The sequence below is a fragment of the Odocoileus virginianus genome, chromosome 18 (genome assembly GCF_023699985.2).
Source record: "Odocoileus virginianus isolate 20LAN1187 ecotype Illinois chromosome 18, Ovbor_1.2, whole genome shotgun sequence".
Lineage (NCBI taxonomy): Eukaryota > Metazoa > Chordata > Mammalia > Artiodactyla > Cervidae > Odocoileus > Odocoileus virginianus.
The window spans coordinates 54,109,847-54,234,719 of record NC_069691.1 but is presented as its reverse complement, the minus strand read 5'-3'; the positions used below and the strand labels follow the sequence as shown (position 1 = coordinate 54,234,719).

The window sequence follows — 124,873 nt, the reverse complement described above, 5'->3', positions numbered from 1 at the left end:
TTTAAGCTATAAAAAAGTATTATACAAGTACAAAATGAGCCACAGAAGATAATACTTTTGGAGACATTACAAAAATAAAATAAGTGTTAGAATGATGGTTATCAATGGTGGGGATTTCTGAAACACCGTACTCATATCCCCAGCATACAACAGTCCTGTTCCAGGTTGAGTATAGGATTTAGGGTCAACCAGCATCAAGATCATTCAGGCAACTGTATTCCACAGCACCCATCTTCTCTCCCTGAACTCTGATATTGGAGCACCCAGGATGTCATGGGAGGCGTCTGTATTAGTCATCCATTCAGAACACACACATACACACACAACACACTCAGGAATGTATGCTGAAATACACATACACATGCTGCATGCATAGTCACTTCAGTCGTGTCTGACTGTGTGGTCCTGTGGGCTGTAGTCCACCAGGCTCCTCTGTCCATGGGATTTTCCAGGCAAGAATACTGGAGTGGGTAACTATTTCTTCCTCCAGGGGATCTTCCCACCCAGGGATCGAACCTGCATCTCTTATGTCTCCTGCATTAGCAGGCAAGTTCTTTACCATTAGCACCACTTGGCAAGTCTATATACATACAGAAAAATGCATATTTAAAATAGACGAGTCTATTATAGTGGGAAGATTCCCTGGAGAAGGGAATGGCAACCTACTCCAGTATTCTTGCCTGGAGAACTCCATGGACAGAGGGGCCTGGCAGCAATAGTTCATGGGGTAGCAACGAGTCGGACACAACAGAGCAACTAATACAAATTATAGAGGTACATTTCATTAGTGTTTGTATTATGTTTAAATGATACATAAATAATATTTTAGTCATATAAGGCCACTAACAAGGCAGATATGTTTTAGCCAATCAGCTTCTCCCCCCAAAATAAATCTATTTGGTATAAAATTAATAAGATTTCTTTAAAGATTTGCACAAGTTCTTATTTATGACTACAGAACTCAAATATCTTACTCCAGAGAAAAGTGAAAAAGTAAACAGTCATCTGTGATATTAGCCACTGTGTGCACTGACATTTATCATTATATTAACTGTCTTTGGAATAAACTCTTCCCTGGTGTTATGGTGTCATCCCAAGAAGTGGAAAGCCCCTTAAACAGGTCTCTCCTAGTCTTGCTTTTATTATTACTTTTTCTAATTTATTTTTTGACCATGCCGCATAGCATGCGGGATCTTAGTTCCCTGACCAGGGATTGAACCTGTGCCCCATGCAGTGGAAGCATGGAGTCCTAACCACTGGTCAACCATGGAATTCGTCTCCCAGTCTTCCTTTTAACTGGCAGAGTCCTACCTAGATTGTATCTTTTACTCTAAGGCATTTGTAACTCTATTTTATTATGTTAAGAATTTACATAATGTATTTCATTCAGTTCAGTTCAGTTCAGTTAAGTCGCTCAGTCATGTCTGACTCTTTGCGACCCCATGAATCACAGCACGCCAGGCCTCCCTGTCCATCACCAACTCCCAGAGTTTACTCAAACTCATGTCCATCGAGTCAGTGATGCCATCCAGCCATCTCACCCTCTGTCGTCCCCTTCTCCTCCTGCCCCCAATCCCTCCCAGCATCAGGGTCTTTTTCAATGAGTCAACTCTTGGCATCAGGTGGCCAAAATATTGGAGTTTCAGCTTCAGCATCAGTCCTTCCAATGAACACCCAGGACTGATCTCCTTTAGGGTGGACTGGTCGGATCTCCTTGCAGTCCAAGGGGCTCTCAAGAGTCTTCAACACCACAGTTCAAAAGCATCAATTTTTTAGTGCTCAGCTTTCTTCACAGTCCAACTCTCACATCCATACACGACCACTGGAAAAACCATAGCCTTGACTAGATGGACCTTTGTTGGCAAAGTAATGTCTCTGCTTTTTAATATGCTATCTAGGTTGGTCACAACTTTCCTTCCAAGGAGTAAGCATCTTTTAATTTCATGGCTGCAGTCACCATCCACAGTGATTTTGGAGCCCAAAAAGATAAAGTCTGACACTGTTTCTACTGTCTCCCCATCTATTTCCCATGAGGTGATGGGACCAGATGCCATGATCTTAGTTTTCTGAATGTTAAGCTTTAAGCCAACTTTTTCACTTTCCTCTTTCACTTTCATCAAGAGGCTTTTCAGTTCCTCTTCACTCTCTGCTATATGGGTGGTGTCATCTGCATATCTGAGGTTATTGATATTTCTCCCAGCAATCTTGATTCCAGCTTGTGCTTCTTCCAACCCAGCGTTTCTCATGATGTACTCTGCATATAAGTTAAATAAACAGGGTGACAATATACAGTCTTGACATACTCCTTTCCTGATTTGGAACCAGCCTCTTGTTCCATGTCCAGTTCTAACTGTTGTTTCCTGACCTGCATACAGGTTTCTCAAGAGGCAGGTCAGGTGGCCTCATAGTTCCATCTCTTTCAGAATTTTCCAGTTTATTGTGATCCACACAGTCAAAGGCTTTGGCATAGTCAATAAAGCAGAAATAGATGTTTTTTTGGAACTCTCTTGCTTTTTTGATGATCCAGCAGATGTTGGCAATCTGATCTCTGGTTCCTCTGCCTTTTCTAAAACCAGCTTGAACATCTGGAAGTTCTCGGTTCACGTATTGATGAAACCTGGCTTGGAGAATTTTGAGCATTACTTTGCTAGCGTGTGAGATGAGTGCAATTGTGTGGTAGTTTGAGCATTCTTTGACATTGCCTTTCTTAGGGATTGGAATGAAAACTGACCTTTTCCAGTCCTATGGCCACTGCTAAGTTTTCCAAATTTGCTGACATATTGAGTGCAGCACTTTCACAGCATCATCTTTCAGGATTCGAAATAGCTCAACTGGAATTCCATCACATCCACTCGCTTGGTAAGGAGGAGTGGCTGCACTTTGCTGGAGCAGCTGGGAAGAGATACCCCACGTCTGAGGTAAGAGAAACCCAAGTAAGACGGTAGGTGTTGTGAGAGGGCATCAGAGGGCAGACACACTAAAACCATAATCACAGAAAACTAGCCAATCTGATCACGGGACCACAGTCGTGTCTAACTCAATGAAACTAAGCCATGTATTTCATTAGTGATACACTATTTAAAATATCATTTTGAACTTTTTTCCCAAAAAATAGATAACTCCAAAAGCAACAGTTTCATCAGTCATAATTTTCATATAATAATTATGTTTCAAATATTTGATTGCATTACAATGAAAAAATGAAAGTTTGAAAAATGTCAAAAATAATAATTTGGAAGTTTTAAAGATAAATTTATTTTGCTACAAATTTCCAAATCCACCTAGACAATTTAAATTAATGAGTTAGAGTAAAAACTACAAAGAAAGAAGAATATAGAGAAAGATATAATAGGATATTAGGGCCAAAAATAAGAGAAGCAAATATTTAGACCCTGTATCTACCACTAGCTCTGATATTTCAACTCTGACCTTAACATTTACTTTGGTTGTAGTACTGGGTTGGCCAAAATGTTCTTTTGAATTTTTCCATAAGCTCTTACAGAAAAACCAACCCAAATTTGTGGCCAACACAGCAATGCTAAGGAAAAAGAGCTCAGTGACACGCGGCCTGTGATTCCAGGGAGCTTAGAGCCGGCATGAAGGACACAGCCCACATAGAACTGGAGATTCAAAGGAAGCCAGCAGGTAACCTGAGGTGTGGGTGAGCCGTCTCCCACACCCATGTCCAACAGAGGCCTGAGGGGCTGCCTCGGGCTCTGACAGCCGGCCCTGCCCCCTGGCTCAGGGGAGAAGGCGAGGGACGGAGCCCGTCGGAGGCTTTCTTTCCCCTCATGTGTCCATCCATCTTGCTGATCCTACAAGGCATGCAGTGCTTCCCCCACCCCTGAGCCCAGCTGGCCCCCATGACATGCTGGCCAACAGAACGTGGCGGGCAGTTCTCAGGGACACCAAAGGCTGGTCCATAGGAAGCTGACCTCAGCCACTGGAGGGAACGGGAGCTGTGCAAGCGGGGAGAAGCCACTGCCCCACCCTGTCCTGAGTCCCCCAACAGCATCTGAAATCAGCGGCCATCACTTTTTAGAGACTCATGGGTCCATGAGAGGGAATAAAAATCTGTGGTTTTAAGCCACTAAGTCTGGGGGCTGTGTGTCTGTGCATGCTAAGTCACTCTATTTGTGTACGACTCTTTTGCGACCTTGTAGACTGTAGCCCGCCAGGCTCCTCTGTCCATGGGATTCTCCAGGCCAGAATACTGGAGTGGGTTGCCATGTCCTCCTCCAGGGAATTTTCCTGGCCCAGGAATTGAACCCACATCTCTTCTGTCTCCTGCATATGCAGGGGGGTTCTTTACCAGTAGCACTACCTGGGAAACCCTAAGTCTGGGGCTGGCCTGTTAGAAATAACGAAGAGCTGGAGAGCCAGAGAATGAAGAGGCACACACCAGCTCCCCACCCCTGGGCACACCTCCCCACACAGTCCACGACTCCAAAGAGCCCCTACTGGCAGGACCCAAGCAGCGATCCCTCAGGGAAACCCTTCCCGGGTGAGTGCCCCTGGGATTCTGATGCAGGATGATGGCTTTGGCCTTGAATTGGGCTCCTGGACCCATGGGGGACTCTGGGCCTGTCCTGGTTGCCCTCAGCACGCTGACCTTGTGTGTGGACACCTGTCGTCCTCCATGCATTGTTCTCCAGCTCTCCCGCTCACCCTCTGACGTCCTTTGCGTTCCTGGGCCATCCCTGCATCCCCAGATCCCCATCAGTCACTCAGTGTCCACACACAAGCCCCGACTGCACGGCCTAGACCCTCTGGCCTCCATCCCATTAAGTCCTAATTCCAGGCAACCATACCTTTTCCACAAGCGGTAAGAGACAAGTGATTTCCTGCTCGCCCTAATAGACATGTTCACAGACGCAGTCAAAATTAAAGAGAGTAATTTGGGTCCCTGCCGTCTTCCAGGGAAGAGGAAAGCTCTGTTGTTCCCCAGAAGCACATGACTCAGCAAAGCATCTACATCTGGTGAAAACATAAGAGACAGAAAGACCCAATTCTGAACCATTCTACAATCATAATTTTTTTTATTTAAACCTCCAGAATGAGAGCAAAGATAAGCTAGTGCTCCACTTATTAAAAAAAAGAAAACTTAATCTTCATTGTTTTTGTTGTCTAGTCACCCAGCCACGTCCAACTCTTTGTGACCCCATGGACTGCAGCACACCAGGCCTCCCTGTCCTTCACCATTTCCCGGAGTTTGTTCAAATTCATGTCCATTGAGTTGGTGGTGCCATCCAACCATCTCAGCCTCTGAAGACCTCTGCCTTCAATCTTTCCGTGCATCAGGGTCAATTCCAATGAGTCAGCTCTTCACATCAGGTGACAAAAGTACTGTTGCTTCAGCATCAGTTCTTCCACTGAATATTCATGGTTGATTTCTTTTAGGATTGACTGGTTTGGTCTCCTTGCTGCCCAAGGGATTTCAGGAGTCTTCTCCAGCACCCCAGTTTGAAAGCATCAATTCTTTGTTATTCTACCTTCTTTACAGCCCAGCTCTCACAACCATACGTAACCACCGTGAAGACCATAGCCGTGACTATACGAACCATGCAGACTAACGTCTCTGCTTTTCAACACACTGCTTAGGTCTGTCATAGTTTTCCTGAAGAGAAGCAACTGTCTTCTGATTTCACAGCTGCAGTCACCATCCGTAGTGATTTTAGAGCCCAAGAAGACGAAATCTATCACCACTTCCACCTTTTCCCCTTCTATTTGCCATGAAGTAATGGGGTCAGATGCCATGATCTTAGTTTTTTTTAATATTTAGTTTTAAGCCAGCTCTATCACTCTCCTCCTTCACCCTCATCAAGAGGTTCTTTAGTTCCTCTTAGCTTTCTGCCTTCAGAGTGGCGTCATTTGCAAATCTGAGGTTGTTGATGTTTCTCCCATCTATCTTGATTCCAGCTTGTAACTCATCCAGCTGGGCGTTTCACATGATGTGCTCAGTGCATAGATTAAAGAAACAGGGTGACAGCAGACAGCCGTGTCATACTCCTTTCTTAATTCTGAACCAATTAGTTTTCCATACAGTGTTCTAATTCTAACTGTTGCTTCTTGAATCGCATACAGGTTTTTCAGGAGACACATAAAATGGTCTGGTATTCCCATCTCTCTACAGTTTCTCTAGAGCTTTCCACAGTTTGTCATGATCTACACAGTCAAAGGCTTTAGCAAAGTTGATGAAACAGAGGTAGATGTTTTCCAGGAATTCCCTTGCTTTCTCTATGATCCCGTGAATACTGGCAATTCTCAGCCTTTTCTAAACTCTGCTTGGACATCAGGAAGTTCTTGGTTCACATAAAGATGAAGTCTAGCATGCAAGATTCTAAGCATGACCTTAACGAGGCTAGGAAATGAGTGTGACTGATAGCACATTCTTTAGTACTACCCTTCTTGGGAACTGGGATGAAGATTGACCTTTCCCAGTTTGTGGCCACTGCTGGGTCTTCCAGATTTGCTGACATATTGAGTGTCATAATCTTCGTGACTGTCCACAAAAGTCAGTGTGATGACACCTGTGTGGGTCTATGCTGAGGGCCTGGGGTGCAGGGCAGGAGTTTCCTAGAATTTTTGTGATTTGTGATTGCATCCTCTAAACCCGCCCAAGCTAAACTTCAGGCTTTTCCTACTAAAATGACCTCTTATTTTTGCTGTATTTCAACTGCTCGGTGAACTCACAAGGCATTGCTAGTTCTGAGCTGAAGATCCGCAAGGAAAGTCTGTTTGCTTCGTGGAACGTGTTCTCAGTCATGACAGCCTCATGGACACACTTCACCTATCGTGGGAGGAACAGTAAACCTAAGAGTGAAGCCAAACATTACGAGAAAGAGGAGATCCCCCTGAACTCGAGACCCAATCCTGAGATACAGGAAGGAAGCTCTGTCTGGGAGCAGCGGAATTATACACGAGACAACCAGCAATTCCACATGTCTGACCGAAGCCCCACTCAGCCCTCCAGCGGATATACTAGGACCTGAGAGAATTCACTCATACTACTTCTGTGAGCCCTTTATTTTTCAGAGAGCATTTTAGGCTCCCTGACTCACCACAGATTAAATCCAGAAATAAAATAAATTGTATCAAAAGGAATGTGCACTGGGGGTGGTTCCTCAACTGTCTGAAAATCCCTGCACATTGAGCTAAAGTTCTCCTGACTATGTAGGCAGGCTGTTTACTTTAACACATACACAAAACATACAATTCACTGATCTCTAGGAAAGACACACAGAGCGGCTTGCCTTAGTACATAAGAAAAGGACTTTGAAATAGGGGCGCATTGGCTGTACGCACTCTTAAGGACGCTGACACAGACTGATCCTGCAGTGCCACACCGGCCCTGGGACAGGTTCTCAGCTCCCTGCTCTCAGCACCTGGCACCCTGCTTCACAGGTGGGGCCGGGGAGCAGAGGAAGGCAGCCACCTGCTGACGTGTGCTCAGCCCGCTGACACAGAGCCAGTGAAGCTGGCTCCACACGCTTAAACCCTCCAGATCAGAAAAGGTGAGGCAGTGTGCAGAGGGGACAAGCCACTGCCTATTTGTTTTGCTGTTGCTCTTGTTGTTGATATGTATTTATTCTATTCTAAAAAAGGAAAAGTCTATTCCTTTTTATTCTTAAACGGGAGGATGACTGCTTTACAGTATTGTGTTGGTTTCTGCCTTACATCAATATGAATCTGCCATAGGTGTACACACGTCCCCCCCTTCTGGAACCTGCTTTTATAGACAACATTTTATTGAGATGAGCCCACTCCAACACCTCCCACAGCCCAGGGGAATCGTTCTCACTGAGCCCTTAAGGCCTGCAAAGCAGGTCTTAAGCTAGAAGAAAACCCAGATCCTCCTAATCTGGTCTATGTTGTTGTTTGTTAGTCATTTCAGTCATGTCCAACTCTCTGCAGTCCCATGGACTATAGCCCACCAGGCCCCACTGTCCATGGGACTCTCCAGGAAAGAATACTGGAGTGGCTTGCCATTCCTGCTCCAGGGGATCTTCTGACCCAGGGATCAAACCCGTGTCTCCTGAATTGACAGATGGTTTCTTTACCACTGAGTTACCTGGGAAGACCTATCTTGGTTTATGAAAGTGAAAGCAGCTCAGTCATGTCTGACTCTGCAACCCAGGCCAGAATACTGGAGTGGGTAGCCTTTTCCTTCTCCAGGGGATCTTCCCAACTCAGGGATCGAACCCAGGTCACCCACATTGCAGGCAGATTCTTTACCAGCTGAGCCACAAGGGAAGCCCAAGAATAATGGAGTGGGTAGCCTATCTCTTCTCCCATGGATCTTCCCGACCCAGGGATCAAACCCGGGTTTCCTGCATTGCAGCCAGATTCTTTACCAACTGAGCTATCAGGGAAGCCCTGGTCTATTTCACCCCATAAAAGAACACATGTGAAAATACAAAGGCAAGATTTAACAGAATGCCTCTCTATTTCCATTAATATAGGATAACAAGTATTTTGGGTGAAGGAAAAAGAGTGTTTAATGTACTTAATGTTCTGAATCTGTGATTCAATTTCCAAATGTTAAGACCCATGACTTTCCATGTATTTCATTCCCACTTTCTGAACATAATTATATTACATAGCCCTGGATGTAAACCACAGATGTGTTTACCATATTTCAGCACAAGAAATCAAGATGTCCAATCCAGAACCATGGAAGAGTGTGATTCTAAAAGTCTTTACTATATTTTGCACAAAGGAAGCGTTTCAGTCTCACATGGCAAATGTGTCACAACTGGACACCTCAGAATTCCCTATGACATTATGAATCTCCATTTAAAATGAAAACCATGAGCAAACTGGTGGGACAAATACATGAAACTAAATATTCATCATACATCATAATTCAAATATACTAATGTTTCATCATACTAAATACAAATAAGTTTACACCATATAAAGGGCTTCCCTGGTAGCTTAGCTAGTCAAGAATCACCCTACAATGTAGAAGACCCTGGTTTGATTCCTGGGTCAGGAAGTTCGCCTAGAGAAGGGATAGGCTACCCACTCCAGTATTCTTGGGCTTCCCTGGTAGCTCAGACAGTCAAAAATCCACATGCAATGCGGGAGACCTGGGTTCAATCCCTGGGTTGGGAAGATTCTCTGGGACAGGGCATGGAAACCCACTGCAGTATTCTTGCCTGGAGAATCCCCATGAACAGAGGAGCCTGGTGGGCTACAGTTCATGGGGTCAAAAAAGGCAGACATGACTGAGCAATTAAGCACACACTTACCATATACAAATATTACTGTAAGTCTGATACTAATTATTAGCATAAAGTCAATGAAAATACAGAAATATTCAAAACATAAAATAAATTATGAACATAATTTTATGTACAAAACATAAAATAAATTAAGCTACATAAAATTGGAGCTTCCCGGGTGGCACTTGTGGTAAAGAACACACCTGCCAATTCAGGAGACAAAAGGGACTCAGGTTCCATCCCTGGGTCAGGAAGATCTCCCGGAGGATAGCAGGGCAACCCACTCCAGTATTCTTGCCTGGAGAATCCCGTGAACAGAGGAGCCTGATGGGTTACAATCCATGGGGTTCACACAGTGTTGGACACGACTGAAGCAATTTAGCACACACACAAAATGGAAGTTACTCAGTATAAATGAAAGCAACATAGTATTTCTCCATTTTAGAATGTGCTATGCTAAGAAACAAAGGGTACTGTATTTTTACATCCTTTTTAAAAATCTCCAACAGCTAAAATATTAGATGCTACACCGATGGGGAGGCAGGATATATTTATACACAAACCCCAGTTACACACAATCGGATCCTTATTCATGCTGAAATCTTTCTGAACATATCTACATTTAGACACAAATTGAAGCTCTTGTGCTCACTCTGAGATGTCACTTTTATGTTTAAAACAATTTCTGATGTGTCCTCATGATTTACTGTAACTTTATTTTCTCATGTATAAACTGGGATTCTGATGCACATCTGCTACTGTCTATATAGTAAGTGTGAAGCTCACAGTTCACTGGTTTTTAAAATCTTTGAACCAAAGTGTGCTGTATCCTCACCCTAGAAGCTTTGCTTTGTGACTGTAATCTTCCTCTCTGGTGTCGCCGAGAGAAGACTTTATGAAAGAACAACCCTTTGCTCAATTTAAAAAATCAGTAATATACACTCCTTAGGCTTTGTTTCAATACTCAAGGTTTACGTATCAGACTTCTTAAAACATGGAAACAATACCGCTGACACCATCCACAGAGTAGTTTTTAAAAACAGCCCTGTGATCAGAAAGCTGAAAACAATAGCTGCAATCTATAAAGAAAGGATTACACGGAGGAGAGTGACTGAAACACAGTCCCCATGAGCCATCGGCTTCTCTGCACATGGGGAGAAGATAATGCAGCTTCACCTGCCTTTCAGGGAAAATCTAGAGGTTTGGAATAGTAACTGTCCATCTTAGGAGTTCTGAAAAGTCAAGGAGAATGTGTGGCCCAAAGTCTCTGCCAGGTGCAGGCAAGGGGCCAAAGGTTACACTCTGTCCCAGAGGCCCCGCCAAGAGCTGCCCACATTCAGGCATCTTTGGTGATGTAGCATACTCGCTCTCTTCTGAATGGGGTACCACTTCTCACTGGCTCAGTCCCTTGCCTGCCACAAGGGAGGGGTCCCCTCAGGATGGCTCAGGGGGCCGTCATCCACGTGAGGACTCTCCCGGGAGCCTGGCACACAGAAGGGTTTCCCTACACTGAGCCCAGGATTGCAGCTCCTCTGAACTGTTCACAGCTAATGGCTGGATCCACCCCATCCAAGCCCGGAAGGAGGACCACTAGGATGGGGGTGCGGGGCTGGTGGGCAGGATCCAGGTGCTAGAGACCCTCCCCTGCTTTGGACACAGGACACTTCATTTATCTACCCTCAGGGTTCTCTAGAAAAGGAATCTGAAGGCTGCCTCATCTCTTTAACTTCAGGATTCAGTCACTTCACCAGCAGCCTGTGTGAAGCAGCAGGGCCTTAGAAGGGGCGGGCTGTGGGGAGGATGTTTGTTTTTCCCAAATTGTTTCAGAACAAGCTTTTCACAAAATACAACAAAAGGAACTGTTTCAAGAAAGAAACCAAACCAGACAGATGAGCTACAAACCCAAACTCATCAATATAGGAGTTAAGCCACAGAAACGGATATTAGCACAAACATTTGAGCCAAACTGCTAGGAAGGCTGCACAACACTGGGTCCCACCTCTGCCCCCACCCAGAACAGGCTGCAAACAGCAGCGACCTCACCCCCGCGTGAAGCAGCTTTAAAGGGTGTGATACAGATGAAAGCTGCACAGGTGTGTCCCCAAATGTCACACATCTATGTTGACTGTGCTTTCTGATGAATGCAATGACTCCAATGAACAATAAAAAACTGCATCTCCAAAAGGCAGAGAACATTTCAGCTAATTTGACAGCTAGAGGAAAACTACGCTACAATTTCGCCTTATGATATAAAGGTGAGAGAAAATCAGGAATGATGTTTTGCCTCTGATGTGCATACAATTTAGGACAAGTATCAGTTCATCCCTCCGCCCACAGTCTGCAATCAGCAAAAAGCAGCACCTATCAACAAACAAATAGGTCTGCCAATTCAGGAGACACAGGCTCAATCCCTGGGTCAGAAAGATCCCCTGGAGGATAAAATGGCAACCCACTCCAGTCTTCTTGTCTGGAGAATCCCATGGACAGAGGAGGTTGGCGACAGTCCATGGGGTCGCAAAGAATTGGACATGACTGAAGCAACTAAGGAAGCAAGATCAACAAATGCAAGAACAGGAAATAAATGTCTGAACACTGAAATTTACATGAAAATGAAGTAGCGGGACTTCACTGGTGGTCCAGTGGTTAAAAACTCTGCGCTCTCAATGCAGGGAGCCCAGCTTTGATTCCTGAAAGAAAAGCTATGACAGAACAGAGTATTAAAAAGCAGAGACATCACTCTGCCAACAAAGGTCCACATAGTCAAAGCTATGGTTTTTCCAGTAGTAATTACAGATGTGAGAATTAGACCATAACAAAAGCTGAGCACTGAAGAATTGATGCTTTTGAAGTGTGCTGCTGGAGAAGATGCTTGAGAGTCCCCTGGACTGCAAAGAGATCCAGCCAGTCAATCCTAAGGGAAATCAGTCCTGAATATTCATTGCAAGGACTGATGCTGAAGCCGAAGTTCCAATACGTTGGCCACCTGATGTGAAGAGCTGACTTATTGGAAATGACCCTGATGCTGGGAAAGATTGAAGGCAGGAAGGAAAGGGGACAACAGAGGATGAGATGGTTGGATGGCATCACCGACTCAATGCACTTGAGTTTGAGTAAACTCATGGAGATTGTGAAGAGCAAGGAAGCCTGGCTTGCTGAAGTCCATGGGGTTGCAAAGAGTTGGACACAACTTTGCAACTGAACAATCAAAGCTGCCTCACACATCAGCACAGTTCTTTATGGGTCTGCTGACATCATATCTAACATGCACTAATATGATATTTAAAATAAATGCTAATGTGGTATTAAATTAGAGCAGAGCCAAGTATACCAGTCTCAGGGTGGAAAGCCATATATGTAATAAAGATAAAAGAATGTAGACAGTTGAAAAACCACCAAGTAGAGTTAAAAATCCCTGTAAAGAATAACTCAAGAGACTGCTGTCTGGAGAGGCAGGTGAATTGTTGTAAACACATCCATGGAGGGTTTTCCTTTTACCAGTTATCTCTGCTCCTGTCATTTTCCAGGCCTGGCTATTATTTGGCTCAGATAGTAAAGAATCAGCCTACAATGCAGGAGATCCAGGTTCGATCTCTGGGTTGGGAAGATCCCCTGGAGAGGAGTCAGGTGGGCTGCAGTCCATGGCATCGCAAAGAGTCAGACATGACTAGGAGACTAACACTTTCACCCAAAGATATGGCTGTATTTGTCCCTCAAGTCAGCGTCTTATTCCTGAGGGTTTTCACATCCACAAACAGGTCTGCATGGCAGAGTGCCCATCCGTGGTCTGCTGCACCAGTGCTCAGGGAGGGACTGACACGTGGCCTGTCGCAGGGCTCCACTGCACCCAGCCAACTGTGACTTAGATTGATCAGCTCTCCATCCGTGTGGCCAGGGTTCCTTGAGAGCAAGCAGTCATCACCCCTGAGGACATTTACAGGAAGCTCAAGTAACGGGGGTTCTCAGCCACGGGGTGAGCCTCCCCCAGAGGGAAGTAGAAAGGACAAGTGCTCTTTAGTCATGTCAAGAATGCAGGGCCCTGAGGAGAAGAGCAAGGGCTGGGGAGCCCATGGGGCAGGTGGAGGGGACTGGGGTGAGACCAGACCCAAGAGAGTAAGCGCGGGGACGAAACCCACTGCGACCCACGCAGTCCTCAGGACTGGGGACTGAAGTCCCGAATCTCCGTCTACCTGCTAGATGCTGAGGGCGGGCTGGGAAGACCTCCCACCAGCAGGGAGGGGTCCCGGCTTTGCTGTGTGATGGTCCTGCTCCGTGATTACGTCATGCACCCAGGGCCACACTTCTCTGAAGCACATCCACAAATCCCCGTTACCACCACTATGCTGGCTTCTGAGGCAACATGCAGGAGTAACCAGTAACCACCATGCAGGCTTCCCTGGTGGCTCAGAGGCTCAAGAATCTGCCGGCATTGTAGGAGACCCCAGTTAGATCCCTGGGTTGGGAAGATCCCCTGCAGAAGGGCATGGCAACCCACTCCAGTACTCTTGCCTGGACAACCCTATGGACAGAGGAGCCTGGTAGGTTACAGTCCGTGGGGTCACAGGGAGCTGGCCAGCACTGTGAATAGGAGCCCTGCAGAGAACTGAGCTTTGGGAGCAGGAGCAGCCAAGATGCTGTCTGGGCAGAGACGGTGACAAGGCTGGGGTTTGGGGGCTGGCATTAGGGGGACACGGAGATGAGCAAGGCTGGGGCTGAAACCAGGTATGAAGGGGATAGGAGGCTCATGGACGACAGGGCAGGGGGCCAAGAGCAGAACGGGGGGGGCAGACGCTGGCCAGTGCCTGTTCCAACTCCCCAGAGGCAGCCTGCAGTGGCGCCTCCTCCTCCCAGTGAGAAGCCTGCTCACCCTAACGAGAGAGTAGCCCCTGCTCGCCAAACTAGAAAAAGCTGCACAGCCACGAAGACACAGCGCAGCCAGAAAAGCCAAAGCTCCTGAGAGACAAGCAAAGAACCACCCCACTTTCTGACCACTCGTGACCAAAGTCTCAGAGTCCCCTAAGTCACCTCACCAAAGCCAGCCCCCAAGGACCTGTAACAGTTGTTCCTGAGACCCTCATGATCCCCCGTGTGCAACCCCCTCTCTCCTGTGATGGTGTGGAGACCCCTGGGGGCCCCACGTGAGGACCCCATCCAGTGATGTTGTAGAGACCCTCACAGGCCCCCACGTGAAGTCCTCTCCCTCCTGTGATGTTATGGAGATGCCCAGGGGGCCCCACATGAGGGCCCCGGTCCAGCGATGCTGTAGAGACCCTCACAGGCCCCCGACGTGAAGTCCTCTCCCTCCTGTGACACTGTGGAGACCCCATGGTACCCCTGTTTGAGGCCACCCTCCCTCTACCGTGACGTTGTGGAGACACCCATGACCCTGTGTGCGGCCCCTACCTCCCACGATGGCTGGGGAGCCACTGCCCCATCCTGAGGTGTTGTTGGTGGGTCTCTGTGTGCAGGGGCCATGGACTGGGGACAGGATGTCACATCTGCTCAGAGAGCATCACTGCCTCCAGCAGGGCCAACTCACTGAGGGCATCTGCGGGGTGACTAGCAGGAAACATCCAGGTGCAAAACTCAGGTCTAACGGGACACCTAATTCCGCAGAGTGTTGCCACACCTGCTGAATGGCCTGAGCAGCCATGAATAAGATGGACATAATACTAACTTAGAAGGACAGTGAGAAGAAAAGGACGTAGTAGCAATTTCTATAAATTCATGGTTTTCTTTGTTCTTGTTTCCTGAACATCGTTAGATCACTGGGATCCCAGAACTTCATTTCTTTCATGGCAGGGCATTTAAATGGAAATAGCCATATTATATTTTTTCAGGGAAAATCACTAAACATTGAATAATGGCACACTGGCTGGGTTAGGTAACTGACCATTTCCTACTTACAGAACATGCCTATAACTTAAGGGGTGATTTAATGTTTCTCAAGGTGACTGGAGACCAGAAGACAAATCTCTTGCCTGTGATGTCTGGAATTTAGGAGGATTATCGTGGAATGCTCACTTGCTCCAGGCTTCATGATGTATGAGATTATACATGCTGTGAATACACTTGGATGAGGACTCACAGTGCTAGGTTTCCCAGTTTTTAGTTAAAGCTGCTAAAAGATACAGGTAGGAACTTTCTGAATATGGAGACTACAATCTCAATCACTGACTGTCCCATCAGAAATGATTGGGATTGACACATATACAGTATTGACACTAAATAGGTGACTAATGAGAACCTACTGCCTAGCTCATGGAACTCTACCCTGTCGTGACCTGAGTGGGAAGGAACTCCAGAGAAGAGGAGATGTCCGTGCACACACCACTGGCTCGTTCTGCTGCACACCTAAACTAACGCACCACTGTAAATCAGCTGGTGGTGCGGTGCTGGCTTAGCACCAAGTTGTGTCCAACTATTTAGTGACCCTGTGGACTGCAGTCCACCAGGCTCCTCTGTCCATGGGATTCCCCAGGAAAGAATACTGGGGGGGTTGCCATTTCCTATTCCAGGAGATCTTTCCAACCCTGGAATCAAACCCATGTCTCCTGCATTGCCAGTAGATTCTCTACCACTGAGCCACCAGAGAAGCCTCGAAACCAACCATACACCAATAAAAATTAATTTTAAAAAATAAAATTAAATTAATAGTAAAAAGGAAACAACTGCATGTTAGTTTTCCTCCCTGGTAATTCCAGGCTTCTGTGTATTAGGGTCCCCTTTTATACCTTTCTCTCTTTTGCATGTTTCACTCACTGGGAAGGGAGGGACTCCGTGTCACCTCCCAGCCCCAAGGCTCGGGCTCTGGTGTCGAATGGAGCCTGGAGAGGACCTGCTCAAACAGAAATACTGTCCTGACCTCTGCTTTCATGAGCAGCCTCACCTCTGGGGACCTGCTGCCAAAACGTGACAATGCTTATGGACTCGGCTTCTGCTCATGAGACTGTCCTCGCTCCCTGGGAGGAAGCAGCGGTCTCAGGCAAGCAGAGGGAGGGAGAGGAGTCGCTCCTTTGACGTGCCCACCCTCCTAGAACTTCCCTCTGTGTCTCTGCTGAAAGCTGGAACAGAAGTAAATACGACCGACACATGTATTCGTAATGAACAAGAAATCAGTAATATAACTTTCTAAGATTCTACATAGCAGAAAAGCCAGAAGTCAAGTAGCCAACATCTGCTGGATCATAGAAAAAGCAAGAAAATTTCAGAAAAACATCTACTTCTGCTTCATTGACTGTGTTAAAGCCTTTGACTGTGTGGATCACAACTGTGGAAAAACTTTTAAAGAGATGGGAATACCAGGCCACCTTACCTGTTTCCTGAGAAATCTGTATGCAGGTCAAGAAGCAACAATTAGAACTGGACGTGGAACAACAGACTGGTTCCAATTAGGAAAAGGAGTATGTCAAGGCTGTATATTGTTACCCTGCTTATTTAACTTATATGCAGAGTACATCATGTGAAACACTAGGGTGGATAAATCCCAAGCTGGAATCAAGATTGCTGGGAGAAATATCAATAACCTCAGAGATGCAGATGACACCACCCTAATGGCATAAAGCAAAGAGGAACTAAAGTGCCTCTTGATGAAGGCAAAAGAGGAGAGTGAAAAAGTTGGCTTAAAACTCAACATTCAAAAATTGAAGATCATGGCACCTGGTCCCATCACTTCATGGCAAACAGAAGGGGAAAAATGTGACAGATTTAATTTTCTTGGTTTCCAAAATCATTGTGGACAGTGACTGCAGCCATGAAATTAAAAAACGCTTACTCCTTGGAAGGAAAGTTATGACCAACCTAGACAGCATATTAAAAAGCAGAGTCATTACTTTGCCAACAAAGGTCTGTATAGTCAAGGCTATGGTTTTTCCAGTAATCATATATGGATGTGAGAGCTGGACTATAAAGAAAGCTGAGCACCGAAGAATTGATGCTTATGAACTGTGGTGTTGGAGAAGACTCTTGAGAATCCCTTGGAATGCAAGATCAATCCAATCAATCCCAAGGGAAATCAACCCTGAATATTCATTGGAAGGACTGATGCTAAAGTTGAAGCTCTCATACTTGGGCCACCTGATAGGAACAGCTAACTCATTGGAAAAGACCCTGCTGCTGGGAAAGATTGAGGGCAGGAGATGAAGGGACGACAGAGGATGAGAAGTTTGGATGTCATCACTGACTCAATGGACATGAGTTTGGGTAAACTCCAGGAGTTGGTGATGGACAGGGAGGCCTGGCGTGCTGCAGTTCATGGGGTCACAAAGAATCAGACACGACTGAGCAACTGAGCTAAACTGAACACTCATTTTAGGAGCTTCCCTGAGGGCTTAGCAGGTAAAGAATCCATCTGCACTGCAGGAGACACAAGAGACCCAGGTTTGATCCCTGGGTTGGGAAGATCCCCTGGAGATGGGAATGGCAACTCACTCAGTATTCTTGCCTGGAGAATTCCATGGACAGAAGAGTCTGAGGGGCAACAGTCCACAGGGTTGCAAAGAGCCGGACATGACTGAGCAACTAACATAGCATGCACTGATTTTAACACTGCATCTTCAAAGTCGGTTTTGTGTTTTCCATTCAAGCATCACCTCGTTAGTGACCACACCTCAGGTTCTCAGCTGCATGGTGTCGGACAGTGTAGAGGTATGGTCTCTGAGATCAGAGGGCAGTTAAGGTAACTGTCCCCAACCTACTTACAACTCAGTGGGTAAACTCAGACAAAGCTAGTAACTCACTCCTCCCGAATCATCCTCCACTGGTACTGTGATAACTCAGGGAAACTCGTAGGTCCAGGTCCGATGTGTGCCGCTTTGGCGGGAACAGACTCTTGGGCGGAGCTGCGAGGTGCGGGGGCATCACCTGCTCGTGAGGTTCGGGCAGCAGAGGGGACGAGCAGGAGCGACTCAGCAGAGGAAAACGAGGAGACACGCCTTATATCTTCTAGTTTGGCTTAAAAGTTGCCGAAATTCTCATAGATCCAAGGTTGCTAATGCTGAATAACTGGAAAAAAAACAAATTGATACTATGTGATAAATTAAGATGTTTAAATACAGAGAAGTGCATGTTCTTACTGTCATGATATATAACAAAACACACCATTTTGTCCATTTTTAAGTGTAAAATTCAGTAGCACTAAATACGTGCATACTGTCGTGCAACCATAAAAGCACGCTTTGTATCCAATTGCAAGATGTGATGGCAAATTTTTGTGTGTTCATGAAGAATGTTTATAATATGGTCAGTGTATTCCGAGGGAGAAATATCTGGAAGGACAAGGTCAATAATGTAAGCAGTAGCCTTGTGTAATTTTTATATACTTTTCTTTTTTATTATCTGATTGGAACTGTCCAGTAATAATAAAGCATTTATATATTATAATGAAGAATGTCATTCCTGTTATAAAGAATGATAATCTTAAAAAAAAAGTTGCCTTTTAATTATAAAGACCACAAAGTAAAAAATTTAGTTGAAAGTAAAAACATAATAAAGGCAAAGAACCTGGAAAACAAAACACTGTGACTCACAAGTGTCTGCATAACTTCCCTATTCCATTTAAAGGAACTTCTTAGAAACATGACCTGAAACACAACCCACTAAGCTGATAGGATGTCAAGCATTTACTGCACTCAAATCTCGAAACAAAGCAGCTACAGAGTTTACAAATTGAGGCTTGGATTTAAATGATTCCCAACTGTTAAGGCTCTTGCGCAATTGAAGAATGAAAATCACAGGCTAAGATTTGGGGGAAAGGATTTAATTACTTGAACTGGAATTTGGCCTAACCCCGTTTTCTCTCAAACTGCTCAATGAAATGTTCTATTTAACTGAATTACATTAAAGAATATCTTCTTTGGGATGGTTTTGTCCCAAAGAAAATAAAAGCAAGAAGACAAAGTGATTGTCTGAGGAGGCTTTACAAATAGTGGAAGAACGAATAAATTCAAAAAGGAAGGCAGAGAGGAAAAGGTGCATCCAATTAAATGCAGATTTTCAAAAAATAGCTAGAAGAGACAAAAAGCCTTCTTCAACGAACAATGCTTAATGATAGAAGAAAACAACAAAAATAGAAAGACTAGAGATCTCTTCAGGAAAATTGGAAATATCAAAGGAGTATTCTGCCCAAAGATGGGCACAATAAAGGATAAACATGGTAGAGACCTAGTAGACACTGAAGAGATCAAGAAGAGACGGAAAGACTGCATGGCAGAACTGCATAAAAAATATATTAATGAACTGGGTTACCATGATGGTGTGGTTAGTCACCCAGAGTCAGACATTCTGAAGTGTGAAGTCAAATGGGCCTTAAGAGGCATTGCTGTTAATAAAGCTAGTGGATGTGATAAAATTCCAGAACTATTCAAATCCCTAAAGGATAATGGCATCAAGGCTTTGCATTCAGCAAATCCAGAAGACTTAGCAGTGGCTACAGGACTGAAAAAGGTCAATCCTCATCCCAGTTCCCAAGAAGGGTAGTACCAAAGAATGTGCTAACCATGAGACTATTGCACTCATCTTTCATGCTGGTAAGACCATGCTTACAATCTTGCATGCCAGGCTTCAGCATAATATAAACTAAGAAGTCCAAGCAGGGTTTAGGAGAGAAAGAGGAACTAAAGATCAAATTGCCAACATTCGCTGGCTTATACAGAAAGTCATGGAATTTCAGAAAAACTTCTCTCTCCGTTTTGTTGACTATACTAAAGCCTTTGACTGTGTAGATCATGACAAACTGTGGAAAGCTCTTAGAGAGATGGGTATATCAGGCCATCTTACCTGTCTCCTCAGAAACCTGGATGCAGGTCAAGGAGCAACAGTTAGAACCGTGTATGGAACGATTGATTGGTTCAAGATTGAGAAAGGAGTACACCAGGGCTGTCAGCTGCCACCCTGTTCGTTTAACCTATACGCTGAGCACATTATGAGAGATGCGCGGCTGGATGAGTTACAAACTGGAATCAAGTCAGGCAGGAGAAACATCAACAACCTCAAATATGCAGATGATACCACTCTAACAGCAGAGAAAGCGAAGAGGAACTAAAGAGCCTCTGGATGAGGGTGAAGGAGGAGAGTGAAAGAGCCGACTTAAAACTAAATATTAGAAACACTAAGATCATGGTATCTGGCCCCATTACTGCATGGCAAGTAGAAGGGGAAAAGGCGGAAGTAGTGACAGATTTCCTCTTCTTGGGCTCTAAAATCACTGTGGATGGTGACTGCAGCCGTGAAATCAGAAGACAACTGCATCTTGGCAGGAAAGCAATGATAAACCTAGACAGTGTGTTGAAAAGTGGAGACATTACTCTGCCGACAAAGGTCCATATAGTCAAGGCTGTGGTCTTTCTAGTGCTCAAGTAAGGTTGTGAGAGCTGGATCATAAAGAAGGCAGAACGCCAAAGAATATATGCCTTAGAACTGTGGTGTTGGAGAAGACTCCTGAAAGTACTTTTGACAGCAAGGAGATCAAACCAGTCTATCGTAAGGGAAATCAACCCTGAATATTCACTAGAAAGACTGATGCTGAAATTGAAGCTCCAGTATTTTAGTCATCTGATGCAAACAAATGACTCATTGGAAAAGTCCCTGATCCTGGGAAAGATTTAGGGCATAAAGAGAAGAGGGTGTCAGAGGATGAGATGGCTGAACGGCATCACTGCTATAATGAACATGAACTTGGCCAAACTCTAGGAGAAGGTGAGGGACAGGGAGGCCTGGCATGCTGCAGTCCATGGGGTCACAAAGAGTTGGACACGACTGGGCAACTGAACAACAACAACAGCAATATTTTCTTAGATTTTTAAATTCTATCTTTCATTTAAATATAATTTCTTTTACTAGTTGAACTGAATCCTGCAATGAAAAAGTAGAATTTTCCTTTTGATGTGGACCATTTTTTAAGTTTTTATTCAATTTGTTACTTTGTAGCTTCCGTTTCATGTTTTGGTGTTTTGGCTGTGGGGCATGGGGAATCTTAGCTCCCCAACCAGGACCAAACTGCATCCCCTGAGTTGGAAGGTGAAGTCTTAGCCACTGGACCCACCAGGAAAGTTCCTAGAATTGTTGTTGACAAAGCTAAATTTTGGGTAATCCTTACTACGATAAAAATGTGAAAATTTCTTTACTCGAGCAATTAACTTCACCAGCAAATCAGAGGATGGTCACTTAACTGGAAAATATATGAGCTTGAAGTCAATATAACCTAGAAAAAACACAAACCTTAAATCTAAAGATAAACTAGGTCTTTGGACAAGAATTAATGACGTTTCTATAGAATGTATCTGATTTTCTATCTTATCTATTACAGTCTACAAGAAAAGAAGTCTTCACTTATTCTATGAAAAACTAGACATGTGAAGAAATTGGAAAAGTTTTATTTGAGGTCTTAGAATAAAAGACAAGATCACAGAGTTTGAGGTTATTTCTAGACCTCGTTTTCTTCAGAATATCAGTTCCAGAAGTAACAGAACTATTCCGTCCTGGTCAGACAAGACTGGCTTCAAGCTCTGTAGGGGAGAGAAATAGTAACAATAGTAATGGACTGTATCAGAGCCATGAACACATTCCATCCTCAAACAACAATTCATTTTTGCACCGCAGAGAACAATTCTAACCAACAGACTATTTCAGTATATGCACATATATACAAAACTCAAGTGGGTTTTATAAGTAATACAATTACATTACTCTAAAACTTGGCAATATTTATTTATCCTAAGTCTGTATACATGGATTTGGAAAAAAATACATAAAACAACATGAATTCAAGAAACTAATGAGAAACCAATTATACTTCAATAAAAAATAAAATAAAAAGAGAAATTAACAAGGTCAAACAGACTTACCAGGAACACTAACATCAAACAAGGTAGGGGCTAAAATCTTTCCTTTGTTTAATTAAATTCCTGGAAATGAGATACATAAATTGAAAGTATAAAGTGAATAAGCAACATAATATTTAAGACTACATGTAAATACCGATCACTCTAATGGAGTGTGTGGTGTAGGGGAGGTGTACTGAGCATAGCAAACCCTCCAGCAAATGCACTGCAGAAAAGGAAACCATAAACAAGGTGAAAAGAGAATGCTCAGAATGGGAGACAGTAATTGTAGATGAAATTGGGGGTGTTCGGCATGGTATGGCCATGGAAGGGAAAGTAACCAAATGTAGCAACTGACAAAGGATCAGTCTCCAAAATATACAAGCAGCTCACACAGCTCAATATCAGAGAAACAAACAACCCAATCAAAAAATGGGCAGAAAACCTAGACAGACGATTCTCCAAAGACATGGATAGCCAAAAAACACATGAAAAGATACACAGCATCGCTCATTACTAGAGAAAAGGAAATCAAAACTACAATGAGGTATCACCTCACACCAGTCAGAATGGCCATCGTCAAAAAAAAAAAAAAATATATATATATATATATATATATATATATATATATATACACAAACAATGAATGCTGGAGAGGGCGTGGAGAGAAGGGAACCCTACTTCACTGTTGGTGGGACTCTAAGTTGATACAACCATTATGGAGGACAGTGTGGAGGTTTCTTAAAAAACTAGGAGTAAAACTATCATGGGACCCAGCAATCCCAACACTGGACATATACTGTAAGAAAACCATAAGTGAAAAAGACACACGGACTCCAGTGTTCACTGCAGAACTGTGTACAAAAGCCAAGACATGGAAGCAACCTAGATGTCCATCAACAGACAAATGGATCAAGAAGCTGCAGTCCATATATACAATGGAATATTATTCAGCCATAAAAAATAATGATTTTGATTCAGTTCTAGGGAGGTAGATGAACCTAGAGCCTGTTATACAGAGTGAACTAAATAAGAAAGAGAAAAACAAATACTGTATACCAACACATAGGAAATCAGGGTTCAATCCTTTGATTGGAAAGATCCCCTGGAGAAAGGAATGGCTACCCACTCCAGTACTCTTGCCTGGAGAATCCCATAAACAGAGGAGCCTGGCGGGCTACAGTCCACAGGGCTACAAACAGTTGAACACGACTGAGTGTCTAACACTTTCTTATGGAATCTAGAAAAATGGCACAGATGAACCTATTTGCAGGGCAGGATAGAGATGCAGACATAGAGAACAGACTTGGGAACACGGTAGAGGGAGGAGAAGGTGGGATGAACTGAGAGAGTAGCTCTGACGTACACCCACCACCGCGTGTGAAACAGCCAGCCCGTGGGAAGCTGCTGCATAGCGCAGGGAGCTCAGCCTGTGATGACCTGGAGGGTGGGCGGGGGTGAGCAGTGGAAGGAGGCCCAGGAGGGACGGACACATGCACACACGTAGCTGACTCGCTTCATGGCACCGGAGAAAGTAACACGATGTTGAAGGCCACTATATTAAATCAAAAAATGAATAAACCCCATCAGTGTACTCGTGATAATTCAAGTCATATAAAGCAACTCCATAACACCCTTAGAGAACTCATTATAATAACTCCCTTAGAGAACTCCAATGCAGCGGTCTAGAGGACAGACTGAAATAAATATCGTCCTTAATAAACCTGGTCACCATGATCTAGTTCTTGGTGCCTTGGTTTCCTAGCCTGTGAATGTAAGGCATGGCCATTCCCATCTCACTGGATTGCATGAAGATTAGTAGGATATTTAAACCTCTACCTCTCCATCCTGTGTAGAAGTGAAAACACACACGCGGTCACAATGCTCACATATGGACACTGCTCAGCTGAACACACCACATTCTCCATGACCCCCGAGGTAGGGGCCAGGAGCAGGTTTTGTGTGATGATGGACTCGTCCCCTGCCTTCCACTCCCCGCTCCGCAGCTTGCTCTTGAAAACTGGTCCTCAACCACCTCCAGGCAGCAGCATCACAGTTTAATCATGGTTTAATACACCTTCTCACCATCTCAAATCCACATGTAGATCAACATAAATCTGCCCCACCAAGATTCTGCATTTATTGTCATAAATGGAAAAGAGATGCTTTCTAAAAGGGTTACATGTAGTGATCACAAATATTCTAAACAGGGCTCTCTCATGCCCACAATCCCATACCCACCTCAGAAGAATGGAAGGACGAGAAAGACCTTAGCCGCAAGCAGGACGGCCTAACGGCAAAAGTGAGTATCTTGTTCACCTGCAACTGTCTTACAACAGACTATTGGGGCAGTGGCATAAATTACATTATGGTGTACGTTAAAAAAAAATCTCTTCAGATCTACAAGAAATATAGTAAGAAAAATGGGCTAAGCATATGAACTAATCTTACAAGCACATGTGCGTACTCAGTAGCTCAGTCATGTCTGACTCTTCATAACCCCATGGACTGTAGCCTGCCAGGATCCTCTGTCCAAGGAGTTACACTGGCAAGAAGACAGGAGTGGATTGCCATTTCTTCCTCCAATTCATACAAGAGTAAAAATCAATTAATGTGAAAGTGGAAAATTGATATGCACAATATAATTTCAAAATGCAAATAAAAAGTGTAATGAAATACAGTTTGACTCAAATTTAATTAGAAGGAAAACATCCATACTAGCAAGAGTATCTTGAAGGAGGATAGATTCAGTTCATTAACTGAAAAACGGCAAAAATTTCAAAAATAATATAAAAATGGTTTCTCTTATACAAACAAATAAAATAATGTACTCTCTGACTTAGCATCATACTTGTAAGGACTTAGTCTAAGAAAATAATATAAAAAGAAAGTTTAGTAAAACAATATTTATAATAGAAAATGTATTGGGAAAAAATAATCTAAATATTATAAATTATATGATAGTATATTACTCAACTATTAAAATAATAAACATAACACTCATTTTGGAGCATGAAAAGTATGTGTGTCATATGTTAAGCAAAAAAATAAACTTTGCACTAATTACCACATATCCAAGAACAAAGCAGGGAACAAAATATATTAAGATGTGATTAGAAAAAAGGATAAACATTACGTTGTTACTTCAAAATCCACAAGAAAAATAAACATAGTATCTGTTCATAACGACTTTCCGCAACAATTTAACATCTTGGGGGTGTGGGGCGCCTCTCACAGCACCAACATATCTGAACTAACAGCGCGGAGTTAGGAGAGAGTGCAGGTCTGTTATGACTACTCAGTCACACGTCTTCTGCGCACTTCGGTGGCCTCAGAAGTGCTGCACTGACTATCTGAAGGTGGGTGGGGACGATCTCCTTTCCCATAGCAGAGATTCGTACTGGGGTTTGCCCTCTGCATCAGGGCAGAAGCTGAAGGAAGTGGGGGTCGTGAGTACAGATGGACAGGCCTGTCCTCGGACAGTGTCCATGCACAGCACGTGATCTCCAGGGTGGCTCAGAAGTGAGTGTGTGACCGTCTCCGAAGCACTGTGGCTGTGCGGCTGGGTGTCCCTGGGTTTCCGTAATTACCCTTCCCCCAGGTGAACAGAGAGTGACTTCTGCTAGTGAGGTATTTTGACAAAACAAGTATCTCCCCAGCCCCCTCTGGCATCATAAGCTGAGCTGCGTGTCAGAGTCTGCGGCCTCGAAAGCAACCAGCTGCTTCTCTTCAGTGTTGTTTTCTCCCCAAGAGACAAAGCAGCCAAGGCGGGGACTCAGATCCATCTGGCTGTTCGCCGGGGCTGGGATCTGACCCCAGGTACCTGACAGGCATCCTCCCCACAGTGGGTGCCACGTTGGTGCCAGGCCCTGCCAGGGATGCGGGGAGAGGGCCCCGGGTTCCTGCCCCTCTCTTCTTCACGGCTTATTTTCCCCAAAACAGACGTCTCTGTCAATCAAATTCTAGGGTGAAGTTTGCCAGCTGCACACATTTCAACTAGTCACATAATTGAAAGGACTCAAGAGTCCACAGAATACACACCCCCAAAGGTTTCATTTTTTATTTTGTTTTTAAAGTTTTTAATTTCAAATATAGTTGATTTGCAATGCTGTGTTAGTTTTTGCTTGTAGAGCAAAGTGATTCAATTATACATACATATATATATATATATATATATATATATATATATATATATTTTCTTTTCATATTCTTTTCCATTATGGTTTATCCCAGGATATTGAGTATAGTTCCCTGTGCTGTACAGTAGGACCTTATTGTTTATCCATCTTGCATGTAAGAGTGTGCATCTATTAATCCCAAACCCTCACTCCATCCCTCCTCACCCCACACCTCTTGGCAGCCACCAGTCAGTTTTCTGTCTGTGAGTCAGTTCCTGTTTGTGAACCATCCATGAAACAGAAACAGGTGTTAATAAAGGTGGGTTGTTGTTTAGTCACTCAGTCATGTCCAACTCTTTGTGACCCCGTGGACTGCAGCACGCAGGGTTCCCTGTCTTTTACCATCTCCCACAGCTTGGTGAAACTCATCACCATTGAGTTAGTGATGCCATCCAACCATCTTGTTCTCTGTCGTCCCCTTCTCCTCCTGCCTTTAACCTTTTCCAGCTTCAGGGTCTTTTCCAACAAGTCGGTTCCTTGCATTAGGTGGTCAAAGTATTGGAGCTTCAGCTTTAGCATTAGTCCTCTCAATGAATATGACTGGTTTGAGCTCCTTGCAGTCCAAGGGACTCTCAAGAGTCTTCTACAAAACCACAGTTCAAAAGCACCAATTCTTTGGTGCTCAGCCTTCTTTGTGGTCCAACTCTCACATCCATATATGACTACTGGAAAAACCATAGCTTTGACTAGACTGACCTTTGTCAAAAAGTAATATCTGGTTTTTAATACACTGTCTAGGTTTGTCATAGCTTTTCTTCCAAGGAGCAAGTGTCTTTTAATTTCATGGCTGCAGTCACCATCTGCAGTAATTCTGGAGCCCAAGATAATAGTCTGTCACTGTCTCCACTTTTTTCCCCATCTATTTGCCATGAAGTGATGGGACTGGATGCCATGATCTTACTTTTTTGAATGCTGAATTTTCAGCCAGCTTTTTCACTTTCCTCCACCCTTATTAATAGGCTCTTTAGTTCCTCTTCACTGTCTGCCATAAGGGTGGTGTCCTCTGCATATCTGAGGTTATTGATATTTCTCCTGGCAATCTTGATTTCAGCTTATGCTTCATTCAGCCCTGCATTTCGCATGATGTAATCTACATAGACGTTAAATAAGCAGGGTGACAATATACAGCCTTGATGTGCCATTTTCCCAATTTGGAACTAATCTGCTGCTCCATGTTGCATTCTAACTGTTGCCTCTTGATCTGCACACAGATTTCTCAGGAGGCAGGTAAGGTGGTCTCGTATTCCCAGCTTTTTAAGAATTTTCCAAAAAAAAAAAAAAAAGAAGAATTTTCCAGTTTGTTGTGCTGTGGTCCAGACAGTCAAAGCCATTATTGTAGTCAATGAAGCAGAAGGAGGTATTTTACTGGGTTCTCTTGCTTTTTCTATGATCCAATGAATGTTGGCAATTTGATCTCTGGTTCCTTTGCCTTTTCTAAATCCAGCTTGAAAATCTGGAAGTTCTCAGTTCACATACTGTTTGTTGAAGCCTAACTTGGAGAATTTTGAGCATCACTTTGCTAGCATGTGAAATGAATGCAATTGTGTGGTAGTTTGTACATTCTTTGGCATTGCCCTTATTTGAGATTGGAATGATAAGTGACTCTTTCCAGTCCTGTGGCCACTGCTGAGTTTGCTGGCATATTGACTGCAGCACTTTAACAATGGATTGAGTCTGAGCAAACTCCAGGAGATAGTGAAGGACAGGAAGCTTGGCGTGCTGCAGTCCATGGGATCGCAGAGAGTCAGACACGACTGAGCGACTGAACAGCAGCAGCAGGCCAAGGGGGCACAGTGAGCCCCTGCCATGAGAAACTGTCTCCACCCGGGAGGGTCTGCCGAGCAGTTTAATAGTGACACTTCAAGGTGGGCAGTGCTGACAAGAGTCAGAGTGTGCACAGTCCTCTGATCTGGCCTCAAGCGGCCTCCTCAAGAGCTTCTCAAGCTTATCAGTCTCTGACGTTCTCCGGAATGAAGAATGCTGACATATTCCGTCTGTTGGGGGTGCTGGGAAAGATTGAGCAGGAGGAGAAGGGGACAACAGAGGACGAGATGGTTGGATGGCATCACCGACTCAATGGACAAGAGTTTGAGCAAGCTCTGGGAGATGGTGAAAGATAGGAAAGCCTGGCGTGCTGCAGTCCATGAAGTCAGAAAGAGTCAGACACTGCAGTCCATGAAGTCAGAAAGAGTCAGACACAACTGAGCGACTGAACAAAAAAGTTGTGCAGAAGAGCTCGGAGATACCGTTATCTGTATCACTTGAGGGGAAACCAGGGCCTGTGCCAAGCCTGCTCCTCCTTTCTCTGTACCCACCCCCTTCCCTGACCAGCATCTGCTTGCATCTTCCCTGTGGGACTCAGGGAAGGTCATGGAGGCTGGAGTCTGTTCCCTACAAACAAGAAACAGGGGACCCAGAAAGGCTTCTGTGCTCAGGAGCTCCCAGGGTCTTGCTCATTTCCTGTTACAGATAAAGAGTGTGGCTTAAACGCAGGGATTTATGAATCAAAGGGGTGTGTGTCTGTGTGACTGTGTGTGTATGTCTCCCTCTTCCTCATGGCCGAATGATAACATTCCATTTCACATCTTCTTTATCCGCTCATCCACTGACAGACACTCAGGCAATTTTTATGTTTTGATTACTCTGAATAAAGCTGCAGTGACCACAGGGGCAGATATCGCCTCGATATCCTGTTTTCATCTCCTTTATCTGTACATCCAGGGGTGGATTGCTGGGTCATACGGTAGCTCTGTTTTTAGTTTTTTGAGGAGTTTCCACGCTGTTCTCCATGGTGGCTGCACCAGTTTCCTTCCCCACCAGCAGTGCAGGAGGGCTCCCTTTCTCCACACCCTTGTCAGTATCTGTTATCTCTAGTGTTCTGAGGATGGCCATTCTGACAGGTGTGAGGTGATAGCTCCTTGTGATTTGGGTTTGTATTCCCCTGATGATTGGACACTTTTTCATGCCCCTCTTGGCCATTTGTATAATTAACTATTTGGGGAAAATGTCTATTCAGTTCCTCTTTCCATTTTTTAATCAGATTGTTTGCTTTTTTCCTGCTGAGGTATATGAATTCTTTACATATTTTTGCCATTAAAGATAAACTTGATTCAACCAAAAGTACAATTATTACATTATCGCTGTGTGTATTTCTCAATGTGATCAGATCTCCCGATCCCTACACTAAAACTAAATTAGAAGTACTGTTAGCCATGCAATACCAGAAGAGGCTGGGTAAACCAGCTAAAGAACAGGGCTCAGCAAAACCTATGAAATGCTCAAACATCTCTAAGACAGGGGTGACTAGAGCATGCCTCAGACAACCAGAAATAAGTTATTGGTCCTGCCAACTGCAAAATCAAAATGAGAGGCACGAAAATTGACTGTATTGTTTCTAGAAAAACCACATATAACATCTGAGAGATTTATCAGCCCCTATTCATAACACTGGGGCTTCCCTAGGAGTTCTGCTGGTAAAGAAACTGGCTGCAGTGCCGGAGACCAGGGTTCAATTCCTGGGTGAGGAAAGTCCCCTGCAGGAGGGCCTGGCAACCCACTGCAGTGTTTTCACCTGGAGAATCCAATGATCAGGGGAGCCTGGCAGGCTACAGCCCATGGGGTCGCAGAGTCAGACCCAACTGAGCGACTAAGCACAGCACAGCATTCACAACATCGGGGACATAACATCCCTAGTGGCTCAGTGGTAAAGAACCCACTGCCAAGCAGGAGACCCAGGAGACATGAGTTCGATCCCTGGGCCGGGAAGGTCCCCTGGGGAAGGGAATGGCAACCCACTCCAGTATTCTTGCCTGGAGAATTCCATGGACAGAGGAGCCTGGTGGGCTACAGTCCACGGGGTCACAAAGAGTCAGACACGGCTTAATGACTGAGTACGCATGCATGTGTTCATAAAATTAGGAAGGGAAAAAATTAGATTTGAGTGAGGCTTTCAGAAACTAGAGGTTTTCTCTTCTTCTTAGGCCCCCAGAGAAACACAGCACAATCAAGCCCTCTGTAACGCTACCCTCGCACTGTCCCTTGAAAGCTGGCTGAACAGAGATGATGCAGAAAAGTGTAAACTCTTACGTTCTTGGTGGAAATACCTCATGACACCACTTGGGATGACAGTCTGCCGGACTCCTATAAGTAAAACTCTTAGGTTTTACTCCAAGGTTTTACTCAGAAGAAATGAAAACGTATGTTTTCACAAAATCCCATATATCAGCGCTTCTGTTTGGCCGTGCCACGCAGCACGCAGGACCTTGGATTGCCAACCAGGGACTGACCCCAGGCCCCCTGCACTGGGATCAGAGTCTCCACTGCTGAACTGCTTCGGAGTCCCACTGATGTTTCAGCACCATCATACTAGCCAAAGCTGTAAAGAAGACATATAGCCCTCACTAGGTGAATGGGCCAGCAAAGCCTGGCACATCTATGAGAGAACACTCTCAGCCACAGAAAGGAGTGAACTACTGATACATGCAACAGCGTGGCTGAATCCCAGAAGGCCACACACTGCATTCATTATCCCACTCACACAGCATTCTGGGAAAGGCAGCACTCCAGTGATGGGAAACAGATCAGTGACCGTCAGAGGATGCTGGTGAGGGAGCGCATGACACGAGGGGGCTGCAGAAGGAAATTTAGAGGTGACAGACTATGTCTCATTGTGGCTGTGGCTACCTGACACTGCACCTGTCAAGTGTAGTTCAATATTCACTGACCTATATGCCAAAAGGAACAAGTGTCACTGTACATAAATTTTAAAATAAATTTAAGCAAATCTCAGTGTTATGTGCTAAGTTGCTTCAGTCGTGCCCAACTCTTTTCGACCCCATGGACCATAACATGCCAGGCTCCTCTGTCCATAGGATTCTCCAGGGCAAGAATACTGCAGTGGGTTGCCATTTCCCTCTTCAGGGGATCTTCCTGACCCAGGGATTGAACCTGTGTCTCCTGCTTGGCAGACGGATTCTTCACCACTGAGCCACTGGGGAATTAATGTTATGAATGTTGAGCTGTGCGTAGTCGCTCAGTCGTATCCAACTCTTCGTGACCGCATGGGCTGTAACCTGCCAGGTTCCTCTGTCAATGGGATTCTCCAGACAAGAATAGTGGAGTGGGTTGCCATGCCCTCCTCAAGGGAATCTTCGTGACCCAGAGGTCAAACCCACATCTCTTCAGTCTCCAGCAATGGCAGGCTGATTCTTTACCATTAGCACCACCTGGGAAGCCCAAACAAATCTGGTAGCATGCATATTACCTAAAAATCAAAGCTGACTCAAGCACTTGGCAAAAGCTTGACACTGCCACCAAGTGGTGGCCACTGGTACTTGCACTAGACATAACCTGATGCAATTCCCCAGAAACAGAGCAACAACCCCTGGACTTGCTTCTGTTACTGGGGCCCATTACAAAGGACATACATGCATTATGAGACTTGAGATGCCCATCACTGTAGGTTATGTCACATCATCATCCTACACGGAGGGAAAGGGACAGAAGAATTTAATGGAATTCATTGTCTAAAGAAAAGGTACATTCAAGAATATACAACGGGGGTTCAGTTCAGTTGCTCAATCATGTCTGACTCTTTGCCACCCCATGAACCTCAGCACGTCAGGCCTCCCTGTCCATCACCAATTCCCAGAGTCCACCCAAAGCCATGTCCATTGAGTCGGTGATGCCATCCAGCCATCTCATCCTCTGTCGTCCCCTTCTTCTGCCCTCAATCTTTCCTAGCATCAGGGTCTTTTTCAATGAGTCAGCTCTTCGCATCACGTGGCCAAAGTATTGGAGTTTCAGATTCAGCATCAGTCCTTCCAATGAACACTCAGGACTGATTTCCTTTAGGATGGACTGGTTGCATCTGCTTGCATTCCAAGGGACTCTCAAGAGTCTTCTCCAACACCACAGTTCAAAAGCATCAATTCTTCTGTGTTCAGCTTTCTTTATAGTCCAACTGTCACACCCATACATGACCACTGGAAAAACCATAGCTTTGACTAGATGGACCTTTGTTGACAAAGTAATGTCTCTGCTTTTTAATATGCTGTCTAGGTTGGTCACAACTTTCCTTCCAAGGAGTAAGCGTCTTAATTTCATGGCTGCAATCAACATCTACAGTGATTTTGGAGCCTAGAAAAATAAAGTCAGCCACTGTTTCCCCATCTATTTGCCATGAAGTGATGAGACCGGATGCCATGATCTTAGTTTTCTGAATGTTGAGCTTTAAGCCAACTTTTTCACTCTCCTCTTTCACTTTCATCAAGAGGCTTTTTAGTTCCTCTTCACTTTCTACCATAAGGGTGGTGTCATCTGCATATTTGAGGTTATTGATATTTCTCCCAGCAATCTTGATTCCAGCTTGTGCTTCCTCCAGCCCAGAGTTTCTCATGATATAATCTGCATATAAGTTAAATAAGCAGGGTGACAATATACAGCCTTGACATACTTCTTTTCCTATTTGGAACCAGTCTGTTGTTCCATGTCTAGTTCTAATTGTTGCTTCCTGACCTGCATACAGGTTTCTCAAGAGGCAGATCAGGTGGTCTGGTATTCCCATCTCTTTTATAATTTTCCACAGTTTATTGTGATCCACACAGTCAAAGGCTTTGGCATAGTCAATAAAGCAGAAATAGATGTTTTTCTGAAACTCTCTTGCTTTTTCGATGATCCAGCAGATGTTGGCAATTTGATCTCTGGTTCCTCTGCATTTTCTAAAACCAGCTTGAACATCTGGAAGTTCATGGTTCACGAGTTGCTAAAGCCTGGCTTAGAGAATTTTGAGCATTACTTTACTAGCATGTGAGATGAGTACAATTGTGTGGTAGTTTGAGCATTCTTTGGGATTGCCTTTCTTTGGGATTGGAATGAAAACTGACCTTTTCCAGTCCTGTGACGACTGCTGAGTTTCCCAAATTTGCTGACATATTGAGTGCAGCACTTTCACAGCATCACGGGGGTTGGGGGGTGTATTAGGGGACTTCACCACGTGGATGTGCAGGAGGCTAGTGATCCTCCAGGTCCTCCATTTCCCTGTGGACTCTTGAAAGGATGTCACCGGGTGGTCCCCTCCCTGTGACACTATCAGCGGTGCCACCCGGCATGGATGGCAGATGGTCATTGACCATCTAGAGGATGGATCCCCATCTCCAGGCTGTGGTTTGGTACCTCCGGTCATCATCAGTAGTGGGGTTAGATTAAAAATAAAGTGCACAGTAAATGTAAAGCTTGAATCATCCTGAAAACACCTCTCATCCCCGGCTGGTGGAGGAATTGTCTTCCACAAAATTGGTCTCTGGTGCCAGAAAGGTTGGAAACCACTGATGAAGATGACCAACCTGTGTTCCATCTATAAAACAGTGCTCTGTTGACGTGCTGATGGCATTACACTAACTGAAGAGGTAAAAGGAAACCCTCTGTGGGGCAAACTTAGACAGTGACCCTTGCACGGTCAGAGGAAGTCGCCAACAGCAAAAGTGGCTTTTGCCAGTTGTTGCGAGGAGTCAGTGGGGTTGTGATGCAGCCTGAAAATGAGCGTGAGACACCTGAAGAGAAAAGAAACCCAAAGCGGGGGCTGCATCACGAGACTCCCTGCATTGCAGGCGGGTGTCACACTGCAGCACTTCCAAACTAACCCCAGACAACTCCCGCAGCAACCAGGGACTGCTGCTGCAGGTGAGTCAGCCTGGCTTGTCTGCATAACCAGGGACAGAAAGATCTCACCGGAAACTTCCAGCAAAGTCTCCCAAAGCAACACACATCCACAGGTGATGATCCCATCTGTGGGTGTCGCATCCTCCCGTGCGTGGGCCTCGATGGAAGCCCATGGTTTGCCTGGACTCTCCTGCCAGCCGCTCCACATCCTTATCTTCAGTAAAACCTCACACAAGGATGCGCCACAGAGCATCAACCATCTGAATCTCATTTTCCATCTATTCAACCCCAACTATATTAAAGAGAAATAATAAAGCCTGCTTCATAGGGTTGTTTATAGGAACAAATTAAACTAAAGTCTTTAGAACAAAGTTGGCATATTTGGTGCTGAAAAATATTCACTTTTATCACTGAAACAAGGGCATCACTGCCATCATTACTAATCTCCCAAGGCAAACAAGAATACATGCCTGGATATGTAAATTCCAGCTTGTCTATTTCTTAAATACTTCACAGTCACACATCAAAATGAAATACTATTTTGCAAAAGATATATTTGCTATTTTGATGGATAAGACTAGTGTGTGTGCTCAGTTTCTCAGTCATGCCTGACTCTTTGCAACCCCATGGACGGTACCCACCAGACTCCTTTGTCCACAGGATTTCCCAGGTAAGATTGCTGGAGTGAGTTGCCATTTCCTACTCCAGGGGATCTTCCTGACCCAGGAATAGAACCAATGTCTCCTGCACTGCAGGTGGATTCTTTACTGCTTGAGCCACCAGGGAAAGATTTTTATATGATGACATGAACTTTATTTACTGATTTCAAGAAAAGTTAAGTCATGGTTGTGGCTCTGCTTTGTCCACATCTGCTCCGTGAGAACTGATGCTCCCCCCTAGGACCAGCTCCAGCATTCACATGGGAGTCAGATGCATCTTGTGTTTCCATTTCAAAACAAACAAAAAAAGGTACTGGGGCATCCCTGGTGGCTCACTGGAAAAGAATCCACCTGCCAGTCAGAAGACTGCCAGTGTGGTTCAGTCCCTGGTCTGGGAAGACCCCACATGCCACACAACAACTAAGCCATGCGCCACAACTAGTGAGCCTGTGCTCCGGGGGTGCGACAAGAGACGCCCCTGGAAAGCGAAGCCTGCGCTCTCAACAGAGAGCGGCCCCCGCTCCTCGCAGCTCAAGAAGAGCCTGTGCAGCAGCGAGATCCGGCACAGTCAAATAAATAACAGACAATTTTCTTAAAAGGTATTGATAATCCAAAAGGAAAAATTCTCCAGAAACACCTGATACCGCTTTTCAACACGCATTGCTTTTAATATTAGTTTCACATGAGACCCATTTGCCATCATAATTATTTCTCCTTCTTTAATGAAAATGATTCTCTGACTTCTAACCTCTGTGAAATATATGAAAATTATTATCCCAGAAATTTGAATTTTGTTTCAAATTAATATATATAACTAATGTGCTAGAATCTAATTTTCAAAGTGGTGAAAATAATTTTGTATTATGTTACTTTTTTTTGAGTTTTAACTAAATTTCTTATAAGGCTTTGAGTTTCTGATTTGAAAAATAATTTAAATTATTTTTTAATTTAAAAATTTAAAAAATAAAATATTTTTATTCATGAATTCTATTGCTACAAAATGGAAATGGTGAATGCAAATTTCCAATTAGAGGCAGCCTTAAATGGACTTTTGAATATCAGTCTATGTCCAAAGTGCAGAGATAAAGATAATTTTTAGAATAATATTTTTTCATTTATGCATGACATAGATATCTATTGTATATTCTATGTGAATTCACTTGAAAAATTGCTTTAGATTGAAGAGCAATACTCTGTCGATATATGAAATTGACAGTGACATTTAGAGTTGGACAAATGTGGTTTATACAACGAAAATCTATTGTTATAATTGATAAGCAACACAATTCAGGAAAGCTAACATTTCCTATTTTGCTTTGGAGAGAGTCTTGAGGTTTACAAAGATGGAAGTTTCAGGGATTGCTAGCTAGGATAACCAATGATAACATTTTTAAAGTCCTGGAAAAGAAAATTCCTGAAAAGCAGATGAATTTGGATGACCTGTAACTTTGGTCTTTACACTAACAGGCGACCCGAATGCACCGTATGTGGAGAGACCACGGCCACACGGGGACGTCCAGCGGCCGCCAGCACGACCGGCTGCCTTGCCCTTGGTTCCCAGCCCTTAGAAAAGCAAATTCATGCCTTCAAAAGTATTTTGGGTGCTTTATATATATCATATATAAGTATGTACGAGCTTGCCTTGTGGCTCAGATGGTGAAGAGTCTGCTTGCAATGCAGGAGACCCGGGTTTGATCCCTGAGTTGGGAAGATTCCCTGGAGGAGGGCATGGCGACCTACTCCAGCATTCTCACCTGGAGAGTCCCCATGGACAGAGAAGCCTGGAGGGCTACAGTTCGCGTGGTCACAAAGAGTGAGGCACGTCGCAGCGACTAAGCCGAGCACAGCGCAAGCTTTACATAGAGGATGGATAGACAACAAAGTCCTACTGCACAGCAAGGGATTGCATTTCATATCCTGTGATAAGCCATAATGGAAAGGAATATAAATAAAAGGTATATATGTGTGTGTATATATGTACATAGAACAATCACTTTTCTGTACAGAAGTAATTAACACAACACTATAAACCAACTCTGAAAAGTGAAAGTGTTAGTCGTTCAGTCATGGCCGACTCTTTGGGATCCCATGGACTATAGCCTGCCAGACTCCACTGTTTCATGGGATTTTTCAGACTAGAATACTGGAGTGGGCTGCCATTTCTTTCTCCAGGGGATCTTCCCAACCCAGGGATTGAACCTGGGTCTCCTGCATTGCAGGCAGAGTCTTTACTGTCTGAATTGTACTCATTATTATACTACTTCAGTTTTAAAAAATCAAATTAAAAAAAAAAAAAGGACAGGTTGGCCAGGTTGAGATATTATAAGGAAGCAATGTTCAAGCAGAGGTCTCAGTAAGAAGAAAGAGCCACGCTTGCCAAGTATGGGCACAGGGGTCCACATAAATGAAGAGCAGGTTTACATGTCAAGTTAAGGTTCTGAGCAGGAGCCGCGTTTGGTGGCCACAAGCCTCCAGGAGACGGCTTTGGTCTGGAAGGAAAGGCAGATGAGCAGGCAGAAAGGCTCAGGGCAAGGCCATGCACAGCCTGGCAAGATGGGGGCAGAAGATGGGTTTCGTTTGAGCTGTCAGTCAGGGAAGGATGTTAGAGGGGTGACAGGGGGATCTGACTCTCTGGTTCAGCATGGAGACCGGACCCTGCTGCTCTGTGCGGATGAGGGAGCAGAGGTCTGCTGGTGTGCGGGGAGACGTCAACTAGGTCAGGACACAGCGCAAGGCGTGTCAACAGGACCTGCTGGTGAGTCAGGGCACACAAAGGCTCTGAGGGTGAGAGATCCTGGTTTGAGCAGCTGGCTGGGTCGTGGGAGGAATGTGGTGGCTTTGCCTCACATGGGAGGGTGGGCTGCATTGAAGTGAATAAAAATGTCTGGTCCTTGATACATTAAAGAAAATGTTATTGGGGTATAGTTGCTTCACAATGTTGTGCTGGTCTTTGCCATACAGCAAAGTGAATCAGCTACACGTATACACATCTTCTCTTTTTAATTTCCTTCCCTTTCAGGCCACCAGGGGCTCCCTGGTGTCTCTGCCAGTAAAGACTCTGCCTGCAGTGCAGGAGACCCGGGTTAGAGCCTGTGTCTGGAAGTTCCCTGGAGAAGGGAATGGCAACCCACTCCAGTATACTTGCCTGGAGAATCCCATGGACAGAGGAGCCTGGTGGGCTGCAGTCCACGGGGCTGCACCGCATCGGACACAACCGCATGACTGACACTTGTGCTGGGTCGCAGGGCACTGAGTGCAGCCCCTGAGCTATGCCGGCCCTGCTCATCGGCTACCCACAGTGTCAACAGCGCATGGATGCCAGCCCCGGCCTCTCAGTCCATCCTCTCCCTCCTCGGGGTCTGTGCATTTGTTCCTTTTTCTCTATGTCTGAATATATATTTCCACTTTGTAAATAAGATAATCTACATCAACTTTTTCAGATTCCACATATATGCAGTAACACATGATATTTGTTTTTCTCTTTTTCAGACATTCAAGTGAGGGTGTTGAATAAACATTTTGGAACTCAGGGCCAGGCCAATCTGAAAATTGTGACTCCTAAGTAGATAGATGGTTTCAAAGCTAAGGAATTAAATGAGATAAGTTAGGGCAAGTGTTTACACAGAAACAGAAAAGGACGTAATACTAATCAGGGGACATTTCCAAATAGGAAGGTGGGGAAGAGGAGGCGTTACAGCAGGAGACTGAGACAGTGCAACCCCTGCAGTCAGAGAAAGGCGAAGCATCCCTCACTGCAGTCAGGGAGTAATGCCGAGGACCTTGGAAAACCAGCTGCATTGGGTTAACATTAATTACTTTCTTGCAGATGTTCACTGCTGTTCTAATTCTGCAAAAGTTTAAATTATATACTTCAGTTCAGTTCAGTCGCTCAGTCATGTCCGACTCTTTGGGAACCCATGACTTGCAGCACACCAGGCCTCCCTGTCCATCAGTTGTTTTCAAACATTGTATTTAGCTACTAATACATCTAGCATTTTCACAGTGTCTGATTTCTGCCCAATTTTCAAGTACTTTCAAGGGATTTAAAGATAACCAAGAAAATTAAGCATTGTTATATAGGTCTTTGATACCAGGTGACAATTTGAATAAAAATTTTCCTACTTTTCCTATTTGTAGCATTGTGTTTCCCCAGTTATGTTTGATTTTAATTCTGACAACAAGATGTATCTAAGAAAGTAAGAAGAGCAAAATTAATAGTCATCAGGGAGTTTGTGCTTTTCAGTGTATTTATTAGAAACTGAGATGATGATAATAATGATTCAAGAGCAAATCCTTCTGAACCAAATTTGTCAACTTGTAAACTGGTAAATATTTCAATGAGACATTCACAATGTTCATATTACTCAGAGCTTCACAGAACTGAATTACGTTCTTATGAAAAACCAAACAAACAAACAAATTTCTGTTGTTCCTACCACAATACTGATCTGAATATGCTTTGCAAAGCTTACCCTCTTTTGAAACACTGGAATGCTTGCTGGTTTACTATTACTCTCTCATTCCAGCTACCAGCAACATTCACCCACAGGGGTTTGAGAAAATCATTTATTTATCTCATTATGATACAATATACCTGAAAAATATTTATATTTTTTACCAATTGTGCACTAATACTCTAAGGAAATCTCTTTAAAGAAAGAAAATTTTAATACTTAGAAAATTATGTCCATAGGATTTTTACTAATTACATTTCATGCATAAAGAGAGAACATCCAGGACTTCCCTGGTGGTCCAGTGGTTAAGAATCCACCTGCCAATGCAGCGGACACAGGTTCAATCCTTGGTCTGGAAGGATTCCACATGCTTCAGAGCAACTAAACCTGGGAGCCACAACTACTACGCCTGTGCTCTAGAGCCCAGGAGCCACAAGAAGCCACTGAAATGAGGAGTTCACACGCCACGACTCCAGAGGAGACCCTGCTCACCAGTTAGAGAAAAGCCTATGCAGCAGCAAAGACCCAGAACAGCCAAACACAAATAAATAAATGTGCTTTTTTTTAAACAGAGAGAGAATGTCCAGGAATGTCGTCAAAGTCAAATGGCTGTGTAGACTCAACCACTGTAGGTAAAAAATTATAGTAGATAACAATTATAGAGCCAGATGAAATAAAAAGTTGAAAATGTAAAGGCAATAGAAATTATCCAAAATGAGATAGAGGCTACAGGAAATTTTGCTTTTTAAGAAAAAAAAAACTGTTCTTAAGAGTAAGAAATGTGTTTGCAACAAAAAGAATAAAATACCTAGGAATAAGCCTACCTAAAGATACATAAGACCTGTATGCAGAAAATGGTAAGACTCTGATGAAAGAAACCAAAGATGACACAAACAGATGGAAAGACATACCACCTTCCCAGACTGGAAGAATAAATATTGTGAAAATGACTATACTACCTAAAGCAAACTACAGATTCAGTGCAGTCCCTATAAATTACCAAAGATATTTTTTTTTCACAGACCTAGAACAAACAATTTTACAATTTGTTTGGAAGCATGAAAGACCCCAAGTAGACAAAGCAATCTTAAGGAAGAGAAACAGAGCTGGAGAAATCACCCTTCCTGGCTTCAGACATACAACAAAGCTACAGTCATTGAAACAGTATGGAACTGGCACAAAAGCAGAAATACACATCAATGGAACAAGGCAGAAAGCCCAGAGGTAAACTCATGCACATATTGGCACCTTATCTTTGACAAAGGAGACAAGAACATACAATGAAGAAAAGACAGACTCTTCAATAAGTGGTGCTGAGAAAACTGGACAGCTATGTGTAAAAGAATGAAATTAGAACACTTCCAAACACCATACACAAAAATAAACTCAACATGGATGAAAGGTCTAAATGCAAGACCAGAAACAATAAAACTTTTAGAGTTAAACATAGGTAGTATTCTGTATTACATAAATCACAGTAAGATCCTCTATGACCCACCTCACAGAGGAATGGAAATAAAAACAAAAATAAACATATGGAGCCTAATTAAACTTAAAAGCTTTTGCACAGCAAGGGAAACTACAAACAAGATGAAAAGGGAACCCTCAGAATGAGAGAAAATAATTGCAAATGAAGCAACTGACAAAGGATTTATCTCCAAAATATATAAGCAGCTCATGCAGCTCAATATCAGAAAAACAAACAACACAATCAAAACATGGGCAGAAGACCTAAACAGACATTTGTCCAAGGAAGATGTACAGATGACCAATAAACACATGAAAAGATGCTCAACATCACTCATTATTAGATCAATTAAAATTAAAACTATATGAGGTATCACCTCACATGGTTAGAATAAAAGTTTTAGTCACTCATTCAGGTCCAACTGCGACCCCATGGACCCCTAACCCACCAGGTTTCTCTGTCCATAGAATTTTCCAGGCAAGAATACTGGAATGGGTTGCCATTTCCTTCTCCAAGGGATCTTCCCAACCCAGGGATTGAACCTGGGACTCCTGAACTGCAGGCAGATTATTTATTGTCTGGGCCACCAGGGAAGCCCTCTGTTAGAATGAAGTGAAGTGAAGTGAAAGTTGATCGGTCGTGTCCGACTTTTTGCAACCCAATGGACTATACAGTCCGTGGAATTTTCCAGGCCAGAATACTGGAGTGTGTAGCCTTTCCCTTCTTCAGGAGATCTTCCTGACCCAGCAATCGAACTGGGGTCTCCTGCATTGCAGGCAGATTCTTACCAATGGAGCTATCAGGGAAGCCCTCAATTAGAATGGCCATCATCAAAAAAAAAAAAAATCTACAAACAATAAATGCTAGAGAGGATGTGGAGAAAAGGGAACCCTCTTGCACTGTTGGTGGGAATGTAAATTCATACAGCTACTATGAAGAACAGTATGGAGATTCCTTAAAAAATTAGGAATAAATCAACAAATGACCCAGCAATCCCTGGGCATATACCCTGAGAAAACCACAATTCAAAAATACACATGTACGTCAATGTTCACTGCATCTTTATTTATAATAATGCTGGACATAGAAGCAACCTAGATGTCCATCAACAGCTGAATGGATAAAGAAGATGTGTTACATACATACAATGGAATATTACTCAGTCATGAAAAGGAATGACTCTGAGTCAGTTATAGTGAGGTGGATGAACACAGAGTTTGTTATACAGAGTGAAGTAAGTCAAAAGAAGTATTGTATATGTGTGTGTCAATCAGTTGTGTCTGACCATCTGTGACCCAATGGTCTGTATGTAGCCTGCCAGGCTCCCATGTCCATGAGATTTCTCCAGCCGCAATACTGGAGTGGGTTGCCATATCCTACTCAAGGGTATCTTCCTGACCCAGGAATCACACTTGTGTCTCTTACATTGGCAGGCAGATTCTGAGACGCCTGGGAATACTAAAGCATGTGTAGAGAATCTAGAAGAATGGTCCTGATGAAGCTAGTGGAGAGCAGACTTGTGGATGCGGGGAGGAAGGAGAGGGTGGGGTGGGCTGAGAGGTCGCACTGACATGTACACACTGCTGTGTGTGAGACAGCGAGTGTGAAGCTGCTGTGAGCACAGGGAGCTCTGCCCCACGCTCCGTGATGACCCAGCGGGGCGGGGTGTGGGGGTGGGAGGGAGGCTCGGCAGGGAGGGCGTACATATAATTATCAGTGATTCGCGTTGTTCTAAAACCAACAAAACATTATAAAGCAATTTCCACCATGAAAAAAAAAAGTGTGAATTTGAGGCTTTCAGACCTGAATTTGTGGCTTTTTTATTCCTGATCTTCTCAACCCCATGGCTACAAAGATGCAAATCAGCAGAAGAAAACTATGGTATCAAGGGACAGCAAAGGAATTCCAGAAAAATATTTACCTCTGCTTCACTGACTGCACTAAAGCCTTTGACTGCAAGGATCACAACAAACTGTGGAAAGTTCTTAAAGAGATGGGAATACCAGACCACCTTATCTGTCTCCTGAGAAACCTATATGCAGGTCAAGAAACAACAGTTCCTTGTATGGAACAACTGACCAGTTCAGGTTGAGAAAGGAGTATTCCAAGCATGTTTATTGCCACCCTGTTTACTTAACTTAGATGTTAAGTACATCATGTGAAATGCCAGGCTGGATGAGTTACAAGCTGGAAACAAGATTGCTGGGAGAAATATCAACAACCTCATGTGTATGATACTACTCTAATGGCAGAAAGTGAAGAGGAACTAAAGAGCTTATTGATGAGGGTGGAGGAGAGTGGAAAAGCCGGCTTAAAACTCATTATTAAAAAAACTAAGATCATGGCATCTGGTCCCATCACTTAATGGCAAATAGAAGGGGGAAAGGTGGAAACAATAACAGATTTCCTCTTCTTAGGCTTTAAAATCACTGCCGCTGGTGACTGCAGCCAAGAAATTAGAAGACAACTGCTTCTTGGCAGGAAAGCTGTTAACAAACCTAGGCGGTGTCTTAAAGAGCAAAGACGTCACTTTGCCAACAAAGGTCCGACTAGTCAAAGCTATGGTCTTTCCAGTAGTCATGTTCAGATGTGAGAGTTGGACCATAAAGAAAGTTGAGCACTGAAAAATTGATGCTTTTGAACTGTGGTGCTGGATAAGACTCTTTAGAGTCCCTTTGACAGCAAGGATATCAAACCAGTCAATCCTAAAGGAAATCAATCCTGAATATTCATTGGAAGGACTGATGCTGAAGCTCCAACACGTGTGCCACCTGATGGGAAGAGCTGACTCATTAGAAAAGATCCTGATGCTAGGAAAGATTGAAGGCAGAAGGAGAAGGGGGGGCGATAGAGGATGAGATGGTTGGATGGTATCACTGATGCAATGTACATGAACATGGGTAAACTCCAGGAGATGGCAGGGGACAGGGAAGCCTGCAGTTCATGGGGTCTCAAAGAGCCTGACAGGACTTGGTGACTGACCCACAACAACAACAAATGAACACTGATTGTTCACTAAGTGGCAAGTAGCAGTAAAATGCTATAATACACATTTATTTTGTGATTTTCGGGAAATAATGTATGAAACATATGCTTACAGATATTTCCTAACAATATATTTGACTTTGAAGCTGTCTTTAAAATGTTTCCTCAAAATGTAATAAGGCTAAATCCTAAAATAATGTATATACATAGGAAAGTGTACAAATGAAAGTGAAAGTCACTCAGTCGTGTGTGACTCTTTGTGACCCCATGGATTATACATGGAATTCTCCAGGCCAGAATACTGTAGTGGGTAGCCTTTCTCTTCTCCAGGGATCGAACCCAGGTCTCCCACAATGCAGGCGGATTCTTCACTAGCTGAGCCACCAGGAAAGCCCAAGTATACCAGATTGGGTAGCCTATCCCTTCTCCAGCAGATCTTCCCAACCCAGGAATCAAACCAGGGGCTCCTGCATTGCAAGCGGGTTCTTTACCAACCGAGCTATGAGGGAAGCCCAAGTGTACAAATGATGCACATATGATGCACATACAAATGATGTACAAAAGTGCACATATATGATTTCTCCAAAACTTCTCCTGTTGGGTAATCATTTCTTTCCTAAATAAACTATTTTGTAACATAAGATACATAACAGTTTAATACATTTAGTGAATGGTATGTGTGTTAGTCGCTCAGTCATGTGGAACGCTTTGGGACTCCACTGACCATAGCCTGCCAGGCTCCTCCATCCACGGGATTTCCAGGTAAGAATACTGGAGCAGGTTGCCATTTCCTTCTCCAGGTGAATGGTATAGATGCATATGAAACCTAGCCATGTGAAGCATGAAGCTAGAGGCTGGAGGAACTGAAAAAGTCTGAGTGTTAAAAATGACAAAGCAGAAAATAAATCATTAACTATGTGGTTAATCAACCCACTTTCCATAAGTCACCAGCTTTCTCAAAAGATTACACTGCTTTGATTGGTTTGATAATTAATGTTTCTTAAATCAACACAGAGCCAGGGGTTAGGCTACCGGTTCTGTTTATTTTGTGCATTAATTCTGCCTGTGACTGGTGGCTCAGTATGTTAATAAATGCTTGTCCATAACTGACCCTGTGTTTTCTTGCTTGAGAAATGAAAGTGGACAGTGGACATACTTAAATTGGATTGAACAGCGAACTTCAGTTCTTTCTAGGGACACTTTGAAACAAGTCTATTCAACTGACTACACACTAAACACCTTTTGATCTGCCCTGAAGTTAAACACTATCATCAAAATGTTTTGCGGAGACTATGTGAGTATAATGGCTATTTTCATAAAACTTTACTGTTTTTTGAGATGTGAACCTTGTTTACAAAATTTCATTTGTGGTTCTTGGCATTTTCAACAAGAAATATTGGTGTTTTAATTTATCTTCATTAAAGTTTTAATGAGTAGGTTTTCAATATAACTATTAAATAAAGTTTGTGTTATTAAATATCAAATTCGTGCTAATTTTGAAATAATGTATTATTCTCTAGAGGCAATTCAGTGACCCCTACTTTCTAAAGTTACCTGACTCAGAATTTTAGCTGAAGTAGTAATAAGCTATTTTTGTCTCCATACTTACTTCTCTCTGTAAGAAACCAAAAGTAAACCTGATTGCTAATTTTTATTTAAAATCTATGGTATGTTCAGAAAATACAGTTTATTTTTTAACAATTATTTTGAATTTAAACAAATATAAGACTTAGTTTAGTCATTTTACTTTTTTCTCTGTCTGAGTCACTTTGATCCAATTGCTCTAACAGTCCATGAACTTTGGAAGAGCCTACAGAGACAGTGAGTTATTTAAATGTACATCATTCGAAAAGACATCCACTTCACACAGCCTTGGAAATCATATATACATTTGTTAAGGATTTTCTAAAAATCTGTATCATTAAAAATTCTTTCCAGAAGCTTTTTATTTTTAGTGCAAAAATTTTATGCAAGAAAAGAAAACACCTATTTGGTTAAACTTTGGCACAAAAATGATGTTATTTACCCATTTACAAGGTATTGATCCCTAGAAATTTTTATTTACTTATATTGTTTTTCAAATTAAATATTGAATGGGACCTAAAAAGTAGCTACTTTCCATCACTGTTGGTTCATGAATCTTAATTTTATCTTGAGATTTCAGGATCTTATTTGCAGTTGAAACTTCCTTTATCATCTTATTAATTGTAAGGCAGTTACATTCTACTATAGAAACAGAAGTTGTTACGTAATTTAGACTAGCACAGTAAATGATTTAATTTGTAAAAGAAGTTGTTTTCTCCCAATTATTACTGTCAAATAATTGTACATGGATGAATGGAAAATTTCTCCCTTTTTGTTCATTCAAGTACAATTATTTGGAAGTAATTAAAACTATATTCTGTGTGGTACATATGGTTTTATATTAACATTTACATGTCAATCTATCAAAAGATATATTCATAGAATATTTAAATTACACTTCAGAGACTACTCAAAGTTACTTCTGTAGATAAAGAATATCAGAGATTAAAGAGTTGGATTTCAGCAGACTTAAACTTTCATTTAAAGTGTTCTGATCATCTATTTCAGAGATAAACATTAGGTTTTATAAATTATCTCAGAAAATTTTGATGATAAATGGTTTTACATAATAATGTTATTATATTTTAATATTTATATTCTTTAGGATTTTTATTTATAAATCCAGTTATATATATATCCTTAAGATTTATGGACTAACTGGGAAGAATTGGATATTAAAGAGGCCAATATATGAAGTCAAGTTCACCTGTTTAATCTCCATTCTGGGTGTGTGTCCTTCAGCTAAAGGCAGGCTTTTGCATAATAAGCCAAAGTCCTCAAGTCAGAGGGGAGATAATTACTTACTGGGTTGCTTGTTAAACTATTAAGTTTAAATTAAAGTTAAATTATCGACTGAGCCTTCTTCTCGGCAGCTCTGACTGAATGACACCTGAATTCACCCCCTTGGTATAAACACATGACTATCTTTAGAGACACCAAAATAAAGGATTATGTCACTTACAAAACAGAAAATTTAACCAGAAATCAAGCAAGAGGCAAGAATTAGAGTAAAGCAGTTATATTTCTATAGGAAAGAAGCATATGCACTCCTTGAAAATTACTTTCCAGAATTTTGGAGTTAGATGACCCTCAGGGATTAAAGTAATTCAAGTGGGTTAATTACATCAAGAAGGTAAATTCACCTTCCTGTAAGTATTTCACAGGTGTAAGTATTTTACAGATGTGCTTGACTGTAAAACTGTTAAAAGCAAGATTTAATGAAGTGACTTGGCAAGCCTGGAATTGTTTCGATTTACTACCTAGCCAGATATAAATCACCCGTCAGGAAGATGGTATCATAACAAGTCTCTTGGAGTGGAAGAAATTTTACTGCAGAGCGTTACCAAAAACCTGCCCAAATCAGCATCTAAATAAGTCTCTGACACTGTAACTCAAGCTCTTATCCACAGAAAAGCACTGTCTCTTCCACATACATCGCCCTGATTGTTCTACCAAAACTGTGGGCTGTTTTGGTCCTGTTTTGTCATCAACTGATTCCCCTTTTTGTATGCGTGCTCAGTCACTAGTCCTGTCTGACTCTTCTGTGACTCCATGGACTGTAGCCCACCAGGCTCCTCTCTCCACGGGATTTCCAAGGCAAGAATAGTGGATTGGGTTATCATTTCCTCCTCCATCATTTTGTACAGTAGCATTTTATTTATTATAGACTCCTTTATTTGGTAACACTCTTCCTTTTTGCCTCAAAGGAAATTTTAGTCCTTTTCCTTTCCTTTTGACAACTTTCCTATTTCTACCACATTTACTGACTCTGAAAAAAGTTAATCATAGGAAGATTACAAGCAATATATGTTGAGCACACATTCCATACCTGAATAAACTACTCAGGTTTACATTTTATTTTACACAGAGAGAAGTTATCACTATTAAAATTTCCTGAGTCTGTGATAAACAGCAGGAGCTTTGCATGCCTTGTCTGATGGGACAGTCACTGTGAATCTTTTTACAAGAATACTCCTGGACATGCAAAGGTCCTTCCATTCTTCTTGGAGGCTCCAGACATTCTGCTCAGTGGTTTTAAATATATTGTTTTTAGGTTTCACAACTTTCAAGGAAAATTTTATCTACCAGTTTCCATATGAATATACTGAGGCTTAGAGAAATTAAATAATTTTTCCAGGAATGAAAAGGCAGGAAGTGGTGAAACAGAATGTAACTCCAAAACTGTATCCGTCACAGTTAGAGGTTAAACACATCTAAGTGTGACTGCTGTGTGTTAGTCGCTCAGCCGTGTCCGACTCTTTGCACCCCATGGACTGTGGCCATCCAGGCCCCTCTGTCCGTGGGATTCTCCAGGCAAGAATACTGGAGTGGGTTGCTATGCCCTCCTCCAGGGGATCTTCCCGACCCAGGTCTCCTGCACTGCAGGCGGATTCTTTACCAGCTGAGTTACCAGGGAAGCCCCTAAGTGTGATTATCCTACATAATTAGAGGTTATGTTATGAAGGAAAGAGCAGACCCTTTGTCAGTCCAATTGAGAGTGGAAATTAGCAGCAGTATTTTCACAGAGATGCTGTTACTCATAGCTTTGCTTCCAGAATGGCCTGAGAACAGTCTGACAAAAGCAGCTGAGCTAACGTCTAGAATGGGCAACCAGGCATTCTGCATTTCAGCCCACTAACACGAAACAAGGCTCAGTATTAAAGAATCCACCTGTCAATGCAGGAGGCACAGACCTGGGTTGGATCCCTTGGTGGAGAAGATCCCCTGGAGGAGGAAATGGCAACCCACGCCAGTGTTCTTGCCTGGGAAATCCCATGGACAGGGAAGCCTAGACGGTGACAGTCCATGGGGTTGAAAACAGTCGGACATGACTGAGGACTGAATAACAGCAACATAAATTAAATGCATGGCTGCTTGAGTGTGAATGGAGGTGAGGAGGGCAGACAGATAGTAAATCAGAAGCAAGTCCGGGCTTTCAATCCTGGAGAGCCTGCAGGCTGAGAAGGCCTCCCTCCCCTGGGGGCAGAAGCTGGGAGGGACGAGATCTTTTTAAAAAAAAATTTTATTGGAGTACAGTTGATTCAAAGGCAAGATCATTTTAAAAGCAGATTTTTCCTATGGAAAGGGGTTCCTGAGAGAAACATTCCAAGCTAGAAATGTGATTTTGATAGCTTATCTACAGTATGACTCACATAACAAATAATAAGAAAAGGTTATTCGTCCTGCGATTGCATTGTACTATCACAGGACTGCATTGTCTGAACTTGACATGCTAGGATTTAACAAGACTCATGACTCATGTGGGTGAGGGCCTCCACTGCAACTGAAGCTTCTGTTGAACTCATACATACTGGACTGGAAAACTTTATGCAGTCACATTTTCCTTGTAGTCATATATAAGCATATTGCTAATAATATTTCCCAACTCCTTTAACAGCTGTGGATTGCTTTATTGTGAGAGCAGGGCAAACGTAACTGCACAAGCACTCGGGGCCAGCTTCACCTCCACGGCTCTGTGCTGAGGACCATTTACCCAATCTTTGTTGTTTAGTCACTCAGTCGTGTCCGACTATTTTCGGCCCCATGAACTGTAGCCCGCCAGGCTTCTCTGTTCATGGGACTTCCAAGGCAAGAGTACTAGAGTCGGTTGCTCCAGGGGATCTTCCCCACCCAGGGATTGAACCTGCATCTCCTGTTTTGGCAGGCGGGTTCTTTACCACTGAGCATCACCTGGGAAGCCCTTACTTAAGCTTTCTGCATCTCAATTTTCCTACCTGTGAGATGGGTGATATGGGCTTCCCAGGTGGTGCAAGTGGTGAAGAACCCACCTGCTAATACAGATTAGACATAAGAGATGTGGGTTCATTCCTTGGGTCAGGAAGATCTCCTGGAGGATGCCATGGCAACCCCCTTCAGTATTCTTGCCTGGAGAATCCGGTGGACAGAGGACGGAATCCCGTGGCTGCAGTCAGTGGGATTGCAAAGAGCTGGACATGACTAAGCAACTTAGCACAGCACACAGCACAGTGAAGTGGGTGGTATAATAGCACCTGTATTATATGACTCTCTCGAGGGTTACTTGGCAGGTAAAGCTCTGAGAAGACCTGGAGCACAAACACACCTGGGAAAGCGAACTCTTATTAGCAGCTTTATTAAGTAGCTGTGCCAGAGTTTGAACCCAACTAATGCAGAAGCCCTGGCTCTCAACATCCTATCACATGGCTTCTAGAGAGGAGGTTAAGTCTGCACCATTACTAATGTGCTCCTGCACATAGACACACACACAAGTATGTATATTCATATATGTGTGTGTAAGTATTCGTAACATTTATGAGTAAATTTGAATACCAGCAAAAGCTCCATGGGTGTAAGTAGAAATACATTCTCTTATATGAATAAATTCTCTTTATCTGTAAATAGCTTCTACCATGCTAAAGAGTTTTTCACAATCCCACTTCCTTCGCCAGGTATTGCAAACTCTGCTTTTCAGGGCACAAGTCCTCCAGAGTGTATTGTACTTGTGTTATCCAGCTCCTCGCCTCTGAATCTCCCTGGCTCCATCCTACCTGGGCTGTCACCCACCCCCTCCACCAGCAGGGTCCTGTGGAGGTTGGCAGTGACCTCCATGACCTGACCTATACCCCATTCTCTGCCTTCTCTTGCAGACATATGGGTGAGGTCTAACTCAGACTCTGCCAGGGAAAGCCCCAGGGCTAAATCCTTGACCTTCTCTCTTTCCTACTTATAGCCACCCCTTCGGTCACAGCATCCAATCTACAGGTTTCAATTACAATCTACACACAGAACCTTCTTGGAATGTACATCTCAACTCAGCACCTGTGCCTGAGTCCCAGATTCATACAAGCAGGTGTCTACTCAGGAAGTGAAAACTTGCTCCATCCTTGGTTTAGGTCAGAGGGAAAGAAAGGTAAAACCTTGAAAATCAGAGTTACTCCTGCCTCCTCTGATTCTCATGAGCCTGTGTGTGCTCAGTCGTGTCTGACTCACTGTGACCCCATGGACTGTCGCCCACCAGCCTGCTCTGTCCATGGGATTCTCCAGCCAAGAACACTGGAGTGGGTTGCCATTTCCTTCTCCAGGGGATCTTCCCGACCAGGGACCAAACCTGAGTCTCCGGCACTGCGGGCGGATTCTTCAGCACTGCGCCACCTGGGAAGCCCCTCGGTCTCCCTCACACCTCACAACGATCCACCAGCAGAACCTCTGGGCTCCACACTCACAGTGCTCACTACACGACCCCTCTCGCCACTCCCGTGCAGCCAGCCGCCCACACCAGCAACACCGTTACCTGATGGCTTCCTGCAGCTGCCTCCTACCCGGGCTCCCGCTTCTCTCTCTGCTCTAACTCCTGGGTCTTGGGGACTCGGCAGTGAGTACAACTGTCAAAAACACGAATTCCACTGATGACAAATTCCACTGATGACAAATTCCATTGATGATGGTGCAGGGACCACCGTCATTCAGGAGTGAGTTACAGAGGAGGTAAAAACGATAGAGGAGCGCGGGAACAAGCTTCTGCTCTTGGTCTCCAAGTTATTATTCACCGTGACCGCAAGGATGAAACCCGGTTTCATGTTGTAGTATCATTTTCATTTTCCAAAGTGCTTACAGTGTACAGACTACAGGGTCCGTGGAAGATAAGACACCTTTCTCACATACCTCTCTGCATGTGCTGACTTCTTGTAAATGCTCAAGGTTTCCAGGTGATCGCAAATTATCAGGAAAGATATCTTGACATTATACGTCTACTCTCATTAACACACAGTGCTCATTTCCATAGCATCAGGGCAAAGCCAGAACCAACTGCAAATGTAAATAGCACTAGGAATTGTAAAACCCAAGGAACAAGAAAAATATGATTGATGATAATTTTATTTTTCTAATTAATCAACCCACTTAGCAAACAGTACAAGGACGTCATCAGTTTATCACAAATCACTTTCAAAAACTATACTTCTTTTGTTAAGTCTCGAGATTAAATTCCGAAGCAGTGACGACTGAGCAATGAGACTTATGGTTACTCTAATGAATCATGCATTCCCAAGATAACAGGAAGTGGAGAAAGCAGATAGAGAGACGGTTCAGAGGCGTTACCTGCTGATACTGCATTGCTGTAGCACTACCTGTAGACCAACACCCAGCCCTCTACCTACCACTAATTTCTGCTATCAGTGCAAACTTCTTATAATCGTTCGTCAAAAGCAAAAAGATTACGGGAATTTTTAAAATGTATTTCAGAGTTCACATCATCAATCTCCCTCCTTTAGCCTCTCTGGAATTGTCTTCAAGACAATTGTCTACTTATAGCCTGTGGACATGCCTTTCTCATCCAAGGAGTAGAAAAGACTGCTTCTTAAGACTCATCTTCTTTGTCAGCATCCTGTCTTATTGACACAGGAAAGAGAGTGGGTCACATCTGAGTCCCTGGGGTGGCCGCCAAGTGTGGCTTCTTGGCTTAGAGCAGGAAAGAATTCAAGAGTGAGCGATGGTGCTGTGTGTGTGTGTGTGTGTGTGTGTGTCTGTCTGTCTGTGCTCAGTCATGTAAAGAAGGTTTACTCAGAGATACACACTCCATAGACAGCGTGTGTGTCATCTCAGAAGGCAAAAGCAGGCCCCTGGGCATGGGGAGTCAGTTTTTATAGCAGTGGGAAATTTCATAGGCTAATGAGTGGGAGGAGTATTCCAGTTATTTTGGGGGAAGGGGCTGTGATTTCCAGGAATTGAGTCACTCCCCGCTTTCTGACCTTGGGGTCATGGTGCCTGGGGTGTGTCACTCAGCTTGCTGTTGTATTCCAGTGAGTGCGTACTGAGGCTCAAGGTCGAGTGGAGGTCAACCCATCCGCCATTGTATACCTATTTGGGTCTAACCAGTTTACCTCAGGTCTTTGGGCTATGTCATTCCTTCAAAGGTTATACCCTGCACCCTTCCTGTCTCATTATCACTGTGCAGAGTTGTGAATACAGTCTTTCTAAATTATACTTTGATGTATATAACCTTCAGACATTCTGATAACTACACTTGAAGGAACCAGGAAAGTAAAATGCTAATAGACCATGACACGTATGATGTACAAAACAGTGATTCTAGGCTATTTGTGCATATGATACTGTGTGTTATATGGTCCTGTTATAGAGAAAGTGGGAATCATTTTCACTCATAGGCCACTCTGGATTATCTTTTCAGTTTATTTTGTGGCAATTTGTAATAAAGTAATAAGATATCAATGTATTTTATCATTCTGTTTATTAATTACAACCTTCAGTTCAGTTGCTCAGTCGTGTCTGACTCTCTGTGACCCCATGAATCACAGCACACCAGGCCTCCCTGTCCATCGCCAACTCCCAGAGTTTACTCAAACTCAAGTTCATCGATTCAGTGATACCATCTAGCCATCTCATCCTCTATTGTCCCCTTCTCCTTCTGTCCCCAATCCCTCCCAGCATCAGGGTCTTTTCCAGTGAGTCTACTCTTCACATGAGGTGGCCAGAGTATTGGAGTTTCAGCTTCAGCATCAGTCCTTCCAATGAATATTCAGGGCTGATTTCCTTTAGGATGGACATGTTCGATCTCCTTGCAGTCCAAGGGACTCTCAAGAGTCTTCTCCAATACCATACTTCAAAAGCATCAATTTTTCGGCACTCAGATCTCTTCACAGTCCAACTCTCACATCCATACATGACCACTGGAAAAACCATAGCCTTGACTAGACAGACCTTTGTTGGCAAAGTAATGTCTCTGCTTTTTAATACGCTGTCTAGGTTGGTCATAACTTCCCTTCCAAGGAGTAAATGTCTTTTAATTTCATGGCCTTAGTGTTATTTAATTTTTAAGTGAGAAGGATTAAAAGCATGGAAGAAATATTTTTTCAAGTTATTAAAAAAGCACATTAATCCCAGTAGACACATTGTTCTAAGAAATGTGTATTAGTTATGGTTTAAAAAATATATGAATCCTATTGTATTTTAGAGTTGGATGACTCCTGTTCTTGTCATCACTATAAAAGAAATCTGCTTGAATTATTGTTCAATTCTTTAGAGGTACTGAATATACATATACATTCTACTAAGCTTTCATTTAGTTGCCAGTCTCAAAATGTCATTGTTTTAAAGGGTAAATAAAAAAACCAACAAGGGTGCATAAAGATAGAGGCACTGTACCTGGGTCACACACCTGTGTACCTTTCATCACCTGTGTACCGACTGCTGTGTGTTTAATCAAGCATGTAGCTCATATTTTAAAAAGGCAAATATTCACAGTGAGTGCAGTAGTCCCTTCAAAGCAAAGATGGGTCAGATTTATGAACCCTCAATGACACATGAATTACTGGTTTTGAAGTGGGAATTTTTGGTGCAGCCAAGGTCACAACTGAACCTATGACAATGTAATGACCTACAAAAGCTCCTGGAGACCTCAGTCCCTGCAGTTCTTCTCTGTGTCATTTCAGACACATTCCAAACACCGTAGGGTGACCATACAGGGATGTGTCAAGTTCTCCTTCAAGAGGAGGTCAGTGACTTCTGATGGCCTCCCTTAGTGAGCTTGGTCTTTCACATATAATACTGATTTCGAGTAATTTGAATGCTTCAGAGACTGTAAATGGTTTTGGAAAATGTTATTTTAGTTTTTATAGGCCAAAATAAGTACAAATAATAGCCCTGTCAGGGAGGAAGAAATTTTCCATCTGTCTAGGTTCTTCTGGATGGTGTTAAGAATTAAATGGGCATGAGACAGATGAACAGGAGAAAATCACGCCAAAATTGAAAAGCATGTATACATGGGAGAGGCCCAAGAAAACTGAGTCAGCAAAATGGCTGAGACCGTCAGCTTAAACCACATCTCAGCTAAAGACAAAGAGGATGCTGGGGGTAGGGGGTTCGGACCTCAGAGGAGGAAAGGCAATTCACATGGAGACGGAAAAGCACGTGTTTGGTAAACGCATGTTAGCTGGGCCAGCAGAGACAGAGGGGCAGAGAGGAATGCTAACAGACTTTGCAGGCACCTCCCTGTCCACACAGCTGGTTCACAGTACAGCTACCTATGGTGACTGTTCTCTCTCTAGCTATCTATCATCTGTCTTCATATTGATACATTCGATCTAATTCAGGCTCTACATGTTAACTTCTCCATTATTTATAACTGAAACTACCTAACTTGCACAAGCTCATTTCTTTAACTCTATTGCACATGCACACGAGGACTTCCCTGGTGGCTCAGAGGAAACAATCTGCCTGCAATCCAGGAGATGCAGCTTCGATCCCTGGGTCAGGAAGATCCCCTGGTGAAGGAAATGGCAATCCACTCTAGTATTCTTGCCTGGAGGAACCCAGGAACAGAGAAGCTTGGCGGGCTACAGTCCATGGGGTTGCAAAGAGTTGGACATGATTGAGCGACTGAGCACACACGCATGCAAACACATGTCCATGAAGTTTAACGCATGCGAAACTGCCAGGAAGAGGAGACTATCTGGGGTCCTTTCATCCTCAGGGTCAGTTTCTGGTCAAACACTATTTTCTCAAGTTCCTTACAGCTCGCTCTTTCTCCCAATCCACTTGACCGTGGTTACAAGGTTCACCTGCAATTTAAACAGCTTTGCTACCATCTGTGTTCCCTGTCAGCTTCCTCTCCATCCTAGCTGATTTTGTTAACTTCATGTGTGGTAAAATATGTTCTTTGCAGTACACAGTTGTAAGAGTTTTGAGTTATGGATCCAATATATTTCCTTACAGACACTTCCATCACCTCAAACACTATACACACTTACAGTCAGGAGTCAACAAAGACCCCAGCCCTCAAACCCTGACAAACCCTGGCCTATTTACCGTTACTCTAGTTCTACTTTTTCCAGATTTTCACATAAATGGAATCACAGACTATAAAACCTTTTGGATTTTGCTTCTTTCACTTACTGGAATGCATTTAACATGTATCCAATTTGTTGATTTAGTCACAGGTCGTTTTATGGCTGAAAAGCAGTATTGAAGGGTGTTCTGCAGTCCGTTTATCTGTTCAGTTTGAAGGACATCTGGCTGTTTCCAACTTTTAGCAATTACAAATAAACCTTCTAAGAACACTTAAATTAAGGTTTTTGAATAAAGATAGGGTTCCATTGCTTTTAGACAAATATCTAGGATTGAGATCATCGGGCTGTATGGGAAGACTGTGTTTAAACTTTATAAGAAACTGCCCAGCTGTCATTCCTCGCTGGCCCACAGGTTGCCTTCCACCCCGCAATGTATGCAGCAATATCTCACTGTAGTTTTACACTGAACTTTTTAATGTAAAGGATGTCAATATTTTTTCATATACTTATTTACCATACCTTCATTGAAAATGTGTCTGCTTATCTCTCGTATCTTTAAGTGTTAGTCGCTCAGTAGTGCTGACTTCTTGTAATCCCATAAACTGTAGCCCGCCAGGCACCTCTATCCATGGGATTCTCCAAGCAAGAACACTGGAGTGGGTAGCCAGTCCCTTCTCCAGGGGATCTTGCCAACCCAGGGATTGAACCCAGGCCTCCTGCATTGCTTGCAGATTCTTTACCACTGACGCATCAGGGAACGGTTTACAAATATTTTCTCCCATTGTTCGACTTGTCCTTTTTTTCCTTCACCAAACCACATGGCTTGTGGAATCTTAGGTCCCCAACCAGGTTTCAAACCCATGCTCCCTGCAATGGAAGCATGGAGTCCTAACCACTGAACAACCAGGGAATTCCCTGTCTTCATTTTTTAACATTTTTCACAGAGCAAGTTTTCAATTTTGACAAAGTTCAATTTATCTTTTTGTTTTTATACATGACATTTTTATTGTCATGACTAAAAACTTTTGACTAACCCAAGGTCGTGCAGATTTTCTTCTATATTTTCTTCCAGATATTTCACACACTTAATATTTCTATTTAGGCCTAAGATAAAGTAGGGGTTAATTTTTGGATAAGATGTGAGGTATAAGTCAAGCTTAAATTTTTAGCATATGGATGTTCACTTTCTATAGTCCCATTTCTTGGGAAAACTATTCTTTCTCCATTGAATTGCCTTTATAACTTACTCAAGATTATTTGTCTGTATCTATATGGATCTGTTGCTTCATTCTCTGTTCTGTTCCATTCATCTTATTTTCTAGAACATTAGCCAATGTCACAGTCTCATTCCTACTGTGACTTCATAACAATTCTTAAAATCAGCATTATTCCTCTAATTATGTTTTTCTTTTTCAAATCTGTTTCAGCTGTTTTAGTTCCTTTGATGTCTGGTATAATAAAATAAACTGATTGATTTTTGAACATCAAATCAGCCTTGCATTCTTGGAATAATCCTTACTTGGTCATGCTACTTATTGTTTTTACATATTGCTGCACTGGATTTTCTTAGATTGGGCACTTTTGCATCCATGTTACTATGAGTTGTTGTTGTTCACTCATTAAGTCGTGTTTGACTCTTTGTGACTCTGCAGCACGCCAGGCTTCCCTGTCCTTCACTATCTCCAGTGTTTGCTCAAACTCAAGTCCATTGAGTCAGTGATGCCATCCAACCATTTAATCCTCTGCGGCCCCTTCTCCTCCTGCCTTCAATCTTTCCCAGCATCAGGATCTTTTTCAATGAGTCAGTTCTTCGTATTAGGTGGCCAAAATATTGAAGCTTCAGCTTCAGCATCAGTTCTTCCAATGAATATTCAGGGCTGATCTCCTTCAGGATCAACTGGTTGGATCTCCTAGCTGTCCAAAGGACTTGAAAAAGTCCTCTCCACCACCACAGTTCAAAAGCATCAATTCTTCAGCACTCAGCCTTCTTTATGATCCAACTCTCACATCCATACAAGACTACTGGAAAACCATAGCTTTGATTAGATGGACCTTGGTAGGCAAAATGATGTCTTTTCTTTTTAATAAGTTGTCTAGGTTTGTCACAGCTTTTCTTCCAAGGAGCAACTGTCTTTTAATTTCATGGCTGCAATCACCTACTAAGTTCAGTTCAGTTCAGTCGCTCAGTCATGTCCGACTCTTTGTGACTCCCATGAATCACAGCACGCCGGGCCTCCCTGTCCATCACCAACTCCCGGAGTTTACTCAAACTCATGTCCGTCGAGTCAGTGATGCCATCCAGCCATCTCATCCTCTGTCGTCGCCTTCTCCTCCTGCCCGCAATCCCTCCCTGCATCAGGGTCTTTTCCAATGAGTCAACCCTTCACATGAGGTGGCCAAAGTATTGGAGTTTCAGCTTCAGCATCAGTCCTTCCAATGAACGCCCAGGCAGATCTCCTTTAAGATGGACTGGTTGGATCTCCAAGGGACTGGTTGCAGTCCAAGGGACTCTCAAGAGTCTTCAGTTACTATCTGTAATTTTCTTTTCTTGTAATGGTTAGGTTTGGGGTTAGTGCAATTCTGGCTCCACAGAATCAGGTAGGAAGTGCTCTCTTCTGTTTCTCATAAGAGAGTTTGTGAAACTGGCTATTCTGTATTCCTTGAATGACTGATAAACATCTCCAGTGAAGCTATGTGCCTGAAGTTCTTCCTCTTGATGAAATGCTAACTATGAATTCGGGAAACTGAATAGGATCTGGCTATTCATAGTATTTGTTTTTCTTGAGTAAAACTTGACAGTTTTTGTCTGGCAAGGAAAAGGAATTTAAATTATCATATTTATGGGCATGGAATTGTTCTTAGCATTCCTTTTTCGTAATGATGTCTCAGCTATTTTCATATTTATACTTTGTATCTTTTCTGTTTTTGTCAGCCTGGCTGGAGTTTTACCAATTCTATTGTTGTTCAGAATACAAGATTATGATTTCATTTCTTGCATTTCATTTCTTCCATGTTTTTTTCTCTTCAGTTTTATTGATTTCTACTTTGGCTTTTTCATTTCCTGTCTTCTGTTACTTTTAGTGTAATCTTCCACTATCTTTCCCATTTTTTATCATGAAATCTTAAAATTTTAATTTGATAATTTTTTTTCTAACATCTGCATTTAATGCTATAAGTGTTCCTTTAATAACAGAAAGAAACTGAGGAGACAGTTGACTTTGTTTATCCTGCCTGGTTTTGATCAGAAAAGTTCCATAAAGTCTTAAAAACTGTTATGTTCAGTGATCAACTTTTAATGTTACATGGTAGAAATGATTACAGATCAACAATATTTTGAAGCATTTATTATGAATTTCTGAGATAAAAAAATGGAAAGTACTACAAATTTATCTGTGGATACCTATAAGACTTACCGTGTTCATTTTACATCTCAACAAAGTTAACATTTCTAATTTTATATAAAATTGATTCTTGAAAATGATAGAGTCCCATGAAACTCTCAGAAGAACAATGAAGACCTAAGTGAAGTTACAGGCTGAAGCTAATAGCTATAATGAGGAATAGGATACACCCCGAGTGTTCACAGCAGCACTATTTACAACAGCCGAGACGTGAAAACAACCTAAGCCTTAATCCGCAGATGAGTGGATAAAGGAGATGTGGTGCACACACAATGGAGTATTACTCGGCTGTGAAAAGAACAAAGTGGTGCTTTTTGCTGGAACATGGGTGGGCCAGAGGTTATCACACTAAGTCAGACAGAGAAAGACAAATAATAAATGGTATCACTATATGTGTAATCAAAAATTAATTTCTTTACAAAACAGAAACAGACTCACAGACATGAAAACTAACTTATGGTTACTGGGGGCAAAGGAGGAAGGACGGATAAATTAGGAGATTGGGATTAACATACAGACACTACTATATGTAAAATAGGTAACCAAGAAGAACATACTGTATAACACAAGCAGCTACACTCAATAATTTGTAATAACCTATAAAGGAAAGGAGAAAAGGAAAGATATACCCATTTGAATGCAGAGTTCCAAAGAATAGCCAGGAGAGAAAAGAAAGCCTTCCTCAGTGATCAGTGCAAAGAAATAGAGAAAAACAATAGAATGGGAAAGACTAGGGATCTCTTCAAGAAAATTAGAGATACCAAGGGAACAATTCATGTAAAGATGGGTACAATAAAGGACAGAAATGGTATGGATCTAACAGAAGTAGAAGATATTAAGAAGAGGTGACAAGAATACACAGAAGAACTGTACAAAAAAGATCTTCACCACCCAGATAATCACAATGGTGTGATCACTCACCTAGAGCCAGACATCCTAGAATGTGAAGTCAAGTGGGCCTTAGAAAGCATCACTATGAACAAAGCTAGTGGAGGTGATGGAATTCTAGTTGAGCTGTTTCAAATCCTGAAAGATGATGCTGTGAAAGTGCTGCACTCAATAGGTCAGCAAATTTGGGAAACTCAGCAGTGGCCACAGGACTGGAAAAGGTCAGTTTTCATTCCAATCCCTGAGAAAGGCAATGCCAAAGAATGCTCAAACTACCGCACAATTGCACTCATCTCACACGCTAGTTACGTAATGCTCAAAATTCTCCAAGCCAGACTTCAGCAATACGTGAACCGTGAACTTCCAGATGTTCAAGCTGCATTTAGGAAAGGCAGAGGAACCAGAGATCAAATTGCCAAATTCTGTCGGATCAACGAATATGCAAGAGAGTTACAGAAAGACATCTACTTGTGCTTTATTGACTATGCCAAAGCCTTTGACTTCGTGGGTCACAACAAACTGTGGAAAATTCTTAAAGAGATGGGAATACCATTCACCTGACCTGCCTCTTGAGAAATCTATATGAACGTCAGGAAGCAATAGTTAGAACTGGACATGGAAAAACAGACTGGTTCCAAATTGGGAAAGGAGTACGTCAAGGCTGTATACTGTCACCCTGATTATTTAACTTCTACGCAGAGTACATCGTGAGAAATGCTGGGCTTGATGAAGCACAAGCTGGAATCAAGATTGCTAGGAGAAATATCAATAACCTCAGATATGCAGATGACACCACCCTTATGGCAGAAAGCGAAGAGAAACTAAAGAACCTCTTAATGAAAGTGAAAGAGGAGAGTGAAAAAGTTGGCTTAACATTCAGCTCAACATTCAGAAAACTAAGCTCATGGCATCTGGTCCCATCACTTCATAGCAAATAGATGGGGAAACAATGGAAACAGTGACAGACTTTATTTTGGGGGGCTCCAAAATCACTGCAGATGGTGACTGCAGCCATGAAATTAAAAGACGATTGCTCCTTGGAAGAAAAGCTATGACCAACCTAGACAGCATATTAAAAAGCAGAGACATTACTTTGCAAACAAAGGTCCATCTAGTCAAAGCTATAGTTTTTCCAGTAGTAATGTATGCATGTGAGAGTTGGCTCATTAAGAAGGCTGAGGGCCAAAGAATTGATGGTTTTAAACTGTGGTGTTGGAGAAGACTCTTGAGAATCCCTTGGACTGCAAGGAGATCCAACCAGTCCATCCTAAAGGAAATCAATCCTGAATTTTCACTGGAAGGACTGATGATGAAGCTGAAATCCCAATATTTTGGCCACCTGATGCGAAGAACTGACTCACTGTTAAAGACCCTGATTCTGGAAAAGATTGAAGGCAGAAGGAGATGGGGACAGCAGAGGTGAGATGTTTGGATGGCATCACCAGCTCAATGGACATGAGTTTGAATAAACTCCAGGAGTTGGTGATGAACAGGGAGGCCTGGCGTGCTGCAATTCATGGGGTTGCAAAGAGTCAGACACGACTTAGTGACTGAACTGAACTGATAAGGGAAAGGAATCTTAAAAAAAAAAAAGACATATGTGTCCTTATAAACGAATTACTTTGCTGTACAACTGAAACACAAAGTGTAAATCAGCTATATGCTTCAATAAAACAGCAGCTACCTGACTGACATGATACCTCACTCTTCAAAATAACTCAGGTGAACACAACGTCCATATAAGCTCCACGGTGTGTGGGTCAGAGTGTTTGAGTAATGTGCAGTCAAGGTGCCCTGTGGCCTTGGAGGATGCCTCTGGGACCACTGTGGTTTCAGGACGCCTCTCCCTCTAGGAATCCTCTCCTTAGGTTTGTTTATCTGTCTGCTTTCAAAGTTCCTGTTACCCCGTGAAGGAAGACATGGAGCCAGAGCCCTTCAGATTAACTTGGGGTCAACGCACCTGCTTTGTGGCTCTCACCCCGCTGGTGGTAAACACGCACATGCCTACCTCCCCTCCAGCTCCAGATGGAATAAACACTTGGAGCTGCAGTCCCAGGAAAGCCGCCCTCCACACCTCGGGCAGCTGGGCAGTCTCAGCTTTAGGCTTTGTCCAGTGTGAGTCGCTGTCTACCCAGGAGTCCATGGTCACATTCAAGTTCTGTAGCGGCTCCCTCGATAGACACCCCGCCCTGGAACCATTCACCTTGGTTCCCATGGCAGCGCAGAGGGTCTCAGGACACTGTCACCTCCAACCAAGTAATCCCATCTCTAATTTAGAGCCTCTTCCCCCCTCCCAGGCTGCTGAATGGCTGAGTTACAAAACGGGCATCTAGAACCTTCTCTGCAGCCCCCGCCAGGTGCTCTACTTCTCTCTGCAGTGTGAATGCCGACGGTGGCCACTGCGTTGCCAGAAAACTGCACGACGAAGCAACCAGTGTTAAAATCCTGCTATCATATTGCTGTGGTTTAATTGCTAAGTTGTGTCTGACTCTTTGTGAGTCTGTGGACTATAGCCCACCAGGGTCCTCTGTCCATGGGATTCTCCAGGCAAGAATACTGGAGTGGATTTCCAGTTCCTTCTCCAAGGGATCCTTCAGACCCAGGCACTGAACTTTAATCTCCTACAATGACAGGCGGGCTCTTTACCACTGAGCCACCAGAGAAGCCCCAAATCCCACTCTTAGTGTTATATAAACATCTTGACAGTTTTCTACTTTTCCCCTATAGTTTGTCCATAAAATGAGTATCTATCTCTATCAACCTTCACTTTCCAGAAAGAAAGTGAAAGAAAGTGTCTTCTGTGGTGCAGCCCACACCACAGACTCCTATCCAACACACCCATATTTATGTGGCAGAAATCTTTCCTTTAATATAAGACATCACATGAATGTTAACGGATTTTGGTCTCCTCAACACATGTTCTCAAGTTTTGCAAATTATCTGAATACTAATACTGCTTTCACACTTACATTTCTGTAGCTATTACATTTTCAAGGTAAGAAAAGTAACATAAAAACATGCTAAATGTAATTTATAGCAGAAAAGAGCACTGTACTTAAGTACTTAAGTATTAGGAAAACTGTAGGTGCATTACCAACACTTCAAAGTGTAAAAGTGACCAATTGAGTATTATTTTGAAAAATGAAATAAAACTGGATCCCCCATTGAAGCAGGTGGCTGTCATTTTCTGAGTAGATCCTAGTATCACTGTGGAGTTTGACACCTGGCTGACAGGTTACTATGAAGATTAAAAATAGGGGCAAATTTACCATAAAATTAGATTCTGAATTATCTTTTCCCTCCTAAACATTTGAGAGTTCTGAGATCTTTTCTTCACAATGAGATCACTTATATTGATTGCTATTTATCAGAACATTGATCAACTTTTTCAATTAAAAGCATAACACTTTTTAAATCCAATTAAACCAGGTATTTTTGAGAAATTAAAAATTACCTTTAAATACTTTAAACAATTCAATTCAGTTCAGTTGCTCAGTCGTGTCCAACTCTTTGTGATCCCATGGACTGCAGCATGTCAGGCTTCCCTGTCCATCACCAACTCCCAGAGCTTGCTCAAACTCATGTCCGTCAAGTCAGTGATGCCATCCAACCATCTCATCCTCTGTTGTCCCTTTCTCCTCCTACCTTCAGTCTTCCCCAGCATCAGGGTCTTTTCCAATGAGTCAGTTCCTGGCATCAGATGGCCAAAGTATTAGAGTTTTCAGCTTCAGCATCAGTCTTTCCAATAAATATTCAGGACTGATTTCCTTTAGGATGGACTGGTTGGATCTCCTTGCAGTCCAAGGGACAAGAGTCTTCTCCAGCACCACAGTTCAAAAGCATCAATTCTTCAGTGCTCAGCTTTCTTTGTAGTCCAACTCTCACATGCATACATGACTACTGGAAAAACCATAGCTTTGACTAGATGTACCTTTGTTGGCAAAGTAATGTCTCTGCTTTTTAATATGCTGTCTAGGTTGGTCAAAGCTTTTCTTCCAAGGAGCAATTGTCTTTTAATTTCATGGCTGCAGTCACCAGCTGCAGTGATTTTGGAGCCCCCAAAAAATAAAGTCTCTCAATCTTGATTCCAGTTTTGCTTCATCCAGCCCAGCATTTCGCACATAAGTTAAATAAGCAGGGTGACAATATACAGCCTTGACATGCTCCTTTCCTGATTTGGAACCAATCTTTTGTTCCAAGTACAGTTCTAACTGTTGCTTCTTGACCTGCATACAGATTTCTCAGGATGCAGGTAAGGTGGTCTGTTATTCCCATCTCTTTCAGAATTTTCCACAGTTTGTTGTGATTCACACAGTGAAAGGCTTTGGAGTAATCAATAAAGCAGAAGTAGATGTTTTTCTGGAACTCTCTTGCTTTTTTACACAATTTAAAAGTACTTTATCTAACCATAAAGTTAACTAATGTCTCCCTGATCTCTTACTATGATAGCATCATGCCGTTCATTTAGGAAATAGAGACCCGTGAACCAACTGATATAAAACCAGTCAAGGTGCCAAGTGGTCCTTTTGTCTTCTCCATCCTTGGCACAATGATGGCAGAAGCACAGCTAATGTCTATAAAGAAATCTTGTAGTAAGGAATGCCTTCCACCTTTACTATGACTCCATATTTTATCTTCACTAATATTCTCTGCTTTTGTGTTTTTGTGTGTGTGTGTTTGTTTTGCTTTGTTTTAGATGTACACATCTTCATTCACAGAATGAAACAGAATTGCTTTGCAGGATATTTATTTAAAATAATTCAAAGCAAAAATTGCCCTAAACTGGCCATTGCTTTAACTGTGTAAAATGTATTAGTCATATGTTGTATCTATCTAAATTATTGTGAAATACTAAAATCTTTGCATTAAATTTTCCTTAATAAAGAAATATAAATTTCCTTCATTTTATAGCTAAACAACTTATTTACAGATTATCTATCCAGAATTTTATTTAGCTAATAATTCTTTAAAAACCATATTCTCTTGCTTTCGTTAATATTAACTCAGAAAAAAAGAAAAAAATGTCAACCCAGCTAGAATCAAGCATCAATATAAAGGTAAAATCTTGTGGGAAAAGAGTATCATGATTCTTCTTCCACAACAGTCTTTCAGGCTTTAAAAGGAAGTAAAACGGTAGCCCAGAAAAGCCACTCTTTTTCTCATTAACGTCTCAAGAACAGGCAGTTCACCAGATAAAGTTATCACTGATCTCTGTTACAAAGGTAAGGGATTTGTAATCACCAGGAGCCTGTTTCTATTTGTGAAACAGATTACTGTGCTTTGAGACTGCTGGTTACCAACCTCTAAAAATATAAAATTAGAGTAGAGTGGCTGAAATCACCATTCATCTATGAGTAGCCTAGTTTTGTAGAAACTGTTGTAATAAATCCACAAAATGCAATTCTTCACTTATTAACTGCAACATAATCTCTGTCTTAAGATTGAAATTCAGGACTCCACATGTTCCTTGAGTTTGAGCTATGGATCTTATATTGAATTTGCTTCCCAATTAACCTTTAAAATTTTGAAGTTATGATATCTCTTACTCCCTCCATACTGTGTTATGGGCACTAGGGTTTTTTACTCTTTTTAAAAGAGACATAAACAAATATGAAAGCAGCATTAATTTTTTGAAATATAAGAATAATAATGAATAAAGGGTCAAAAAAAAGAGAGAGAGAGAAGAGGAATGAGAAGTAAGATATACAGGGAAAGCACTGGGTTTAACATCAGAACACTATTATTCTGGTTTGCAAATTATTAAGCCAAGGATGTTATGCAAATATTGAGTCATCATTTTCATATGTAATGTAGAAATAAGAACACTTGCCTTGCCTGCTACAGCCTTGTTGATAACATTGAATCAAACAAAGACCATAAAGGCACTGTTTAAACTGCAGAGTAGGCAGGCAGAGAGCAAGAGGTACAGAGGACTCCTTCACCTCAGAACACCAGGGTCTGCAAACCCACACGTACACTTGGTTCCCTTTGGGATGTGGATTTCAGGTCTCTTTGGGCTTCCCAGGTGGTGCTAGTAGTAAAGAACCTGCCTGCCAATGCAGGAGACATAAGAGATGCAGATTCGATCCCCAGGTCAGAAAAATCCTCTGAAGAAGGAAATGGCAACCCACTCGAATATTCTTGCCTGGGAAATCCCACGGATAGAAAAGTCTGGTGGGCTACAGCCCATAGGATCACAGAGTCGGACATGACTCAGCACACATGTATGAGTCAGGTCTCTTTAAATGATATAGATGAGAACTAAAAGAGTGTTAGGATACCTTATTACTAATTAGATTATTTGTAAGTCAGGTTGAGTAGTATTTTTAGAGCTGCTGCATAATTTTATCTTCAAACAAAAAAGCAGAAGAGACTGTAAGCTATCTCCTATAGACTGGTGCACTAGGAAAAGGAATTCTCCAGGCAAGAACACTGGAGCAGGTTGCCACGCCTTCCTCCAGGGGATCCTCCCGACACAAGGATTGAACCCAGGTCTCCCCCGCTTCGGGCAGATTCTTAACCATCTAAGCCACCAGGGAAGCCCATAGGAAAAGGCAAATTGCCACATATGTAAACATGATTCCATTTGGACAAACAAAATTATATGTAAAGATACGACAAGCACAAGAAGAGGACTTGGCAGATATTTCCTTTTGTTGGTGCCACTAAATATTCACCAATAATTTGTAGACAATGAGATCACAAATGATGTTTTAACTTGTCAGAGATGTTCTGTTCTTATTTGCTAACATGACTATACCAACTGTAGGTTAATTATTTAATGATAAAATATTCCCACCAGAATCTGTTCCATGTATGGAAGGGAGTATGGGGGCTGGTTTTCAAAGTCTGTGACTCTATGTTTTGTTTAAGTTCATTTGTATCATTTTTTCAGATTCCATATGAGTGATATCACACAATATTTGTCTTTCTCTGACTTACTTCACTCAGTATGACAGTCTCTAACTCCAACCATGTTGCAGAAAATGCCATTATCTCACTCTTTTTTTTATGGCTGAGTAATATTGAGCTATATATATGTACTATATATATGTACATCTTAGAAAATAAAGCCTAGGGTTAGGGCTAGGGTTAGAAAACAAAGCCTGTATATATTGTACATATGTATAATATTCCATTCACACATTAAATGTAATCTCTATCTTATAATATCATACAGATATCATCTTATCTATCAGTATTCCATTGTATATAGGTACCACATCTTAGAAAACAAAGCTTATTTCTTTCTGAAGTAAGTGAGAAAGAAAAAGACAATACTATATATTAATGCACATATGTGGAATTAGAAAGACATTACCTACCATCCTACATGCAGGGCAGCAAAGGAGACACAGATGTAAGGAACAGACTTTTGGACTCAGTGGGAGAAGGCGAGGGTGGGATGATTTGAGAGAACAGCACTGAAACATGTACATTACCGTGTGTAAAATACATGACCAGTGTGAGTTCAGTGAATGACACAGGACACCGAAAGCCAGTGTGCTGAGACAACCTAGAGGCAGAGGGTGGGAGGAAGGCGGGAGGGCGTTCAGGATGGGGGACACACGTGTACCTGGGGCCGATTCCTACTGATATATGGCAAAAGCCATCACAATATTATACTTATCCTCCAGTTAAAATAAATAAATCAGTTCAGTTCAATCGCTCAGTCATGTCCAATTCTTTGTGACTCCATGGACCACAGCACGCCAGGTCTCCCTGTCCATCATATGAGTCTACCCAAACTCATGTACATTGTGTCAGTGATGCCATCCAACCATCTCATCCTTTGTCGTCCCCTTCTCCTCCTGCCCCCAATCCCTCCCAGCATCAGGGTCTTTTCCAATGAGTCAACTCTTCGCATGAGGGGGCCAAAGTATTGGAGTTTCAGCTTCAACATCAGTCCTTCCAATGAACACCCAGGACTGATCTCCCTCAGGATGGACTGGTTGGATTTGTTTGCAGTCCAAGGGACTCTGAAGAGTCTTCTCCAACACCACAGTTCAATACTTACAGAACAGTAAACTACTGCACAATTGCACTCATCTCACACACTAGTAAAGCAATGCTTAAAATTCTCCAAGCCAGGCTTCAGCAATTCGTGAACCGTGAACTTCCAGATGTTCAAGATGGCTGTAGAAAAGGCAGAGGAATCAGAGATCAAATTGCCAACATCCGCTAAATCATCAAAAAAGCAAGAGAGTTCTAGAAAAACATCTATTTCTGCTTTATTGACTATGCCAAAGCCTTTGACTGCGTGAATCACAATAAACTGTGGAAAATTCTGGAAGAGATGGGAATACCAGGCCACCTGACCTGCCTCTTAAGAAACCTGTATGCAGGTCAGGAAGCAACAGTTAGAACTGGACATGGAGCAACAGGACTAGTTCCAAATAGGAAAAGGAGTACGTCAAGGCTGTATATTGTCACCCTGCTTATTTAACTTCTATGCAGAGTACATCAGGAGAAACACTGGGCTAGAAGAAGCACAAGCTGGAATCAAGATTGCTGGGAGAAATATCAATAACCTCAGGTATGCAGATGACACCATCCTTATGGCAGAAAGTGAAGAGGCACTAAAAAGCCTCTTGATGAGAGTGGAAAAGTTGGCTTAAAGCTCAACATTCAGAAAACTAAGATCATGTCATCTGATCCCATCACTTCATGGGAAATAGATGGGGAAACAATGGAAACAGTATCAGACTTCATTTTGGGGGGCTCCAAAATCACTGCAGATGGTGACTGCAGCCATGAAATTAAAAGACGCTTACTCCTTGGAAGGAAAGTTATGACCAACCTAGATAGCATATTAAAAAGCAGAGACATTACTTTGCCAACAAAGGTCCATCTAGTCAAGGCTATGGTTTTTCCAGTGGTCATGTATGGATGTGAGAGTTGGACTGTGAAGAAAGCTGAGTGCTGAAGAATTGATGCTTTTGAAGTGTGGTGTTGGAGAAGACTCTTGAGAGTCCCTTGGACTGCAAGGAGATCCAACCAGTCCATCCTAAAGGAGATCTGTCCTGGGTGTTCATTGGAAGGACTGATGCTGAAGCTGAAACTCCAATACTTTGGCCCCCTCATGTGAAGAGTTGACTCATTGGAAAAGACCCTGATGCTGGGAGGGATTGGGAGCAGGAGGAGAAGGGGACAACAGAGGATGAGATGGCTGGATGGAGTCACCGACTCAATGGACATGAGTTTGAGTAGACTCCGGGAGTTGGTGATGGATAGGGAGGCCTGGCGTGCTGCAATTCATGGGGTGGCAGAGTCTGTCACGACTGAGCGACTGAACTGAACTGACTGAACTGAATAACCCATTGCCTTTTATTCATCCAGACAGAATGTTATTTCAGATTTCCTCATTGTATCATATCAAATGCAAGCTTCCTAGAAATGGCACCAAAGCACTCCAACAATAAAGCAGATTGAATAGAAGGTGAAGTTCTACCTTGACAGTCTTAACAGCATCTCGGGGTGCGGGGGAAGGCTGGATATTTATGAATGCAGGGGGCTGGCTTAAGGGTGTCATTTGACGAGGGGGTGGGGTTCCTGATGGATTGAGCAAGTTCGTAAGCTAAGAGTTCAGGCTGGGAGGACACAGGGAGAGGAGGATTCCAAGGTGAAGGGTTCATTTTCTGTTACTTCTATAACAAAGTATCAGAAAGGTGGAGACAATACCAATGTATCCTCTGACAGCCCTGAACTCAGGAACCTGAAATCAGCCTCACCAGGCTGCTGTGCCCAGGGCTGGGTCCTCCTGGAGCCTCTGGGAAGGGGGTTTCTTCGCCCTTTCAACAGCTAGAAGTCGCCTACCTCCTTGCACAAGTGTCCTTTCATCCTCACAGCCTGCATCATGGCAGCTTGCTGTCAGCTTCACGTCACCTGCTGTAGTCAAATCTCCCTCTTCCTCAATAGGTAGGACTATACTCAGTGCTCCCAGACAATCCAGGATACTCTCCACCTCAAACCCCTTCACTTAATCACATCTACAAATATGGGAGCATCTTAGATTCCTGGGATTAGGAATTGAATATTTTGAGGCTTCAAGAGAAAGTGGTCATTTGATGCCATCAATTCACTCTGAAGAGGGTAAGTTTTATAGTGTTCTATTACATATTATTAAGATAATATTCATAGTAACTGTTATTCAGATAAAGTTATCTTCAGTTACATTATCCTTCATAACTGTTTCCTCAAAATATAAAGTCCTGTGAGGGAAGACACTCTCGGACAACAATCATTAGAGACCATGTGGTTGAATCCAGATTCTTCCATCCTTTTCTTAAACTCCTTAACATCCATCTACTAAATTGTAAAGATCTTACAGAAACTAATTTAGTAATTGGTTCATAGTCATAAACACTTATGCATCAATTTGAGAATATAACTCAGCCTATCTTAATATCAGAGACGATCCCTTCGAGGAGAGCATGGCGACCCACTCCAGCGTTCCCACCTGGAGAATCCCACGAACAGAGGAGTCTGGCGGGTTACAGTTCATAGTGTCACAAACAGTCAGACACAACTGAAATGACTTAGCACATCTTAATATCAGTAGCTATAGTAGTCATCAGGTCACTAAGCTTTATTTTTATTACATGCTAGATGCATATTTCCTTGGGCTTCCCAGGTGAGTTCAGTGGTCAGTTCTGATGAGGTGGATGAACCCAGAACCTATTATACAGACTGAAGTGAGTCAGCAAGAGAAAGATAAATACTGTATTCTAACACACATATACAGAATATAGAAAAATGGTACTGAAGAATTTATTTACAGGGCAGCAGTGGAGAAGCAGACATAGAGAATGGACTTATGGACTTGGGGAGAGGGGAGGAGAGGGTGAGATGTATGGAAAGAGTAACATGCAAACATGGAAACTATGTAAAATAGACAGCCAACAGGAATTTGCTGTATGCCTCAGGAAACTCAAACAGGGGTTCTGTAGCAAACTAGAGGGGTGGGATGGGGTGGGAGATGGGAGGGAGGTTCAAAAGGGAGGGGATATATATATATATATATATATACCTATGGTTGATTCATGTTGAGGTTTGACAGAAAACAACAAAATTCTGTAAAGCAATTATCCTTCAAAAAAAAAGAATCCACCTGCCAATACAGGAGACCCAGGAGACCCAGGTGCAATCTCTGGGTTGGGAATATCCCCTGGAGGAGGGCATGGCAACCCAATCCAGTATTCTTGCCTGGAGAACCCCATGGACAGAGGAGCCTGGTGGGTTACAGTCAGGTTGCAAAAGAGTCAGACACGACTGAGTGACTAACGCTCTTGGTGAGGTTAACTATTAGACATTCTGTTCTTAAATGCACTTCAGTGGCCTAGCCACTGGATCTATTTTTTACTGTCTTTCTCTAGTTTCCTCAACCCCTCCTTCACACACACACATACACACACACGCACCTTTCTTGTTCTACTAGAACTGGCTTAAGAGTAAGAATTTATGCTTTTGGAGTTTTGGTTTTACCCACAGGAACCTTTGCAAATAGGGACATTTTCCCTGGCAAAAAGAAATGAATAAGAGGCCTCAACAGTACATGTTATTTTATTTTACATCAACTCCAGCTCTAATGGAAAAAGCACCAGCCAGAAAGGTAAATTTGGAGCTGAGTGTGGGCTTCCTGACACACCACTCACCCAGCCCCAGCGCCTCTCACCTGTGAAATACACTTGACACCCCAGCCTCATGAGACGGCTGCGGCGACCGCCCAGGAAGCCCAGGTGAAGGTGTGCCGAGCACAGTCCGCGTGTGTGGAGAGCAGATTCTGAAGCTGTGGGATGCATGCAGATACCTTTGGGTCCATACACTTTTCTAATTAGCATTTTACAAACATCCTCAGGGCCCACTTCCTGAATAAGGTGCTGCTCTAAATGCTCTGAAAAGCAGGAAGTGTCACTGCCCTGCAGAAACTGAAAATTTGGAGGAAAAGGTAAATGCAAAAAATGCAAGGCCATGTTTAATAAGCAAAGTCAGCCACAGGTAATACACGATAAAATCAGGGAAGACTCCACAGAACAGGTACAGTCTGAGCTGACTCCAGAGTCTGGGAGAAAAGAGTGTAATCCTGGGTCACTTCCATTCTTATGACTTGTTGTGTCTCTTCCTAAACTGATGCCTGGAAATCCAAATATTCTTCCTTTATTCATGAGAATGTTCAATATCTAACCTTGCACGACCAGTCACATTCAGGTCCATCCTCAACGAAAAGGAGGAAGCCCAGTTAAGGAGACTTCGTGCTCTGGAAACCCCGGGAAAGTTGGGAGGAACATTCCCCTCTGTGCGTGGTGCTCCGGCCCACTGATCCAGCCTGTGTGTATTCTTCCGTCCCTCTGAGTGTCTGGAAGGTGCCTGGGGTCCTGCACAGCGCTGCGGGGGTGGCTTTCTGTTGGTATTTTGAAGGAAGGAGGGAAGTAGGGTCATTTCCTGATGAGGTACCAACCACTGGCAAGGGATGGCACACGGCTGCACTCTGGAACAGAGCAGACAATCCTGGGGTGGGGGGGACGTCAGGAGGGACTCCTGCACACGTGGCCTTGGAGCCATCAGTCAAGCCCGGAGTGGATGCTCCCCAGAATCACGGAGGAGTCCGGGGATGGCAGCGGGTACGGAGGTGGGCACGGGTGGGCGACAGCAGTGCCCTGGGGCTGGAGCATGGGGCTGTTGAGTGCGGGAGCCGAGGGGTTCAGGAGAAAGGAAGTCAGACAGGAACCCACACAGACAGCCGGGGATGGTGCGAGAGCTCTGCTCATGCAGTTGAAACCTCTGGACTGCGGTGTATTCTCAGTCATGGGCAGAGTCGACGTGGACACTGACCGCTGCGCTGAGGTTCAGGCTCTTGCTTTACCCCACATACTCCTGCTCTGCCCCCGGGGTGTGAGGACGGCTCTGTTGACGCCCTGCAGCGTCCTCAAGGCCAGCCCCCGGGATGTGCGCATAAATCCCGGTGTCCCGGGATGTTTCTCTCACATGAACAGCATCCCCACTGTGCACCAGAGTGGAAAACCAGCATGGGAAGCCCGGCTCTGGGCAGGGGCAATTGAGGGAAGGAGAGGTGGTGTGTCTGACCCAGGAGGAACCTCTCTGGCTGCGGGGACAGTTTGCTGGGTGTGGGGGGGCTGGGGGAGGGAGGAGCATCAAGAAAGCTGGAGCAGAGGCTGAGATAAGGGGACCAGAGGAAGGTGTGCGGGGAGCAGATGGACTGGAGGACAGGCTCCTGGAAGCTGGGAGAGGGTGGGTTAATCACCCCACGGTGGTGTTTGTCTCCAAGCCACTGAAATCCTCCAGGGCGTTCTTGCAGACAGGCGGGAGAGGTGAGTGGGTGCAGGGTGTTCAGAACAGTCAGCGGAGACCAGGGACCAGTGCTCCAAAGGTGACAATATGCTTGTGAATGAAGGCCCAGGACCCCTGGAGGGATTCCTCACGGGGCTCCAAAAATCCTCAGTTCCCTGGAGATCTTGGAATCCCCATGACATGGAAACTAAGCTGAGTCATTCTCTGAAACCCAGCCGCTGGCAGGCACCAGTCAGGCTGGCTGACGTTTTACCATCGGAACTCTTGAGGTTCCCAGGTGGTTAGTGTGCGGGTGATGGAAAAGGCAGAGGAGAGAAAGGACTTAAGAGTGGGCGCTGAATGGGTTTATGGACCTTGGCCCCTAGGTCAGCTATGAAGAAATGAAATACGCACTGACCTATGCGCCTATTGATATGAGATGATTAAGATGTTTTTTATCAACTTCATGAACAATCTGTGAGTCTTCCAGTCTGTATTCAGTTCCAGATAATAATTCTGACATTTTTCTGTCAGTTAAAGAAATCCATTCATTATTCACTCAGGGGAGTAGCTTTTGGAACCAATTTTAAATTTATAAATTACTCATAACCTTCTGCATAGTAAATTGATGAGGCAGTTTATTCTGTCTCTTTAAAAGGGAGTATGTTTCATTCCTCTATCAAAATCTAAACTCACAAATGAGTAGAAGTGAAGATCATATTCTGCTTACCTTATGGTAAGAATTCAAGTGGAAATGACAGGCATTAGGACTTTTATTTTTCCTGTAACAAGTGACACTATGTCTAAATCTGTCCATTTTCAAGGCAAAAAAATTTTATCATAGATGCATTTTTTTATGTCACATTGGAAAGTGTCCACTTTTTCAAAATTTCCATTTTGCTCTAAGACATGAACAATTTAGAAACACATATATAAACAGGGACTTTGCTTTAAGAGGCATACATGCTGAAAAATACCTAACATAACAGTCTCTCACTCTTTCAAAAGGTTAAATTACAGTGATTGGGGTGACTTAAAATAGACCTCGAAAATCAGTAAGTAAAATTACATTCGGTCAGACAAGCGATCTGTATTCACCGAGAACATGCCATCTGCTTCAGTTGAGGTGCGCATTATACCTGCCAGGGGACTCAGAATGAGACACCCCTACAATCTCTATTGGGCTTCCCAGGTGGCGCGAGTGGCAGAGAACCCGCCTGCCAATGCAGGAGATATTAGAGACGCAGGTTCGATCCCTGGGTGGGGAAGATCCCCTGGAGGAGGGCATGGCAGCCCACTCCAGGATTCTTGCCTGGAGGGTCCTATGGACAGAGGAGTCTGGTGGGCTATAGTCCATGGGGTCACAAAGTCTGACATGACTGAAGCAACTAAACAACAACAACAACTAAGAGAGCAGGTCTCAAGTGTCCTCATCAGAAGAAAGCCAGACCACGTGAGGCGGCAGCCATGCCAACTAACCGCACTGAGGGGAGTGCTTCACAGCACACAGCGGCATCATGTCGCATCGTGCCCAGCACTACACGCCAGTTTCTTCTGAGGGACACACGGAAATATGGCCATTAAACGACGGGGTCAGCATTCCAAGGAGCCCGAAGTAGGTACCTTACATGGAACAGCGTTGCTGACTCCAGCTTAACTGAAACATAATGACTGATATGAAATGAATATAATGATTTAATATGCTATATAAATGGGCATGAATGACAAGAGCTCACTAGAAAAGTGTTTGAATTACTGATCATTCACAATTTTTTTTAATTTTAGTGTTGAATTTACTTCTAAAACATTTTTACTGATTTATTCTAAGACAAATAGATAAGGAGAGAACTTTAAGTGGCAAAAGAGATGAGAAGTGTAAAAAGAAAGAAAGAATTTTTGCATTATATTGCAAAAATACATTGTATTAGTAGTCTGTGTGAGGATTTAAAAAAAACTATGAAGAAAAAACTGTGGATTTTTATTTCACATACAAATTTTGTCTAATAAATCACTGTAGAAAGTTCAAGAGGAGAAGGGGGCGACAGAGGGTGAGATGGCTGGATGGCATCACTGACTCAATGGATGTGAGTTTGAGCAAAATCCAGGAGATAGTGGAGGATAGGGAACTCTGGTGTGCTGCAGTCTATGGGGTCACAAAGAGTCAAGACATAACTTGGCGACTGAACAACTTTCCTTTCCTTATGTATTACTTTTAGAGCTTTGTGTGTGTGTGTGTGTGTGTGTGTTTTCTTTTTGCAAAATATATGAAGGGTTTCATTTTGTAGCACTTACTCCAGTCGGAATTCTGGAGGACCCTAGTCCAGCGAGGAATGAAATGCTCAAGTTTGTGACAGACAGTTGCACATTCAGAGACGAGACTGCCTAGGCTACTTACACGTATGCAACAATATGTCTCACTGTTTCCAAACACGTTTTCTCTCTTACGCTTTTAAGACAGGGACAAACGGGGAGACTGGGACTGACATATGTGCACCAGCATGTGTAAAACAGATGGCCAGTGGGAAGCTTCCACAAAGCACGGAGAACTCAGCTCGGTGCTCTGTGATGTCCTAGAAGGGTGCGCTGGGGGCTGGGAGGGAGTTCAAGAGGGTATATGTATATATATATAGCTGATTTACTTCATGGTACAACAAAACTAACAAGACATTGTAAAGCAATTATACTCCCATGAATTAAAAAATAAATAAGATTGCCCTTTGTCCGAGAGCTCGCAGCAAAACCAAGGTTAGCAGGCAATGAATGGCACCGTCACCCAGGAACTGTGCAACAGCCTTCTAACTCCTACAACGAACATGCTTCAAAGAGCCTTTAGTTTTCCCAACGAAAAAACTGAGAAAAAGCTACACAGACAAAAGGGACTTAGTAAAAGACAGTGACAAAGAGCAGAGAATAAATTTCACATTTGAAGGCAGGGCTTATCTTTCAAAAGTTTAAATCTTAAATTGCTCTAGGATTATAAGATTCCAAAGAAAACAACTGAGGTGAAGAGAACTCAGTCTAGGAGTTTACCTTAGAGTCTACTTTCTGAACTCAATTTAGTGACTGAAAGAAGAATCTAAGTCTATTTTCTTAATAGAGTCTCACTCAAGGGGATGATAGTGAATAGGCAATAAAACTCATATCGTCTCCCATGCAATAGTGTATAGAAATGAGGGTTGGCTCAAGAAAACTAAGTTCTGGCTCATTGCCAATAAGCTTGAGATATCCCTCATAGCTCAGCTGGTAAAGAATCCAGCGGCAATGCAGGAGACCCCAGTTCAATTCCTAGGTGGTGAAGATCCGCTGGAAAAGGGATAGGCTACCCACTGCAGTATTCTTGGTCTTCCCTTGTGGGTCAGCTGGTAAAGAATCCGCCTGCAGTGCGGGCAACCTGGGTTTGATCCCTGAGTTGGGAAGATCCCATGGAGAAGGGAAAGGCTACCCACTATAGTATTCTGGCCTGGAGAATTCCATGGACTGTATAGTCCTTGGGGTTGCAAAGAGTCGGACATGACTGAGCAACCTTCACTTTCACTTTATCAGAAGTGAATTGGACACTGGCTTGCAGACACACGTGTGGGCATCCTAAGATCCTAAACTGTGTCCATATTTTAATCACACATCTGTCCATCTAGGATTTAAAAAGAATGTTTCATGGACACGTTTCTGCCTCTGGGTATAAAAACTTATTAATATTGGCCAAGTGGAACACAAATTGAATTTAATTCTTAGCTTCAACACAAGTGAACAATTTTCTTACTCCCCCTAAAATTTTTTTCATTAATCTTTTGGCAGTGGTATATGTATGTTTCTTAAGACTAGAAACCAGGCTCATCAATTAACTAATTTTCTGCTCTTATAACATGGGCCCCAGAATGCTGTGTGTTCAGCAGCATTGCTCTGCGAAGTTGCCTGCTCAAGGGCCCAGAGACCTGTCGCCATGGCTCAGATGATGGCTCTCTCCCCATCATCTCTGGGCAAACTCACAACAAATGGGGGGAGCTCCCCTTCTCAGCACACCTGAACTGGCGGTTCCTGCTCTGCGTGTGATCCTACCCAGCCCAGTGCTGCTGGCTCGGGCTCAAGTAAGAGATGCAGGGTCACTCTACTATTGGCACACGACAGAGTATAAAAGGAGGGGCTTCGGAAGCTCATGTCTTCCTCTGCACTTCCAAGCTTCTGCCAAAAGCCCTCCACCCTACCTGCATCATCTAGATTTTTGTGAATTTCGATTCTGGATTCAATATTTCAACTTTATATATGACTTTAGGGCCCCTGAATATATTTTTAAAGCTGTGGTGGTAACTGCCACTTCTAAGTCATTGTTTATTCTTTATTGGGGTAGAGTTGCTTTACAATGTTGCATAGGTTTCTTCTGCACAGTGAAGGAATCAGCCACGTGTATACATGTACCCCCCCGCCGGGACCTCCTCCCACCCGTCCCGCCCTCTGGGTCATCACAGAGACCCGAGCTGAGCTCCCCATGCCACACCGCAGCTTCCCACCGGCTATCTGTGTTACACGTGGAACTTGAAGCTCCGATACTGTGGCCAACTGATATGAATAGCCAACTCATTGGAAAAGACTCCGATGCTGGGAAAGACCGAAAGCCAAAGGAGAGAGCAGCAGAGGATGAGGTGGTTGGATGGGGTCACTGACTCAATGGACATGAACTTGGGCAAACTCCAGAAGATGGTAGACAAGGAGGCCTGACGTGCTGCAGTCCATTGAGGTCACAAAGAGGCAGACACAACTTAGTGACTGAACAACAAACAACAATTTATACACGTCAATGCTACTCTATCAACTTGTCCCCCTTCCCCTCACCCCCACGCCCACAAGGCTATCCTCTACATCTGTGTCTCTATTTCTGCTCTGGAAATACATACATCTGCATCAGTTTTCTAGATTCCACATATATGTGTCAATATACAATGTTTATTTTTCTCTCTCTGGCTTAGACCTAAATATAAGACCAGACACTATAAAATTATTAGAGAGAAACCTAGGAAAAACATGCTTTGACATAAACCACAGCAAGATCTTTTTTGACCCACCTCCTAGAGAAATGAAAAGAAAAGCAAAAGTAAACAAACGGGACCTAGGTAAGCTTAAGAGCTTTTGCACAGCAAAGGAAATCATGAGCAAGAGGTAAAGACATCAGTCAGAAAGGGAGAAAATATTTGCAAATGAAGCAACAGACAAAGGATTAATCTGTAACTCATTTAAATGGCGGAGCAGGCAGTGGCACCCCACCCCAGTACTCTTGTCTGGAGAATCCCATGGATGGAGGAGCCTGGTGGGCTGCAGTCCATGGGGTTGAGTCAGACACAACTGAGCGACTTCACTTTCCCGTTTCACTCTCATGCATTGGAGAAGGAAATGGCAACCCACTCCAGTGTTCTTGCCTGGAGAATCCCAGGGACGGGGAACCTGCTGGGCTGCCCTCTATGGGGTCGCACAGAGTCGGACACGACTTAGCAGCAGCAGCAGTAGCATTTAAATGGGATGAAGCCCCATAATAGTTCTTTTCAGTTTCTAAGTAGTCTCCAATTCCTAAGAAAATGCTTACTGTTTACTAAGGAGACATCTATTTATCTGATTCTTATACTTTTCTACTATCAGTTCTATTTTCTCAGTTTCTAGATCCCAATAAGGGAGAGAACAGGGGATTAAAAAGAACACAACTAAGTCACCGCAACTGACATACAATTAACACATCTGTTTAAAATACCCGTGTGTGTGTCTTAGAGTAATTCAAACATATAGAATGTACTTTTGTTTTATTTATATGAAAAACACGCTGAAGTCTTTGGTGAGAATTACCCAACTCCTCTCTCTCTTTGCTCCTTCCCACCAGGTTCAGGGTACCATCTTCCCAGCTCCGAATTTCAACCCTGTGATGGATGCCGAGTTGCTGGGAGGCGCACTCCAGGGATTCGGTAAGCCTGGGGATGTCTAGCTCCTTTGTGGTTATTTTTTCTGTGTTTTTACCTTGTTTTATGATTGTGTGCGCATGCTCATTCAGTTGTGTCTGACTCTGCAACCTCATGGACTGTAGCCCACCAGGCTCCTCTGTCCATGGATCCTCCAGGCAAGAAGACTGGAGTGGGTTGCCATTCCTTCTCCAGGGGATCTTCCCAACTCAGGGATTGAACCTGGCTCTCCTGCACCACAGGCAGATTCTTTACCATCTGAGCCACCAGGGAAGCCCTATGGAAGGCAAACACAGATTCAAACAAAAAGCTGGGTAAAGAAGCAGAATAAAAAAAAATAGACAAGATGAACAGAATTGCCTCTCACCATTGCACATCTTATCAATATGTTCTTGCCTTAAATTCTTAAGTGTCTCACCACTACTCCTAAATGAAATTCTTAAGTCAAAAACTTTACTGGGATAAGCATCCTTTCTCACCATGTCTGTTTCTAGCCTGTTCGCTTTGCGATCTCTGTATCTGGCTAAACCAGCCCTCTTCCTGCTGTTTCCAGGGGGGCTGCTCCTCTACATCCTGCAAACTGGCCCAGAAGCCCCCACCTGCTCCCCCACCCCACCTGGAAGGCTGTTTTCCTCTCCCATCCACTTGGCATTCAAACTCATCTCTCAGGAACCTCCTCATGTGAGCCTTCCTCTTGGAAACCTTCTCTGTCCTCCAAGCTCATCAAGCCAGATGCCTCCTTCTGCACGGTCCTGTCCCCGCCCCTCCACCCAACCTGTCCACCTCTGTCAACTGCAGACCAGTCTGTGAGCTCCCAGGGTGGGAGGCTGGGTCGCCCGCCTTAGACATGGATGTCCAATGAATGAACAAGACTTTAGGAAAGAAATGTAGAGAGGAGGGGGAAGTTGTTGAGTTTTTTTAAAAAAGATTTAATCTTTAAGACTCAACACAGAGCTGTGAGATGTCATCCCGTGCTAAGGAGGCTGCTGGTGAGCAGGGAGACACCAGAACTGATACCTGAACATTCGCACCAAACATACAAAGCCTTTCAGGAGAAAGCGAACCGTCGGCTTGGAAGGCAAGATCACTTTTATGAGAGCGATACTGTGTATATGTACGTGTGTCTGTGTACTTGTGTGTGTGAGTGTACCCACTAGCAGGACCCCAGAGGAAAACAATAAAGAACTTAAGTATGCTCTGAAGTCCACTTTAAGAATCTGCACTGCTTCCATGCCTTTCAATCATCACTAGAAAAATCTAAAGGGAGGGTAATAGAAAGTTATGGATGAACTCTTCCTTCTGGAGAATATTTTGCTTTACAACTATAGATCAGAGCAATCTACTCATTGAAAAAAAAAAAGGTTTTTTCTTTGCACCAGCTTCAGTTTTCTTGTCATTGCAATTTTAGGGTCAGAATTCAGATTCACTTTGACCCTTGCAACTTTTGCTTGTCAGTGTTTTAGCTGAAGGCTTCCAGGAGGTTCTGCATGTGACAGAACAGGCATGCTTCAGTGTGACAAAGCAAGGACACAGGTCAACATGCTTGGAAAGTCAAGCCATCTTGATGCTCCTGGCAAAGTTCAACCAAAAATGACAACTGCGAGTGTTCTCCTTGGCTACTGTGGGTTCTTTCCAGTTTTGCTGAGACATAACTGACATCCAACAGTGTAAGTTCAAGGTGAATGTACATGTGACGGTTTGACATGCATGTCACTAAATGTTTAACCCAGTAAGATTAGCTAACACATCCTTCTCATCCCATAATTTCCATTTTTGTTATTATGCTGAGAACATTCACTGATTACTCTCTCAGCAGCTTTGAACTATGCAATGCAGTACTGTTAACTGTAGTCTTTTCCTTTGCAGAAGATTTTGAGTTTGATGTAATCTACTTGTTGATTTTTGACTTGAAACAATATTACTTACAATTAATTGTACAAAATTTGTACAAAAATTGTACAAAAAAGTACAATTAATACTTAGAAAAATCAGAAAGCAAAAATATGGTCTGATGCAAATGAAAAGGAGTTGTTTCAATAAAACTTGTCTTACGGTGTATAACAGTTCACCTAGGAAAAGCAGGTGACTGTTACCTCCCAGGTAACGGTCTCGAACAGTCCACTAGCCAATCCCAACTGTGACCAGCTGCTTCTCCTGCCCATGCACTCTTAGACATCTTAGAGTCTAAGACACCTGTGTTTATTTTGTCTCAGTTAGCATATATAATTTCCAGACCATCCCTGTCAGATCCTGAACAACGGGAACTATCTTTGACCTACACACCTAAATCACAGCAAAGCTGCCTGCAAGACAAAACGAATCTTTGTGGGACCCTCAGTGCTACTTAAGTTAGATCCACCACCACCTGCCCTTGACCTTACTCAGCAATAACATGGTGTGAGCTGTAGGGTGTGTGTAGACACTATTTATACAAGGGGAGGAAGTGTCCCTTTACACCTAGTGGCTGAGTTTTCCTGTATCTCCCCTGGAAGCAAACATTCAGCATCTACCAATTCATGTTCATGGTGACTTTGTAGAAACACATCAGGAATAACAAGAATCAACCATACATCATGCAAGCCCATAAAATTGCTAAGGATCATTAAGCTATGCTTTTCTGTTAAACCATCAAGTAGGAATTATTTAGAAATTCCTGGCCCTAATGCAATAGGACAAGAAAGAGAAAAAGACACAATGTCTAAAGAATAAGTCAAAATTGTTTCTGCAGCAGACATTATCAGCAAATTTCAAAATCCAAGGTAATCCAGTAAAAAATTATTAGAAGTATGAGAGTTCAGGAGAAGGAAATGGCATCCACTCCAGTATTCTTGCCTAGAGAATCCTGTGGACAGAGGAGCCTGGTGGGCTGCTGTCCATAGGGTCGCACAGAGTTGGACATGACTGAAGTGACTTAGCATGCATGCATGCATTGGAGAAGGAAACGGCAACTCACTCCAGTGTTCTTGCTTGGAGACGCCCATGGACAGAGGAGCCTGGTGGGCTGCCGTCTATGCCATCTATGGGGTCTCGCAGAGTCGGACACAGCTGAGCAGCACCAGCATGAGAGTTCAATAATTTTTCTGGACACAAGGTCCACATGAAGTTCAGTATCATCTATTTCATTAAGGAATTATTCTGTTAAGACCAAAATAAAAATAATACAACTTGAAATATTGATAGAAATACAAATATGAATAATTTTAACCAAATAAAGTTTCTTGTAACTTGCAAAACTATACAAATGTTTTATGGAGAAGGCAATGGCAACCCACTCAAGTACTCTTGCCTGGAAAATCCCATGGACGGAGGAGCCTGGTAGGCTGTAGTCCATGGGGTCGCTAAGAGTCCGACATGACTGAGCGACTTCCTTTTCACTTTCATGCATTGGAGAAGGAAATGGCGACCCACTCCAGTGTTCTTGCCTGGAGAATCCCAGGGACAGGGGAGCCTGGTGGGCTGCCGTCTATGGGGTCGCACAGAGTCGGACACGACTGGAGTGCCTTAGCAGCAGCAGCACCAGCATACAAAAGTTTACTAAGTCTTTAAGTCTTTTAGAAAAGAAAAACAACCCAACAGGTAAAGGAACATGAAAAAAGCCCACCAAGTCAAACAAAAGAGGAGGAAATAGGGAATCTACCTGAAAAAGAATTTAGAATAATGATAATAAAAATGATCCAAAATCTTGAAAACAAAATGGAGTTACAAATAAATAGCCTGGAGACAAAGATTGAGAAGATGCAAGAAATGTTTAACAAGGACCTAGAAGAAATTAAAAAAAGTCAATTAAAAATTAATAATGAAATAAATGAGATAAAAAACACTCTGGAGGGAACCATGAGTAGAATAACAGAGACAGAAGATAGGATAAGTGAGTTAGAAGATAAAATGGTGGAAATAAATGAAGCAGAGAGGAAAAAAGAAAAAAGAATCAAAAGAAATGAGGACAACCTCAGGGACCTCTGGGTCAATGTGAAACGCCCCAACATTCAAATCATAGGAGTCCCAGAAGAAGAAGACAAAAAGAAAGGCCATGAGAAGTTACTCGAGGAGATAATAGCTGAAAACTTCCCTAAAATGGGGGAGGAAATAGCCAACCAAGTCCAAGAAACCCAGAGAGTCCCAAACAGGATAAACCCAAGACGAAACACCCCAAGACACATATTAATCAAATTAACAAAGATCAAACACAAAGAACAAATATTAAAAGCAGCAAGGGAGAAACAACAAATAACACACAAAGGGATTCCCATAAGGATACCAGCTGATCTATCAATAGAAACCCTTCAGGCCAGAAGGGAATGGCAGGACATACTTAAAGTAATGAAAGAGAATAACCTACAACCTAGATTACTCTAGCCCAGCAAGGATCTCATTCAGATATGAAGGAGAACTCAAAAGCTTTACAGACAAGCAAAAGCTGAGAGAATTCAGCACCACCAAATCAGCTCTTCAGTAAATACTAAAGGATCTTCTCTAGACAGGAAACACAGAAAGGTGGTATAAACATGAACCCCAAACAACAAAATAAATGGCAACGGGACCATACCTATCAATAATTACCTTAAATGTAAATGGGTTGAATGCCCCAACCAAAAGACAAAGGCTGGCTGAATGGAGACAAAAGCAAGACCCCTATATATGCTGTCTCCAAGAGACCCACCTCAAAACAAGGGACACATACAGACTAAAAGTGAAGGGCTGGAGAAAAATATTCCACGCAAACGGAGACCAAAAGAAAGCAGGAGTCGCAATACTCATATCAGATAAAATAGACTTTCAAATAAAGGCTGTGAAAAGAGACAAAGATGGACACTACATAATGATCAAAGGATCAATCCAAGAAGAAGATATAACAATTATAAATATATATGCACCCAACATAGGAGCACCGCAATATGTAAGGCAAACGCTAATGAGTATGAAAGAGGAAATTAATAGTAACACAATAATAGTAGGAGACTTTAATACCCCACTCACAACTATGGATAGATCAACTAAACAGAAAATTAACAAGGAGACACAAACTTTAAAGGACACAATGGACCAGCTAGACCTAATTGACATCTATAGGACGTTTCACCCCAAAACAATCAACTTCACCTTTTTCTCAAGTGCACACGGAACCTTCTCCAGAATAGATCACATCCTGGGCCATAAATCTAGTCTTGGTAAATTCAAAAAGACTGAAATCATTCCAGTCATCTTTTCTGACCACAGTGCAGTAAGATTAGATCTCAATTACAGGAAAAAAATTATTAAAAATTCAAACATATGGAGGCTAAACAACACGTTTCTGAATAACCAACAAATCATGAAGAAATCAAAAAAGAAATCAAAATATGCATCAAAATGAATGAAAATGAAAACACAACAACCCAAAACTTATGGGACACTGTAAAAGCAGTGCTAAGGGGAAGATTCATAGCATTAAAGGCCTACCTCAAGAACAAGAAAAAAGTCAAATAAATAACCTAACTCTACACCTAAAGCAACTAGAGAAGGAAGAAGTGAAGAACCCCAGGGTTAGTAGAAGGAAAGAAATCTTAAAAATTAGGGCAGAAATAAATGCAAAAGAAACTAAAGAGACCATAGCAAAAATCAACAAAGCTAAAAGCTGGTTTTTTGAAGAAATAAACAAAATTGACAAACCATTAGCAAGACTCATTAAGAAACAAAGGGAGAAGAACCAAATTAACAAAATTAGAAATGAAAATGGAGAGATCACAACAGACAACACTGAAATACAAAGGATCATAAGAGACTACTACCAGCAGCTCTATGCCAATAAAATGGACAACTTGGAAGAAATGGACAAGTTCTTAGAGAAGTATAACTTTCCAAAACTGAACAAGGAAGAAATAGAAGATCTTAACAAAACCATCACAAGCAAGGAAATCGAAACTGTAATCAGAAATCTTCCAGCAAACAAAAGCCCAGGACCAGATGGCTTCACAGCTGAATTCTACCGAAAATTTAGAGAAGAGCTAACACCTATCTTACTCAAACTCTTCCAGAAAATTGCAGAAGGAGGTAAACTTCCAAACTCATTCTATGAGGCCACCATCACCCTAATTCCAAAACCAGACAAAGATGTCACAAAAAAAGAAAACTACAGGCCAATATCACTGATGAACATAGATGCAAAAATCCTTAACAAAATTCTAGCAAACAGAATCCAACAACATATTAAAAAAATCATACACCATGACCAAGTGGGCTTTATCCCAGAAATGCCAGGATTCTTTAATATCTGCAAATCAATCAATGTGATACACCACATTAACAAATTGAAAGATAAAAACCATATGATTATCTCAATAGATGCAGAAAAAGCCTTTGACAAAATTCAACATCCATTTATGATTAAAACTCTCCAGAAAGCAGGAATAGAAGGAACATACCTCAACATAATAAAAGCTATATATGACAAACCCACAGCAAGCATCACCCTCAATGGTGAAAAATTGCAAGCATTTCCCCTGAAATCAGGAACAAGACAAGGGTGCCCACTCTCACCACTACTATTCAACATAGTTTTGGAAGTGTTCGCCACAGCAATCAGGGCAGAAAAAGAAGTAAAAGAAATCCAGATAGGAAAGAAGAAGTGAAACTCTCTGTTTGCAGATGACATGATCCTCTACATAGAAAACCCTAAAGACTACCAGAAAATTACTAGAGCTAATCAACGAATACAGTAAAGTTGCAGGATATAAAATTAACACACAGAAATCTCTTGCATTCCTATACACTAACAATGAGAAAACAGAAAGAGAAATTAAGGAAACAATACCATTCACCATTGCAACAAAAAGAATAAAATACTTAGGATTATATCTACCTAAGGAAACAAAAGACCTATACATAGAAAAGTATAAAACACTGATGAAAGAAATCAAAGAGGACACAAACAGATGGAGAAATATACCGTGTTCATGGATTGGAAGAATCAATATTGTCAAAATGGCTATACTACCCAAAGCAATCTACAGATTCAATGCAATCCCTATCAAACTACCAATGGTATTTTTCACAGAACTAGAACAAATAATTTCACAATTTGTATGGAAATTCAAAAAACCTCAAATAGCCAAAGTAACCTTGAGAAAGAAGAATGGAACTGGAGGAATCAACCTGCCTGACTTCAGACTATACTACAAAGCCACAGTCATCAAGACAGTATGGTACTGGCACAAAGACAGAAATATAGATCAATGGAACAGAATAGAAAGCCCAGAGATAAACCCATGAACCTATGGTCACCTTATCTTTGACAAAGGAGGCAAGGATATGCAATGGAAAAAAGACAACCTCTTTAACAAGTGGTGCTGGGAAAACTTGTCAACCACCTGTAAAAGAATGAAACTAGAACACTTTCTAACACCATACACAAAAATAAACTCAAAATGGATTAAAGATCTAAATGTAAGACCAGAAACTATAAAACTCCTAGAGGAGAACATAGGCCAAACACTCTCTTACGTAAATCACAGCAGGATCCTCTATGACCCACATCCCAGAATTTTAAAAACAAAAGTAAAAATAAACAAATGGGACCTAATGAAACTTAAAAGCTTTTGCACAATAAAGGAAACTATAAGCAAGGTGAAAAGACAGCCCTCAGATTGGGAGAAAATAATAGCAAACGAAGCAACAGACAAAGGATTAATCTCAAAAATATACAAGCAACTCCTCCAGCTCAACTCCAGAAAAATAAATGACCCAATCAAAAAATGGGCCAAAGAACTCAACAGACATTTCTCCAAGGAAGACATACAGATGGCTAACAAACACATGAAAAGATGCTCAACATCACTCATTATCAGAGAAATGCAAATCAAAACCACAATGAGGTACCATTACACGCCAGTCAGGATGGCTGCTATCCAAAAGTCTACAAGCAATAAATGCTGGAGAGGGTGTGGAGAAAAGGGAACGCTCTTACACTGTTGGTGGGAATGCCAATTAGTACAGCCACTATGGAAAACAGTGTGGAGATTTCTTAAAAAGCTGGAAATAGAACTGCCATATGACCAAGCAATCCCACTTCTGGGCATACACACCAAGGAAACCAGATCTGAAAGAGACACGTGCACCCCAATGTTCATTGCAGCACTGTTTATAATAGCCAGGACATGGAAGCAACCTAGATGCCCATCAGCAGACAAATGGATGAGGAAGCTGTGGTACATATACACCATGGAATACTACTCAGCCATTAAAAAGAATTCATTTGAATCAGTTCTAGTGAGATGGATGAAACTGTAGCCCATTATACAGAGTGAAGTAAGCCAGAAAGATAAAGACCATTAATTACAGTATACTAACACATATATATGGAGTTTAGAAAGATGGTAACGATAACCCTATATGCAAAACAGAAAAAGAGACTCAGATGTATAGAACAGACTTGTGGACTCTGGGAGAAGGCGAGTGTGGAATGTTTCAAGAGAACAGCATCAAAACATGTGTATTATCTAGGGTGAAACAGATCACCAGCCCAGGTTGGGTGCATGAGACAAGTGCTCGGGCCTGGTGCACTGGGAAGACCCGGAGGGATCGGGTGGAGAGGGAGGTGGGAGGGGGGACCGGGACGGGGAATACATGTAAATCCATGGCTAATTCATTTCAATGTATGACAAAAACAACTGCAATGATGTAAAGTAATTAGCCTCCAACTAATAAAAATAAATGGGAAAAAAAAAGAAAAGAAAAACACATAAATAGTTCAACAGATATGTCATGTTAGTGACTTCTCTAAGTTGATTCCTAAGTTTATAGTTATTTTAATTGATATTTGAATAACATTTTTTGAGATCCATATGAAAATATTTTGAAATACTTCTAGAAGAATAAATGAGCCAGAATTGCTATGAACTTTGAAAAATGGAGAGTAATTCAGTGAGGTGTATTATGGATAATCCCAAAATAATAACAACAAAAATCACATTATAATAATTATGTGTGATGATAGAAAAATCAATATGTATATATAACTGAAAAATCTTATTTGTTGTTGTTCAGTTGCTTAGTTGTGTCTGACTTTTTGCCACCCTATGGACTGTAGCACACCAAGCTTCACTGTCCATTACCATCTCCTGGAGCTTGCTCAAACTCATGTCCATTGAATCAGTGATGTCATCCAACCATCTCATTCTCTGTTGTTCCCTTCTCCTCCTGCTGTCAATCTTTCCCAGCATCAGGATCTTTTCCAATGAGTCTGCTCTTCACAGACAGGTGGCCAAAGTATTGGAGCTTCAGCATCAGTCCTTCCAATGAATATTCAGGATTGATTTCCTTTAGGATTGACTGGATTGATCTCCTTGCAGTCCAAGGGACTCACAAGAGTCTTTTCAACACCACAGTTCAAGAGCTTCAATTATTCAGTGCTTAGCCCTCCTTATAGTCCAACTCTCACATCCATACAAGACCACTGGAAAAACCATAGCTTTGACTAGATGGACCTCTGTTGGCAAAGTAATGTCTGTGCTTTTTAACATGCTGTCTAGGCTTGTCATAGCTTTTCTTCCAAGGAGCAACCGTCTTTTAATTTCATGGCTGCAGTCACCATAAGCAGTGATTTTTGAGCCCAAGAAAATAAAGTCAGCCACTGTTTCCACTGTTTCCCCATCTATTTGCCATGAAGTGATGGGACCAGATGACATGATCTTAGTTTTCTGAATGTTGAGTTTTAAGACAGCTTTTTCACTCTCCTCTTTCACCTTCATCAAGAGGCTCTTTAGTTCCTCTTCCATTTCCACCATAAGGGTGGTATCATCTGCATATATGCGGTTATTGATATTCCTCCCAGCAGTCTTTATTTCAGCTGTGCTTCATCCAGCCTGGCATTTTGCATGATATACTCTGTCTCAAGGAAATCAGTTCTGAATATTCATTGGAAGGACTGATATTGAAGATGAAGTTCCAATACTTTGGCCACTAGATGCAAAGAACTGACTTATTGGAAAAGACCCTGATGCTGGGAAAGATTGAAAGCAGGTGGAGAAGCAGATGACAGAGGATGAGATGGTTGGATGGCATCACCAACTTGACGGACATGCATTTAAGCAAGGTCTGGGAGTTGGTGATGGACAGGGAGGCCTGGTGTGCTGCAGTCCATGGGGTCGCCAAGAGTCAGACACAACTAAGGGCTGAACTGAACTCTGCATTTAAGTTAAATAAGCAGGGTGACAATATACAGCCTTGATACACTCCTTTCCCAATTTGGAACCAGTCTGCTGTTCTATGTCCAGTTGTAACTGTTGCTTCTTGACCTGCATACAAGTTTCTCAGGAGGCAGGTAAGGAGATCTGATACTCCCATCTCTTTAAGAATTTTCCACAGTTTGTTGTGAGCCACACAGGCAAAGGCTTTGGCATAGTCAATAAAGCAGAAATAGATGTTTTTCTGGAATTCTCTTGCTTTTCTATGATCCAATGGATGTTGGCAATTTGATATCTGGTTCCCCTGCCTTTTCTAAATCCAGCTGAAACACCTGGGAGTTCTAGGGTCACTATGTGAAGCTTAGCTTGCAGAATTTTGAGCATAACCTTGTTAGCACGTGAAATAAGTGCAATTGTGTGGTAGTTTGAACACACTTTGGCATTGACCTTCTTTGCCATTGGAATGAAAACTGACCTTTTCCAGTCTGTGGCCACTGCTGTTTTCCAAATTTGCTGGCATATTGAGTACAACACTTTCACAGCATCATCTTTTAGGATTTGAAATAGCTCAGCAGGAATTCCATCACCTCCACTAGCTTTGTTCATAGTAACTCTTCGTAAGGCCCAACAGGGATATTTTAGGAATCAGTGAACTAAAACGGACAGGAATGTGTGAATTTAATTCAGATAACGATCATTTTACTACTGTGGACAAAAATCCCTTAGAAGAAATGGAGTAGCCCTCACAGTCATCAAATGAGTCCAAAATGCAGCACTTGGGTACAATCTCAAAAACTACAAAATGATCTCTGTTCATTTCCAAGGTAAACAATTCAATATCACAGTAATACAAGTCTATGCACTGAACACTAATGCCAAAGAGGCTGAAGTCTATGAAGACCTACAAGACCTTCTAGAACTAATGCCAAAAAAAAAAAAAAAAAGATATACTTTTCATCATAGGGGACTAGAATGCAAAAGTAGGACGTCAAGAGATACTTGGAGTAACAGGCAAGTTTGGCCTTGGAGTACAAAATGAAACTAACAGAGTTTTGCCAAGAGAGCACACTGGTCATAGTAAATGCCCTCTTCCAACAACACTAGAGACAACTCTACACATGGACATCACCAGATGGTCTATACCAAAAAGCCTTCTACTTATTATTAAAACTACCTTCATTTTGGATCATGCAGTCAACAGACTCCTCTGGAACCATCTCCTGTCCCTTGGGTCAAGGACTTAACCCCAGAGCCTGGGCACCCTGCTGCTCGGTTCCACTTCACTGAAGTCTACCTTTTTTGTCACAAATCTGAAATTCTAGTCTTTGGAGAAGATTCTCTATCTCCCCACCTCCACTCTGCAGCTGCCAGACCATCTCTCTCACATGAATAGACACCCTGCCCCACACTGGGTCTTCAGAGATACACTCATTCACCTTTACCCAATCCTCACCCTTACTCACTGCATGTTTCCACACCCGACTCATTGCCTTCCTATGAGCCCAACATTTCCAGGATGGCTTTAAATCCCCAAAATATGATCTGCTTAACATCTTAGTGCTGCAACTCGCTTTTCTACTCATCTCCATAATGTGTCAGAGAAAAACTGTACCGCACACAACTCAACAGGCCAGGATGCGCTTACAAAAGGAGAGAGACTGACCCCAGCTCCTCTGGGACAGAGGCAGGCTAGGTCTGAGCCCTGGGCTGAGCTAGCGAGTAGTTCAGAGGACACAGGGTGGGGACCCGGCCAACGCAATGAGGACATCCGAGTCTGCCCACTGGTACTGAGGGTTCCGCCTGCCACAGAGCCCTGGGACAGCAAGTGTCTTACTCAGCTTAAAGGGGTGGATCCTAAGCCCTCGAGGAAGGCATTTCTAGCCTTCTAGCAAGTGGCTGGGAGAAGATTTACATCTCAAAGGAGTAAAGAAAGAATTTACAACCACAAGTTTTCCAAAGTAAATGCTCTCAGAAAAAGAAAAGAGATCAAAGGCTTATGATAAGGAGAAGTTTATCTAAATATTGGTCAAGCTGAGGGGCGGCTGAGGTCTTCCTGTCACTAGGTGACTGCGTGTGTGCATGCTAATCTTTCCAGTCGTGTCTGACTCTTTGCAACCCCATGAACTGCAGCCCACCAGGCTCCTCTGTCCATGGATTCTCCAGGCAAGAAAACTGGAGTGGGTTACCACTTCCTTCTCCAGGAGATCTTTCTAACCCAGGGATCGAACCTGTATCTTTTATGTCTCCTGCACTGGCAGGCTGGTTTTTTTTTGGGGGGGGGGGGGCGGGGAGGCTGTTCTTTATGACCACAGTTAAAGCTGAATCTCCCTGCAGCGATTGTGCACCCAGGCATTTGACCAGGTCGATGGGCTGGTGGAGGAGGAAGCGCGGGCCCCAGAGCCGAGGGACAGGGCCTCTGTCACAAGCAGGGGGCTGGTTCCCTCCTCTCACAGTTCCCTCGCCCGAGGCTCCTCCTCCTCTGCAGGGTCTGCACTGCGTAAGGGGCAGACGGGCCCCTGAGCAGAGCAGCTGGGGTTTGTCAGGTGGATTAAACTGGAGCTGAGTCTTCCCTGATACTGCACGGACAGAGTCAGTGGCAGGAGCTGAGCTCTGCAGGGGTAAGTGAGAGGACAAGCACATCTGTCACTCCTGAGGTCAGGGAGACTAGACCCCACCCCACCAGGCGCAAGTGTGCAAGAAGGCTCCTCAGAGGTCACAGAGGGAGGGGGCACCATCACATAAGGCTGTTGTTCAGCGCTCGGTCACGTTCGACTCTTTGCAACCCCAAGGACTACAGCACCCCAGGCTTCCTTGTCCCTCACCAACTCCTGGAGCTTATTCAAACTCACATCCATTGGGTCAGTGATGCCACCCAACCATCTCATCCTCTGTCGTCCCCTTCTCCTCCTGCCTTCAATCTTTCTCAGCATCAGGGTCTTTTTCAATGAGTTGACTCTTTGCATCAGGTGGCCAAAGTATTGGAGCTTCAGCTTCAGCATCAGCCCTTCCAATGAATATTCAAGGTTGATTTCCTTTAGGATTGACTAGTTTGATCTCCGTGCTCTCCAAGGGACTCTTGAGAGTCTTCTCCAGCACCACAGTTCAAAAGCATTAATTCTTCATACCCATCCTTCTTTATGGTCCAGCTCTCACATCATCATAAGTGCTGTCAAACCTCCCAGTCTTCTGTGCTAGAATCCATCTTGGCTAAAAGATGAGCATGTATATGGGGAGGCCCCTGGGACAAGTCAGATGTGGGGAAAGAGGTGCAATAACTGGCCAGAGCAGAACAGAGCCCTGGAAGAAGGGCCCCACAGCAGCGATTTAAATCACGTCTCGGGCACACGTGTTAGGGACCTCGCCTGCTGTCTTCTCCGGGTCTGTGTTTCTGCTTTGCTCCTGCTCTATATGAGCTGCTGCTTTGCTCCCTTTGCACGAACTGTGCTGCCAACAAACTCTGCGTCTGCTTCACCCCGTTTCTGTGGGGAATTCTTTCTCCAAAAAAGACAAGGACCCTGGTGGTCTCACCTGCTGTCAGCAGGACCAGAGCAGTGACTTTTCTCTCAATGCACATCTGTTGTAAGTCATTCAGAGCTGTGTGGTGAGAAGGACATGGGGTCTGTTCAAACCAGATCAGTGTGGAGTTCAGGGAAGCCTTTTGCTGGTGGGGTAGGAGGGAGATGGAAGAAAGGCCACGTTCTCTCCTTCCCTCTATTTTTATTGCATCTTTTAAAAGAAAAGTCTGTAGCACCAGGAGAGGGGGAGACAGAGGCCCCTCGGCCACAGCAGGGGTACCGGGACCCTTCCACTCAAGCTGGGCCTCCCCCCTCCACTGGGAGCAGCAGGGGACGAGCTGGCCCACCGGCCTGACCCCTGCACCGTGGGCTCTCCCTTCCTGCAGTGCGGCACTCACAGCACTCACTGCCTCTCCAACACAATTCTCTTCCAGGCTGTGACAAGGACCTGCTGATCGACATTCTGACCCAGCGCTGCAACACCCAGAGGCTGCTGATCGCCGAGGCTTACCTGGGTGCCTTCGGCCGGGTGAGTCCCCCCAACCCCTCCCGTTTCCAGGCAAACTTCTGAGTCACCTCTGAACAGGGTCTGGTACGCTCCCCAGTCTCTGATCCCAAAGGTGTCTGACATCACCAAACATCAGAGACAGTTCCTCTGCCTCAAACGTGTTGCACAGAATGTGGGGAAGAGACACATCAGAAGTGCCTGTATGTGATGCATGACCCCACCAGCCCTTCCTTAGAAATCATTCAGCTTCATAAAGTAGAAGCTTTCACAGCCCAGCACCACCAGCTGGTCCAATTAGGCACTGCCTGGGAACACCCCGGGTTCAGCTCCACAGAAGGCACACAGGAACTAATGATCCAGGCCCCAAAATAAGATCTTTTCCTGCAGTTCTCCTGAGGTCCTCACCCACATCTCTATCCAAGTGGCTTCCCCACTAGCTTTTCTTCCCAAAGCTATAGTTAGAGACCATTAGAAAAGAATGGTGCTCAAAAATAGTTTCAGGCAATAGAACTGTCCAGAGTACTTTACATAATCATGCACTGGTTTCGAGGCAGGTGCCATTAAGGATTTCTCTCCTTTTTTGTGCAGTTAAACCATAGATTAAGAATGAAAATTCTTCAGTCCAAAAGGACCTGGAATAGCGATTCCATTTTGTCAACTGACCATTATCGATGAAATATCATCATAACTCTTTCTCTCTAAGACTAGTTCTTAAAGATTTACTCCCTCTCCCAACCCCAGGCTCTGAACAACCACAGTACACAAAACAAAGGTGTTCTCTGCTTTAGAATGAATGACGTCTAAAAAGCCACCACTGCTCATGAAATTAGCTGAATTAAGCTGTAGTAGGAAACCAGTTGTTTTTTTTTTTCCAGGTGAAACTGTTCCTTTTCTTATGTTCCTATGACACCTGGAGTATTTTTCCTTTGAAAGAGATGTAAAAGCTATACGAGTTTCAGTATCAGTCACCCAGTATTGCTGTGATATGCATACTGCCGTAAGAGAGGTCATTCTAAGTAACTTCTTATCCAAAAAGTTTACATACATCTGTGCTTTTCATAGATGAGGTTAATTTAGGTAAAAGCAATACTTTATCACTCTCTACAAAATGGCCCTAAAACAGACCAAGAAAACAACTAAGAATAAAGCATTTGCATCTTCTCAGACACTGGATCCTCCAGGGAAGAGGCCTTACCACACACCCAAGGTCTCAGAGTGGGCAGACCCCCTGTGCTAGGGCCCCAGGCCTCCAGGGAGCTTGAGGACCCTCAGAGGAGCCTAGTGGGGCCCCTCGGCTCTGAGAGACCCCATCAGGTCAGTTACCCAGTCTCCTAGTCATTTTCACTGCTGCGGGTCCCTGGCTCACACGGTCCTGATGTGGGCATCGCCACATGGTACCCAGATGGATGTGGAAATGGGCCCCCCCCCCCAAGCTGCTACCCAGGACCTTACCCTGGGTTTCCCTAAACTGAAGGCAGGAGGAGTCCAAACCTAAATCTCCACTGTCTCGCTTTAATACTGGAGCATTAATCTCGATTCCCCCCTAAAATACCCATCTGTGCACTGAATTCAATCCATCCTCCCACCCCTCTCACCACATCCCCAGCATCTGCACTCTGACCCTCAAGCTGGGCTGGCCACCTCCTGCTCTGCCCACTGCATCAAGAGAAGGCCTGGCAGGTCTGCAAACTGCCTGGCCAGGGCTCCGTGCACTCCCCCAGGGACCTGCACACTCAGGCCGCCCCAGACACACCCCCCAAGACTACACCACATCCTCTCCTGTCACGGACAGACCGGCTCCCTGCCCCTCCCTCTCCACCAGGTGTGTGGACTGACCTCACCTCCCGCCCCTCAGCCTTCACCTCCTGGAGTCGGGGACCAGGTCCAGCCAGGGTCTGACACAGAACAGAAACTGCATTCACAGAAGTCCACTCTGCCTGCAAATAAAAAGGAGGGAAAAAATCCCATTAGGGTACACTTAACAGTTAAAAAAAAACACTGACAAACTTCCTAAATTTCCCTTTTCCTTCACTTTTTCCTCTGGCTGCCCCCAGTGACCCTGCTGGACCCTGGGGATGGCTTCCTGACCGCCCCCACTGCTCATGTTCAGAATGACTTATTCCACCTGGACAAGGCTAGCTTTCCCTTCCTGTGGGAGAACTGATAGATTTCCTGTATGTCAATCATTGATTTTTATTTACATAAATAATAAAGATGAGAGGAAATTACTTTCTTAGCTGCTGAATAAGGTACAGTTCTGGGCACATTCCATAAATACTTCTTACAATTTGATACTTTATATTAGAGACGAGCTGGGGACACTAGTCCTGAGACACACGAGAGAAGCCTTGGAACACTGCTGACACCCTGGTCAGTGTAAGGAATGCGGTCACTCTAGACCCTGACCCAAAGCAGTTCTCCACAGTGCAGTGGAGGCTGGGACCCAAGATGCCCCTGGGCTCGGGGGGAACTGTCCCAGCTGAAGGGCTGGGCAATCTGACAGTGGTTCCTAGAGGAGGCAAATTCACCTGAAGTCATACTCCAGCATACAAACTGGTGCAGCCACTATGGAGAGCAGTATAGAGATTCCTTAAAAACAGTTACCATGTGATCCAGTAACCACACTCCTGGGCATGCATCCCAGTGTCCATAGCAGCATATGATAGCCAAGATGTGACTATTATATGTAAGACAACCTAAATGTCCAATGACAGACGAATGGAGAGCAGTATGGAGATTCCTTAAAAAAAAAAAAAAAGTTATCATATGATCCAGTAATCCCACTCCTGGGCATACATCTAGAGAAAACTCTAATTTGAAAAGATACATGCATGCCAGTGTCCATAGCAGCATATAATAGCCAGGATATATAAAAGACATCACTTTTATATATAAGACAACTTAAATGTCCCATGACAAAAGGATGGATAAAAAAGATGCGATACGCATATACGTACAATAGAATATTGCTCAGCCATTAAAAAAATGAAATAATGTCATTTGGAGCAACATGGATGGACTTAGAGATATTATCATACCAAATGAAGTCACAGAGAAAGATAAATACCATGTGATATCACTTAAACATAGAATCCTTAAAAATAATACAGATGAATCTACCTAGAAAACAGAAACAGACTCACAGACATAGAAAACAAACATATGGTATCAAAGGGGAAAGGTGTGAGGGGATAAATTAGGAGTTTGGGATTAACAGATAGATACCACAGTAAATAAAATAGATAAACAACAATGGTTTACTGTATAGCACAGGGAACTCTACTTAATATCTTGTAGCAACCTATAACGAATCACTCTGCTGTATACTTGAAACTAAATACAACATTGTAAGTCAACTATATGTCACTACAAGTAAATACGTTTTTTAAAGGTTTACTTAGCACTGCACAGTGACAAAGCATCTTGCACAGGTGTTTTTATAAAGTAATATGAAATCTTCCTCGCGTTTACACGATGAGCATTAGGGTGGGCAGAGTTAAGACAGCTTCTAAGTCACACTTCATACAGGTCTACAGCATGGCTTCAACGCAAGTATGTTTTTACACAGCAGGAAAAGCGATAGAAGCTAAAAACACATTCCGGCAAGCAGAGTGCTGGCCATCCTCCTGTGTCTTGCCCTGAGTGCACACAATTAGGTGAAGGCGAAAGGAAGAAAGAAAAGGGAACCGCCCCGGCACTTTTAGTTCAAGTGGAGCTGACGGAGCCGCTGCGACTCGGCCCACCTGCGGCTCCAGCAGATCCGCTTGCACAGCACCTGCTCACCAGTTCAGGCCGTGCGGCCCACGGAGCCCCTTTGGGGCGAGTCTTTGGCAGACAGGAAAGAGCGGCCGTCAGGCTGGGGGGAGGCACCCTGCGAAGACTGAATCTGCAAAGCTGCATCTCCCCTCCTGAGAGCGTTTAAGACGCTGACTAGACAACACAGTTGAAGGCTCCGCTCTGAGCTTGACAAGTTTGGCTACTTCACATGATACTCAATATCTATTTTCCCTAATGAAAATACTGTTTCATGACGTCCTGAAAAAGGAGCCACCACCCGTTTTTACAGCCAGCTTCCCAGGTGGTGCTAGTGGCCAAGAACCCGCCTGCCAATGCGGGAGACTTCAGAGATCCACGTCTGACCCCTGGGTCAGGAAGATCCCCTGGAGAAGGAAAGGAAACCCCTCCAGTATTCTTGCCTGGAAAATTCCAGGGACAGAGGAGACTGGCGGGCTACTGTCCGTAGGTCGCAAAGAGTCAGACACGACTGAAACAACACCCACACGCACGCATATCATGTTAGAGTGAACTAGCGCTCTGGAGAAAAGATGAAGCCTGGTGATAAACAGTGCCGGGGCCGGGGCATATTGTAAACGGTGACGGCAGGCTCTGTGAAGGAGGCCGAGGCCACAGACAGCAAAGGAACGCGCAGGTGACAGGAATCCAAGCCGGGCCCTGAGGGAGGGGCCTGCAGACCCAGGAGCTGCAGGAAGCCGGCGGGGTGGAGCGGGTGGGGAGCAGGGATAGCAGCGGCAGGAGGTGAGGGCAGGGGTGTGATCACCGCGGGCCCATCGAGGCCCTGGAGACCGTCACATAAAACACCTGCGTGTTTGCTATATTCTGAGCTGAGCTGCACAAAAGTAGCTGTAGATCATCCTGCAGTTTGGAGCGGGGAAGGGCCTTTCTGCGGAGAAGTGACTAGCTGATGCGCACGTTCCAGGGTCGCCTGTCAGTGTGCTGGGAGGGCAAACGGAAGGGCAGGAGGGGGCGCTCTGGAGGCCTGGGCACTGACCGCAGGAGCGATGACCACGAGATGCCGGCTGCCGCGGTAACGGGGCATGAAATCGTCAGCGTTGGATGCATTCGTAAGTCAGAGGCCATGGAATTACTGACAACTGGATACTGTGAAGGCTGCGAGAAACGCAAGGGAACAGACAAAGTAATGAGGTGGAGAGAAAGAAGGAGGGGAGAGGACACAGCCAGTACCCGCCACTTTAACCTGCAGCAAATCACCTAATATTTTTGGGGAAAAGAGACATTTTGCGTGCCTCGTACCAGCCAGAAAACATGTTAAGGACTTCACCGAGCAGACATTGTCCAGTAAGGCCAGCGCTGAGGTGGGAGCTGTCCTCGCTGGACAGACCGGACGGGCACACAGAGGAGCCACCACCTCACAGCTGGTGCTCGGCCGGGCCAAGCCACCTTCCGCCCGGCGCCACCAGCAGCCTTTCTCCCAGAAGTGCTCCAGCTTCCTCGAGTCCCTTACCAAATGCGCGTGCTTCGGCCGTGCGCACACACGCACCCGGGCACCCCGCGCTCCGGCGCACGGCTCCCCAGGCCGTCTAGCGGCCGCGCCGAGCGCCACCGGGCAGTGGAACCGACGCAGCTGTTCAGGGTCAGAGTCCACAGCGATCACAGGGGAAGTAAGGGGAAGATGCTGTTACGAATTTTCGGGAGGGATAGGAACCCCAGAAGTGACTGAAGATCAAATGGAGGATTTTGCCATGTCCAAGCCATTGCCTGTATGTTTTACGTTTAGTCAGTAAATTCAGGGCTTTCTCCTCCCACATCATTCTTCATTCTCCAACTTGTTACAGGTTCGTTTATACAGGTATACACCATAAACGCTGCACATGTGACCAATCAATACTCGGCCAGATTTGGGAACATTTGTGACAAGGCCGTTTCCTGTTGTTTAGCCCGCCAGGGGCCTCTGTCCATGGGCTTTCCCAGGCAAGAAGACTGGAGTGGGTTGCCATTTCCTTCTCTGGGGGCATTTTCTCCACCCAGGGATCAACCCCACTTCTCCTGCATTGCCAGGAAGATTCTGTACCGCTGAGGCAACTGGGAAGCCTGAGAAAGACTTAGCAGGGGGCGGGGCTTAAATTCATGTAATATGGTCATTCATCTAGTGTATTAAACTCAAGAGTGGGGCTGCAGTGGCAGAGAAACAATCAGCTGCCCTGGGGGCCGGTGGAAGGCTCGCAAAGAGTTGCTGATTCTACCCTTTTCATCTGCCGTCTGTTAAACCTTCGAGGCACGGCACTGGATTTAATTTTTTTTTAATTGGGGTATTAGAGGAATATTAGTTGCATAAATTGAGAAGTCTTCTTTCACCTTCTGCTTTCTACACAATATTGTGTAGAGTTGATTTTACTTCTACATTAAAATGTGTCGTGGATTTTATGAAGTGACTCCGCTTGGGTCTAGAGATTAAAGAGGGTGGATTACTTGTGAATCCAGTTTTGTTTTGTTAATATAAGGAAATTTAGATTGAGTTCAAAATTTTCCTTGACTCTATTTTGGTAATTTGTGGCTGTCAACAAATTTATACTTTTCAACTAAATTTTAAAATATAGTAGTGTATCTTTACGTTTTTCTCCAGATATATGCCCAGGAGTGGGATTGCAGGGTCATATGGTAGTTGTATGTTTAGCTTTCTGAGGTGCTTCCATGTTCTCCAAAGAGGCTGCAGCAATTCCTATTCCCAGCAGGAGTGCAGAAGGGCTCCCCCACACCCCCTCCAGCAAACTGAGCCTGGCTCTGTGGCGCAGCAGTCAGGGGACAGGAATGACACAGGTGCTGAGTGCAGCCTCTCCATCAGGTATTAGTTTAGGCTTTATGATGCTGGTGTAATTCAAAAAGACACATGCACCCCAGTGTTCACAGCAGCACTGTTCATGATAGCCAGGACACAGAAGCAGCCTAGATGTCCATGGACAAAGGAATGGGTAAAGAAGATGTGGTGTGTATATGTGGTATGTATATGGAATATTGCTCAGCCATAAATAACAAGGAAATAATGCCACTTGCAGCAACATAGAGAGACCCAGAGAACATTATGATGCTTAGTGAAACAAGTCAGATAGAGAAAGACAGACACTGCATGATATCACTCATATGTAGAATCTGAAATATGACACAAATGAACTTATCTACAAAGCAGGAACAGACTCACACACACAGAGAACAGACTTGTGGTTGCCAAGAGTAAATGTGGGGGAGGGAAGGATAAATTAGTAGGATGGATTAACATATATACATCACTATATATAAAATAGGTAAACAACAAGGACCTACTGTGTAGCACAGGGAAATTTAGTCAATATTTTGTAATAACCTCAGAGATAGATTATGAAAAAGAACATATAAACATATATATATCTATATCTGAATCACCTGAAACTAACTCAACATTATAAATAAATTATATTTCAACTAAAAATATATATAGTGGTATAAATCTGTTCATAATATTCTCTTTTTTCCTTTAATATCTGTAGTATTTGTGTATGTTACTCTTACATTGCCAATATTTTTGCATTTTCTTTTTTCTTGTCAGTCTAATTAGCATTTTATTAACATTCAGAAAATTAGGTTTTGATTTCATTGACAGTTTTAGTATTTATTAATTTTCTATTTCATTTAATTATGATCTTATTCTCATTTCCTCCATTTTTTAAAATTTAAACTATATGAATATATATTTCATACATGTGTAATACAGTTACATTAATCCATCACAGTCTGCATTCCATCCTGCCAGTTCCTCCCTTGTTATACTGGATTTAATGTATTCTTCTCTTTCTAGTTTTCTTGAGGTGGAAGATTAGGTCATTGACTGCCTGTTTCCCTTCTAATATAAATATTTAAAGCTCAAATGGATGTTCAATCACTGTCTCAGCTGCATGTCACGAATTTTGACATGTTACATTTTCAGGTTCATTAAATAAAGCATCTGGGATTCCCCAGATACATGTTCACTGTTAGTTTGCGGTTGATTTTGCTGTGGCGGGAGAACACACTCGCTGAGAGACAAGTCATGAGCCGTGCTAAAGGAAGCATGTCACGCTCGTGCCGCTCTGACTGTGCAAGGTCCTCGCTATTGGAAGGGTGCCCACAGGCACCTCGATGCAGGGAGATGTCAGGGATTAGCCACATGACTGTGGAGGCGGACAGGCCAAAATCCACAGGGCAGGCCAGCCAAGACTCAGGCAAACTGGAGGCTCAGAGCAGGTAGGAGCCTGCTGTCAAGGACCGGCTGCTGGCAGAACTCTTGAGGGGAAGTCTTCAGCTGACTGAAGGAGCCTCGCCCATATTGTGGAGGGCAATCCACTTAACTGGAAGTCCACTGATTTAAATGTTAATCATCTAAAAAAGCAAATCATCTAAAAACACCTTCACAGAAACATCTAGAACAATGTTAATGGCACAGCAAAAGTGAATAAATTTAACTCTCAGAAGCAACTTCTGAACACCCATCCCAAAGCAACTTCTCCCTTGTCTGACTGTCTCGCGCCCCTGAATTTTTAGAACCCTCTTGAACTACTGTTTAGGATCTTATGATGTGAAAAATGACTATCAGAGCCTTCCAAAGCATTAGCTCGCATTTTCACTTACATTATGTCTGGGATGTTTATGGATGTGGGTCCTCTTGAAAACAGACTGTGTGTTGTTTTTCTCTAGCTCTTACCATCTTGTCTGAGAAAAAGTAGAAATAAAAACCCACTGAGTCCACTGCTGTCTTTCCTTCAAAATGATGTGCTGGGCTCATGTGGGCAGGAGAACAGTCTTCACAAGCTCACGTGTTCACGATGGCTTTATCATTGCTTTTGCCTGCCTCCTGACAGCACACAGAACTGTTCGTTACAGAAATCAGAAACAATTGATGGCAAAAGACAAGGGAATTGACTGGAACACCAGCTCCGTGAGGAGGAGATCTTATAAGTCTTATATATACTCCAAGACCAGCCACAACTCCAGACATTAAACAAACTGCCTTGACCTGAGCAACAATTCAATAGATTCTCTGTGTTGCCAGTTACCCACCTTGTGGGTGATGCTTTTCTTTGCTCAAAAAGAAACACAGGAAATATACTGCCAGATTATACCAAATAAAATGAAAGTGATGACCATTTTGTTTTTTACTGTAACAAAGCTTATTGTGCCTTATTGAATTATCTTATTGAATCATCTCATAACTAAACTGTTGAATATTTTAACATATAACTGAATATATACTGTACATTTTAACAAGAAATGTTACATTTAAAAAATCTTTCAGATATCTTTGTAACCCTAGAAAACATAAATTGTGCATATTTTATGTTTTTAAACATCTACTCTATTGAGTAAAATGAAAACTAAATTAAAACCATCAGTTTCATGCCTTTATGCCTGTATTTCAAGGGCAAAAATCTAGCATGCTTGTTTTTTTTTTTCAGGTGACTATTTGAAGAAAGTTCCAAGACTCCTTACTTAACTTATTTACACAAGCTTTTTGGCAACAGTATAACCAGAAACTCTTTACTAAAAGACACTGCTTTAATGGTAAAACAAAATGAATGTTTTCTTTAAGGACTAATATTTCATTAATTCCACACAAAACTATTATACTCACTACTGAAATGCTTTCAGTTTCAACTTTTATTTATTTTAAGCATTTCAGATTTTAACTTTTATTTATGAGCTCAGAAGAGGAGTTGTGTTGGGATTAAAGAAGGATCATGGCTCTGTGTTTGTGTAACTAGAATATCCATACAGATGACATCTGGAGTGGAGATATGACCACATCATTCATTTTCAAACCCTCAAGTCCATCATCTCGTGTAACCCACGTACACACGTGTGAACCCAAACCAAACTAGCTATTATGTGAAGAGGCAAGGAGAGGGGAATCCTGCTAGAAGACTTTCTGCAATTACCCCATTTTCCCCACAAACTTGGGAAGTGGTATAATGCAAGTATTTGCTTTCCCTGCACAGGACCTGGTTGGGGACTTGAAGGAGAAGCTTTCCAATCACTTCAAGGACGTCATGGCCGGCCTCATGTACCCCCCACCCTCCTATGATGCCCACGAGCTGTGGCATGCCATGAAGGTAGAGGGGGTCACCCTGTGATACTGCCACATGCGATCAGGGAGGGAGGGGGCGTGTCAGCAAAGAAGCGAGAGGGACACTCACCCTGTGATACTGCCACATGCGATCAGGGAGGGAGGGGGCGTGTCAGCAAAGAAGCGAGAGGGACACTTGGGGAGAGGCGGTTGACATGAAAGGGGTGGGGGCCTCCAGCAGTAGGATCACTTGACTCTTCTTTTGAGCAAACTCAAACCCATGACCCAGCCCCGTGCAGAGCTGCTAAGAGGAGAGGGAAATGAGCTTCTTTGGGGCTGTTTGCGTTCATCTCTTCCCCAGCATGGCTTTTGGCTCCCCCGATGGCTCAGGGGTAAAGAATTCACCTGCCAGTGAAGCAGGCACATGTTCGATTTCTGGATCAGGAAGAACTCCTGGAGGAGGACATGGCAACCCACTCCAGTGTTCTTGCCTGGAGAATCCCATGGACAGAGGAGCCTGGCGGGCTACAGTACATGGGGTCACAAAAAGTAGGACACAACTTAGTGACTAAACAGCAGAATCAGTCTGTTTGTCTTCCTATGTTAAGTGGAAATGTTAGCATTCTTGTGAATCTCTTTAAACTATTATATACATTGGGCTCATAAAGTAATGAGTCAGTAATGCTGAGGCAGAGGCAAAACATAGATGGCATCTATATTTTTGTGACCCTAAATTAGCCCTTTACCAAAACTACTGCTCAAATGTAGCAAAATCTTGCTTCTAAAGGATCAGAACAATTCTTTCTTACAGGCAAGTCATGAGAGGAACTGACTACAGATTTGTCAGAGGTTTGTTGGCTAGGGAAGGGGGACAGATGACTTTTCACATCTTTCCAGATCGTTCCAAATGCTAAATGAGACAACTATAGAGATGCTGCAATCATTCCAGGGGGATGCCTGCCAATGACCTGATTTCCCCCATCTGGAAACAACACAAAAAGGGAGAGGGAGAAAATTAGGGAACCTGGGTCATGACCATCATATTCACAAATCAGCATTGTTGTTTGTTTTAGTCGCTAACCCATGTCCAACTCTTTGTGACCCCATGGACTGTAGCCCTCCAGGCTCCTCTGTCCATGTGATTTCCCAGGCAAGAATACTGGAATGGGTTGCTATTTCTTTCTCCAATGGATCTTCCCAACCCAGGGGTCAAACCAGCATCTCCTACTTGGCAGGTGATTTCTTTACCGCTAAGCCACCAGGGAAGACCGGCAGATCAGCACAGGCCTTAAATAAAATATGAATTTCAACTAATGTCTTTTTAAGGGTTGCATATGTCAGTCTGTACCTCTTGCAAAATGATGTAACTAAAAACCTAAGGAGAAAGTCCTATGTCAATGTTTAGATGAAACTGTTATATTTTTTCAGTGTCTCATAAAATAGTATGGACTTCTGAAGCACTCTGAAAAAGGTGTGTTGTCTTTCAAATCACCATCAGGGAGGAATATCCTATGACTGGAAGAGGCTGCAGAGAGTACCCAGTCCAAATATTCAGGCAAATGGTACAAAACTCCACACCTGGGGAGAGGTGGGGTGAGGTCTCTGCACCATCCTTGGGGAATTAGGGACCCAGAATCAAGTACCAGTTTGCCCAAGAATTGACATTCTAGCAGCAAAGAAAAGGAATGTCATGAGTGCTGTTTAAACGTCTTTTCCCACATGATTTAGAGATGCCCATGCTGTTTTGTTTTATGAAGGAACTCATTTCAGATGATACCATCTTCTTGAGTACCACACACCTAGTCGATACCAAAGCCAGACCCGTCTTGACCCTGAGCACATGCCCGCCCTCAGCTCCTCCCGGAGCACCAGGGCCGCATCCGTTCACTACAGGGCTACTCCCCGTGGAGGTGCCTTCATGTATCTCTTGCTCTGTCCTTTCAGGGAGCAGGCACTGATGAGAACTGCCTCATTGACATATTGGCTTCGAGAACAAACAGAGAAATTTTCCAGATGCGAGAAGCCTACTATTTGCGTAAGGAAATACACATTTGTACATATGTTTTATACATGTTATACACTTCATATATTTCAAATAACAGGAAAAATATTCCAGTTTATGTATTTTAAAGAATTATCTAAGACACTCACATGTGAGGTAGCACTCACTCAAGTCTAATGAATTGTCTAAGTAGAGTTGGTGATCAGGGCACTAAAAACAAAGCGATCCCAAGATAATTGAGTGAAGCAAAGTTTTCAGGAAAATAATGATGAGTTTATACGAGGTGGACTTTAGTTTAAGACTGCGAGCACTCAGGTCAGTGGCTCAGGGAGGACCCTGTCTCTCACCCCGGAGGGACAGTTATGAAGACAGAACAAAGCAAAGTGTAATGATCACTCAGTGAGTTCTACAAATACAGGCAACAACTTCACTTTTCATAAACCTCATAATCACTGAATCCACCTCAGAATCTGATTTTTATGCATTTTAAAAGCTGAAAGGTTAACTACTTTCATATTCAAAAAAGCTTTAAGACCTTAAATTCCATTGCATCATGTATCATGTGACAATGATTGTGAACAAAATGTTCCAGACAGTCAGCTCCATTTCACTCAGACAAAAACAAGAATTTCCCGGGGGAGAGAATTAAGACCCTTCATTGAAAATATTAAGACGAGACAAAGACTTGGGGGACTGCTGGGCCAGGCAGTTGTCTAAGGAGAGAGGAGTGTCCTGAATTTTAAGGGTTACAGAATGTGAAATGATTCTCAATGTTGGTTTTCAATTTTGGAATAGAGATAGTATTTTTATAAGAAAGTAGACTTGGGCCTGTGTTATCGTTGGGGTCAGTTTTGTTGGGTGGACTGTTCATGGGCCTCATGTGAGTAGAAGGTGGTAGAAGACCAAGAAATGTCACCCGTATGGGAGCAGCGCTGACCTCTGCAAACAAAGGGATGCGCGGTTCCATCGTGACTAACCCTTCCACGTGGGTGTGCCCTCCCCAGAATACGGCCGCGACCTGCAGGAGGACATCTACTCAGAGACCTCAGGACACTTCAGAGACACGCTCATGAGCTTGGTCCAGGTAGGAGATTCTTAGATTTGCTCCACTTTGCACTACTGAAAAATAGATACGTTTTGTTTTCGAAAAATAGGACAGGAAACTCCAGTAATAACAGTTACTGAATGCCAGTAAATTCAAGGCACTACAATGGAAACTTGGGTTGAATATAGAGACAAACAAGCATGAATAAGACACTATCTCTGTCCTCAGAACAATCTACTCTAAGTAAAATGATCCTAGTTATAGATAAATGCATAGTTGATTAAATATTATGAGGGAGTTAACAGACTGACAATATTACAGTTACAATTAGTAAATGTGCACCCATCTAAGGCATCAGGAGCCCAGGATCCACCCGTCTGGTGAACAGTCAGAACCACCAGATGAAATACAAGAAACTGGGATCCAGGAGCCTCCCATATGACTTTAAGAAATTCTATTTATTGAAAACAAAAACTAGTTTTCCCTCCTTAGTACAAGTGTTAATCATTCAGTAGTGTCTGACTCTTTGCGACCCCATGGACTATAGCCCACAGGCGCCTCTGTCCATGGAATTAACCAGGCAAGAATACTGCAGTGAATTTTTATTTCCCTCTCCAGGGGATCTTTCCGACTCAGGGATCAAACCCGTGTCTCCTGCATTGCAGGGGGATTCTTTACCATCTGAGGCACCAGGGAGCCCTCCTTACCAGCTCTTTATTTCGGAAATTCCATCTTCTGCTTGAGTTTGTATTGACCGAATTGTTCAGACACAGCCTCAGTGTCTGATGACATGGCGCAGGAAGCCAGGGCCTTGAATTTGGTCAAGCAAAGTTGCCCCCGTCCCTCTGTGTCATCAGTCAGATTGCTGACCAGCCACCTTCCAGCAGGGAGCAGTGTGTGGAGTTCCTGATGTTCCAGCCCAGGTTATAGAACTTACAGGATGAAAGAGAACAAGGGGATATCGGGTCAGGGAAAAGTGCAGAAAATCTCCCGCCCATTCTGGAAAATAGTGACAGTGTTACTTGCTCAGTCATGTCCAACTCTTTTGCAACCCCATGGACTGTAGCCTACCAGGCTCCTCTGTCCATGAGATTCTCCAGGAAAAAACACTGAAGTGGGTTGCCATTTCCTCCTCCAGGGGGTCTTCCTACCCAGGTATCAAAACTGTGTCTCCCACATTGCAGGCATATCCCTTGCTGTCTGAGCCACCAGGAAATCCCACTGTAGACAGACCTGCCACAGCCGTACACTAATTTCTCTTCTGAAACTTCAGGTTCAAATCTTTACCTTGGGAAATTTCTTTTTTTTTTTATTCTACAAAACTTTGTTTTTAAAAAATGGACTTTATGTAGCACTTTGCATGAGAAAAGTAAAAATTAAGAATTATTTCTACCCTGGCTAGAACTAGTCTGTGCATAGAAAAGAGTTAAAATGAGAAAACAACTATTGATAGTGATTTTTTTTCCTTTAAAATACTAATGGCAGTGTGCAAATTTAAATAACTACTTTATTTTCCTTCTTAATCTTCAAATTTTGTCATCTTTCTCATCCAGAGTAGCTTCACATGTCCAATCAAATATGTGTTTATTATGATTAAAAGCTTCGTGGTACTTCACAATATTTAGTATCATTTAGTTAAAAAATGGATAAATACATCAGCCCTATTGTAACACCAACTGAGAATTCCATTCATTGCCAAGCACCAAGAATTTTAATTTAAAAAAATTTTTTTTGTGCCCAAGGAATAAAGAAGCGCAAAAGGAAAGGTTTCTGAGGAAGTCAAGTACTAGCTGCTCCAATGGAGGAGAGATTGGTGATGGGCTGGTTGGCTTTTTTCAAATTGCTCAACTGAAAAAAAAAAATGGCATAGAACTAAGTAAATCCATTGACCTCACAATTAAAGTAAAACTTTCCATTCGTAAAAATAAAATCAAATATTGTTTTAAGTGGATTTGCACAGCATGGCTGTGTACCTCACAAAACTGCCTGTATAATCCATCAAGTCCTATTCTGAGGATTCTACTCTCTGGGATGATAACATCAATAGAGAACACAGAGCTTGGCTTTACATTGCCCAACAGGAGGCTTCTGTGTAAGCTGCTGTGGAAATAATAAATAATAATAAGCAGCTCAGTTGTGTCTGACCCTTTGTGACCCCATGGACTTACAGTCCATGGAATTCTCCAGGCCAGAATACTGGAGTGGGTAGCCTTTCCCTTCTCCAGCGGATCTTCCCAACTCAGGGATCGAATCCAGATCTCCCGCATTGCAGGCAGATTCTTTATCAGCTGAGCCATCAGGGAAACCCAAGAACACTGGAGTGGGCAGCCTATCCCTTCTCCAGGGGATCTTTCTGCCCTAGGAATTGAACCAGGGTCTCCTGCATTGCAGGTGGATTCTTTACCAACTAAGCTATAAGCCTATTTAAATTTGTGACAGAAGTTGAGTCATTACATGAAAAAAGTTTTTAATAATCATTATTAATATTAAAAATAATCTCACTTGGCAAAGCGTCAATTGAATACTTTCTAACTTATAAATGTTGTAAGATTAGCTACAAGATTCTCTCAACTTAGAAGGGTCACCATTCCTTGGCTTTCTAGGACTGACACTCCATAATGTAAATTAAAACGACAGTTTCCAGTCAGAAATTCACATTGGCGTTAGTACTGCTCCAACAGAGTAAAGACAACAGTCCTGTTACAAATCCACAAGTTGCATCTTAATAGCAAACATATCTTTATTTTCTTAGTATCCAAACAGAAATGTATTTCAATTTATTAAAGAAAAATAAAAGTAGGATAAAAATGCATTTCATGAGGACTATTTTGTATCCACTGGGGCTGTATCACAGTCCAGACTCTCCTTCCAAGCCGGGCTTCTTTTCTCTCTGGTCCACAGTTGGTCCCAAGCACTTCCCACAGTTACATGGCCCCTGTTTTGTAAATAAGCTTATTTGTACCATTTTTTTAGATTCCGCATATAAGTGATATCATGCGATATTTGTCCTTCTCTGATTTAACTTCACTCAGAATGACAATTTCTAGTCCCATCCATGTTGCTGCAAATGGCGTTACTTCATTCTTTTTATGGCTGAGTAATATTCCATCGTGTGTACACACCACATCTTCTTTATCCATTCATCTGCTGACGGACATTTAGGCTGTTTCCAGGTCCTGGCTCTTGTGACTAGTGCTGCCGTGAACACTAGGGTGCTTCTATCTTTTTGATATGTATATAACTGAATCACTTTGCTATACACCTGAAATTAACACGACATTATAAATCAACTAAACACCAACAACAAGAAATTTAAGGCAAAAAAACAAAGATAACTGCTGGTCCGCATCTCAGAATCAGCTCCCCAGGGAAGCGTGCTGACGGCACCTCCTCCCTGGAAGCTCAGACAGGCCCTGTGGCTGGGCCGACACCTCACGTCTGCTGAGTAACAACCTAGCCCGAAAACAGGGTAGCACAATTGTCAGTGGGATTGTTTCCACCCCTGCCTGATTCCTCTCCACTTCTGTTTCTATTTGGTGATATTCCAGTGATCAAGTGCTCTGCCTCTCAGAATCTCTGCCTTTCTTCAAAGGCTGAGCTACAAACCACCTAAAAGTAGCTGATATCCAAGAATGAGGATTGCAGTGGATTTTTATAAAGCAAACGCTCTGTATTTCAGGAAAAACACACAGTTCTGAAAATTAAACATGAGAGAAAATTAGTCACAAAGGGAAAAAAATCAGTGCACAATATTTTTCCTTGGCAAAACTGCAGTTCCTTTTTCCTGAAATTAAACAATAATGCTTTATTTTTTATAGATTATACATGTATATGCAATAATATTATCTGTATAGACATATATATTTTGAAATAACACACAATTTATTTTATCACTGGCTTTCACCTGATTTTGATTATGACTTCACAGGATAAAGTATTACTTCTGAAGTTCAATTTCTAGGGTTGGAACTTAAGTGTGTGTGTGTGTTTAACCTTAAAATAGCTTTTCAGAGCATTAAAATTGCCCTTTCAACATAGAATATAAAAAATGAGGAGAGTTCTAGATTTTATAAGAAGCCAAGAAAAATTAATAACGTGTACTTAAATATTATACATTTAGGAGGTTTCACAGTATATGTCCCTTAAGCTGTAAAACACACCTTATGAGTATAATATAGATTTTACAGAAGTTACTTAACTCGCAATTGAAACTGGATGTAAGAAACTTATAAAAGACATGGTAGAATACCCTTTGTGAATAGTCTTATTCAAGATCAGGAGTCCTGTGCAATGCTTAGTAAAATGTATAATTTCTCATAAATTTTTAAATATTTTGAAATTTGACCACTAGTTTCTGATTTCTACATTAATGACTCATTTTGAACTCCTAGTTTAGGATTTGAATCAGTAAACTTAGAGGACTGGAAAAATATGAAAAGTGAGTTTGGGAACTGAAGAAGTCCAGCATGTCCGCTGAACACAATCTCTGGTACACCCCATGCCAGAGAATCTGTCTAGATATCTCACAGAAAGGAAATGGAATTGCGTCCTACAGGTTTGTGAAACTGAGAGTTGCTAATAATGGAGACAGCTGAAACAACCAGCCAACTGAGGGTGCTGTCCCAGGACCAAGACCGTTCTCTCCCCCAGTTGGGATCCTTGTTCTCTCTGCCCCAAGCTTTCTCTATAGATGATAGATAGACAAATAGATACATCAGGTAGATTCCTTACATAGATGATGATTGATGATAAATGATAGATAGAAGATAGACTCATGCTCAAACTCATGTCCATTGAGTCGATGATGCCATCCAGCCATCTCATCCTCGGTCATCCCCTTATTCCTCCTGCCTTCAATCTTTCCCAGCATCAGGGTCTTTTCCAGCAAGTCAGATCTTCATATCAGATGACAAAAGTATTGGAGCTTCAGCTTCAGCATCAATCCTTCCAATGAATCAGTTCAGTTGTTCAGTTCAGTCATTCAGTCATGTCTGACTCTTTGCGACTCTGTGGACTGCAGCACGCCAGACCTCCCTGTCCATCACCAACTCCCAGAATTACTCAAACTCATGTCCATTGAGTCGGTAATGCCATCCAACCATCTCATCCTCTGTCGTCCCCTTCTCCTCCCACCTTCAATCTTTCCCAGCATCAGGGTCTTTTTCAATGAGTCAGTTCTTCTTATCAGGTGACCAAAAAGTATTGGAGTTTCAGCTTCAGCATCAGTCCTTCCAGTGAATATTCAGGACTGATTTCCTTTAGAATTGACTGGTTTGATCTCCTTGTAGTCCAAGGAACTCTCAAGAGTCTTCTCCAGCACCACAGTTCAAAAGCATCAATTCTTCATCACTCAGCCTTCTTTATGGGCCAACTCTCACATGCATACATGACTACTGGAAAAACCATACCCTTGACTCTATGGACCTTTGTCAGTGGAGTAACGTCTCTGCTTTTTAATATGCCATCTATGTTTGCCATAGCTTTTCTTCCAAGAAGGAAGCATCTTTTAATTTCTTGGCTACAGTCACCATCTGCAGTGATTTTGGAGCCCCTGGGACCATCTGCATCCACTGGGCTTGTTCCCGACACTTCTGGCTAGACTTGAACCCCGTTAATTTCTTCCTGTCATGTGTTTATTCTATTCCTAACCCAAATACCTGTTTATGCCATTTCTCTAGCATTTGCATCACCTAACAGGCTACTGTCTTAACCTAGGCTTTTTATGTGACCAAATCTGCTTGGTGGGAAAAGCTACATCACACCTTAGCTGATTTTCTTAATCTACCTGTCTGTTTAAAGTGCTTTTGGCAATTAATTGCACAAAGAAGTACACATATGGGCCCCATTTCAGGTTAAATGTCCAAAATTCTTACCTCTCAAAAAAATATCAGATGCACAGAACTGCAGAAAATTCTTAAATATTTCTCACAACTTAGTTACATCGTGTGATCAGAAATCACTAAAAACACTTCAGTGATCCAGAAAATCTTCCCATCTCTACTAACTGATGTTTAACTTCTGTGACATCGAAGGTATTTCTTTATCTTTCTTTCCTTTATGTAGTATTGATTCCGTGAGTATTCATCAAAAGCCTTCGGTATGCCAAGGATGACTGGGAATTATCAAAAGAGGCAAAGACCCCAGTCTTAAGAAGCTTGCATTTTAGAGGGGAGATTCAGACAGGAGAAAGCTAATAAATTGGTGCATTTCCCAGCATGTTAGCTGATGAAGAATACAGCAGGGGAGGGGATGGTGGGTCAGTTAAGACATGCCACAGCTATCAGAGCAAATTCCACTGAGAAGATGAGCCTCAGCTGGTTAATGGATAGCCCTCTCTCTGTTTCAGTTTGGTCAGAAGCAGGTAACCTCTCCTGATGGTCTGGCCTCACCTTTGCTCTCACTGAAGAATCCCATCATGTCCAGCTGTGTCCCCTACACAGTTCCAGCCTCTGCGGCCTGCCTCATGGCCCTGGGCTGCTGGAGGGGTCTGCCTGCCATGGCCATAAGCTGTTCCGCCTGTCAGGCTCCCCCGTGTGCTTCTGAGCCAGCAGTCAGGTTCTCCATCAGGAGCGGTGAGACACTTGGGATCCTTCATGGGACTCCCGGATGGAGATGATGCAGAGAGGTGTCTTCCCCTGCCCTGTCCCATATCACTCAGTTCATTTGCAGAGTCCAGAAAACAATAAGAGCAAAAGACAGAGTACTCAGTATTTCTGCAAAGTTCAAAAAGTGTGTTTCCTTCAGATCTCCCACAGGAAGCGTGACATAAACTGGGGTATCACATGTCTCCCCCACCTGTCTTTCTTCTGTGTCCTCATGACCTGCAGGGACCAGAGGACCTTGCACTGGTGAGCCCTCCTTCCATCCTGTTCGAAATGCCCTCTTAGGTCAGCTTGGCCATGTCTGTTCTTTCCTTATATGACGAAGAGGCAGGAGTGAAACAAAGTACAAAATGCTCTCTTCTCACTGCACAAAATCTGGATTTCATGGTTATTTTCCTGCTGCCTATGCGTGATGTTCCGAGTCAGAGGTCCAGTATTAACTCATGCTTTCTTTGTGCGTTTTTCTCCTGACATCATTAAATCCTGTCTCTACCAGCCGGCCAGGCAGCAGACGCTGTTTGGAGGGAGGAGAAGATACTGCACAGAGGGTTGGCAAAGTGAAAAGCTCATCAGCTCCTTCGAAAGATTACCTCGGCTGCAAAGAAAAAACGAAAAGTGCCCACATTTTTTAACAGGCCAGCATTTTATAAAGTATCCAAGAAATGTAGACTAACTCTAGTGACTAAGTAGTGACAGCACTTTCATAGGAATCTCCACTATGTTTAATGGTTGAAAGGCTTGTCACCCAGTTATCCTATGTTCAAGAGGGAGTGATATATGTATACATGTGGCTGGTTCACTCTGCTTTACAACAGAGACTAACACATCATTGTAAAGCAACTATTGCTGTTGTTCAGTTGCTGCCATGTCCAACTCTTTGCAACCCCATGGACTGTAGCACATCAGTGTCCCCTGTCCTTCACCATCTCCCAGAGTTTGCTCAAACCCACGTCCATTGAGTCGGTGATGCCGTCCAACATCTCATCCTCTGTTGCCCCTTTCTCCTCCCGCCCTGAATCTTTCCCAGCATCGGGGTCTTTTCCAGAGTCAGCTCTTCACATCAGGTGGCCAAAACATTGGAGCTTCACGGACGGATGACAGTGGAGAGCTCTGACAAAATGCGGTCCCCTGGAGGAGGGAATGTCAAAGCACCCCAGGGCTCTTGCTGCAAGAACCCCATGAACATAAACAGTATGAAAAATCAACCATGCTCCGATTTAAAAACAAACACTGACAGGGGAAACCTGTGCTTGCTTCCCAGGGAACCAGGGAGGAGGGATACGCGGACCCAGCCACGGCCACTCAAGACGCGATGGTAACTAGAGCCAGTGCCCAGGGCAGCCGTGGGGCCTCTGTCGGGCAGCCCGGGGCCGCGGTGCTACTGGGCGGCCTGCGACGTTTCAGGTGCTGTGGCAGGCGTGCCGGCAGAGGACGGGGCAGCACGAGACGCTTCTGCGAGTGACGCTGTGCGACAAGGGCTGCCAGCAGCTGGGCCTGGGTAATCTCCCCCGTCCTTACAGCTCCCCTGCGAGCAGGCAGAAGAAGCAAGCAGGCGCCCGCGGGGAGGGGGTTACAGAGGAGAGCCAGGCCTCTCAAGCCGCCTATCTTAGATTACGTTTGTGCAAACACGCCTCATCTGTTGGAACTGCTCAGGAAGGAAGTTTCTGTAAATTTTATCCTGCCAGTAACTGAATTGTAGCAGTTCACGGGGTCGCAAAGAGTCGGACACGACGCAGCGACTGAACAGCAACAGCCTTTCAGTACTAAACCTTTGAAAGCCATCCCTGGTTTTGCTGAAGAACTTACATATATTAGCTGTGTTCGGTTCACTGCGTCATGCGTTGTCTTAAACAGAATATGCTGAACACAGGTTAATAAGTCTGGAAGGAGCCAAGGTCATTGTTACTGAACTTGTGATTCACGCGAAGCTGCCTTATTCGTTTTAAAAGTGCTTTCTCCACGCTGCTGTGTACCTTTCTATTTCTCTTATTTTTTAACTGTTTTTTTTTTTTTTTTGGCTGCACCACGTGGCATGAGGGATCTTACTACCTTGACCAGGGATCAAACCTGAATCCCACGCAGTGGAAACTGGAGTCCTAGCCACTGGACCACCAGGGAAGTCCCTGTTTCTCTTATTTTTTTTCAGTTCAGTTCAGTTCAGTCACTCAGTCGTGTCTGACTCTGCAACTCCATGAACCTCAGCACACCAGGCCTCCCTGTCCATCACCAACTCCCAGAGTCCACCCAAACCCATGTCCATCGAGTTGATGATGCCATCCATCCATCTCATCCTCTGTCATCCCCTTCTCCTCCTGCTCTCAATCTTTCCCAGCATCAGGGTCCTTTCCAATGAGGCAGCTCTTCACATCAGGTGGCCAAAGTATTGGAGTTTCAGTTTCAGCATCAGTCCTTCCAATGAACACCCAGGACTGATCTCCTTTAGGATGGACTGGTTGGATCTCCTTGCAGTCCAAGGGACTCTCAAGAGTCTTCCACAACACCACAGGTCAAAAGCATCAATTCTTTGGCACTCAGCTTTCTTAACAGTCTAATTCTCACATCTATACATGACCACTGGAAAAACCACAGCCTTGACTAGACGGACCTTTGTTGGCAAAGTAACGTCTCTGCTTTTTAATATGCTGTCTAGTTTGGTCATAACTTTCCTTCCAAGGAATAAGTGTCTTTTAATTTCATGGCTGCAATCACCATCTGCAGTGATTTTGGAGCCCAAAAAAATAAAGTCAGCCACTGGTTCCACTGTTTCCACTGTTTCCCCATCTATTTGCCATGAAGTGATGGGACCAGATGCCATGATCTTAGTTTTCTGAATGTTGAGCTTTAAGCCGAATTTTTCACTCTCCTCTTTCACTTTCATCAAGAGGCTTTTCAGTTCTTCCTCACTTTCTGCCATAAGGGTGGTGTCATCTGCATATCTGAGGTTATTGATATTTCTCCCGGCAATCTTGATTCCAGCTTGTGCTTCCTCCAGCCCAGCGTTTCTCATGATGTATTCTGCATAGAAGTTAAATAAGCAGGGTGACAATATACAGCCTTGATGTACTCCTTTTCCTATTTGGAACCAGACTGTTGTTCCATGTCCAGTTCTAACTGTTGCTTCCTGACCTGCATACAGGTTTCTCAAGAGGCAGGTTAGGCAGTATTTTTTTTACAGTACTTTTTTGTGTTTTTTTTCCTACTATCCATAACACACAGAAGTCTATAATAATTTAAAAGGTGGCCCCCTCCAACCCAACACTTATTTGCAGATACCTGCACTTTATTTGCCTTCCTGGGTATAACCAGTCGAATCAATACCTACATTTTAAATTTATAATATTCATAAAAATCTCTTTTGAATCAATTTGTTAAAGTTTTCCAGGAATTTCAGAATATTTCCGGGCAAGACATAGTAGACGCCATTAATGAGTGTTACGAGGGATACTTCCGAGAGCTGCTAGTAGCTATTGGTGAGTAATCATCTACTTGATGCATCAGTGCCGATTAGCTCTGACTGACATAAAGATGCATTCAGTTGAATTAAAGTGATGGAGTTAGTTTCCCCTGAATTTAATTATTTAGACATTTCTCTGCATTCTCTGTAGAGAAAAAAATGCATCAGCTCCTGTTACAGTGGCAAGCTGATGTCTTTCATGAGCCTACACTCTTCCTAACAGCTGTCAGTATTCACAGTAGGAAACCTTGACTTCTCAGGTCATTGGGGTCTCACATCTTTAAATTCATTGTATACATGCTAATTTCCTTCCCTTGTAAAGAGATTATGGCTTTACCACTATTTGAAATGTTGACATTGTAATATAGTGTACAATGAGGGATCCCACAGAGAACTCACAAAATATCACTTTTCCTGGATTCTAACTTGAAAAAAAAATTATTCTCGTTTCCCAAATTTTGAAAAAAGTATATGTCCTGTTACTCTCAAACTTTCTTCTTTTCTCTCTGATTTTTCCTAGTTCTCTGTGTTCGAGACAAACCAGCCTATTTTGCTTACAGACTGTACAGTGCAATCCATGTAAGTATACCCACATATTTTTAATATTTTTCCAGAAGTCATGTATACTTTCCCAAAGGACTAGTTTTACTTCAATCATTTAAGCATTGATTCTCATTTTTGAATTTGTATGCAAATATATTCCCTTCAAAGTAGATATGCTGAAGTGAAAAGTTATTACATACCAAAATGAGACCCATCAAGTAAAAATAATGCTCTGCTTTCTATATCAAATGGAGGTGCCTGAGAAGCATTTCTTAGCGCCTTTTGCCCCAGGAGGTGTGCTTCAGCATTTTTATTAGCATCTGAACAAACTGAAAGACCAAATGCTTTCACAGCTTCCAAAGACGCCACCCAGCCCTGCCACCTCATACTCAGGCAATCACATGGCGTATGGAGTCAAGAAGACAGTGTCAGAGCACTACACACTTTCAGTAAGAAATGTGACTGTTTTTCAACATAGTGGTTTTTTAAAACCACTTAAAAGGCAATAGCCAGACAACAATACACTCTAAAGCTGTATTTGCAATTAAGTACAAATGTCTTTACTTTCAGGTGATAGTCAATTGCACATCCTTTGGTGCATTCATGTTCAAAGAAACAAATGCTTACATGCCTGAGACGATGCATATTGCATCCACAACATGCATGAAACACTGAGAAACTGATAGGGTCTGATGCAAATCGTTATACACATCACAGCCCTGAAAACTCAATGAAAATCATTTTAAAAATTCAGTAGTAGAGTAATTTTAATAGAGTGTTTTATCCTCCAAGTGATTTTTAGAGACCAGCTTCTTAGAGGTAGCCAGAAAGCGTGGATAACATGCTAATCATCAAGAATAATTTATTTACTTATACTTATGTACATATTTTTTATTATGTACAAGAACTTCTGTGTCCTCGGAACATAGGAGGAAGATTGAGGCTCACAGTCCCCTGCTTCTATTTCTATTTCCAAGAAGAAAACCTGATTGGATTAAATATCTGTCTAAAAGTGTATTGGTCAAGGCTACTGAGTGACTTGAGAAAGGAATGGCTGTCTGCTGTCACCCTGTTTGTTTAACCCATACACTGAGCACATCATGACAAATGCTGGGCTGGATGAAGCACAGGCTGGAATCAAGACAGGCAGGAGAAACATCAACAACCTCAGATATGCAGATGATACCACTCTGATGGGAGAAAGTGAAGCAGAACTAAACAGCCTCTTGATGAGGGTGAAGAAGGAGAGTGAAAGAGCCGGCTTAAGGCTAAGTATTAAAAAAAAAAACTAAGATCATGGCATCCGGCCCCATTACTGCATGGGAAAAGGTGGAAGTAGTGACAAATTTCCTCTTCTTGGGCTCTAAAATCACTGCGGATGGTGACTGCAGCCATGAAATCAGAAGACAATTGCTTCTTGGCAGGAAAGCTATGACAAGCCTAGACAGTGTATTGGAAAGCAGAGACATTACTTTGCCGATGAAGGTCCATATAGTCAAGGCTACAGCCTTCCCAGTGGTCACATATGACTGTGAGAACTGGACCATAAAGAAGGCAGAATGCCAAAGAATTGATGCCTTCAAACTCCTGAAAGTTCCTTGAACATCAAGCAGATCAAACCAATCAATCTTAAGAGAAATCAACCCGAATACTCTTTGGAAGGACTGATGCTGAAGCTCCAGTATTTTGGTAATCTGATGCAAACCAGATGACTAACTGGAAAAGACCCTGATGCTGGGAAAGATTGAAGGCAGAAGGAGAAGAGGGCATCAGAGGATGAGATGGCTGGATGGCATCACTGACTCAATGGACATGAATTTGGGCAGGTTCCAGGAGATAATTAGGGACAGGGAGGCCTGACATGCTACAGTCCATGGGATCACAAAGAGTCAGAAACAACTGGGCAACTGAGGAATTGGGTGACTGGATTTACCCTGTGACTCAGCAGTAAAGAATCTGCCTGCCATGCCGGAGCCAAAGGAGATGTAGATTCAATCACTGGGTTAGGAAGATCCCCTGGAGGAGGGCAGGGCAATCCACTCCAGTATTCTTGCTGGAAAAATCCCAGGAACAGAGGAGCCTGGCGGGCTCCAGTCCATAGATTTGCAAGGAGTCAGACACGACTAAAGGGCTTAGCACGTACTTTGGATGACTTCAACTCTTCTTTCTCCAACAAGAGTAAAGGTTTGCTTGTGAGTGACCTCGGGAAGATAATCACATTACTGATTCCAATTATGCACCATGTGAGAGCCCCCTAATAACAAATAAAAACGACTTTGCTGAGGTGTGTCAGTGCAAACAGGAAGGTGTGTGTGCTCACAGTCACGGGTGTAGAGGAGAGGCCTGTGTCCCAGCAGTCAGAGGTCTCATACACAGGACCATGTCAACACAGGACCCTCCAGTGTCAAGTTCAGGTGAAAGCTGTTTTCCCCAGCCCTCACTAAAGAAAGCATCTCTGATTTTCTCCAATGCACTCTAATCACACAACTTAAATACAGAAACTTGGTTAACCATTCGTTTTCACCACTTCACTTAACGGCAAAGTCTGTTAGTAGTGCATGTGTGTGCGTGCCTGCTCAGATGTGTCCACCTGTTTTCGACCCCCAGGCTCCTCTGTCTAGAGTGGGTTGCCATGCCCTCCTCCAGGGAATATTCCCTACCCAGGGATAAAACCCATGGTTGCTGAATTGGCAGACAGATCACTGAAGAAAATGAAAGTTGCTCAGTCATATCCAATTCTCTGTGACCCCATCACTATACAGTTCATGGAATTCTCCAGGCCAGAATACTGGAGTGGGTAGCTGTTCCCTTCTCCAGAGGATCTTCCCAACCCAGGGATCAAACCCAGGTCTACTGCATTGCAGGCACCTTCTTTACCAGCTGAGCCACCAGGGAAACCCAAGAATACTGGAGCCTATACATAAAACTGGATCTTCCCTGAGTCAGCTGAGACATAAAGGATCTGCCTGCAGTGCGGGAGACCTGGGTTTGATCCCCAGGTCGGAAAGATCCTCTGGAGAAGGGAATGGCAGTCCACTCCAGTATTCCTGCCTGGAGAATCCCATGGACAGAGGAGCCTGGTGGGCCACAGTCCATGGGGTCGCAAAGAATCAGACACGACTGAGTGATTAACACCACTACTACTATACATAAAACATTCATACCTCAAAAATTAGCCGACCGTTCCTGGCCACCAGGTGTCACCATCACTCCATTTGAACAGGCAATTTGAACTTGCTTTGTGCAGAGGTATTCTTTCTGAAGAAAGTACACAGAAATTAATTTTTGTGTATTTTTCAATACTGGAGGTTAAATCATCAAGTATTTTGAATACCTGGAATTCTTATTTGCACCATTTACCACAATAAGCAGATGATAAAATAAAAACATAATCATTTTTCTTTTGAAGAAAAACACCAATACAGTATACTAACGCATATATATGGAATTTAGAAAGATGGTAACGATGACCCTATGTGCAAGACAGCAAAAGAGACACAGATGTAAAGAACAGTCTTTCAGACTCTGTGGGAGAAGGTGACGTTGGGACGATTTGAAACATGTATATTATCATATGTGAAACAGATCGCCAGTCCAGGTTCGATGCATAGGACAGGGTGCTCAGGGCTGGTGCACTGGGATGACCCAGAGGGATGGGATGGGGAGGGAGGTGGGAGGGGGGTTCAGGATGGGGAACACATGTACACCCATGGTGGATTCATGTCAATGTATGGCAAAAATCACTAAAATATTGTAAAGTAATTAGCCTCCAAATAAAATAAATAAATTCATTTAAAAAATGTAATCATGATCTTAGAGGCATACCAATGGTATCAACCAGAGCTGGGACCACCTCCCAGCCTAGGAAAAAATGTTTATATAGAAAGAGCAAATCTGCATCCTAAAATGCAGCATCTGGGAGACGCTGAGGAGGCTGGCCAGGTTTAAAGGGAGAATTATAGAGTCACAGATGTAGAAAACACTCATGGTTACCAGCGGGTAAGAGGAGAGAGGGATAAATATAGGAATTTGAGATCAACATATACACACTACTATATATAAAATAGATAATCAACAAGTACCTACTGTATAGCACAAGGAACTCTGCTCAATATTCTGTAATGATAATATGGGAAAAGCACCTAAAGAAGAGTGGGGATACATCTATGCACACACAGATACGTGTGTGGGTGAGGGCTTACCTGGTGGCTCAGGCAGTAAAATCTCTGCCTGCAGTGTAAGAGACCCGGGTTCGATCTCTGGATCAGGAAGACCTCCTGAAGGTGGGCATGGCAACCCACTCCAGCATGCTTTCTGGGAGAACCCCATGGACAGAGGAGCCTGGTGGCTACAGTCCATGAGGCCACAGAGTCGGATATGGCTGGGCAACTCAGGTTCTGGTCCAACTGATTCACTTTGCTCTACTAACCTTGTGCATCACCTATACTCCAATAAAAATTAATTTAAAAAATAAATAAAAAGAAAAGGGAAGATTATTGCCGAACCTGGTGAAATGAGAAGGGCCAGCATCAAGGCTGTGTCCCTGGAAATAGAGATGACAGGGCCTTGGAGAAGCGGAGGAGATGGACCGCTTCACTGTGTGTGCACCGTGGTCGGGGGTGATCACAGAGCTGAGGCGCAGTCTGAGTCAGTGCTCATGGGTGAGGACACCAGGGTCTGAGGAATTCAGGACACGGTCATGAAAAGGGCTGGGTCCGTTTCAGACAGGCTGTCTTTAAGCTGCTGTTTGCTCACGGTGGTCACCCCCACTTGGCTGTGTCTCTTAGGACTTGGGCTTCCACAATAAAACCGTGATCAGGATTCTAATCTCCAGAAGTGAAATCGACCTGATGAGCATAAGGAAGAGATACAAAGAGAGATATGGGAAGTCCCTTTTCCACGACATCAAGGTAAGTCTCCTCATCATCTACCTGCAGCCATATTTCATCCTTTTTGAAACTGAAAAGAGAGCCTAACTTTAACTTCATGGTGGAATCTAAAAAGTTCAATCAAGCTTCCGGCAGGGGTCGTCTACATTAATGGGTCAGGCAGCCTGAGGGCATCAGTAGGGGAGAAAACCCCTTCACCTCACTTATTCCTCTTTGATGTGTTTTAAGCAAAAGTCAGTGGTCTGGTCATGCACGCTATTCATCCCCTGATCGTGTGACGAGGCCTTACCACCAGCACCAGAAGACTGCATTCTGCAATGAGAGCACGTTAACTGCAGAGCACCTTCTGAGATCAGCTGCCTTGTGCCGCCAGAGGGGAGGGCAGCCTGTCGGGTCCCCGCACATGGTGGAGCGTAACACTCTGCACATGTGCACCCATGAGCCCTGGAGGGTGCTGATGCGATGACTCCAAAATCTGCAGCCTGGGGCCTTCACTCTGACACATGTAGACCCTACCCCGGATCCTGATAAAGCCCAGCCAAGAGCTGTCAGCATATGGAGGCCCATCTGTGTAACTTGGGGACACAGTGGAAAATGATGTTTGACCCGTGGTTCAAAAAAGTATAAAGAACTCCGAGATGGGGCCTGGAATGTATCTTAAGGTGTATTTTAAGCACAGCTGAGGCCTCTGTGCTTCCCAGGCAGCTCAGTGGGAAAGAATCCACCTGCCAAGCAGGAGACCTGGGTTCCATCCCTGAGCTGGGAAGATTCCCCTGGAGAAGGGAATGGAAATCCACTCCAGTATTCTTGCCTGGGAAATCCCATGAACAGAGGGGCCTTGCGGGCTACAGTCCATGGGGTTGGAAAGAGTCGGACATGACTCAGCCACTGAACAAGTCCTGTTATCTTGTCCACATTGTTTCCATTGAAAATTTTAATTGCATAAAATAGTTTTTTAGTTTACTGAAAGATCCAGGAGAAACTTGACAACCAGAGGACCAAGAGAACATATAACTCAGGAGACCTTGTAGGCCTCAGGAAGTCAAGATGGTTTCAGAGGACTTAAGAGACATCTTCCTCCTTTGTCTCTGATAAAACTCTTCTCAATCCACCTTCAAAGCTCTAAACCTTTAGTGAAGATGAATGTTTCTCACTGAGAAATCCTTAAATCATTTTCTCAATGAATAAACTAGCTCAATGCTATACAGCAGTTAACTGGCCACCTCAAAATCTGCTAATATTCACAAATAATTAATGCAACTTTGTGCACTTAAAGCAGTGAATTATAAGTAACCACTGTGTAAGAGAACATGAACGTGAGAGTTGACTTTTAACAAAGATAAGTTTTATAACACTTTTATTACTATCACTTTTGAAAACAATGTAGAAACTATAGAAGATGATAAAAGGGTTTAAATTTCCCTAATGTGGCACTGGAGAAGACTCTTGAGAGTCCCTTGGACTGCAAGGAAACAAAACCAGTCAATCCTAAAGGAAATCAATCCTGAATTTTCATTGGAAGGACTGATGCTAAAACTGAAGCTCCAATACTTTGACCACCTGATGTGAAGAACTGACTCATTGGGAAAAACCCTGATGCTGGGAAGGATTGAAGGCAGGAGAAGAGGACAGCAGAGGAAGATATGGTTGGATGGCATCACTGACTCAATGGACATGAGTTTGAACAAACTCTTGAGAGATGGAGAAGGACAGGGAAGCCTGGCGTGCTGCGGTCCGTAGGGTTGCAGAGAGTTGGACATGACGGAGTGGCTGAGCAACAACAAATTATTCACCACAGTAACCCACAGTAAAATTCTGTTGTATGCGTTTTCTTTATAGAACTATATGTAAGTATCAAAGTTTTACTACTTAAAGAAATATCTCTTTAAATCATGGATCCCATTGTATAAGTTGTAAAGGGCATAAACTGCCCTATGTTATTATATATTTTCTTTTACTTTTTCATTATTGTACACAATTATAATGACATATATTTTGGAGCACAAATCTTGGGCTCATCAACAATTGATCATTATTTCCTTAGGACAGACTTCTGGAAGTAGAATGACTGCATTAAGGAGTATAAACATCTTTAAACCTTTTGAGACATATTGTCCAGTGTGCCCTCTAGACTCTTCATTAATTTGTAACATTAGGACACCTCTTTATCTAAAGGTGAGGAGAAGAATTAATTCTACTGCTAAGCATTCTTCTTTATAAAAACATATTCAGGCCCACATGCAACAATGAAGACCAAGCACAGCCATAAATAAATAAATAAATAAAAACCATTAGGGTTCCATCAGCTTTATATAAACCCCATTTTATTGACTGTGACCAAGGCATTACTTTTCAATAACCTCCACTGGGAAGAGTTCCCGGGACATGTTACATCAGGATGGAAAAAACAAATACTTTTTGAGATGCTAATGGCCCATGGTGTCTCATTGTATAGTTTAGAGGAATTATGCTTCTTTTTATGACATTGTGTTTCAAACACCTTATATCTGCTCCTTTTCAGAATTTCGCGTCAGGGCATTATGAGAAGGCTCTGCTGGCCGTCTGTGCGGGTGACACTGATGACTACTAAGTGAAAAGGAGAATCCGGAGTATGCCCTCATCTTCACAGACACGTCACATATAGGCTGTGACTAATTTGCCTTGTTAGGAGCATTACTATGAAACTATAGAATCATATTTTCTTTTCTCTCTTTTAAAGTACTTTAAGAATAATTAGTATCAATAGGTTCTTCAAGAAAAACCTATTGATGAAAGTATATGGGATTGGATTTGCAGATATCTAAATCAGCAATTTGTTAAATCGTACATATACTAGAATAATAAAGGAAATCATTGTATTGAAATACATGTTATTGAATGTGAAGGGTCAATTCCTACAAGAAGTGGGCTGGCTTATGTCTGTCCCAGCGGGAGACCAGGACAACCTGTGGGTGGCCATCCCCTCCCGCATTCAAGACTTTGGGCAAAATAAGGCTAAGTGAGCATTTAAAGCCCCTTTAAATGAAAGCAAAGACATCAGGCTCACTTAAAGAACCTACCTGCAATGCATGAAATGCAAGAGATGCAGGTTTAATCCCTGGGTCAGGAAGATCCCCTGGAGAAGGGAATGGCAACCCACTCCAGTATTCTTCTCTGGAGAATCCCATGGACAGAGGAGCCTGGTGGGCTACAGTCCAAGGGGTCACAAAGAGTTGGACATGGCTGAAGGGACTAAACCACCACCACCAAGACACAAAACAGCAGAATGCAGCCAGCTTTATGCCTGTCAAGCTGAGCTGTGTGAGAGACATAAACACAGGCATGTGTGTGTGTGTATCTGAGCCGCCCTAGTGACAGAAGCTCATCCCAGGTCCTGCTTTCCTTGGCGCTGGTGTTGAACCAGCCGCTTGCTCCAGCGGCTCAGAGGAGCCCTCGCTCCTGGTTTCCGTCTTCACTGCTCAACAGCAGCAGCAAGGTCTCTCTGGAAGTAAGCGCATGATTA

At 43.2% G+C, this 124,873-nt stretch overlaps 1 protein-coding gene across 1 annotated transcript; it reads left to right on the top strand.

Annotated features, from left to right (window-relative positions):
- Positions 1-72,180: 72,180 nt before the first annotated feature.
- ANXA10 (annexin A10) lies at positions 72,181-124,036 on the top strand. Its single transcript, XM_070480186.1, has 12 exons — positions 72,181-72,723; positions 78,749-78,830; positions 92,934-93,028; positions 102,769-102,882; positions 104,781-104,871; positions 105,843-105,922; positions 113,747-113,800; positions 113,890-113,983; positions 115,860-115,955; positions 116,460-116,518; positions 121,270-121,392; positions 123,893-124,036. Exons 1-12 carry the CDS (start codon positions 72,181-72,183, stop codon positions 123,959-123,961), a joined length of 1,500 nt encoding a protein of 499 aa, XP_070336287.1. The 3' UTR covers positions 123,962-124,036.
- The last annotated feature ends 837 nt before the right edge of the window (positions 124,037-124,873 follow it).

Coding starts and splice junctions, on each gene's coding strand:
- ANXA10 (XM_070480186.1), top strand. CDS start 72,181: ATGCTCCCCAGAATCACGGAGGAGTCCGGGGATGGCAGCGGGTACGGA. Junction 102,883..104,780: donor AGCTGTGGCATGCCATGAAG/GTAGAGGGGGTC, acceptor CTGTCCTTTCAG/GGAGCAGGCACTGATGAGAA. Junction 113,984..115,859: donor CTGCCAGCAGCTGGGCCTGG/GTAATCTCCCCC, acceptor AATTTGTTAAAG/TTTTCCAGGAATTTCAGAAT.